Below are 131358 nucleotides of genomic sequence, written 5' to 3'. Positions count from 1 at the left end.
CTAATCGAGGCTTGACTAAAAGCACAGCACACACAAGGGCACCATTGAAAGAAATAAACACGCAAGATAGTGTTGTGTGTGTGCACTGTTCTTAGTCAGACATGAATCACAAGTTCACCATGATTCCACCATATTAATCGAGGATTTTTTTTTTCTTTTGACTTCTTTTGTTTGCTCCTTTAGACTATTGTTTCTGGACGTACAAGTGAATGTGTCACTACTAGAAGTAACAACAAGGGACAGAATTTTCACAAGGTCTGTGCCTGAATCCTTCACCTAGAACCGTGATTTGTTCATTTATTGGGCTAACTTTTGTTTCACCATTTTTTGCTTGCATGTTTGTCATATGGCTTCATCATTTCTCTTTTCAGGAAGACGGGCGAAAGAAAGATTATTGGTCTGCAAACTGCCCACGCCAGTCCATAAGAAGCTCAACGGTCATCATAATGACATGTCCTCATGAGCTCCGTGCCTCACCATGAAATGTTTCCAAGTTTACCAGGTGGAGGGGTGTGAGACCTATACAGGAAAGCAACAGTTTTGTATTATACTGGGCAGGAATGCTAAAATTTGACATACAACCTTACTTGCTTTTAAGGCCATTTTATGAAAAACGGATAAGCAACATAATGAGTCCCGACTTGTTTCTTTTCTAGCCTTAGAACCATGCCAACCGAAACAGAAACGATGTAGCAAGCTCCTACTTGGTAATGCACAGACTCTGTCATCTGCTCTTTACAAATCAGCTTGATGGGCAATACCACTAAGTATCACATGCTCCCTCACAACGATGATTTGTTACATGAAAATGCAAAGAAATTTAAAACGATCAAAGGCACTCAATCAATTTTGAGGAAATTGCACTTCAGGGTGACTGAATCTCTGGTAATCACTCTTACATGGTTTATGAACAGTTAGCATGAAATCAATAACTAGGCTAGCCCTACACAGTAAGATAAGAGATGCTAGAAAAGGGAAGCTCACACAACCGGTTTACTCCACACTTCACAAGCATGACAAATCGCTAAAAGCAGTTTTTCTTTCTCGTCAAACAGCAGATGACAAACCTGAGCACAGTGTGTTCCCAAAACGTTTTTGAAATATACACGGAGAATAGTAAGTTAGGCTTAACATTCAGCCAATCAACAGTGTACAAACAAGGGAAGCCTCAGCGGGGGAACTTGTCTTCGTCACGGTCCTCACAAATATGTTTGCTTTTTGAAACGTTCATTCCAGGTTGAGGCTTCCCTTGCTCCCCTATATTATCTCCTTGCAACCTGTTTGCCTTGTTTACATAAACCGATATTTTTGTTTTCATCAGAAAACCGTAAATTGTGCTTTCCAAAGATCTACGAGCATTAATTTGGTTTGCTTATGTGTTTATCTAGCGTCCTTGCTTCACACAATCTTTGCATATGTCTTCGCAAGCACTGTTGTCTCTGTAACGTTCATTGCTTTCCCATGAGTATTCCGCTTGTGTCAAAGCCTTTACTGCCGCACCTGAACACTAAATGCGCAGCAGAATTATCAAGAGCAGATAATATATGGGCTGGAAAATTTAGCACAACGTTTTTCTGTTGTGTTTTTTCCTACACTATGTGCCTCTCGCCAATGTGTTGTGAAAATAATGGGACATAGCAGCTCGAGTTTATCTTGCTGATACTACAACTTTGCCGAGCACGTTTTATGATACTTAGTTTAATCTAGCTGAAATCGTCGAATGCAGACAATATACGTACAGTGTGAAACACGGTAAGCAGCACTGTACGCAACTACAGTACGAGGTAGCCCAGCATAAAATATCGTTGTCTGAAGCTTCGTTCTTCCTGCTTTAATCGGCACGCCGAACACGATGACAAAAATTCACTTAATTTAAACTTTCAGTTCCATTAAACAGATGGCTATCTATGTTTCTGTATGTTGTAAATTCAGTGACTGACCGCACTAAGTCCACCCTATACCTGTGCGAAAATTGTTGGCACGCACTGCTTCATTCGCTATTGACAATAGATAATGTAGTCTTACCTGTTATAAGTGTTGTTTTCTTTTGCCAGTTGAGGCCTGTAGGCTACCTGGCGGCAAAATAAAGATATCTGTATGCATGTTAGAGTGCCGTACACACGAATAACGCACGGACAGCGGTAACAAAACGACCAATACCAGCGAGATAGCAGCGTGACCAGCCCTAGAAGTCGCTACCGCAACAGCCGCATTGCTCACCACGTAATTATGATGGCATAAGATGATGCTGTTATATTGGTATCCCCTTCGAAACGGGGCGTACACCGTATCATTACAGCCGGGCCCGCTGATAACATTCCCAGTTAAAGCAAGTTCTCGCTTAGCAGAGGCAGTTTGTCACCATTGAACAAATCTTGCAATAATAATACCTCGTCACCGCACTATACACTGTGTTACAGCTAACTTGTAACCCGCCGTGGTTGCTCAGTGGCTATGGTGTTAGGCTGCTGAGCACGAGGTCGCGGGATCGAATCCCGGCCACGGCGGCCGCATTCCGATGGGGTCGGAATGCGAAAACACCCAGGTGCTTAAATTTAGGTGCACGTTAAAGAACCCCAGGTGGCCGATATTTCTGGAGTCCTCCACTTCGGCGTGCCTCATAATCGGAAAGTGGTTTTGACACGTAAAACCCCATAATTTAATTTTTTAACAGCTAACTTGTAACACCAAGCCTTAAAATGAATGAATGAATGAATGAATAAATAAATAAACATGCGCGCTACTTGCAACAAACCCAGTATCCCAGTGAAAAGCTCAAAATGTATTTTCTGTAAGCTTATGTTATTAATTAGCAAACTGCCTAACTATTTTTAATTAATAATTTCAGCGCGGTATTTTCAATGGAGAAGTTTCAGAGTATATTCCGAAATATCCGACTGAATACTTTACATGAAAATAGCTGTTGTGGTTTATAGTGAGCGAGAAAATCTAATTCACACCCGGAAGTTGATGACAATGTTCGATGCACAGGTTAACGTGCTAACCGGGATTTAATGGACTGCTTAAAATTTATAAATAACAACATTCTGCGCCCAGCGCCAGGTACGTGTGAGCAGAGAGAGCGTGGTCCGTCTCCATACAGACATTTAAAGGGAAGGTTTCTCTACCCCACCTTTCGATGTTCGCTTCACACAGATTCCGAGAGAGAGAAGTGGTTCTTGAAGGGGTAAGGAAAGGTTAACGCTGTTTTCTGCAGCCCTTGCGGGAGCACGGCTCAGCGTCAACGGGGGTGGGGGGGATAGTGGGAGCAAAGGAGATAGGAGAGTAGAGGGTTAAAGGGTCGCCATGGCAGCGGCTGAGCAGTCCGGCAGGAAGGGCCCAGTGGGTCCGGCAGGATTGGACATGTGAGTTGCCCGTCTGCATATTTCTTTCTTCACTCTCTATACGTAGCTGGGACAATAAGTACTTACTACTGGGTAATTTTCTTCGTTTTTTCGTCGCGGTATTTTGAAGCAGGTATCACTTTATTCTGGGTGCCGACATATACGTGGCGCTTATTTTCTGGGCGCTGTTAGATATGGGGCTGTTTCCTGTGCCTACTTCGAGTTCCCCAGAACACATCGAATCGCACAGCTAATTGAGAAGCGCAGAAAACACGGAAAGCACATTCCAGAGGAGCGCCCGAGCAAACAAGTGGAAGGCCACAAGTTCACGTGCAAACAAGTTCGTACGCCGCCGGTGGAGCTATTCAATGCTTGAGTTTTCCAGAAAACGAAGGGATAGCCTGGCATTGTTGCAAGGAAAGTGGGTCCCGAAACAAGACGGCTGCGATGTACCGGGAAGTCCTGGCAGCGTCGCCCCCACCTGGCTTTTGTGACGGCGAGTTGCTAGTCAGCAAGGCAAGGGGGATCAAGCGATCAAGCAAAGGGGACCAAGCGGCGACTCTCTTCGCCGGGTATGGATGGATGGATGGAAGGTAGGAGCGTCCCCTTTGAAACGGGGCGATGGCAGTTGCCACCATGCTCAGATTTTTATTTTGCCTTTTATTTTTATCTGTGTTGTGTGTTATTGAATTTCTCGATTTTCTTTAAATACGTCTTCCTACCCTTTAGCCTTATGTCACCTCTCTGCTTTTGAGCCACCAATCCTCCAATCGCCTTTTGCTAATTTCCACCGCACATTTATTTACATGACTATCATTATCTCTGAACCCTAGGGCCTCAGGAAGGGTATGGTGGCTAGGAAGGGTGACTGTGGCCGCATCGACATCGGGATTGATACCATCACATTTTAGTATGAGGTGTTCCATTGTTTCTACATATTTACCACACACAGTACATGTGTCTACTTCTTCGTTAAATTTCTTTTTATAGCTCCGTGTTCTAAGACATCCTGATCTAGCTTCAAAGAGTAGGGCACTGCCTCTTGAGTTATCATAAAACGCTTCCTTCCTGATCTGCTGTTTCCAGTATCGATATAGCTCTACACTATGCTTCTTTTCCATAGAATTTATCCAATTTTTACCTTCCGCATTTTTAACCTGTCGTTTAATGCGCTGTCCTTTTTCGTCCTCGTGTCTGGCATACTTACTGGTTAGCTTCCTAGTTCTTTTCCGTCATTGTGAGTCAACGCTCTTTCTGTATAGGTATTTAAACACCTTAGCTGCCCACCTGTTATCATCCAATTTCCTCAGACGTTTTTCGTATAGGATTTTACTCTGAGCTTCCCGTGCTTCGAATGATGCCCAGCCCATATCTCCCTGTACTGCTTCGTTGGTGGTTTTCCCGTGGGCACCTAGTGCTAACCTTCCCACAGCTCTCTGATTTACTTCTAGTCTCGACTGAACCTCTGCCCTTAAACACAGGACCGCATTCCCGAAAGTAAGCCCCGGCACCATTACTCCCTTCCAAATGCCTCTCAGTACCTCATACCTGTTGTAACCCCACAATGCCTTATGTTTCATTATCCCGGCATCTCTTCGCCCTTTTGCTATTAGAGACTGTTCGTGCTTTTCCGTGTACATCTGCCCTTTGTTTATCCATACCCCGAGATACTTGTATTCGGCCACTCGGGGTATTTCGTGGCCTTGTATTGTAAGCTCCTGATCAGTTGTATCGTTGAAAAACATCCCACCGGACTTAGCTGCACTAAAACTGAAACCTAAACTGTCTCCTTCGTCCCCACAGTAATTAACCAGAGTTTGCAAATCTTCCTGGCTATATGCTAACAGTACAATATCGTCCGCATACATTAAACCCGGTAGTCGTTGCTCAACAACCTTTTCGCCTAATCTGTACGACAGATTATACCCTAGATTGCTTCGTTGTAACCTTCTTTCCATGCTTATCATATAAAGCATGAACAGCAGCGGTGATAGAGGACAACCTTGCCTTAATCCTTTGTGAACCTCGACAGTTGTCGTACTCTTGATTCCTTCCCATGTTATTTCAACATTATTTTCTCGATATAGTTCCTGTAGAAAATCAATTACCTCATTACCGATACCTTCAGCTTTTGATATGTTCCACAGGAGTTCCCTGTTCATATTGTCGTATGCACCACTTGTGTCCAGGAAGGCTAAATACAGAGGTCTATTTTCCGCCTTAGCTATTTCTATGCACTGGGTAAGCACGAACAGGCTATCATCTAAGCGCCTACCACTTCTGAACCCGTTCTGAAGTTCTCCAAGTATTCTATTACTTTCTACCCATGACTGTATTTTTAATTTCACCGCCTGCATCGCCAGCCTATATATAACTGATGTTATCGTAATTGGTCGGAAAGATTTTATGTTCTTCTTATCACCTTTCCCTTTATAAATCAAATTCATTTTACTCTGTTTCCAGCTGTGCGGAATTTGCTTATTTGTTATGATTGCCTCCAATGCTTTTATCAGCGTTTCCTTGCTTCTTGAGCCAAGTTCAATAATTAACTTGATTGGAATTTCGTCTATCCCCGCGGACGTGCATTTTGGAACATTTGCTTCCGCCTTTTTCCAGTTAAGATTGGTCAATTCTAAGCTGTTTTCTATTATGCTATTCTGTGTTGCTCCCTCACTTGGGGCGATTACCCTATCGTCTTTCCTAAATGACTCTACTATAACTGAACCAATGTAGTTCACAGCGTCATCTCCCTCTAAACAATTTCCTTCGGCATCGTGAATCTGTTCCTCTTTTCTGTGATTAGCTTTACCCAGCCAGCTTATATGGTTCCAGAATTTTCTTGACCCCCCTTTAGTTGCATCGCGAACTTCAGCCAGCCAGCGATCAGAGGACTGCTTTATTTTAGCCTGGACGAGGACCTGCACTTGTTGTTTCTTTTGTCGATAATATTCCCATTTTTGGCCTATTTCCTCTTCAGATAACTGCGCCCTCTTTGCTTCTCTGTGTTCCCGAGATGCCCACCGTCGTTGTTCGATGGCCTCTCTAATTTACTTATTCCACCAACTTCGTGGCTTCCCCTTTCCTCTCCAGCGGTTTACTCATTTTACCTCTTTTATTTTTGTACTAATGAGTAGTTCTAACTGATTATAATCCCACCTTTCCATGGGATGTTTCTTTATTGCTTCCTCTATGCCAGCCGCTATTTGCGCTACTTGCGCGTCATATAATTTTGCGCACTCTTTTTGGCTACTCTTTTTGACACCATCGCACGGGCGCCTACCATTGGCCGAAAATGGCGTCATCTGAGCGGACTCTCCCATTGGCCAAACATGACGCGACTTCCAGTCCTCGAAGGGTTTAAAAGAAGCATTCCAGAGAGACCAGAGCATTCCCTGATTGACCTCTCTCGAACTTCTTGTCACGGGCCGCAGCGCCCGAGTTGCTGCCGGCCCGTAATGACTGTACGACTGTTACTTGAGTCTCACCTCTCTGTATATAATGTAAAATAAACCCTCCCAAGTTCGTTTTCATCCCGAAGTCCGTCCTCAACCCCTACGGCGCTTACTTTTTGAGACGTCTGAGGCCATCTCTCGATGTGCGAAGTCTGAATAGTATACGTTCACCGCTTCAGACAATTCCGGTGTATTAAACTGTTCTTTGACGCTGAGGCCCGTTTCTTACTCCGTAATGATATAGGTACGTCAGACACCGTGCGCGTTCTTGAGTGACAAAACCATTCCAGCATCGCTGGTGCTCGAAGTTACGAAATATATCAGCGCAGTTTTCAAGAGCGATGTGATTCAGCTATGTGGCGAAAGGTCAGCCTAGCAGTTGCAATGAGTGCTTGAACAAAGTTGTACCAATTCTTTAAAAAAGAAATCTAGGTGTGCGCTATACGCGAATACAACCAATGCAGTTATTATTGATGGTCTGCCTGAGCAACTTAATGCTTCTTTTTTTATTATGAGCATAACTGATTTAATTAATACATTTCAAAATACTGATTGAAACGCAAAATCATCATCGGAGAAGTTATAGGGCGTTTTCAGAAATATCTAAATGGATTATTTCCATGTAGGTAGCTGTGGTATTGTTTTTTTCGGGGCTTTAAATAAAGCGCGCTATACATGAAAAAGTACCATGTGACTTGGCGCTTGCGTGCAGCGACAGATGCTTCGAACGAATGATTAACGCAGCACGCAGACCGAGCATAAAGAATAGGCTGCAACCTGAGATTATGGTGGCTAGAATACCTGAGATACTGGTTACTATAGGAGATGGCCGCGATCGCCACCGGATGTATCCCCGTCCGTCCCTTTAACCTCTTCGCGCAAGCAATCGGCCAACAGTTAAAAAAAAGCAGCCGGTATAGAATAAATGAAAGCAATACACGCAGTAGTAAAAAAATAGAAACGTGCATATATATATATGAACGACACGTAAGGGGGTTAACCAAGGGGCCTGATTTTTATTAATCATATCATAAGAAGCCAAACGATGACACGAATGACAACATAGGGAAAATTAGTTGTATCTACTAATTTAATTAAAGAAATTATAAATTCACTGAAATGAAAGTGGATGAAAAAACAACTTGCCGCAGGTGGGGAACGATGCCACGTGAGATAGACCCATTAGCTTCCAGTATTGTACGAAATATTCCCCAATTTCCAATAAGGGCAACACTTAACTGGCTGGCTTCAGGAAGGGATACTCTACAATGGACCACATCCATGTCATCAATAAGGTGTAGCGGCGCGGCGATGGAGCTGCGCACCACCCCCGCAGCCATAAACAACTCCGCGGGGCGTCCCGGGGGCCTCCCGTAAGCGGACCTTCGCGAGAGTTGGACCCCAGGCACACGGACACATGATCCGACTCACTGTGCCGAACGTCGTGCGCGAGCTCTCTTTTCTCATTACTTTGTTTACTGCTTTCCTTTCGCACTAGGTCCGCGCACCGCACTTCTCTATGCTCCTTTTCCCTCTTTTCTCCTCTCGCTCTCTAAAGCCCTCGCCACTTCCGGCGCGCTGCGCGCGCCCGCTCAATTCTCTCTTTTGACAGAATGAACTGGACCTTGTTACCGAAAAGACGTGTGTCCGTCTCGTTTACCACGGCTCTACAAAGGTATTCGAGAAATCTGCAGAGTACGATCAACCTCTTTATGTGGCTTTCACAGATTACTAAAAGGCATTTGATTCAGTAGAGACACCAGCAGTCGTAAAGGCTTTACGTAATCGGAGTACAGGAGGCTTACGTAAATATCTTGGAAAATGTCTACAAAGATTCCACAGCTACAATGATTCTCCACAAGAAAAGCAGAAAGATACCTAAGAGGTCTGTTAGAAAAGTATCCGACCTTTGGCCAAAAAAAAAAAAAAGCTGGCATAACTGGAGCGTTGGAAACCTAATCACCCCCAAAGTAGTCTCCTTGGGACTCCACACACTTCTCCCAAGGGTGCTGCCATTGTTGGAAGCATTCCGAGAAGGCCTCTTTCGGAATGGAGTTTAGCTCAGCTGTCATTACAGCCATAATGTCCTCTCTTGTCTGAAATCGCGCTCCTTTCAATGACCTCTTGATTTTGGGAAACAGCCAGAAGTAGGAGGGGGTCATATCAGGAGAGTAAGGAGTCTGTTGAAGTACAGGAGTCCGGTTTTTCGCCAAAAAAGTCTGAATCAAGTGCGAGGAATGTGCAGAAGCATTGTGGTGATGGATGCGCCAATTTCCTGTTGACCACAACTCCGGTCTCTTGCGCCGCACAGCATCACGTAGGCGACGGAGGACATCCCTGTAGTACTCTTTGGCGATTGTTTGACCCTGTGGTGCATACTCGTGGTGTACCACACCGCGGGAGTCAAAGAAAGTAGTCAGCATCAGTTTGACGTTGCTGCGCACTTGGCGGGCCTTCTTTGGTCTTGGTGACGTGGAATGTTTCCACTGTGGCGACTGGGATTTGGTTTCCGGGTCGTATCCGTACACCCAAGGCTCGTCACCAGTGATTATGGTGTTCATGAAGTCGGGTCACTGTTTGTGGAATCCAGCATGTCCTGTGAGACTTCAACACGAAGTTGCTTTTGCTCCACCATGGGCAGCTCCGGCACGAATTTCGCCGCAACTCTCTTCATGGCCAAATCTTCGGTCATAATGGAATGTGCAGAAAAAGTGCTGATGCCCACCTTTTCCGCAATTTCTCGGATAATAACATGACGGTCCCGCATCACCACAGCGTTCTAATCAGTACGCCATTTATCGCCATGATCGTTCACATAAAAAGGGGGGCGGCGTGTTGGTGGCCATCAATAAAACTATTCCTTCTTTTCTCGTTGACACTGACACTGCTCTTGAGGTAGTTTGGGTGGCTTGTCCTACATTATACGGGAAGTTACTGATGGGTGTGTGTTATCGCCCACCTGCCACTGACCGCTTGTTCGTGTCTGATCTTCATAAAAGTATTACCAGGGCCCTTGAACAGTTTCCCACTAATAAAATATACCTATTTGGGGATTTTAATTTCCCTGACATTAATTGGTCTCGCTTGTCTTCATCGAGCACTGATTCAGGTGATTTTATTGAGCTGTGTTTAGAGTTCAATCTTACGCAAATTGTTTCTGAGCCTACCCGCGGTACTAACATATTAGATCTTATTCTCACAACAGAGCCACATAGCATAAGCCCTGTAATACAACTTGATGGATTTAGTGACCATAACCTACTGCAGTTCTCAATTTATATTCCACTGAAATTCGCTGGTGCTGAACGTAAGATTATAAGGGATTATAACAAAGCTAATTACGAACAAATGAACAATGAACTTGAGGTTTTCCTTCAGGGAACGTTTCTTCCATCATTTACAAATAATTCTGTTGAAGTGAATTGGAATTCATTTAGAAATATTATTTCACTCCTAGTAGACAAATATGTGCCAATACTCACTATATCTAATGACAAACGTAACCCATGGTTTAATAATTCACTTAGATCACTCCGAAATAAAAAGAAAAGGTTATACGCTTCTGCTAAACGGCTATCGTGTCCCTCGGCATGGTCTAAATATAAGGATTGTTTAAAATCTTACTGCCTAGCAATATGTGAAGCCAAAAAGAAGTATTTTTCCAAAGATCTGTCCTCACTTCTACACACTAACCCTAGAAAGTTTTGGCAAGCTATCTCTACTGATCGTGGCAGTAATACAGTAACATTACATGACGCTGACAATGTTCCTGTCCCTGCATCTGAGTGTGCTTCAACTTTCAATTCGTTCTTTAGCTCTGTGTTCACCAATGAAGACTGCTCTTCCATTCCCTGTGTCTCCGACCTTCATTATCGCTTCATGTCCCCTATAAATATTAGTGTTGAAGGCATTTCAAAACTAATACGCGATCTAAAGGTGTCTACATCATGTGGCATTGACAATATTAATTCTAAAATTCTAAAGAACACGTCAGCTATATCCAGTCAGATTTTGTGCTACATCTTTCAGCAGTCTTTATCAACAGGTCTTCTACCTGCTGACTGGAAGATAGCCAAAGTTATTCCTATATTCAAAGATGGAAACAGGCACTCACCTGGTAACTACCGCCCCATTTCACTAACATGCATTTGTTGTAAGCTTCTCGAGCACATCATTGCCTCCCATTTATCCCATCATCTTGAATCTAATAACTTTTTCTTTCAAAATCAACATGGTTTCCGTAAAGCGTTGTCTTGTGACACCCAACTTTTGGAATTTACATCAGATTTACATTATGGCATGAATAACAGCAAAATGATTGATTGCATCTTTCTCGACTATGCAAAAGCATTTGACAGAGTGGCTCACTGTCGTCTAATAGCTAAATTAAGTGCTCTTAAGATTGACTCATTAACATTATCTTGGCTTCGCAATTTCTTATCTAATCGGCACCAGTTTGTATTTGTGAATAACTTTAACTCCTCCACGTCTGTTGTAACATCAGGTGTACCCCAGGGTAGTGTGCTAGGCCCTCTTCTTTTCCTAATCTTTATAAATGATTTACCGAGCAACATTTCCTCCTGCATACGACTCTTTGCGGATGATTGCGTCATTTACAGAACAATTAACTGTCATAAGGATCACCTAACTTTGCAAAATGACCTTCACCTAGTTAATCAGTGGTGCGACCGTTGGCAAATGACACTTAACACATCTAAGTGCTGCGTTCTTTCCTTCACTCGTACGAAATCATATCCTAATTTCCCTTACAAAATCTGCTCATCGGAAGTTCCCCGTGACTCTACTTACAAATATCTTGGCGTTCATTTTTCTACTAACCTAGCCTGGAGCTTTCACATCGAGAAAATATGCGCTAAAGCTAACAGAACGTTAGGGTTTTTACGTCGTCATCTGCACCTCTCGCCATCTACCATCCGTCAACAGGCCTACCAAACTTTTGTACGCCCTCAACTTGAATACGCTTCTTCGATCTGGTCTCCTCATCAACAATACCTAATAGATAAATTGGAATCCATCCAAAATCGTGCTGCCCGCTTTATAACTTCTAACTACAGTCGTCAATCTAGCATTACCCAAATTAAACGCGATGTTCTCCTGCCGGACTTGGATTCCCGCCGCTCCGTTGCTCTCCTATGCCTCTTTCATAAATACTACTATAACTCATGGTCCAGCCGCCTGTCGCTTGAAACTCCTTCTCGCACATCTACTCGACTTCATAATCATCTCAGTTTCAGGCGCATTTTTGGCCGCACACAGTCATTCAATAACTCTGCATTACCGCGCGCCATCGCACTATGGAATAGCCTTCCAAATAATATTGTTTCAATAAAAGATCCTGCGAAATTTCGTGAACATTTGGAACTTCACATGTTCTTTTGACTTTTTTGTACGACTTTCTATTGTATTCGCCTTTGTATTGTTTTTGGACTTTGTTTTCCATTGTATTTCCTTGAATTTGTATGTATTTTTCCAATGTTTAACAGTGTTCTTTTTTTTTCCAATGTACAAACGTATTTGTTTCTCTTACTATGCAGTTCCCTTCTTTGAGTTAATTATTTGTCATTTTTCTGTAACCCCCCCCCTACTCAATGCTCCTCCGAGCCTGTAGGGTAAACTGAATAAATAAATAAATTCACTTCGGCGATGACCTGGTCATTTCGACATGTTGATGGCCGACCGGAGCATGGCTCGCTCTCCACCGATGTGCAGCCGTCTTTAAATCGGTTATACCACTCCTTAATCTGTGTTTTGCTCATAGCATCGTCACCAAAGGCCGTCTGAATCTTTCTAATGGTTTCCACTTGGCTGTCGCCCAGTTTCTGGCAAAATTTGATGCAGTAGTGCTGCTGCAGTCGCTCCGCCATTTTCCTTGCAATAAAAAAACGACGAGAGCACTGCGCACTATATACCTCACAAACCGTTGCTCAAACGCTGCGTCCCAGCGACTGACGCTATCGGCAGGCGGGAAAAAATTCGCGCATGCGCACGAAGGTTCAAGGTCGGTTGATGCAAGCACGCTTGTTTCATATCCATCAGGTGTTCGCAAAAAATAAAAATAAGGACGGATACTTTTCTAACAGACTTCGTATGAAGAAAGGGGTCATCCAAGGGGACACAATCTTTCCAATGTTATTCACTGCATGCTTGGAAGAAGTATTCAAGCTGCTAAGAGATTTATTAGCAACGGGGGCAGGCGAATAGGTAGCAGTCAGAAAGTTCGGCAAGGACAGCAACCACGAGCTCATGCCGGTAGCGATGGTGCTGTGGCGCAGGCAGGCTACTCTTCTTCGTCACAATCGCCCTCCGCAGAAAAAGGCGCCATCCTGGCGGCTTAAGGCGAACAAACTACTATTGGGTCGTAGTACTACTTAATGCGAGACGTGGACAAGTTCGCGGCCGCGATGGCGTAGATCCGTCGATGGCGTGAGGGGCTCTACGATGTAATTGACGGAGGACGTTTGCTCCAGGACGCGGTAGGGTCCTGGGTATTTTGCGACAAGTTTTGCGGAAAGGCCGGGTGTGGTAGCGGGTACCCGAAGCCATACGAGAGAACCAGGAGAAAAAGTTGGTGCAGAACGGTCGGCAGGTTGACGGGATTGCTGCTGCCACTGGTCCTCGGTGGAAAAAGAGCGGGCAAGCTGGCGGCATTCCTCGGTATGACGAGCAGCTTCAGATAGCGGAGTACTTTCGGACGCGTCAGGTGTATATGAAAGAATGGTATCGAGCGTAGAAGGTTCTCGTCCGTATAGGAGAAAGTAAGGGGAAAATCCAGTAGCTGCTTGGGCCGCAGTATTGTACGCATACGGCACGAAAGGGAGAAACTTGGTCCCAGTTTGAATGATCCGAGGCGACGTATACATCGAGAGCATATCGCCAAGAGTACGGTTGAAGCGCTCGGTCATGCCGTTAGTTTGCGGATGGTACGCTGTACTGGTGCGGTGGACAATTCGGCATTCGTTGAGTAGTGCCTTCAAAGCATCGGAAAGAAAGGCGCGGCCTCTATCGCTCAGAAGTTCGCGAGGGGCACCGTGGCGAAGAATGAAATGTAACAGAAACAATTCAACGTCGTGGGCGGTGACAGTCGGCAAAGCGGCTGTTTCAGCATAGCGGGTCAAGTGATCTACTGCAACAATAATCCAGCGGTTGCCTGCTGGAGTGGAGGGTAGCAGTCCGTATATGTCTATACCAACACGATCAAAGGGCCTACTAGGGCAGGGAAGGGGTTGTGTCGGGTAGACTTGTCCGGAAATTAAGTTTCGGCGTTGGCACTGAGCACAGGATCGAATGAACTTTCGGACGTAGTTATACATGCCGTGCCAATAAAATCGGATGCGCAGTCGAGCATAGGTTTTGAAGAGGCCGGCATGCGCGCACTGAGGGTCTGCGTGGAAAGCGTCGCAGATAAGGTCACGGAGATGGCGGGGTATCACAAGAAGCCACTTGCAACCGTCAGAAAAGTAATTACGACGATAAAGAAGGCCGTCGCGAATGCAGAAGTGGGTAGCCTGGCGGCGAAAAGCGCGAGATGAAGAGGTGGATGGATCAGAAAGGATGCTGATGAGAGAACTGATCCAGGGATCCTTGCACTGCTCCGACGGCATGTTGTGCAGTGCATATGGTTCAAGGGTGGATAGACAAGCGCAGTCAGCGGAGATCGGTGAGCGAGAAAGGGCGCCAGCGTCCGTGTGTTTGCGGCCGGAACGGTGAAGAACGTGGATGTCGTACTCCTGTAGCTTAAGGGCCCAGCGAGCAAGTTGGCCAGATGGGTCCTTAAGGGTAGACAGCCAACAAAGGGCGTGATGGTCAGTGACGACATCGAAAGGGTGACCATACAAATAAGGACGGAATTTTCCAAGGGCCCAAATAATGGCTAAACACTTTTTCTCTGTAACAGAGTAATTAGCCTCAGCCTTTGTTAAGTTCGGCTAGCATAGGCAACGACATATTCATCGAACCCCGCTTTTCGTTGCACGAGTACGGCGCCGAGTTCGACGCCGCTGGCATCGGTGTGGACCTTTGCGGGCGCTGCAGGTTCGAAGTGGCGGAGGATAGGTGGCGAGGTTAGCAGGTGGCGTAATTTCGTGAAGGCGTCATCACAGGCGGGCGACCAATCGGAAAGGTCTCCACTCAGAAGGGCTGTCAGGGGTGCACTTATGGAAGCGAAATTTCGAATGAAACGTCGGAAATAGGAGCATAAACCAAGGAAACTTTGAAGCTTCTTTAACTTCTTTGGTTGTGGAAAGTCGGTGACAGCGCGGAGCTTGGCTGGATCTGGAAGGACACCGTCTCGCGATACGACATGGCCAGGAATAGTGAGCTTTCGAGCGCCGAAACGCATTTTTTAAAGTTGAAGTCCCGCGTCAGTAAGGCATTTCAGAACGTGCTCGAGACGGCTGAGATATGTTCGGAAATCAGCGGAAAAGACAACTACGTCATCCAGGTAGCATAGACATGTGTTCCATTTGAGGTCGCGTAAAATATTATCCATCACTCGCCGTGGTTGCTCAGTGGCTATGGTGTTGGGCTGCTGAGCACGAGGTCGCGGGATCGAATCCCGGCCACGGCGGCCGCATTTCGATGGGGGCGAAATGCGAAAACACCCGTGTGCTTAGATTTAGGTGCACGTTAAAGAACCCCAGGTGGTCAAAATTTCCGGAGTCCTCCACTACGGCGTGCCTCATAATCAGAAAGTGGTTTTGGCACGTAAAACCCCAAATAGTATTATTATTAAAATATTATCCATCATTCTCTCAAAAGTGGCTGGAGCGTTACACAGGCCGAAAGGCATTACGATGAATTCGTATAATTCGCCAGTTGTTACAAATGCTGTTTTAGGTCGATCAGATGGTGCCAAAGGGACTTGCCAGTATCCGGAACGTAAGTCCAGCGAAGAAAAGAAGTGCGCTCCCTGCAAACAGTCGAGGGCGTCGTCGATGCGCGGTAACGGGTAAAAGTCCTTGCGCGTTATCTTGTTCAGACGTAGGTAGTCGACGCAGAATCGAAAAGAGCCATCCTTTTTCTTAACGAGAACGACCGGTGACGCCCAGGGACTGTTGTAAGGCTGCACAACGCCACGCTTGAGCATGTCAGCAACCTGGTGGTCAATGACACGACGCTCAGAGGCGGATACTCGGTAAGGGTGCTGCCGTAAAGGTGCATGACTGCCGGTATCCATCAGGTGAAAAACGGTCAATGTGCGGCCCAAACCGGAAGCATGACTGTCGAAAGAAGCGCTTAACTCCTGCAGGAGAGCGATAAGCTGGCTTCGTTTTGAAGATGACGTTCCATCGTCGATGGAGCAGTGGAAAGCGTCGAGGAGTGACTGATCAACCGCAGGGTCACAAGTAAGTGCGCCAACGTCCGCAGAAGTAGAAACGGCAGGAGCGTCAAAGATGCAAAAGGTGTCGACTGGTTGAACGAGGCCTAGTCATTCACCATGAAAGAAAGGTAAAGGGCAGGCCGTGGGATCGTGTTTGCAATGAATTACATCGCTAGGCGCCGCGGAAAGGTCTGAAATTTCAATCCGAACGCCGTTTTCCCTTCTCCTGGAGGCCGCTGCGCACCAAGCCTGACCATAGAGAATGGCCTGACGGTGACTTAATCGTACCCCTGCGCCTACGTACTCGGGCCCGCAGTGCGACGTCGCTCGTGGTGACACGTGACTTCGAATATTATTCAAGGCACCATATGTTATTTTTGTGATCTGTTGCTTGAATTGAACAAGTTTAGAGAAATAATAAAACACACAAGCGGAATGTCTGTGTGTTTTTTTGCTTTACTTCGCACCGAAGCAAGAGGGATGTAGTTCCGCTTCGTCTGTTTGTTCCCACGGTCGTGCAGTCACGTGCGCAGGTACCGAAACTATGCCATTTTCTACCGTGTTCCAGCGCGTGATCATGCTCTGCGACCCGCTTGTTCTGCCTCAGTATTCGTGTAGCACTGAATTATGTCGCGTTATGTGTCCTTGTGCACAGCGCGCAATATCGTGCGCTGCGCGAAACGATAATAGCTCGCGCACAACGCCGCCAGCGGAAATGCGCAGCGCCGAAAAAAAGAAAAGTAAAGCGAGGAGGAAAAAATTTGAAAGCGGGGCCCGTGACGGAAGTGTCACGCGATCCTCGAGGTCCGGCCTGGGAGAACATAAAGCCCCTGCATCTACGCGCCACCGCCGGCCAGGAGAGCGGCCAGGATGCAGTGGAGCTCGCCTGCTGAAATCATGGGTTCGCGGCACTGAAATATTTCTATCTCGGCTATTAATGAGCCGATTTGAAAAATTTTTGCGGCAGAACGCCCCCTAGACGGCACGTAACAACTTCCAGCGTATAACCAAAATTTGCTATGGGGCCTGGCGAGGGGCCCTTTAACCGAGAGAAAAAAATGGAGCTGGGCAGGCCATGTAATGCGTACGTTGGATAACTGGTGGACCATTAGGGTTAGAGTATGGGTGCCAAGAGAAGTGAGTCGAGGATGGCAGGAGACTATAGGTGGGGTGATTTCATTAGGAAATTCGCAGGCACAAGTCGGAATAGGTTGGCGCAGGAAGGGGTAATTGGAGATGGCAGGGAGAGGCTTTTGCCCTGCAGTGGTCATAAAAATAGGCTGATGATGTCTGCCTCTCCTAGGAACGCTTCTGCGAAAATACCACGTTCGCAACTTTTTTCCTAAATGAAACAACTGTATGTAAAAAAAAAAAGGTGCCCTGTATATACATGCATACATCTTGTGAGCAAGATATATTTTATCTGGAACACAGGTAGCAGAGTGGGATCTGGAGGGCCCGCTACCCATGCACGCCACTCGTACGTCGGCCTCGCAACATTCAAAACGAGAAACATGAAGAGGCAGCGCTAGAGGGAACGTTCTTGTACCTCACGAGTTCTCTGATGTCTGAGACATGTCGAGCAGTCCGTAGAATGATTTCTAACTACTGGAGTGCAGACGCCGGCCGCATCTCGAGTGCGCCTGTCCCCTCCCAAAATATAGGATTGTCACCTGACCAGCCACAAGTGTTTTTTCCTTCAGTGTGCCATTTGCAATTTCTCCCTAAATCTGCACATAAGCTGCATCGCAAGCGCTTTGTTGCACGTTTACCACATCACACAAATGAAGTGTTACAAATAAGTTATTTCCTAATTCATCCAGACTTCCACATATTGCTTTGCTGTTTGTATGCCAATAATGTGCTCCACAAGTAAATCATTCGCAACATAAACCTTTCAGAAGTTAAAAGTATGAAATCTTATATAAAGCCTTTTATTAAAATCCAATCATGCGGTGCGGTGGCATATCGCTACATCATTTTCATATCGTATTTTAATGCGAATAGCATTCTTGGCATTGTCGGACCAGTTTTCTTTCCAACAAACCACCATTTTTGTGGGCAAATGCCAAAGGTTGTGCAATATAAAAATCTAGGCCTAATCTCTATCACTGCGCTCAATAAGAAAATCTGAACATTTTCCCCCATTTTAGTCTCAAAAGAATGACATTCCAAAACTGGGATAGCCATCGCCGACGAATTCTGGCCATATTTTCGCATACAGTTTGAAAAATGTCAAATCAAAAGCAGTCGCTGCTCATGATAAACAATTGTCGGGGATCATTTATGAAGCAGACGATACCAGACAAAAGGTGTATGCAGTAATGCTTGATAGTTCCGTTGCAGCAATGAATAAAGTTTCGCATTGCAGCATTGTGCCTTCTTTTCTCCAAATAGTCGCGACTCGAAATCCAGTTTAGACAATAGAAAAGCTAACACTTGGCTCCCAAGCAGACTGACTACCTGCTATTGTGGGCCTTCCCATTTGATCCTCATCACGGTGTTGATGAGAATGGGAATGATTGCCGAACAGCTATTGGCATGTCTGAATTTCAGGTCTTTATTCTCCAGGCGTTCCACTTTATTTCAATTTTTTTCATTCTTTTTTTTAATGGTAGTTGTGAATAAGCAGTGCACAAACCAGTGCGTCCAGTAATTGCAGTCACTGTGGGCAGCCAGTAGCTCGATGGTGGTGTGTTCAAGCATAAATGGCATTAGCAAGGGACTTCAGCATTGCAATCACTAGCAAATCTTGGCCTTGTGGTCAACCGCCTCTGTGGTTTTGAAATCCTCTGGGTGCCAGTGTTCCGCTGCTTTTGTACTTATTTTACCATAAGTATGATTCAATGTCCAAAAGCAACACACAAGATATTAGGGTTGCCACAGTCGAAGGCTCCCGATTGATTTCAACACCCTGGGGTTCTAATGAGCACCTTAACTCAAGCGATTGTTTTTGCATTTTGGCCTCCTAATGCTGTCACCGTGGCCGCAAATCGAATCCACGAGGCTCGGCAGCAAAAAGCTTGATTTACATTACAGTGAAACCTCATTAAACCATAGTTGGCCGAAGCTCGGAAAAAGTATGTACTAAACAGTAGTACTGCTTAACCGAAATAGTGCAAGATTGCCCACTTACCTGTCAAACGGAACTACGAGTGAATGCGATGAAAAGGGAAATAATGCAGTATTTATGCACTTCGCGCGACAAAAGCATGTTACTTTCATCTGATGCTGCGGGGAGCTAGCTGCAACGACGACGGCCTCAAACTCACTCAAGCTACAAGCCAGCTTTTTCGCCAGCCCCCTCCTCTCGGCAAACACTTGCATGAGGCTCACGTAATGCGCAACATGTGCCACTGCCGAGCCTGAATCAGCCGTGCTGTCGTTTTCCATGTTGTCCTCACCACTGTCATTGGAGACACTTCGGCAATAACAGAGGCAACGACGGCAATAAGTCGAACCTCGTAGCCGACATATTTGCAGTCGCAGCAGCATTGCCTACCAACTTCTTCGCGTTTCCAAATGCCACATACCAAAGTCAACGGTAGATCCCTCTCACGTGCCAGCGGCGACTTCTTCGTGCCACGTTCGATAGCATGAACGATGTCCAACTTTTCTTCTATGCTGAGCGTCCGGTTTTTGTCCTAGCTTGCCTGACACCACAACACAGGCTACAACGCTCAGACTCTGGCACGGCACCAAAGTGATGTTGATGTTGCTTCACCCTTCCAAGCGCCCACTGCGTTTACGCTTGGAGGCCATTCTGATCTATTAGGCTTGTTGTTCTGCTGGGCCGACGTACCACCATGATTTTATGACAAAAAGTGGAAACACTATGCGTTAACTGATACATATGCAATAAGCTGGTACAGTTTATGCGGATACAAAACGCATTACGTCCAATGGCCGCTGATTCGATAATTTCACTTTACTACTTTTAAAATGAAACTACTGTTTAAGCGGGTACAGTTTAACGAGGTTTTACTGTATGTGCTTTCATGACAAAGAAACACTGGAAATACATTATGTACACTTTATTTATATATGCATTTCCATATAGCCATATGGGAAACATGTCTGCATATTATGCCGGTACACATTCCAAAAAAAGGAAATACACTGTTCCCTTTTAACAATGATCCCCGAGAGTACAAAATGGTCACTTTATTCCGTCATGTACCTTAAGAATATAGGAAATAATTAACAGTAAACTGCATTTGTAGAAACCAGGCTCTCGCACCTCCTTGCCAACTTTTCAAAATACCCAAGGCTGGAAATGGTAATACTTGGGCAAGTTTTGGCATTCTTTAGCCAATTTATATGGTAAACATGACATAAGAAAACATACAAAGTTTTCCAGTGCAGCAAAATGTGCTCTCACAGCATTCAGGCACATGACCTTTGGGTTAAAAGGCAGTGAGTACAGTAGGGTACGGTCAACAGATGGTCAGGTCGCATTGATCCTGATTGTTCATCTTTCAAGGACGGGAAAGACATGTCAAACAGTAGTGGCAAAGAGATGGGGCTACCATGCTACTAGATGCATGGCAGCCCATTTGCTTTTAACAAAGGCAAGGAGGATAGGTTATACATAAATGCAGAGTTCATAGGAAAAATAATCTGGTCCGTGTTGATATCTTTTCAATTTCACTGGAAAACAGACCCAAAACGTATATTTGTGCCAGTACCAGTTTCTGGCTCTGTTTACTTCAACAGTACTCACATTTGTAACCATAACGCAATAATGGCTGTCATCACTGCTTCCTTTGTTAGAATAGTCAACACAGTAGTTTGTTAAGCAACAACACCCGAAGACCATCTGACAACTGAATTGTAACGGTCTATGTACAACTAACAGGCCTGCTTTCAGCAAGGTATAGTATATCTGATCACAAGAAATCCACAGCTAGACATATGTTGCAGCTTGAGTATATGAACAAAAATGCAGCACTATTGAGCAATTCATACAGGCAGACTATGCAATAATTTGGAGAACTTATGTCTAAAGCATCTTAGTACTCAACAATTATATTAATGAACAGGCAAAACTGATTTCTTTCATGGCAGACATCCAACTACATGTACCACTTAAGACCTACCTCTGCCTTCTGTCTGCGATAAGCAAAAAGTGACTAACCACATTTTTGTAAAACATACAACATATGAAATTAAATGTACTGCAACAACCAGAGCAAAAACATTTGTCAATGCTAACAAAATTTGTTTTTGTACACTGTTCACCCAATTTGGTTGCTCTTTAGTGTAAAATATGAGAACCAGCTAATCAACATCTTCAGTTCTGGAACAGGCAAAGAAAAAATGCGACAGATCTTGAGGCAAGAGGTCAAGGAACTAAGGAACACGCTATCACTTCTGGGAATAAGTAAACAAAATAACTATACTTTGTTCAGGAGTTTGACAAAGTATGTTATAGATAACCATGACTAACTCAATATAGTGTGAGCAGGCTTTTGTGTCTGTTGCAGGAAATAGTAGTTGTTCCCATATCTATATTCACTCCAGGCCACTGATATAAGTACAGCAATTCACAGGATCATGTAAAATTGACTTCCAATTGAGAGAACTTTGTCAATACTTAAACTGATGTTGCTGTCCATAACAGCTGTGCTTCTATAAAAGAAAGCCAAGTTGTTCTTGCCATTTACCGGTTGAAAATGACAGCCAATAATCTTGAAGGCTCCTTGGTACACAGCACACCTCCCATTGCCATAAAAACATTGGAAATGAAGTGGTGTGCATCAGGTAGCACACAGATGCATGCACATATAACAGATTCATAAAACAAAGACTCAACAGCAGTGGCCACAGGGAGCACAGCAAATACACAGGTGACAATAGGGGACTGACGATGAATGCTAACGGCACTCCTCAGCCGAGCCCTCACGTGAAGAGTCCCTGTCATCCTCTGCAATGAGAGGTACCGGCTGCTGGGACTCCGACTTGGCCACAAATGTGGTCCACTCATTGGTACGGACATCGAGAAATTCAACAGTGTTGAGGAAAGCCTTGCCATTGAAGCCACCCACAGCAAAGAGCCGGCCGCCTACTACAGCAACGCCCACGTTAGCACGGCAGCTGGTCAATGAAGGGCCTGGGCTCCAATTGTTGGTCTGTGCATCATACACTTCGACACTGCAGAGGGAGCGCACCCCGTCATGGCCACCAACTGCGTAAAGCTTGCCTGCACAAAAAAGTAAGAGAGGGGTACTCCCACCAATTCTTAATATAAAAAAATGTGGGGGCACATTTAAGAAGCTGAAAAGACTACTAATGACTGGTACAGCAACCACAAGAAAACTGGCTATCACACCATCCACATTGTCTTGTTCGTCATTCGATGTGTTTGCCAAGCTGCTAACCCTGAAATGCAAACCTACACTTGGAACATGTCACTTCAATTTCATAAACCAACAAGAAACTGAAGCTTCAGTAACAATACCAGGAATTCTGACTTTTAGCAGATAATAAAGAAAATTTTATTAAAAAGAAACCTTCATAACGACCCAAGAAAGAAATTAAGGGTCTTGCTTGAAAAATTATTTGTTCCTGCAGGTACCATCCTGGTCAATGAGTTGTAATATAGGATTCCTAATAAATACTTGTCACACAGGCACTTCACAAGCTGTGCCAGTGGACCTTGTGGTTTCTCAAGCTATATAACTCACAGTTGTTGTTGCAACACAGCAAAACTAATGGCCACGAAGCAAGATTATAAGGAGCGCTGACTCGGGCATCTAGCAATGCATTCATTTTCTGCCCTATATTTCACACCTACATCACATGCTCCGTTTCAGCTGTGCTTTTACCCTTCACTCCAACTCCTTGTGTGTTTGTAGCTTTACCCACACTTCCATCTAATCCCTCTCCCGGAAGTTACATTTTTAGTGCAGCATGACAACCGAAAGTGATAAGGCTGCTGACAGCTGCTTTTGTGGCCAGGAGCGAGAGCTTGCGTGCGACTCAAGCATAGTCTGCTTAATAATAATAATAATAAAAAAAACACTGACTGTGGCGGGAAGCCATTGTCCGCTTGGGACATTGCCCGTAAATGCCTTAATGGGAAGACTCAATTGTTCTTTCCTTAACCCTTTCAGGGTCAATGACGTAAATATACAGCGCTGCGAACAAGTTCAATATGTTCAATGCCATATACAGTCGCCGACCGATTTTCCGGACTCCAAAAATTCGGACATGCCCGATTATTCGGTCAGCTTCGCGGCACCGCCATTCTCCCCATAGACCATAATGTATAACAACTGCCGAAAGTTCGGACACCTTGCAACCTCTCGTCTGATTTTTCGGACACTCCTTGAGCCAACTCGGTCGAGAGCACCATGCACCGACTCTGACCGGTGCATGGTTCCATACATCGTTCGACTTGCTGAACGCCATGTTTGTTTTGAACAGAGCTTCCTTGCTGCCCCACGAAGTGGCGCTACTGGAAATCCCCGCTCATCATCATCGTTTCTGCCTGGTTAGAGTGGCTCTGCAGCAGTTCCGGTTTCAGCTTAGTAAGCCATGTCAAGACAATCCAGCAGCTTATTTGTTTCTTCGCGCACGACGCTGCGAGCAGGCCACGTTTTTCGTTTGTGCGCTGTGTCGAGGTTTCGGTGATCCAACGCGGTGTACGGAAACATCGCGTCAAGTGTCTAATGGCGCCGACAGTGCCCGCACAGACTTCGCTGGGGAATGCCGGCTAGCGGGTGCCGGGAGGCCTAAGTCGCCTTCCGATGTGCGCCCCACCTGACGCGGAAAATGTTCTTCCGAGACCTGCGCAGTGGTTGCATTGCGGTTCCGGACACCGTCTCATTTGGCAGTTTCATAGGTGCTGACACTGCTGTATTGACATGCGCAGAACTCGCCGACGGCAAGATCATTCGTCAGGTTTCTGCTGCACCGCCGGACGATGACTCAGAGTCGGAAGATTACTCACCATGTGCTATGCTGCCGTCGCATGTGGAGCGTGTACAAGCAGTGACTGTGCTATCAGCCGCTAATAGTGACTGTACGACCCTCTCCGAGATTCACGCTTATCTGATTGCGCGTAAACGGAACAGCGTACAACGGCGCATTCACGCTTTCTTCCAAGCCTACTGCCAAGCCCGAATAAGTGCGTGGAAATAAAGGATTTCATTTTTTTTTCTTAATTTGCTTTTTCGGACACCTGTTTATTCGGACATTTTCGCAGTCCCCGTGAGGTCCGAATAAACGGTCGGCGACTGTATTTACGCCACCATCTGTACGTTTAAAATGCGCACCAATTTCCTAACTTTCTCTTTTTTGCCACTATGTGGGAATACAGGGAATCTTTTCGCGTGCCTCCCTCTCTCGGTTTTTGTTGTATGGTTTGTTTTAGAGCTAGTTTGCTCCCATGCGCCTATATAGTACTACCGCTCGTGCATTGGAGCGCACGTGGGGGGGCGGAGGTTTGGGTTTTGTTCAGCGGCGGTTTCGGCTTCTTGCGTTTGCATAACTGATGGCTATCTTGTTACTAATCGCTCAAAGGGCAACCACTTGTTTCTCGCTCGTTAAGTGCTCAAAGGGCTTCCCATGCGTAAGCATAGAAAGGATGCCGCCGTGCATGCTTTCCGTTGCTTTGTTTTTGGGGGGGGGGACTTGTGAGAACTAATTGCCTCTGGTTGGTGATAAGATGAAGATTAGCGGAAGTTTGTCACACGTTTTGCTTTTTTGACAGGCACACAACCACACAATTTTTTTGAGTGTGCGCACCTACGCAGTTTGATTATGCTCTGGATGTACATATTAGTGTAAGAGCAGGAACATTTGAGTCTTGCTAAATAATCTCGTGTGTGCAATTTCAAAGCCTTGGACTATGTGTATAACAATTAATCAAATTTATTAATCTTATAAGTTTATTTCCTTTCTTTATTGTTATTCATGCATGAAGAGTACATATATACCAAAGCAAAATATTGTTTTCTCACTTTACGGTCACCCTAGAAAAGTTACGATAAATTTTTTTCGAAACAAGTCCCTAAGAAGAATTGGAATCTGCAATAAGAAAAATTGACCCTGGGCGGGTGCATATGGCGAAAAAAATAGGCCCTCAAAGGGTTTAAAGGTAAGTGGCAGTGAGTTTTGTCTTGATGTGCAAGTATTACAAGGAAACCATGTACCACTTCCACTAATTATTTTACTATAGTGACCATAGCAAAGAATCTCATAGCACGAACAGAAGTGCTTGACCTCTTGGCTGGGTAGGTGGATGGCGAATGCGATAGGTCCAGCCCATGCCATTTTTCCTCATGCTTCATACACTTTTTTGCTGAGCTGCTGTAAACATGAAGCTAAGAGCAGCAAAATTTTTCATAAGGTACTTAATTTGATGCTTGGGCATTGGCTACTAATGTGGCTTACAAGCGGTCACTTAATGCAGTTTGCTTGCAATTGCACTAGTTTGAATGCCTGCCATCTGGTTTCCCATAATGTCAAGAGATGGCATGCTGCAATGTAAAACATGTGGTGCTTTTTGTGCCAAAGCTACTCCTGGGCTGTGAAAAACTAGAGGGTTATGGAATAATTTAGACCAGCTCAGTATGCAGGTATTTTTTCGCAAATCACCCACACAGGAAATTTTTTTTACCACCAATGAGTTAGTAGTAATCACTGAGAGCTCCCTATACATCTGGCTATTGTCAAATTCCCACTAAAAGAAAGCACAGATGTAGGAGGCCTCATACCATTATACTCCACCACTCCACAGCCTCTCCTGGCGTTCTGCAGGGATGCCATCTCCGTCCAAGTGTTGGTTATTGGGTTGTACTTTTCCACTGAGGCCACACATGTCCAGGAGTCGCAGCCACCAACAGCATACACCTCTCGATTCAAGCAAGCCACTCCTGCTTGGTAGCGCCCTAAAAAAAAAAAACAGGTATTATTCAATGCAACATTTGGATAACATCCCAATTTGGTATCCACAGTATAGAAAAATAAACGATTTGCAGTTTTGCATTAGAAAAATTGGAATTATGAAACTATTATAATAGAGTACCATTGACACATTACACTGCTGTACCTGGGACACTCACATGCATTGCACTTCTCATACCTAAGGATGGAAGTATACATGCAAGTACAGTCAAGCACTTCAATGGACATGTCTACTACAAAATGGCCTGTGTAATTAAGGAATAGCTGTGCTGGTTCTATTGCGAGCTGTTTGGTGACAACCTTTACAACAAAGTGACCTGTGTAACGAATGACTTTGGAGGTCCCAAGCACTCGTTAAAGGCAGATGACTAATTGTAAAGTTACTCAAGATGCAAAAATAGCTTAAAGGTCAATATAATCCAACTAAATCCCAATTTTATCAACCATACTGAGTGGAAGATCCCAATAAGAAATATGGGCAGCGTACTGCACTAACCAGCGACTACGAGTGAAGAACGATTTAGAGTGAAATTTATGTATTTTTGATATTTGCCTCAGGTACTGGCTTGGCTGTGTCACTAGACCTTGGAAATTGTCAACAAGAACACTTAGTACTTTGCACCATTCTTAAATACTTTTCCAGAACTGCACTAATTAACCCATGAAGTACTCAATTCTTTACTCTTGGCAGAAAATACAGTATGCTTTAAGCTACTTTTCTGGTAAGATGGTGCAGGCACAAGGCAGCGAATTACTGCAATCTGTACGGCTCACAAAATGGTGGTGTCATTTCTATAGTGCTTCGAGATAAGCTCTATTTCCAGTTCTACATAGCAAAATATCCAGAGAATTTTATCCATGCTGCTTTGCCGTATCATCCGTGGTAATCCATGGCCTTGCACCGACTCCATTTTGCCAGACAGAAAGTTCGTCATATGGCCAGATGCTTTGCTGTTCGGAAATATTACATGCCAAAAACTAGCAGGCTAGAGTGACTTATTTCACTCCTTGCATTCGTGACCAAGAGATAGTACATCGCATATGACAGAGACAGGTATGTGTCATATAATTCAATCTAACATTGAGTCATACTTTCACGTAGCAAAATATAACCCAATTACCATGGAAGGCATAGTAGATCACTGCCAAATGAGCGGAGCGACACTTTCTGTGACCAGTGGCTACAGTGCACCACTGGCATTTGTGGCCAAAACAAAGCATGTCACATGCTGGCAGCACAAAGGTGGACTAGTGATACACACTTTGAGGTAACATTACATTCACACATCAGAGTTGCATTATATGAAGTAGTTATTCCACAGAAGGCATTGCAGAACAAAAACAGCAGTGCAATACATGCGAAGCGAGACTTCTATGACCGCACCACTTGCGTAGCTTCCACAGCATTGCCTGCCGAGTATGAAATGGAGTATATAGCAAAAGAAATAGAAAATGGTCTCATTAATGTTAATCCTTGAAAAACAACAGTGCTTGAAAACAATATATGCCTTCGTTCACTAAGCACATCTCTCTGATTTTTTTCCCAAGGCTTCTAGGTAATTTTATCACTAGCAGCTTCCAGGCAATGTTTCTATAATTTGTGTGCCAAGCATATATGCTGATATACATGGTGCCACCCTTTTGCCATTCTTATGCCGTGCAAGAGCATTCTTCAAGACCACTGCTTAGTACCGCTTCATGCTGCTGATGGTGCCATATGTTCTGGTTGTAACTACAGTGCATGAGGCCCATAGAGATTGTCTCAAACTTTGCAAAGCCATTCATGCTCAAAATGAGCACAGTGCCACTTAAGTAAATACCAATATGCTGGAAGTAAGAAAGCAGAAATACAACGAATCTGTCTACAAACAACCAAACCTGGGTGACCCAGCATGCCTGTACATTACGCTGTTGTACGCCAGTGCATTACTTAAATATACTTTTTTTTGCTTGAAAAATGATGTGATTATTGGTTTTTTCCTGTGCAGAGATGCTGTTCGTTCAGTCACATGGCACTAATTCAACCTCCATGAGACTACATCCTGTGCAGAGATGCTGTTCATTCAGTCACATAGCACTAATTCAACCTCCATGAGACTACAGACTTGTTTGAATGATTTGAAGTCTGAATTATTCATAGCTATGTGAAATATGGAAAAGCAGATTATGTGATCTGCTCAAAAAAAAAAAAAACACTAAGCAATATCTGATACATTCCTGAGCAAAAGTACATGGATTAGAAATTCCATAAGTAAATTTCTTTCACCTGAGGACTGCAATCCAAACTTGGACTTTCAAACTTTCCAGTGCACTCTTCAATTTCAGTTTGTGCATCTGAATTACGAATAAACTGTTCTTTGGCAAGTCTGTGGTCCACATACTTTTGTTCATCGGTGCACATACATATAAAGCCAGAGAAACTGTCTAACAGGTGTACCATTCTGCCATTGTCCTTTCTGTGTCTATGCGTGCCTTTTTTCGTCTGTGTTTTCCATGCACTTGAACCAGTTCCTAAAGGTGGAATATCAATGTGCCCAGACTGCCACATTGCCATTGTTCTGTGTTCAAACGTAGTCATATATAATCGACTGCCTAGCAAGCATATAGAATTCTGCCATTTTATATTTCCAGTGCTCCGGGAATGACTTTTCAGCTACTATGGGACACAAAGCCAATGTTAACACTACTTTGCCTCGGAAAGCAAGAATAAGTTTACTGAGAGCTCCACTTTCCATTTCAACGGAGCAGTATACAGTGCCACTGCGCTGTTACCAAGCCATGAACCTTTAATAGGCCACCTGAACACTGATTTCTCATGAGGCAATTTCCCCCTCTTCCCTCCAGAACTCCAACCGGAACAGTTGGAAAAGCACTGATTTAAAAGCTACTTTTTAAGTATCTATTTGAACAAACCAAAGAAAAAAAGAAGGTGCACATGTAGACATGATGTGAACATGACGAGAACTGAGGAAACAAAAGCTGATTTCACATAAACAGATAACTTGCAGACATCCTATAAATGTGGCACATTTGATCAAATGACTAAGTTATCGTGAAAAATTCAGTTGCTCTACATGCCTGCTCATTAATCCTTTCAGTGTCATTTTTTTTTCTAAAATATAAGACAAACACTCGCCCGGTTTGGTCCTCAAATTCCTATCTGACAGAAAGAATGTCAAAAGAAACATGGCGAGACAAACTCAAAAACATACCGGTACATCAGTGATGCTGAAAGGATAAACCAATAACTCTGCTTAGAAATAAAGCCTCCTACAGCAGGGCTATTTGGGCAAAATATTAAAGAAGTGACCTAGCATTTCTGGCCGAAAAGAGATAAACCTCCCTTTCTGAAGCCTCCATAAATTGTAGTTCCTGTGCTATTTGTCAAACGAATAAGTGACTTATTTTTGCCATTTCTGTGCAGTGGTTGCAAGGAATAGACAATGAAGATTAAACTTTGAGTAAATTGAACATTATGCTTTCCTAAAGTACACCCATTTCACTTCCGAGTGAATTGTATCACTTCACGTGACTGCTTGGGTGAAGGCACTGCTATGTTTGAGCGGACGTTTGAAGTGTGGCATTTCGGTAGTAATTGCGAGATGTATTTTTTTCCTCCTTGTTGTAATGCTTGCACCCAATAATTAATCTGTGCATGTAATTAGAGCGGGTGATTCAATGTTATTAATCAAGAAACTTAGCATGACTGACTGTGCAACAAATGAATATTTAATTACTATAATTATGATAAGTCACTATATAAAATGCACAGATTGATTCTCCTACCTTGACTTGCCTCCAGCACATCGGTACAAAATAATGTAATTTTCACACATTTATCGATAGCTAATCAAAACTCGTGACTGAAGGGGATATTGTAAAGAACTCTCAGCGGACCTATGCAGTTTTTCAACATCATTAAAGATCAGTGAAGTTCAAGAAGCTTGTTTATAAAGTTTATGAAGCTGTCACCCTCTCCTGCCAAAGCAGATCATGCCACCATGATGCACTATGCACTCTGGACACTAGTTCACTCCTACGACAGATGCATCTACTGCAGGGATGGAAGTGGCCAAGAGAGTTTTGGAGTAGAACACATGCGTTTTGTTCTCAACATGAGCGAAATACAGAGAAAGAAATTATGTTCTCTGTTTGACTTTCTAGAACACTGTTAGGTTACGGCAAATCAGTTTTGCAGAAGCCCGCAAGGTGGAGGAAAGTTCAGTTGAGGAAAAAAATGTTATACACCCGACAAAGTATATGCATTCCTCGGAAACCACTATTAGGCTACATACTGGATGTGGCAACTAAATTTGGCAAAGAAAAAAAAAAATACCAGGAAATTTACACGAACAGCACCTACTGTACATTGATGGGCTTTTGCTAAGGCTAGTAAATAGGTTTTTTCCTTTGTACACAAGCAACTAATATTTAAGTTTATTTAGCTAACAATAATGATCTCACTTACTGGGTAAGGATATTGAATAATGCAAATCCTAGGTTGCTTTAAATCTAGTTATCGCTCATTTTAATATCTGCCAAGAACATTTTCACTGAAATCTTGTCGATTAGGTGAGTTCATAAAGTTCACTAATTAAACGCATTTATCCACAAGAAATACTGACTGTGACAACTATGAACAACACCCATCAACAAGTGAACAGTGTTCGCGTGATGCTCTCAGTTATTTTGTAATTCTTGGCAAGATTCACTTGGTATAGCAGAGTACCACAGAATAGATGTGAAGTTACTTTGTTGGCCATTGCATGTTCGCCAGTATTCCATATAACATGGCAAGGAAAAAAAAAGCGGCAACATTTATGAAAAGAATAAAGGAAAAAAGTGTTTAGTGGCTTTCGGATCAGCGTTACCCACCAATCTTTTGTGCAAGTTCAATTATTACGGCTGCCTCATAAAGCTAATGTAAAACTGCAACCGATATTTTGAATGCCAAACAATGGCATTTATGTTTTACTACTTGAAATAGCCCTGGGAGTGGAAATACCCAAGAAAGTGGATGGGAGAACGGCGCCGCGGTAGCTCAATTGGTAGAGCATCGCACGTGTAATGCGAAGACGTGGGGATAGGTTCCCCACCTGCGGCAAGTTTTTTCATCCACTTTATTTCCATTTATTTTTAATTTGTTTAATTCAAACGGTAAGTACAAGTAATTTCCTCTATGTTGTCCGTGGTGTCATTGTTTGTTGGCTTATCATGATAGGATTAATAAAAATTGTCCCCTCGGTTAACACCTTTCTTCTCGTTCCTTATATAACGAAGGTCTCAAATCTGGCAACATTGATGCCCTCAGATAGCATGTGTGGGTTTATTGACCAGTTGCCTTCACCCAAAAAGATCATGTGCTAGTGATGCCTGTGGTAGAAAGGATGTTCCCCATCCACCACCACGGTTTGCGAGTGGTGGCGCTGGCTAACAATAGTTCTAGTAGTAAAAACGAATACCCAAGAGAGTCGATAGGAGAACGGCGTTGCGGTAGCTCAATTGGTAGAACACTGCACGCATAATGCGATGACGTGGGATCTTTCCCCACCTGCAGCAAGTTGTTTTTTCATCGACTTTATTTCTATTTATTTATAATTCTTTAATTCAATTATTAAGTACAAGCAATTTCTTCTATGTTGGCCTTGGTGTCACTGTTGGTTGGCTTCGCTGCGTGTTCGGAAAGTATTAAGAAAGTCAAAAACTGCGTTTATTTCAAACAGCCAATGAAATACAGTGGAACCCCGGTTATACGTCCCCCAATTCTGCAACGACCCGGATTTCACGACGGATTAGCGCAATCCCGGAGAAGTCCCCATAGAAGCAATGCATTAGAAACCCCAGTTATCCGACACAATTTCATGCCTGACCCGCATTATACGATGACCCTCGCGAAGTGCGGGACGAAATGGCGGACGAAAGAAAAGTGCCACGGGTCTGTTTGCTCGCTTCGTCTCTCCGCATGCGGAGCACTTAACACCGCTCGACTGGTTCGCCCCGGCGCAGCTCTTTTCCCGGCTTCATCTCACTGTTCATTTCTCTCTCCCCCACCAGCAGCCGCCTGCAACGCTCGCTGTGCTGAAATAGCGCCTTTTCTTCTCCACAATCAATTTCTCCCTCTCTTCTTGGCAGCGTCGCCTCTCGTTGCGTTGGGGAAGCATTTCTCTTCTTCCAGTTTTCCAGCAGCAGATCACCGACAAGGTAGCGTGGAGAGGCCTAAATTTATCGCACGTGTTCTTCGTCGTAATCCTAGCGACCAGCGTTCAGCGGAGGTTTTGAGTTGTGTGGAGCAACCTGACGCACGATGTCCCGAAAGCAGACAGTTCTGTCGCTCGGCACTAAGCTGAATATTATCGAGGAAGCGCAAAAGCGGAATGGAGCCACGAAAGCCAGCATTGCCCAGGACCTTAAGATACCCAAATCATCGCTTAAGACGATCCAGGCAAACAAAGCAGTGATATTGCAGAATGCCAACAAGTTCGGGCTCAAGCGGAAAGCGGCAAAAGAAGGACAGCATGAGAAGTTAGAAAATGTTCTCGTCAAGTGGCTGCATCAAGCACGGAGCTCTGCGATCAACGTTGATGGCACCATTCTAAAAGATAAATGGACCTTGCGGCATTGCGTCTGGATTGCTTTAAAAAAACGAAACAGGATTGTGTACAGCCACTCCTGCGGAGAAAGCACTTCCGTGGACATTTCGATGGTGAACAAGTGGATGGAGTCGTTGCCGGGGATGATTGCTGCATACAAGCCCTGCGACGCTTTCAACGCCGATGAGAGTAGTATTTTTTACCATATGCAGCCCAAGCAAACATTTGCGTTTAAGGGTGCCAGCTGTTATGGTGGCCAGCGCAGTAAAGAGCGTGTGACAGCACTATTCTGTGCTAATGAGGACGGTTCCGAGACGATGCCCATGCTCAATGTTAGAAAGTTTAAGTTGCTTTAAGAACTTGAAGACGCTGCTGTGCAGCTACAATTTCAACAAAAAGGCGTGGATGACGTCTTCGCTATTCAGTAATTTTTTGCAGCAGCTGGATAACAAAATGGGTGCTAAGGTGAGGAAAATATTGCTTTTCGTGGACAACGCACCGTGCCACCCACCTGATACGTCCAGCCCGAGGAACATAAAGGTTGTTTTTTTTCTGCCCGACTGCAAAAGCCGGCTGCAGCCGCTGGATGCTGGCATCATTAAGTGCGTCAAGCAAGGGTACCGGAAGCGGTTAGTGCAGCATCGGCTGGCGGCTATGGAGTGCAGAGAGTCGGAAAAAAAGATAGCTGTGCTTGACGCCATGCATTTTATTGCCAGCTCGTGGAACGCAGTGTCGCGAAGCCCAATCGCTAACTCGTTCAAGCACTGTAGTTTTAAGCGAGAGACTGCCTCCTCTGCTGGGGACGCAACAACCTCGACGCTGCTCGAGGCCGATGCAGGCTTCGCCGGTGCCGATTTCGACGGTTTAAACCTCACCACGACCTTCGCCGAGTGTGTGGAGGCCGACGACAACACTGCGATCTGCGACAATGTGTCGCTGGATGACGCCATCCAGTAGGCTTTGCCTAGTGCCGACACCACTGCGACATCGGACGAGGACCACGACGACGTCACAGATGCCGTGCCTGTGCCTACTACGTTCGCCGAGGTGCTACGGCACATAGACGGCATCCGGAACTTCATCTGTTCACGCGATGCCGCAGAGGACCTCCTTTTGGACGTAGCCCAACTCGAGCGAAAGCTCTTGGTTCACGCATCAAACAAGGTCCAAAAGAAACTTACCAACTTTTAAAAAAGTTTGCGCCGGCTGGCGGGAATCGCGGCAGTGGGCAGTGGAGTGTCGTAAGGGTTCGTTTGAATAAAGCATGATTGGTACCTGTACTGCAGCATTAATTCTTATCGCATTTACTTTTTGGGTAATTTGGGTTTCCAAGCCTTGTAGAGCATGTTAGTAGTTTACATTGAGGTTTCTCGTAGATCCATCGCGCGAAATAAGTAGTATATTTATAGGCACAAATTATGTTCGGATTTTACGACACCTGCATTTTACTACACTTTTTCGCGGTCCCGAGAAAGTTCTATAATTAAGGTTCCACTGTATTACAAAATGTGATTTATTTTAAAGCTCCAATATTCGGAAGTCCCAAGTAGCTGATGTGCTCTTCTCAATGCAATTTTGAAAGCACAACTTTGAAGAACCTGCATAATGTGCCAGCATGTGTGAATTGCTTTTCAGAAAAGGTGCTGCTAGTAACATTGTGTCAGTGTCAAGATGACGCACTTTATCATGACTGCTTACAAAGGGCTGGGCATGTCTGTCAAGTACACTTCTGAAGGCCCCGAAACGATGAAAACAGTGGCTTACCTAGCAGCATAGGAGCAGCACTGCTCCAAGCTTTGGTGAGGGGGTCAAAGACATCACAGCACGACAGGCCACGCTTGCCATTCCATCCACCCACCACAAAGACCTTGTTGTCCAGGTTACAGACGCCTGCAGGGAACAGGAAGTGCAGCTAAGCCACTGTGGAAATGCTTCCCCCAACAACCAGTGACAGAGAATGCCGAGGTGATGAGTCATACTGCCATCACGCTCGCTGTAGACAGCCATCGCCGTTTTTTTTTCCTTCACTCACACATTCTCATTCACACCAGGAAATGCTGTTTCCTTGTTGACAACATCCTAGGATAGGATCAAGGAATGATGTTGGTGAACCTGGACAAACAGGCTTCAAAACTACCACACACACAAAAAAAGTAGCTAAAGGACAGCCACAGATGGATTTTATAAAGCATACACACAACAACTAAAGCAAGCACAGTGCCAGACATTAAAAATAATATAGGAACTGGAGGTTGAATACATGTGTTGAGATTCTATTGCTAAAAGCCTGACCATAGAAAACAGTGAAACAAGGCTCCAATGGTGCTAACATTTACAAAAAAGCATGCACGAAAACTACTATGTTTAAGTGATTAAAAGATTGTGCATGTGAGGCCCACAAGAAAGATGAAGCAGTCAAGAGTGACAGGTGAAAAAGTCCCCGATGATGTGCAGCAGTATGGCAAACAGCATACAAACAGGCAAAAACAAAGAAACAGGACACCAATCCTTGCAATATGAGCAGGTGCACCATGCGAGTGTGCAGTGAATATAAGCACTGACTGGAGATGCATTAATGAGTATGCCAGTATTTCACAACAGAGGCACCAGGCCAAATCTCCAGATGTGCCAAAATTCTTTGTACTCTTCTGCGAGTGAAAGAACAAAAAGTGGGAGGAGGAAGAGAAGGCAAGTTTCTTACAAACACATTGAAATATAGAAAAGAATAAGAAAAGGCTGCGGACAAGATGAGGAAGCAAGAAAAAAGCTGCAGCTGGTGTTGCAGTTGCTGCCTTGAAGGGTAGCAGTGTGGATGTCGTATGCAGCCGAGGGGGCAGGAGAGCTGTGGCTCAGCAGAGAAGCCTGCAACTGCAATCCAACGATCTAGGGAAGGTAAACGATGCTCGCCACTTGATGGTCATCCCTATGTGCTTCTCTTTTGCCTGGTACCCTGGATGCCCACACTGTCAGCTTCACAAGTCCTCACCTGCACTGCCTCTATTTTGTTTGCACTGCTTTGGTGAGCAGAATTTTTGCACTGCTGTATTTTACAGTTTCATGTTCTCTTGCTGTGGCGGGAGGCAGTACTAGGAGTGTAGTGGGTGCTGGCTGATTCGACCTGAAAGCACAGCAAAAATGGAAACGGAGCATTACGTGCTTTTACTGCACTGAGCCATAGGGCCCAAAAGTTCTCTTGGCTGGCATTCTTCTGCCCTCCAACTGAGATGCACAGACATGTGCACAAACACACACACGCACGCTCACTGAGACAAAGAGGCACATAACACTCCTGAACAGACCCACGCAGACGCCAATAGCAACAAAACAGCATACAAAGACAGAGAGCATGAAGTGATTATTGCTCCTTTTGAGCAAGCACAATGAAGAGATGAAGATAAAGCCATGAAGTCTAAAGTCTGTTGTAGGCCTGCAAAAAAAGATCCCCAAATTGTGTGTCCAAGAAAAAGTAAGGCATGTGAACTATGTGACACAAATGTGAACAAGAATGCCAATTAATTGTAATATCGAGTGAAAGACCACCTTGCCACCTTTCCACCCTTGTTTCCATGCTACAACTTTAAGCAAATAAGACATGTTTTCTATGATACTGACCTTTATGTAAGAAAGAATCAGTACAGTTATCTAAATCTAATTTTACAATGGACAATAACATTGCACTTGCACATATATATGCACTTGTTGATCAATGAAAATGTAAATTTTATCTTTTGTTTAACACATCAGGAGTGCAGGTTGAAGCAACGTATCACCACTACGCTTAGATTTATTCACTGCTTATAAGCTAACTTTCGAAGGGACTTCCAAAGGTAACTTCCAATCACCCCTTCTGAAATCTGATCCCAATATAGCTGTGTTTGTCAAACTTTTAGACATCATGGACCTTATAGGGCTCATTCAGAAACTGCCTCGAGTGTTTTTTTTTTTTTTTTCAAAATAACAGTAGGGTTAACTAATCGCATTGTATAGTCCCAATTGCTTGGATTCACTTTCAAAGGATATTGGAAAGATTATGTTGAGTTCTGGAGACAAAATCACTAATCAGTTTTTCTTGATAAAAAAAACTGAGGTTGAGAACGTTGCTCGACATCATACCATGCCACATTTTTTATTTGGCTTGCATAAATTTAGAGAATGCAGCTTCACACAGGTAAGTCATTCAAAATGCCCTGCCAGATTTCACTCAAGATAATTTCAAATGACTCATGTTTAATATAGCCATACAGCTGTTCATAAAGAAAGGTTTATTTAACTGCATAATGGAACAGATAATTGTTTCCAGATTCCAACAAATATCACTGTGGATACTAAATTCCAAAATTTTGCATGAATTTAGCCAATAACAAGAACAATGCAATCTGCACTACATGCCATTGGCGCTTTGGTCTAATGTACCAAAAACCATGACTTCTGATGCTTTCCCCCAGTAGCACAATGGTGAACTCACTGCAATGACAAAAGATGGACAATTGACTGAGTAATTAACATCCCAAGGTGACAGATGCCACAGTAGAGAGGTCTGGTTTAATTTTGACCACACAAGCCTCTTAAATGTGTGTCTGAAGGTCGGTACAAGAGTTTTTTACATTCTGCCCCAACTGGAATACAGCCAACATGGCAAATTAAATGGATCAGTGTGCCTCACTACTGGCATTCGAAGTTACTCGCGGACAACGGTGATGGAAGACTCGCCCTTGGCAGTTTTAGCAAGAAACTCAATGGACACGGATATTCCTTGACACTTAGAGTTAACTGTCTCAAGAGTGCCCGTAAATCTGTGGACTAGGTTAAAAAACATCGCACAGAGGCTAAACAGTCTAAGCAGAAGGTCCCACGATACAACACTACAGAACAATATGACCAGACTACTATGTGGCAGGCGCAATGCTGCTTAGCAAAGAGGAAAAGTTCTGCATTCAACAATTACAAAATTTGTTTTAACACACTGCCATGATCAATGCTTGCAGGCCATGCACAACAAGTTACTCACCCACATGCCCACCCTAAAACAATTTCTGCTTCATTTTCTTTTTTCAGAGCAGCCAAAGACTGGAACAGCCTTTCCCACAACATCGCTGCCATGACTTGCCCATTGGCCTTCATGCAAAGCATAACAAGTGTGCTTTCGCACTGAGTCATTGTGACAATTATACCTTCTTTTGTACAAACCCACCTTCTATGTAATACCCCCACAGGGGTCTTAAAGAAAATAAAAATTAAATGGAATGAAAATGAACAATATGTCCCATGGTGACAATGAATGTGAGGAACTGGGAGAATCTAGAGATTTGAATTATTGTTAGTAACAACAATTCTTTTGATGTGCTGACATGGCAGTGTACCCATCTCTATATTTTAATGCGAGAGCATTACTTGGCTCATTGTGCAACACCACTGTCATCAGAAAGCGGTAGCAGAAAAACGGCTTGCAAATTATGTCATCTTCATTGAAAAAAAAAAAAAATAAATAAATAAGAAAAAAAGTGGCCATGGTGAGGATTTGATCCTCTGCCCCACCGCCACTGCTACTACTCCGTAGTTGAGCGTGCTAACCACTGCGTCACCGTTGCAACAGACAACAGTGATGAACATCTTTGAGGCTGTGCAAGTGGTTGGGCTCTGCCTGGCAGGCGATTCAGTGCATGGCGCAGTGCAAGCGCATGGCAGATGAGGAAGGATGTCTTGTCACATGCCTCAACGTGCATTCTCTACTGAAAATGGATGAAGTGGGGCACGATGTGAATGTCAACACAGGTGACATAGTTTGCCTCACAAAGACATGGATGAGGTCAGATGACAAGGGACAAATCATAAGATACTCATTCGTGTGCGCCGCTCAGCAATCTGACAGTGTTGCTGCCGATGTTGCGATATGTGTCAAGCCATGACTTCAACTACTATCCCTCCAGCTCAGAGACTGCTTCAGTGCAGATGGAGAGATGTGCACTTTGCAGTTTGTTGTAATGGGACTTGTGGTTATGTGCATATATGTGGCGCCAAATCTGTCGCAAACAGACGTGGCAGTGTTCCATGTATAGAAATCTACTTTTGGCTATATGCTGCGGCCCGGCCATGCTTGTCGTAGGAGACTTCAATCAGGACGCACATTCAACACAGCTCTAAACTCTGCAACATTTCGCTGCAACACTAATCTCAGCGATACACTCAGCGACGAGCAATACTCTTGCATTTACACATCATAAAAATTGCTTAGGTGCACCCATAGCTCTTTTCATTGAGGTTGTACTATACAGCAACAGCCATGGAATTTCAACACTTATCTAAAAACTAATAAAAATGAATCACTGCTTGACGGGTCCGTTTTTTTTTTTTTTTTGCCAGACATCATGCTATACGTATCTTAACCCAGAAGACATCACTGCCAAGCATAGGATTGTAAAGTGCAAAGGAACAACTGCACGGAGGAGAACTTGGAAAACACTGAAACTTTTAACATGTTCCACTGCTGTGATGGTTTTCTCATGTCTCCCATGATGTTGATGAATAAGGTAGTCGCTGACCAAGCCAAGGTGAAAAAAATAGAGATGTTCTGGAGCCCATATGGGTTCCTTGTTCACACTATATTCCCACTTTGACTTGGTCAGTGATTGGAACTTCGTCATCATGTTACCCAACCAGACAAATTTTTGTCATACCCTAGACCTCGCACAATGTATAGCAAGCACCGCTCACCCAATCAACATTTCTCTTAAGTCATAAAATGCACCTCCCATATGGAACAAGTAATAAAGAAGAAATTTCGCCAAGAGGGCCTCACTGGATGAAACCGAAATGGTATTAGAGTTAGTAATAAAATTAGGACAGTGGAAACAGACCCCATTTCATGAAACAGCCTTGGTCAAAATCTGTTAATATGACATTCATTTAACTTCGTTTATTTCGTCCAAGTGTCTTAATGAGTCCCAGTGAGTCGCCAATCCTAACACACAAGTATACGCAAGGGAAAGCCCATCAATTTTACTCCAAATGTCAAAACTGATTGAAATGATCTTAGAGTTGGTAAGTTAGGTGACTGGCCATACCATATGTTGAACCAACAATAAGGATGAATTCTAAGAAGGCTCTATTGGTAGATTACACTCATTGAACGAGAATTCATCAATCTTACCGAGAGGCTTCACAAGCCAGAATAGATGCAAGGAAGATGGGTGGTAATGCTACCTTGAAGTTCCTGCATTAGCTGCTAGTGACGTCAATTTTTACGTCAAGGACGTTTGGGTATAGGTAATTACTTATTTACAAAGAATTTCATTGCATTCTGGCGCTATCAGAGATTCTTAGCATGAAAATTCTGAAAACAATTTTTCGTGCAGAAATGCCCTAATACGGGAAAACACTTTAAAACCTGCAATATCACACTGACATACCAGCACTGTAGTCAAGGCGCAAAATTGAAGAAATGAAACTGACCTTCATTTTATCTAGTAGTAATCGCCCTTTTCCTGCTAATTAAAACAGTTTTGAGAGAATACTTTACCAACCTAAAGTGATTTTGTACTGCTCTTAGTGTCCCTTGTCATTCAAATAGAACAACATTTGTGTAACTATAATAAATTCGAACCACAATTTTATGAATTGATAGTTGAACGAACAACTTGCGTGAATGGGAATTCTGTTAAAATGCTCACTGCGGCAGCACTTTTTGAGGTCTGATTGCCATGTGTCATGACCCACCAGTGATTGCCAGCGAGTTGCGCTACTTTTCAACTTCCACGAGCTCCAGACAAATGGCTTCACGACACGGCTGATCAGAAGCAAGAATGTTTGGTCTCCACTGATATTTTGTAAAGACGTCAATTGCACACTACAGGAAAGCCCTCCACAGGCACACACAGAGTAACTGCTGTGACCCATCTGTGTCCCATGTTGCAGTGAACATGTTAAATTATCTGCACTGCTAAACCAAACAAGCCTTACTTTATGTTTTCAAAAAGTTCTGTTGGATAGCATGCTCTAATGTTTAAATAAGGTTTTATCAGAAATCAAGGCTATAATTATGCAAATGATATTACGGACACGACAGAAGTATAATCCCTTTAAGTGCCAATTCATTTTTTGCTTAATTTTATTCTTATTCATTCTTTGCATTTACATCACAGAAAGCAGAAAGCAGTGGAAAAGAGGTTCAGAATAAGATTTAGAAATGCTTTGATGGGGGATGGCTAGTATGGCATGACTATATGGAGTATGTTTGCGCTGCAAAGCTGGCATACATGGGAAAGCTAACACGAGATACAAAAGACGAACACGGACCTTGCACTTACCACTATTACAAAGCAGCTATGTGCAAGGTCAGTGTTTGTCTCTCATTTTTTGTGTTAGTGTTTCTGTGTGTACCACCTCTGTGCACAACCATACACCATAGTCATTCAGAATAAGTTTTGCCACATACCCTAACGTACACTATGTGTTTCAAGCCAAAAGGACAGTTGCGGTAAAAAAAACAAACCTTTCTGTTTATTAAAATACAGCATACAGCACACCTCGAAACACCAAGCAATTTGTGGGGCCTGCCTACTATAATTTATTAGTGGCAAAATCAAAAGATTGAAACTCTGTATCCGACTAAACGCTCATGCCACCAGAAACCACTCGTGCTTCATATTTATACAGCACCTTTGAATTGCAACCATTTCATTTAGTGCTTGTCATTCTTATGCTGAAACTTGGCATGTAAAATTGTAGATATGGTGCTCAATAAAGATAAGTGGCACCGTTGTGACACCAGCGCAAGCCCTCTGATTATGAAGCAACAAGATGACTAATCTGTAAAGAGAGTGCTTCAGACAGTGGACCAGACCAAGCATGTTAAGGTGTGCTACGCACACTGGGATGGCCTTTCAATGATACACACGCAAAGCACACAAGTCACTGCTCACTAAAGAAAATTGGCACAAGCACAGAATTATACCATTTGGATTTTGAGCAAACAAGTGCTATGGCCAGTTATTACTTGTATGTGCAATCTGAAAGCAGTCCATAATAGCTTGTCGTAGTGCTAAGCTTAAAACTCAAAAAACATCTTGGCCCCAGACAGTTTTGCATGAGTCTTGGGACAATGACTGGATGGTCAATCCTAAAGGATGTTTTATATATAGCTTTATGTATGAAACCTTGGGGCAAACATGTGCCTGATGTCTCGGTTACAGCATTGTTGCCACTCGTAAACCCCCCAAAAAACACACGCTGCTAGATTTCTTTGTGATCAGCTCACAGCTTACAATCCAGTCCTGCTTTTGCGCTCCACATGTTAGAACGAAATACAGGCGGTGTATAGGAGCTGTAATTTGGAGGAGTTTCTGAGAATGCATAGCTGACTTGAAGCGAAAAAAAGCGGGGACAGTAGAAAGGAAGACCAGACAGGACGAATGCTAACTTGAAACTGAAGTTTATTCTCAGAAAACCCCGTGTTTTTGTCTGTCGATACTGATCAGAAGCAAAATACATCACTCTGCAAGCATGCTCTAAGCGCCCTCAAAAGTTTAAGACACGAAGTTCTAAAATTCAATCATGACATGGCTAAGCGCATAAAAACAAAAGCTCTGAGAGTGCAAGATATAAAAGGAAGCTCTGAATGAGGCCCTTATCATGTAGGCACTGATAGTGTTGGATTAGCAGCGTTAAAAAACGTTTTGTGGAGATATGCTATTTCACTTGTACGAAGGTTAACCCAGGGCTGGTTGACATATGTGGAACAGTTGTTTTTTTTTCTTATGTAGAAAGCCTCTATAACCTCCCTAGTTGTCCTACTTTGGTGCTGAAAGGGGACTGATGCATTGTGTAGAACGGGTTTACATCTGCGTTGTCAGCAGTGTACAGCAAGATGTGGATATGGTGACTCTGAGGGAGCTGTCATGCTCCCAAAGTCTAATGCTCAGGCAGCGGCCTGTCTGCCCAATGTATTTAGGTCCACATAAAGGAATGAGGCACACAAAATTACACGCACAAGTAATGAAGGTTCTGCCGTGTATCGTGGCACGCCACGCTTGTTTTGGCTTCCCCTTTCTGTGCATGCGCTTTTGAAGAGCTGGACGAATAGCGCCTAGCTTGTGCTTAGCATCAACATATCAGGAGGCCATTTCTTTTTAGGCAATGCGAAAGCCCATGAATAAATTGTATTACCACATACTTATTTCTGTTCTCAACCCTTTCCTTTGGCGCGCACTCGGCTTCTACCTTGATGGCCTTGTGGCACTTCAAGTTGGCTGATGTAATAACAGCTTCAGGGGAAATGCATGGTTTTCCTAGAATAAATTTTAGCTTGAAGTTAGAGCTCATCCTGTTTGGCGTTCCTTTCGTCTGTCCCCATTTTTTGCACTTCTAGTCGAGTATGCACAGTCAGTGTAGACACCAATAAAGCACTGTATCACTGTATGGCAGAGCAATGGGCTGCCAGAATGGCATGCATTAAACTTAATATTTTTTATTCTTAATATTCTTAATATGAATATTTTTATGATAACTTTAAAAATAAATATTGAAGGTGCGATGCAAAATTATGTAAATTGAGAAAAACAATGCACCTACTAGGTGATTAAGATTGTAAAGTCAAAAACGCGTCAAATCGATGTTCAACTATATTTGCTGTCCATTGAGAGCATTCAACTTAAGTTGTGACAGTGCTACAGGGTACATACACCCCCACATCCAGAAATCAACTTTTAACTTACAAATAGTATTTTCATAATGTGAGAAGGTACAGGTGAAAGAACATTGAGGAGCACCTCAAAAGTGTTCTTTATGGCTCTGTAAAAGCGGCCTCATGAAAGATGTACTTAGCTGGACAGTACAAGACATGGGCCGAGGGTTCAAAATTAGGAAGAGTGGAGCAAGAAATCCCACTCCTCGGCAAAAGTTGCTTTAGAGAATTTGGTCTTTCAGATCCTTTTATCATTCAAGATTATGTTAGAGAAATGTTATTTGCACTAGTTTTCTAGAACACTCGCATTCAGTGACTGGCCGCCGCCTCCCGAACAGCCCTTGTAGGAGCGACTGCAATTTTCAATGCATTTGCACGGTGAAGAATAAATCAAGTGCCAATAGTCTAACACTGTTGCAAAGATTACTGCCTTTTGAAATTAATGAAAGACTAACATCTAGTAAAAGGCCATGAGAGGAGTGCAGTGGCTGAGATAAAAGGTTGCAAGCAATACAAAAGTTTGGACTGAAAGGTCATGCCACTTCATGATACTGTGAAATAAAGGTATTAAGGAGCACCCACCAGTGGCCTGGTCACTGTTATGTGTCCCTTGTTCAAGCCTGTCATCGGAGAGTGCCATATTACCTCTTCCCTAATGTTCCAAGTGTTACATCTCTAAAGGCTCCTTTCTGGTACAGCAGCAGTGGAGTATCTTGTTTACTTCCTGCTGAATAACTTGCAGCTCTGCCGTGGACATGCGATATGGTCGGCGGTGGATGGGAACAGCATCACCAGTGTTTGTCCGATGCTTAACAAGTGACGTCTGACCATGTGGTCAATTGTCAGTGTCAAATATGTCGCGGTAGAAAAGCAAAAGGTGATATAGGGCGGCTGCTTGATCAGGTGCAAGGTGCGGAGCGACCATGGGACGTAATGGGCCGTCGAAGTTCAAGGCATCCTGTGGGTAATCAGGAGGATCTGGAGACACGTAGGCTGCAAAAGCAGTGACGTGGTCAGCTGTCACTGACTGGAGCGTGGCCACCGCTATGCCTTCAGGAAACACTTGCTTCGTCAAGCCAAAATTGAAAACGGGGAGACACATCCGATTAGCGGCAAGGGTTATGACGGAGTGTGGCACAGAGATGTTACGTGCCAGGAGGACATCACGAATAGGTGCAACAACATAGTCGCCATCAGGCACGGTTGCCGTTGAGACCAATTCGACGAAGGTTAGGGCTTTTGGAGGTAAGTGAACAAATGCTGTAGTGCAGAGGGTGTTCAGTTGTTCGGGGCGAACGTCTGAAAGAAGAAGAAGCTCGAGGCACAGCGTACCGGTGGCACAGTCTACGAGGGCAGAATGCGTCGCCAGAAAGTCTAACCCGAAGATTAGGTCATGAGGGCAACTGGTAAGCACGGGGAACAGGACTGGAACTTGGCAGCCAGCAATTCCTATGCGAGCAGTGCACATACCGCTGACGGCAACAGTGGCACCATTGCTGATCCGTACGGCTCGAGTGATGGCAGGCGAAAGAACATTTTTGAGGCGACGACATAGGTTAGCGCTCATTATAGACACTTGGGCTCCAGTATCAACTAATGCCGTCAACGGAACACCGTCTACGTCTACTTCAATTAGGTTCGTGTTGGTGAGAAGCGTCAACGGAAGATTTGGACAGGACCAACATGATGCAGCAATATCGTCAACGTGGCATGAAACCATATCACTCGTCGCTGACTCACAAATTTATCAAAATGAATTGTTTTCTCATTCCAATCTGCTTTTTTCTTTTACTTGATAATTCATTTTTCTTACACGGAAAGGTGCTGCAGAATTTTTCGATTGGCAACTGTACTTATTTGCATAGAAGGTCAAATTTCAACACAATGAAATTTCAATGTAACGAAGCAAATTGCCAATTTTACTGACTTCATTACTATATCGAGGTTTAACTGTATATTTATGGTTTCTGAGAACAAATTGAAATGTTGAAATTATTGACTTTCATGGAAAACTACTCTGGACTTGTCTCGCTGTTCACACTGAACTTGCAAACAGGGTGGTGGAACTTATTCTCCTGCATTGTGCATTACTATTTCTCCTCATGTTGGCAGTGATGACTTGCTACAAAGCTGTTCAATCTGCTCCTGCACCTCTCTCGTTATCGGAGAACTTGCACTAGTCAAATGCTGGCAAGCTTTCAGTGCTTTGTTGGGAGAGAATAAATACCACTGGGATGAATAAGCGATGCAGACTAGAGGCCAATGTTACATGACAACCTAAGAATCCAGTAGAAGCTGCTCCAAGACAAGAGTTCCTGAGGGACACTGATATTTTGTACATGTGGGGAAGTGGCTCTTCTGCGGAACCCCGTTTTCCCCTGCTCTGATTTTACGAGTATTTTTGCGTGCTTTCGGGAGACGCCGCTCCCAAGACCTTCGGCGATGGAAGCGGAGTCAGATAGACGTGCGGAGGAGACAGACATCAGAGCATCAAGTGCTCCGAGGAAGTGCAATCGCCTCATGAGCGACACAGGCAGCGAGGACACCCTGCTGTACTACTCTGTTTCAGAAGATCTGTCAGATGACGGTGATTACTTGACAGTTGTGAGGCAAAAAAGGGAAGAGCAGAATCGTCACTGCTTCCTCGTCTTTAAGGACAATGGCGATGGCAAAGAACAATGACACGGCTCATACCATCGTCTTCTGGTCCAAGACAGCGACAGACGACTTGAATCGGCTAAACAGGCAATCCATATCTGTCGCACTGGAGGCTCTTGTTCCAAATGAGATTACAGATGTGAGAATTAACACCTGTAAGAACATTTTCGCGGTCGTTGTCAAGGGCAGAGCAGTGCTGGATATATTGAGAACAGCCAAATGCTGGGCAAGATTAATGTTCGCACCATAATACCACAGGACAGCAATACTTCAGCAGGTGCGATTTATCATATCGATGAGTCAATCAATGACAACGATCTGCCTATTTTGGTTAAACCCACCACAGCAGATGTCACTATTATTGAAATCAGTTGCCTAGAAGAATCACGTTGTGTGAGGATAACCTTCAAGGGAGGAAGCTTGCCGTCATATGTGAAAGTTGGATTTTTTCGTCATCCAGTGCGACTGTTTGCTCCACGACCGCTTCAATGGCATAATTGTTTGAAGATAAGGCATGTCAGCGACATATGCAAAATTTCGACCATGTGCCCAAAATGCTTTGAGCAGCACAGCGCTGATGCTTGCCGTGCGACTGATTTCAAGTGTGCGAATTGCTGTGGTCCTCGTGAAGCATTGTCGAAAGACTGCCCGAGACACAAGACAGAGCTGAAAGTCCTAAAACAAATGGTGAGAGACAACACAATGCACAGAGAGGCCGCTGTCAAAGTGCGACGGCGTCGTGCCTGTCGCAGACAATCTTTGTCTACTAGAAATACTGAGACCGTCGTAAGACAGATGCTAGTTCCAACAGCCAGTGCTCCCAAGATGCTCACCCACACTAGTGACACGGTGTCTGGTGATGCACTGAATATGCCTACTGCAAATGTGTGGCCTGCACTTCCGACATGAAGTTCTCCAGCAGAACAAAGATCGACGGTGGACTACCAACGCACCATTGACAGCACAGATTACGTGCGAGGTCAAGATAAGCAAGTAATCACTATAATCAAGTCTCTAATGACACTTGCATGTTGATAAATGACATGCACATGCCATCTGCTTGGGGTGCATTGCACGTGCTGGACGGTCTGGATCCGGTTCTGGATCCGGATCCGGTTCTCAAATAGCAAGCACAATGGCCCTACTGCGTCAGCCGTTCTTCAGACAAGTCAAGGAAGCTTCTATTATGCAATGGAATGCCCGTGGACTGAAATCCCATATTGCCGATTTTTGCTATTACATTTTCACCAATAGATTCCCCATTATTGTCGCATGTGAACTGAACCTACAGAAACCCATCCACATCTCAGTATATGAACCTTAAATGTCATCGACTTGTAATGAAATGAGCAAGGTGATCATCTATATACGGTGTGAACTGACTTACATTGTTCATCCAGTGCTGCCACATGACAATAATCAGCATGTCTGTTTGACTGTGAAAAAGCACAAACTCATTTACTCTAGTGGGCGCTTGCCTTTCTCCATCAAGTCGTTCTGACAGACAGAGACTGAGTGACATTATAGATGAGAATGCTGGTCCATGGACTGTTGTTGGGGACTTTCACATACATCATTCACTTTGGGGAAGTGTCAAGGTAAATTCCAAAGGAAGAAACCTCATTTGCTTTGCCTGCGACCGTGAACTTTGCTGTCTAAACGATGGCAGCCCCACGTTTCTGTGCGGCCGGACGTACAGTAGTTGTTCAGCCTTTGCTTTTGTCTCGCGATGCCTCACTCACCATGTCCTTTGGTTCACAGATACCGAAACTCACGGAAGCGACCATATTACTGCCTACCTGAAGATTAAAGGCCTAACCAAATCCATTTCATCCAATTTTAAACAAACAATAGATTGGTCCGTGTTTAAATCACTTATGGAAGATGCATGCCACGAAGGCTTTTCGTCCATACTAGAAATTCAGATCGCCAAGGCTATGCAGGATGCTACACGTTCATTTTGGCCATTGGAGAAATACAGATGTTGATGTAGAAATACAGAGCCTCCGTGCGATCCGCCGGCGAGCGGAGCGTCGGTACAGATGGACTAAATCAGTTTCCGACCTTAGAGAGGCCAGACGCATTAAAAAAAAAAAAAATTAAAAATTCAACGGCATCTTGCTGTGCTGCAAAATTAACGATGAAAATTCTTTTGCGAGTCTCTTGATCCACGTAAACCTTAATCGGTTGCCTGGAGAACCGGCCATTTAAATCTCTAGCCCTTCATCAAGGACGCCGAGAAGTCAACGTAGCCGATATTACTGGATCGCAGGTCCAGCATTCACCTATTCACCTTGCACACCTATCCCTATTGTACCCCCTTGCTCCCGTGATCCTCGTATGGACGCTCCTTTCTCCATTAAAGAACTGGAGGCTGCACTTGTTGTGTGCAGACGATCTTTGTCACCAGGACCCGATGGCATCACATACTCTGCGCTTGCAAACCTTGGTCAAGAGGCCAGAGATGCACTTCTTGGCCTATACAACGCATCATGACATGACGGCCTGGTCCCTACCACGTGGAAATCCAGCCGCCTTGTTCCGCTCCTCAAGCCTGGCAAATCTCCACTGGAATTGTCATCTTACCATGCGACAGCACTGGCCAGCTGTGTTGGCAAGGTAATGGAGCGAATGATCCTTACACGGTTAGAATGGTACTTGGAATGTTACAACGTCTATCCAGAGGTAATGGCTGGTTTTCGACGTGGACGATCGTCAATAAATAGCGTTATTGACCTTGTAATATATGTACAGCACCAGAAACATCTGAAACAAACCACTGCGACCTTATTCCTTGACGTTGAAGGTGCGTACGACAATACCCATCATCATGCAATTCTGGATGCCTTAGAAGCTGTAGGGATTGGTGGACATGCCTTTGGCTGGATACGCAGCTATTTGAATGGAAGATCTTTCTTTATTCTGACTGAAGACGGACCAACGCGGTCTAGCTATACTAGTCGTGGTGTACCGCAAGGCGGACTAAATGTACACTCGTTGCTTTTACTCGCTAAGTGAGGGCCCCATATGCTGTGCAGATTAATGACCAAACTGTATGATAGAGATGAACGCACAGCTTTTTTGGCGTCATCATTGATAGGGACTTGTCTTGGAGCCTTTGTCTTGGAGCCTATGACAAAGCGTTTGGCCGCCATCGTCGACCTCGCGTTTCTTGGCGGGAAGTACTGGGGCGCAACAGTACCATCAATGTTGCAACTATATAAAGGACTATTTTTGGGCTTCTTGTAGTACAGCTTACCTGTACTAGGAAATACTTGCACTACAAATATCCGCAAACTCCCGAGTGTGCAAGCACAAGCACTCGGAACTTGTCTTGGTCTCCCCAAAACTATGTAATAGATTGCGACAGTGGCCATTGCTGGAGACGCTCCCTTGACAGTCCACATAGATACAGATGTCCTGAGAGCGCACATCCGACACCTGACTCGGATTCCCTCACCTTGCTTGCTTGCCAGCAAAGAGGCCACATTCAACTTTTGCCAAAAGTGTTGTAAGACATCAGTCCTACTTGTTATCATAATTTACGCCTGCGACACGATTATCAGACCCATTGTGGTGTCTGCACTGGTCGCAAGTGCAATTGACAATTCCAGGCATCAGATAGAAAGCTGGAGCGCTGTTGCGAGCTTTCAAACAAGCAACCTTGGAACACATTCACAATGTACACAGATTCGGGCAACATGTCTACACAGATGGTTTGGTAAAACTCAACACCTCAGCTGCTGCAGTCATCATCCCGGCAAAATCTGAAGAAATCGAATTAAAAACTTCATGCGTGACCACATCGACGGGTGCTGAACTTGCGGCACTCTGTGCTGCGCTTGATTTCATTAATCAGTAATCACTACAACAATGGACAGTCTCTAGCGACTCCAAGGCAGCCCTTCAGTGCAAAAGAGCAATGTGCCCCGGACCCAATGAACAACTGGCCTCAGAAATTTGACACATGTATCATCGCAGCCATGACAAGGGACACAACATCATCTTTCAATGGCTTCCAGGACATTGCAGCATCAGCCGGAATGACCAAGCCAACGAAGCCACCCGATCTGCTCATGAAAGTGGTCAACATGGTTTGATTCCGCTTTCGTGAAGCGAGAACAGACGCTGCGGCTGGGCTGCGATTGATGTCCCATGAATATACTTTGCCTCTGTGGGACTCGAACGCTTTCACCATGTGTCATTTGCGTTCATTGTCTCTGGACATACGGATGCACCTACCACCTGAGTTACCACGACGTGAACAGACCATGCTGTACTGTCTGTGGCTAGGCATTGCATTTACAAACTCATACGCTTTCCTTATTGGAATGGCCAACATCTCCACGTGCGCCACATGCAACATCGATGAGACACTCGCACATATTATCTGTGTCTGCCCATGATATAGTGCCCAGAGACAAGTGCTGTGCAGAGTACTGGACCAGTTGGACAATCGTCCACTATCAGAACTCAAAGCTTTAGGTCAGTACTCCCACAGAACATTCGCGCTGAAGGCCTTACTTGTGTTATTAAGGTTCCTGTGGTCTACGAGGCTTCACGATAGACTTTAAGAACGCCGCCCCCTACCGCTCTGTAGTGTACGTAGTTTGTTTGTGCTCGTCTCTATTTCTATCTACCCCTTCTGCTCTCTTTTTTATTCCCTTCACCCTTCCCCCGTGCAGGGTAGCCAACCAGAACTGCCTCTGGTTAACCTCTCTGCCTTTCTATGCATCTTTTTCTCTCTTGTACTTGTGGGAGTGCATCTCAGACTGCTGCTGTGTTACTACTATTTTATGCAAAGCCATGACGTTAAGGCCATACCTTTAAACTTTCAATTTTACAAACCTGTTGCCATCACTTCTCCTAACCCCCCTACTGCTGTGGTTCCATACCACCAATGAAGAAATATATGTAGTAAACGCGACAGGTTTTTTTGCCTGTTTATTAAGCACCTCATCTGCAACAAAAGCATATTTAAACCTTTCGCACAACACAGAGCAAGAAAATCCACAACAGTTCCTGCATTGTTGGATGGAGGCACCAAATGCAAGCACACATGCCAGCAGTGAAGCAAAGTCTTTTGGTGGTGGCAAAGCAATAATGCTGTTCAACACTGATGAGGACTGGACCTTCCATGTTGTCACACTCGAATGTGAGAATATTCAGTGTCTGAGGTGATTTTCAGACAAATGTGTATGCATACCCAAGGGATATGAGATAGACGTACTATGTGTTGAAACTTGTTTGCATTGGCGAAGCAACTGTTGGTGAGACAATCAAGGACATGAGAACTTTCAAGGTGACAACCGCTAAGCTTTCACTGTGTAGAAAGGCAATTTCCAGAAGCCATATTGAAGGATGTGCAGTCAACTGTACCACGTATTTGCAGGTATGTGGGAAAGAAAAAAAATACCATTACAATACTTTTGGACACGCTCAATGTCTTTCCGTGTCCCAGATTAACTTGGTTACTAGGATGCAACACCGTATTGAAAAAGGTCTTGCCTTTTTCTGCCTAATTGTTTGCCTAATTGGCTGACACTTACATACGAATTTTCAGACTTGGATGGCACTGGATTTACTACTGCCATACATACCTAGCTTGTCAAGAACTACCCTGTTTGTAAACAATGCAAAAAATTTTAAGCTGCTATTGTTGGAAAACAGCACATTAAGAACAGGGTCTGTGATCATTTTGAGTGGCTGGCCAGTGATGACATGAGGACATCTACGAGTTGGCTTCTGTGGTGCCCTGTGCACATCGCTCACTGCCCGCTGACATGGTGATAAGAGGCCTTCAAAAACTGCAGCATCAATAATGCTATGGATGTTACTTACAATGTACTGCGGGATGTCAAATGCAACCAGTAGCCATACTGGGACAAGAATTCCAAATGCTCTGATGAGTCCCGTGTATGGTTTTCACTCAGATTACTAATGAGAAAACTTGCAAAATAACCCCTTGTGGGTACATGTCCTCCAGAATTGTTTTCGTTAACCAAAGGGTTAAAAAGAAAATCGACCTGTATTCTGGTTTGAGCTACATTTTTAATGATACAGCATGTGCTGTGTAGATGGCCTTCACCTGGTTAGAGTTAAATATGCTTGGTTAATAAGGAGACTCAGTGTAACGTCAGTGTAACGTGTACACAGTACTCACCTAATGTTTCAGTCCCTTTATCCCTCGTCCCGCTGTGCAATAGCGAACACTATGTGTGCTTGGCTCACATCTCTAGCGTTTCCTCTGTTTTCTTTTGTACAGCGGCCTGCCCATCTTTCTTAAATATAGATTACATGAACTAATATAAAAAGTTTAGAGAACACCAGTTTTCCTCTTTGTTTTCTTTTGTACAGCGGCCTGCCCATCTTTTTTAATAATAGACTACATGAACAAATACAAAAGGTTTAGAGAACACCAGTTTCACCAATGCAGAAAATTGAGATGAAGGTTTCCACTATGGTTAAGACATTTTATGCTAAGCATGAAAGTACTAAGCACAAATAATGTTATAAAATTGGCATATGTTAACCTAACCAAGTGCGAAGCTAAGAGGAGTGCCAAAAGACCTGTAAGGGGCACTGCATCCACTGAGACTCTGCACTGACATAAAATGGCAGTGGAGCTGTGGCCCAGCTAAATCGCCCTTACACCTACCAGCATTGGATCGTGCAACAGGCATGGGTGGCAGAGTGCTCCAGGTCGAGCCGTTGAACACCTCAGCCGATGCCAACTCCTTGGAGCCATCGCTGCCTCCTATCACATAGACGAGGCCATGCAAAATGGTGGCGTCAACACGACCCCGTGGGGTCTGCATGGGGGCCAAGGAGCTCCAGCGATTTGTGGCCAGGTTGTAGGCCTCCACAGTGCGCAAGCACTCTCCACGATCGTATCCACCTGGACATAATCGAATGGCAGAAAGAGCTGGTCACAGACTGCTATAGAAGTACATGAACCTGACATATGTGACTAGGAAAAACAGAACGAGAAGAAAGGGGGTTTACCGAAGGCTCCGATTTTCATGAATCATATCATAAGAAGCCAACAAACAATGACACCAAGGACTACATAGGGGAAATTACTTTTACTTAATAATTGAGTTAAAGAAATGATACATTAATGGAAATGAAAGTGGATGAAAAAACAACTTGCCACAGGTGGGGAATGATTCCACGTCTTCACATTACATCTGCGATGCTCTAACCAACTAAAAGAAGCTTGCTAGGGTTGTGGCTTGGGCTAGTTGGTTCATGGTGCAAAAGTAGGGGGACAGAGCAAAATTGACAGAACACAAGACGAGTTCCAGTGCCATGTCTGTCCTTTCTTAATCTTGTGTTGCGTCAATTTCTTGCTCCATCAAAATTTTGTGTTCTGTCAAAAAAGAAGCCACTTGCATAACATTAACTAATGAGCATCTTATTTTGCTGTAGCGCAAGCTGAACAAGGACAACAGAAAGGCACATCTGACACACACGACTCCTTGGACAACTCTGTTGTCCTTGTTCAGCTTGCGCTACAAAAAAATAAGATATGCCGTACCAACAAGCCCCTATAGCTATTCTCATGAACTAATGAGGCTGAAGTAGCAAAACATTTTCAACTTTAGACAAGTGAGTAGCAGCAAGGTGAACAATGACAAGCAATGAATCCTTATCTATAATATCAATTACAAAAAAGCGTCCATTCAGCTTTCAACTACTCACGATGTGCTCAATTAAGCTAGATTTACATGACAGAAAATATTACTGGTTCAGTCCATGGACAAGCATGACATGGACCGGGAGCACTTCAATTCCACTATGCATGAAGGCAATGCAATTTCTGGCATCATTCTTAGTGCCTGATAAGAGCACTGCACTCAAGTAAGCACTGTCAATATAGGAGCTACTGTTCTTTCACAAAATTTGCAAGCATTTAAGTGTGCGACTGTTGTTATACTCAATTAGACTTCTGCCATTGTTCTTCTTGATTTCATTCAATGAGATCAGAGAGCGACCACAGCTGACTTATTAATTCAAGCTTTACAGGACTAATGGAATTGATCAAATTATCCAGTGAATCAAATTAATAGAGCAAGCAGGAAAAAAACACAAACACCACTGCTTCATTTGGCATCCTTTACCCAATTCTAATGAGCATCCAGGCTTGTATGGCTTTACAGTCAAAACACTATAGACTCAAATGGAACACACACCCAAGTTCATAAGAAGAAGAAAAAAAGAAGCCTTTAATTCTGGCAATTAGAAAAAATATAAAACCTTCAGGGTTTACATTTACAGAATCTAACTTTATGTACACTTAATGTCCATGGTCATCAATCTCGAGCAACATTTCATTTTTGTCCATGGACCCTAATATGTGAACTATAGTGCGGTCATTGCATTTGATATTCCGCAGTGGTCGCACTACTTCACTAAAATTCTGAACGGGATGGTAACTCACACCTAGACTAAGTACTTTGCCAATCCATCCTGCGAGGCATGCAAGTCGTGATACCTCTGCTGCCGCTAGCTTAGAATGTAAAATAACAGATTTCAAATTACCTTTTGTAATTAAAGCCTGAATACAGTGATCAGTGCACTGTCGTTGCTTTCCTACACGAAAAAACATTTTGCTGCAATCTCGTGATGACAATGGCGGTGATGGCAATAGGCCTGAGAGTAGGCTGGCCCTAATGCTACAAATGCAGCTTTTATCTGGGAATGCGCAGGAAGCTCTCAGTCCAATTTTCTTGAGAAAAAGGTGCATGTTAAAATTGAACAAATACTATTAATTATTCACTGAAATGGCACCTTTGCTTCGAACTCTGCCGAAGTCAGGCAGGAAATCTGCATATTTGGCTGTAGACAATGCGTCCAATGCAGTCACTGTCCACTAGTGTCACCAAGAAAGAGGTAGCTTGCATTGGGGGTCATAAGCGGGGTAACCATTTAGGGCAGCAGGTGTTTTTGTGCTGACCAGCTAACTTTGATTTATCTGGTGAGGGACAATTTCAGGATCAAAATAACAAGAGCCTTTGCCCATAGAAATGTACGAGCGCTGGCTGGAGCCATCAGCCTGCCTCAAATTAACAAAATCCAATTGACCCGAGTCAAATTAATAGACATCTACTGTATTTGCTATTTAAATTAAAATTCTGGAGTTTTGCGTGCCAAATCTATGATCTGATTTGAGGCAAGCCATAGTGGGGAGACTCCAGATTAATTTTGATTACATAGGGTTTTTTAACATGCATCGAAATTGAAATACACAAGTGGTTTTTACATTTCGCTCACATTGAAATATGGCCACTGCGGCCAGGACTGAACTTGTGACCGCGGTGGAAGAAGAGAGGTGCTCTGACGACGCGCCCGCGTTGGGGCGAGAGAGCAGCCACTTCGTGTGGCTGGAAGTGAGCACCGCCACTAGGGACAGCACGTGTTCAGGGGGCCTTGCTCTCCGCTAATTCTGCTGGCGCAAGCGTGCTTAATTTACAACCTCAGTCAGCATTGAAACACCCATACCTAAAGATATGCCCTTTTTCATTATTCAGATGCCTAATTCTGAGCAGGTGGAAGTTTTCGTGCCACTTACTGTCAAAATACCATCATTTCCGAAACAAGAGAGACGCGTCGTCTGCTCGACGACGCGCAATTGGAGGCTGCTTCGGTAAAAGACCAGAGGCTGTTCTTGTAAACCGCAAGGCACAAGGCCGGCTGCTGCACCCTCTGCTGACATATTTCAAATGCTGGAGAGAGCCGAAGCAGTTCTCTGGAAACATGCTGAAAAGCCTGATGCTTACAACCTCACCATCGATGAAATGCTTGATAAACATCAAATTCGATTTCCATGTGCTGAGCACAAAGTAGATATTGCAGCACGTCTGTTAAATTACTCGGCTGCGATGAGGATGCGACAGTTCAGCAAACAAAGAAGGTCTGACAACAGCAAGTCGCACAACTTGAGAAAGCTCACGAAGCTTATGTGAGCTACATGCGTTGTTCTGCAAGCTGAGGGGTCAAATGTGACAGCTCTTGGTGCAAAGAGCCAGCGGTGGAGTGAGGCGGAGTGATCCAATGAAGGCATATCTTCAGCGACTTCTATGCGGCTTCAAATATCCAGCCGCACATGGTAATGCGAAACCAAGCATTGGAGCAACTGACTGCGGGATAGTCGATACCATCCATCGATACAGCCCAAGCTTTGCAACAGTGGGCATCTGCTGAAGAGAACAAAGACATGCGGTGTTGTGTTTCTGCGTTGTTTCCAACCTTTCCGTTTTGAATTTTTCGTTTTAACCATTTAAGTATATAATTACCTGTTTCCTTAAACGAGATAAATGACCTGCTTAACTATAATGCTGGGCATTACTTCTCTTACAATAAAAGTAAGGAAAGCGAATGCAATTTTCTTTGGCCATTGAACTCCTAACACAATTCAGAAATCGATTATAGCACCCCTCAAATTGTGCCGTGACACTTTGCAGATTCAGCAACATGTGACTTGTACATGTTGACAGCTGCAAAGGCTTATCTAGTGCTCTGGCACACCTCTGAATGCATGTTACACGGTGCTCACTTTGGAACTTTTTAATAAGCATGCAGTTATATTGCCTGTGTTTCTCGTAAATATCAACATTAAGAGTCTAATGCAGCCATACGCTGAGATGACAGCTGCTAGAGCCCTCAATTAACAAATAACTCATGCGATTTCGAGTCAAATTAAAGCTCCGAATGTTGGCAGAAATATAAAGGGACGTTCCTCCAACCAAATAGTCGTTTTAAGCAGGCAAACAGCATATATGCATCGAAATAAAGCGCGTCTGCAGAGCGCGCCCATAGAAGCGCCAGCACAGTGAGCCAAAAAGCTACACACGCTGCTGCCCTAAGGGGCAGCACCTGTTCTGGGGGCCTAAAGTCTCACTAAGTGGCCGCGCCTCACGCTGCCATCAGATCACCTCTCTTCTTTAACCGTGCTTGTGACCTCAAGCTCAGGAGCAGAACGACATGGCCATGAAGTTACTGTGCTATTTGCACGCTACCATTTTTAATTATTGAACTACAGTAGAATCTCGATAAACGAAAATCGCTTAAATGGAACAGTTGCCTGTAGTTAGGTTGGTTTTGTATTCACATAACGTAAAAGAACTTTCGGTAATCGGAACTAAAATTTCCGTGTTACCATGTAAACGGAACCGAAAATGAAACTTCTTGGCAGACCAATTGTCAGTTTTTTTTCCCGTTCCGGCTGTTTCTTGTTTTTAGTCGTAAGCCTCACCTCGTTGGTAGTCAGCCGTGTTTGCGCAACGAATGAGCAGTTCTTGTGTTGTGTTAGCGCAGTTCTTATTCTAGTTGTTCGTCAGTTCAAGTCGCCGAGGTTACAGGGCTTAGCCCCCACCGCCTCGTTCATGCCGCCGTGGTGCCATTCGTACTTCATTGCCGCGTTGGCATTTTCTAACATCAGTGGCTTGTAAGCGCTCGCGAAGTTATCAGGTACATTCACCTTCTAGTGCTTAGAGTTCCATAAAATGGTATTAATAGTGCACGCACATAAATCTGTACTTTTGCACATCTCTCTCAGTAAACGGAACTTCTGTTAAATGGAACAAATTTTTTCGGTCACTTGGAGGTCCGTTTATTGAGAGTCTACTGTATATTGTGACAGCTGGTCACAGCTGTGGGCACTTACCGCAAACAAGCAGCCTGCCTTGGAACTCAGCTGTTCCCATGCCACACCGAGAGCTCATCATGGGAGGCATTGTGGTATATCCTGCCGCAGTGTTGCAAACCTCAGGCGAGCTGTCACCAGTGCTGGCTGGACCATTAAGCCTCTGCACCACTGACAGTACGATCATGGTGCCTGACACAACAGCCAGGCCCATCGTACTGTGGGCTGCATAGCAAAGCACACGTTTAGGTGGAGAAAACTAATTTACAAGTATGCACTTGTTGACACAATGCTAATAGTCTGCAGACCGACATCGATTCAGAAAAATCTACGACTTAACAATGTTTTTCATTTCCCCATCTTAATTGCAATAATCACCTGTGATTTACTGAATTTTGTTCTGCAGTTTCAATTTAATGAAACCCTTGCGAAAAAAAAAAAAAGAAAGCCACCACCTGACAGTGAATTTTCATGCTTCCTTTAGGGTGTCATGCTGCTGCTGCTGAGTGGAGGATGAAATGCAGTGTTTGCTATCTATTATGCAGGTACAGAAACCACACTGTGTGCACCCAATTTGTGCTCATCGTCTTGTGGATATACACTAGAGAATAGTAGAGCATTGGCATGCAATAATATATGAGGCAAATTATATCTCTAATGCTTCTAAATTGTGACCAGTGCTTTAGGCTACATATAGCCATACCTCATCTACCTAATAACATCAGCGGACTCACCTCCAGTGGCTGTAGTTGCAATGATCTTCCAGTCACGATCTTCCTCATCAGACGATGAAGATCCACTGGAATCTGAGCGGGTGTAAAGGAACTGACGCGGCTTTGCTGGCGTTGTGATGCCCGAGCGGCCCTTAGTCTTGTTGCCCTTTGGTTGTGACAATCGACGGGAGAGACGCTTGTAGTCTTGGATCAGCTCAGTGTCCTTTGCATCTCCAGTTTCAATGTCATTGCAGTCATGTAACGTGCGGTCAAGGTTAAGGTAGAGCATGTGCACCTAGAAAGCAATCAAGCTGTTTTACTAAATGACGAAACATGCAACACAGATTACTGCATTCCTGCAACCAAGTTGCCCAACTACCGAAAGAAACTTTCCCTGCCAGACTTTTACAGCGAAGCTGTCTATGGCTAGGATCTGGTGGATCGCGTCTGCGTGTAGACCAACAATTTTTCATATGTGGGCCGATCCTGAAGATAGTGCAATACCAGGCCAACCCGCGGCGGAAGTGAAGCAGGCGTTAAGCCCTCCCCATACATGAGCCGATCCCAAAGATAGTTCAAGGTAGAGTGACTAGGTCTTTAGGTCCGAAAAATGAGAAAGCCTATTTTATGACACCAAGGTGTGGCAATCCATTGACTGCAAATTTTACACTCCCAAGCGAATTTGGTACTTGATATGGTATCCCAACATCAGCTCCAGACAAAATGATTCTTGCAGACAAACAACGAGTGAAGCCCAAATTAATTGAAAGCACAATGATGCAAGCAGATTACTTAGTGTCTTCAAGATTTTTCAAGGCCTCATTTTTTGTGACCACATTGTGGTCAATTTTGAACATGGAAAAAGGAAGTGATTTAAGTGCCAAATGCTGATACCAGTGTTTTTGTACATCACTGTACTGCACCAGAGCTTAACAATAAAGTTGATTTCTTTATATTCACAAGGAACTGAAAAGTACTGTTGGTTAGGATAATTACCGACAAGTGACCCATTAGCAAAGCCCCTTTAAGGAGAAATTTAATTGAAAACAAAAATGGCCAAGTATTGCAAGTTAAACTGATTTTCTGCAAAAGAAAAATGAAGATTGCTTTCACTCGAGCCTCCTGTAATATTTAATGTTCTAACTGTAACTAACAAAATTCAAGCTATCATGGTTGCCTCAATCTATTAAGAGTTCATGTATTCAGGGACCCCAATGATTACATTTTTACATACTTCTGCTGACCTAGAGCTACAACAAGGAAAAGCATAACCAACAAGAAAGGCATCATTGCAAGCTGGAAACTAGGTTCTCAGTTGAAGACAAACAAAATGACATCTTGTTTTTGGTTTGGACAGTATGAAAAGCAGCTTCACACTGAAAGGTAATCACAAATAGCACGAACTATTGCACTGAGGGATCCAGCAAACGAATGCATTCCTACACCTTGCCGTGCTCAATGTGTTACTTTGATAACCAAAGCTTCCCAATTACCTTCTCAGTGAGGGTCTCCATAAGGACTCCCTCCTGGTCAAAAGAAGAGCGCATCCAGTCGAGAACCATATGGCACAGGTGCTTGTTGTTTGTAGCATCCATTTCGCAGCTGCTGTGCTGCACTAGTTCCACCTGGATGTGGGGCAGGCTCTGCAGCTCCTTGCTCTTCACCACCTCGGCTATGTTCTCTCGCAGGTACGCATCCACTTCTGCGACTAGCTCTTGGTCCATGGACTCCACCAAAATGGCCCGCACTCCTGCACATGTGGCAAAGAAGAAAACAACTTTTTACTATCCTTCCACGGCATATGTGCACATGTGTGTGTGTGTGTGTGTGTGGGGGGGGGGGTGAGAGGGGTCCATTTATGAGAAGTGTTAGACAATTGCTGCAGACCTGGACAATTTTCATGAGAAATGCTGCAAGATGCGGCCCAAACTGCCAGAGGCTGTTACAAAGAGATTGGAAAATGAGCTAAACACCACCACCCTTAGAAATGTATCTTATAAAGGTGCTGCCACATGCATGCAACATGTGTAGGTCAATAGAAAAGAGAAATTAGGGAGAAGGTTTTGCTCGAAGTGCCATTAGCAGCAGACAGTAAAATATAAAGCTAATATGCAGAATTTATTTATTTGCCCTAAAATGCTTTTTTGCTACTCCTTGCCGATTATGAGCAAAACCCTTAAGCATCAATCAGGTTGATCTAGTGCCACCCTGAACACATAGAAGAATGTACGCTTACCTGTGCAGTTGTCAGGGGTTAGGTGTTCCACAAGGTACTTCCCACAATACTTGGTCACTGGATGTACTTTCAGCTTTGCAGCTGCCAGGTACATGGCTTTCATTTTTGATTTGGGTACTTCCAGCCTGCACATCAAAACTATTGCTAAGGCAAAGTCAATTTTAGAGATTCAAATACAGGTTTTAAGGCTATGCCCAGCAAGTATAGCTGCACAACACAGCTCATATATTACATTGCACTTTTTTTATGTAATTACAGATACATTCGATTCACCTGCACCACCTGAACCAGTTCACGAGGTGCTGCACCCTGCCATTCATTTCAGCAGTAGAAGAATGGCGCCTTGTGAACCACGCCGTTTGTTTCAAAAGGTGCAGGAAAGGTGCCGGGCTGGTTCACGATTTTGCTGCACCCACTCCGCTGTCGGTGCCGACTTGGTGCAGGAGTACAGGTGCAAAGCAGCAGCGTAGCAGATGACGCAGCACACCGGCACGAGTGCCGTTAAAATCCCTTTAAGCACATCTGATGTGTCTACACAAGTGTGTTGTGTAGTTACACCCCAGTAGCTGATCACACCTGCAGTTCAGGACCTCTCAAACATACGCATTCCGTGCATGTTAGTCAGACACAACATAATGCCTGTACTGTGTCTGCACCTTGGAATTCGTTTCCATTGTCGCGCTGCGCCTGCACCATGGAAATCGAGCTGCCCAATTACCAAACTTCTCGTGAACCGCCGTGAACTGGTTCACAGTGGTGCAGGCAAATCGAACAGACTGTACGATTACCAAAGTCCAAAGACCTTTAAAAAAAGGCAATACACGGCTCAATTCCACTTGCAACTTTGCAACATGTGTGCAAGTAATGATATCGTGCAAAATAATGCTTCAAGTAACTTGCCATCTTCTATTTGCAAATATACTATGATGCTACCAACTAGTCTGCTGCCCTCAAGCCTTACGTTGAATAATAGATCAAAGATTCTTTTTCCAATGTATAGTTCTGATGGTGAGTAAATAAGTTGGGGTGGCCATAATATAATTAATGCAGGTGTGAATGCACAACCAAGCTCGCATTGTTTACACGTTCTTTTTTTTCTCACTTACTATATTTACTCAATTCTAACGCACCCTCGATTGTAACGCACACCCTTTTCCGCGATTGACAGACATACTCTTGATTATAACGCGCCCATTTTCTGTGGCCTAAAAAAAAAAAAAAGTCCTTTATACTTCCGTGCGCCTCATTCTTTCATACAGAAATACAAGTTTCTCTCATTTGGATGCAAAGATTTACTCCCAATACATTCAAGTTGAGATAAATAAAAGAAGTCTCAGTTTAACCCGAAAGGCAAAGCATCGATTGCAATAGCAAATTAGTAGACAGCTATACGAAAAGTAAGGATAGTTGTTTTACAGGCAATGTAAACTTTTACACATTCGCTTACGAACTAAATTAACAAGCATGGTGTCACGCGCGCACTAGCAAACATGAACACGTCTCACGCAATGACCGCAGAAACTCTTTATCAGCGGTAGCAGGAGCGAGCGAATAATGGAGCAAATTGACCTTTGTGCGGCCTCTTGCTTCAACGCGGGCTAAGTGATGAGAGCCACAAGAGCAGATCACTTTCAAGACAGGCACCACGTGGCCGTGCCGTACGTAGTAGCCGCTGTAGTAAAACAAATCTCCTATTTGCGCCAGTCCCGCACGCAAGTTTCGGGAACTCCGAACGCCCGTGATGCGACTCGATCTCCGTCCATCTCGGCACACGTGATCACTTTCCTTTTAATTACGGCATCGTGATGAAGTCTACACGTCTTTGCAGTCAGCACTTCTATGCTGATAGTGCAAATGCAGAAAACGGGAAGACGAATGGTGCAACACGTACTACAGCACACGGAGGAAGCTACGGCAGCTAGGCTCGAAGTGCGTACGAGGCGGCCATTTTTATATGCTGATGGCAATATAGTAACGCACATTTAGGGTTTTACTTGATTCTAACGCGCACATAATTTTCAGACCCGTTTTATTGCAAGAAAAGTGCACATTAGATTCGAGTAAATACGGTAATTGCATAAGTACGTAGTCAAACTTTTACAATTTATTCAGACAACAAGTTTAACACAAAAGCTTAGAAAGGTGCAATGTATGCACATAAATTCTATGCGAGCCAGGTTTGACATATTTAGCAAAAACCAATATTGACAGTGACAAGAAATGTTTGTCATCTGCTATGTCCATAACTTGGGTAACAATTTTCAAACACCTAAATATTAAGCACCCTTATCCACTAGCAAAGTGGGCAGAAACAGCAGTGTGCCTACTCTTCAAATTATACGATATGCACTTCTTTTTCTGTGAAATTATACAAAGTGAGCAACAAAACAGTCAAGCAAATGAAGAATGACAGTCGCCCATTGTTCAGTCTTATATGAAAAAATGTCTTTCTTCAATAATAAAAAAAAGCAGTGGCAGTATTTGCTTCAATACTAAAAAGGAATAGTATGTTAGACTGCACTATAGGTGAATGACAATTCTGCAATAGCAAAGCAGCCACTCTTGCTCGACTGTATGACAATAAGAGAGGATTGCACTTGACAAATGGTCACTGTGTTTATATTTTCGCAGACACGATTACCAGCAGCAACATTTAATGGTGCCTGCCTCGAAGTGTACACAGCTCTCAGTGTCCAATAATTTTCAATTTTGAACAGCGTAACATTACCTGCTAAGGCAATGGTGAGCATGGTAGTGGTGGTTGCCCGTCTTGTAAGGTTTGCACTCCCATGCACTTCCAAAAGCTGCAGCCTAATGTGATCAAGCTCACAAATGTTATCACTAGGCATGTGTTTCTCGACACCCATTAGCATGCAGCAAGGAAAATTGATGGCATTTGGAATGTGAAGTGCTCTGCATCGGCAACGCACTGTCCAAGGCAGTTGGTTAGAAAAAAAGGTTGTGAATGTGAATGATGTGAACTTAAGGGCCTCATGTCATGTGAATGCCTCCTTACGAAAGGCATGCAAGAATAAACGCACCTGGATGTGTAGGCATAGTCCACGAGTCGTTCAAAAGCACTAATGTCAAAGTTCCCATTGATCTTGCACTGGTTCTGCAGTGTGCCCTTGGTTTTCTGGGCCAGCAGTTCGAACAGGTAAGGACTCACGCTGGCTACCACAGCACGATGCGCATATATCTCGTGCATGTCCTGACCCGAACCGACCTGCATGGCAATAGGACAGCATTTTCTGTTAATCGGACCTACACACTTTTGGTTACTTTTTCCTCAACATCGGTGATAATTGCCTCATAACTTTCTCGAGTATACTGTACGCAATGGTTGTGAACCAAACAGGAACCTGCATTGCCATGCAACATACGAGACCTTGAAGCTTGCACAAGATAACTCTGAAGTACCAAATTCCAAAAGCCACAACACAAACATTGGGAATTTATTTTCTGGTTTCCATTTCTATCCCCCTACCTCGAATTAAAAAGAATTAAAAGTTGGGAAACAAGAACAAAATATAGGTGGTTTATAGTCAAGGGTAAAACGGACACCAACCAAACAGATCAAAAGAAAAGAAACCAAGAGATGTTTTAGCCCGAACACCGGCCTTGTTCACAATGAAAAGCGACTTCATTGTGAGCAAGGCCCCCGTAGGGGAGCCGAAAGGTCTTGGTTTCTTTTCTTTTAATGTTTTTGGTCGGCGTCTGTTTTATCCTTGACTACGAGCAATCCCAACGAGATGAGTTTTTGTCTAACTCTATTTCATGGGTAGTTTAGTTACAAGGTTACCTATTTATTACATGAATATTTACTTTCTTGTGAAAAAAATAAATAATTAAAAAGAATAGAAAAGCTTTTGTTTAGGCTAGCAATGCCCAAATATCCCCGTTTTCAAAGAAGAAGAAAAAAAAAGGAAACTGCACGAGTTTAAACATAAAAGTCAGAATAGCTGCATATCATGTATGTTGCAACATATTGAAAATAGGGGTATACTTTACGATTGCTTAACATACAGTTCATTTGTATAAAAACTGTCAAAACGTCAGAACTGCTGAAGAGTAATTGAAGCTTCAACGTAAAAAAAGAAAGAAAAAAAACAATAATAATGTTTACTTCTGGAATTCCAGCTGGTGCGTGGGTACCAAAATTATGGTGCCATCATCCTCCATAACCTGAATGATGGCCTCAGTATTGATGGTGGACTCAAAATGCAATTCATTCTACATGGTTTCCCTGCTCTTCATGCTCTTTGTTCTCGCGCTCTTGTTTTGCCATAAGAGATGCTGGCAGTCATTAAGACGTATACCGTATATTTCTGCAGCAGAAGTGCAGTGTCAGAAACAAAACATGTCAATTTATTACATTACACTGCCAAATATGCTCCAATATGAGATATGAGATTCCAGTTAAATGTACAAGTTTTCTTTTTTTTTTATGTGCCTCCAAGATATGTAATAATGCAAAATTTCACTTGAGATTCCAAGTTATTGTGTTTGGGATGGTTGATGTCATCTTGTCCGAAGCGTAAGGTTAGACATATGTGGGTCATTCCATGCCAAATGTCCGAACCGTGGCAGTTGAGCAATTACCATTTCTCTAAAAAAAATTGAAAAAAAAAAACATGTATATAAGCATCACCTGCACAGTATTTTTCCAAAATATTCTCAGTGGTAAAAATTTTTTTTCGCTGGTGAGGGCCATTTGAATTTTACGAAATGTTGGAAAACCACGGGCAGGGGGGGGGGGGGGGGGGACAAAAATCGACCGTCTCGTGCATTCCTTTAAATTTTGCATTTTTGCGTTGCCTAGATGTTTTTATTTCATTACCGACGATTAATTCACCAACAATTACGATGCTCCCCAACTTGAAATTTGAGCACAGCTCTATAAGCGCTTTCATTTCGCGATATATTGGCTGGCGCAGACAATCTGTACCGTGCGACATGTTGCAAATTGAGCAAAGTATGGTGCGACTGCTTTGCTAATCTGGAGATCGCGAGAGGCAGCCCATGCGTGATGCATGGGCACGATTCACAGCAGCTGCCACAGACAGACCTCCCAGATGCACTACGCATGGTGCGATATTGTAGCCATTGTCACTGCACTATGCTTTTCTTCTCACACTTTCACTGCACCCTTCTCCACCACCTTCCTCCTCACGTCTTTCATCCCCCCTGTGTGCCGTGTCCACTCTTGCATCCTTCTCTGCGCTCCTTCGCTCGGCTACACTGACGCCGACGCAGGAATGGGCGCCTAAGAGCCCGCGCTCTAATAAAAGCCAGACTTTGGCAAAAATGCTAGTTTGGCTTATATTTAGACGTTGGTAATGCACTAAGGTGGTTCATGGAAAATACACAGGAAAGTGTATATAATCGAGAAGCACAACTTTTGCCACAGGAATTTTAATCGAAGTAATTAGCATTTTGACTGAGAAAACCTGCAACAGCCTATTTTATAAATTTCTGTAAAGCTTAAAGATGATTGCCCCATATATAAATGCAATAACAAAGTCAAAAATATATTACTGACTTAAGTGCCCCAAAAGCCCCCAATAATAAACTATAAATCAGAAATTAGAAATCAATAAATTATTGATTTCTTTAGGGTTGATATCACAAAGACCTTGTGCTGCGTATCGCAACAAAAAATTTGTTGACTACTGTCTACCTGGCCCCAAGTAGCTTGAACAATAGTAGAGACATATCACGGTACAAGTGAAACATGCTCAATAAAGCTACCCATCAACAATATTCACCAAATGTATTCATCTTTTTTTGCTAGTTTCACGGTGACTGAACGTGTGTCGTGCAAGTGGTGCTCTCAGTTCACGCTCATGAAAGCGATTTGTGGCCCGCTCTACGACTCCACGCACAGGTAGCTCCATATGTATACTTCCAGTAACACAGAAGTACACAACATCGATCCATTTTAAGTAGGCATACCTTCAGTATTTAAATTGTTACAACCTTCTGGGTGATCAGTGCTTTTATTCCTCTCCACACACCCCAGCATCTGCATCACCCTGGTTTGTATTTCCCGCCAAAATGCTATGAGGCAAAGTCGAAGCTCGAACCAAATATTGCAATGGCAAGACTCAAATTAAATTTCTTTTTTTCTCAGGGAAAATTAAAATTACTTCGGTTAAAATTTTCATGGTGAAAGTACGTAGCTATGCTTTTCAATTATATCCGCTTTTATGCAAATTTTTTTCATGGACAACCTTAGTGTGTTACTGACATCTAAACAGACCAAAATAGTATTTGTGCCCAATTCAAGCTTTTATTGTAGATCCTGTGCATAGCACAGAGGCGAAAACGAAATTTTGGAAGATAGTAAGTTGTAGGGACAGTTCTATGAAACTAATTCCAGGTTTTGTTCCATGACCATCCTTTCTTTTTGTGAACAATTTCCCAAGAACACTATAAGGTGCATTTTTTACCTCAGGGCTAAGGATTGAACAGCATAAAAGTACTTTGTAGAACAGTTTTCCAATGAAATAAAAATGTTCAGACAATGAAAAATAAATTTTGAAAGAATGCGTCACACGGTTCATTTTTGGCAAATTTAGTTTTGTACCTGGTTTTCCACGGTTTCGCGAAATTCAAGTGGCCCTCACTGGCACAAAAAACATCTTCTGCTCAAAATATTTTGGGAAAATGCTGTGCAACTTATGATTATACATGTGAAAATTTTAAAGAATTTTTTAGAGAAGTGGTTATTGGTCAAGTGCCACGATTGAGACAGTTGGTGTGGAATGACTTATGTCTAATCACACAAAAAAAAAGTTGGAAAAGGTGCAAAATTGTGCACCAATATCTCAGAGGCAACAGCCATGACAAGCAAGGTCGTACCATAGAGTTACAGTATACAAGTATATACAGCAACTCTAGCACCACAGCAAACACAAAGTTCACAAAGGCATATAGTATCTGTACTTTGCTAGCACAGGTTTGTCATCATGTACCTGAAGGGGCAACTGATGAGCATGTACGCTAGTGGTACCATGTGCACGAGAGACTTGAACTTGAGATAACAAGTCCTTTAAATTAAGTTACGATTTTTTTTTTTACTTGTGTAAACTACACTAGGAAGTTCAGTGCGCATCATAATTCATATACTATGTGGCAAAAAGTCAAGCAAGTACCACTGAACCTTTTAGAATGCTCTACGTTGTAAACACAAAAGCAATTCTTGGGGCACATCTGTCTCATGGCAGCCAACTGATGTTGCAGACCACTACGGAAATGCTTCAATGAGTAAAAGCAAATTAATAAAAAAAAACACTTTCGGTAAAATGAAACATTTGAGAAGTCACTGCATGCAAAAGTGAAGAAAGAAAAAGAAAGCCAGTATGCTTACATGTAAAACAACATCACAAAACTGCTTGTTCTTGCGCAGCTTGTTCAAGTTCATAAGCACTTTGTTAAGGTGGGCAGAATCATCGAAGACGAGCATCTCTGCTGGCTTTGCAGGTTTCTGCTCATCCTCATCAAGTGTGTTGATCACAACGGTCGGATCCATTGTTCCCGAGTTAGTTCCACGGAAGGCACAGTCGCTACTAAGAGATTCCACGACTGGAGGCTGAAGACCAGAGTACTGCAAAGGGGCAAACAAATTAAAATGTCACTAAGAAAGGTAGCTACCAGATAAACGAGACATCAACATTGCTGGCGATATCCTATTAATGTGACATTGCATAAATTTGAACAGGAAACAATGTTTATGTGCGCCTATTCGTGCGCATACATGCACACAAGCATACAGTCGACCACAAAAGTTCACGAACTCACAAACCACGGGTTCTCAAAAAACATTATTTCCCAGCAGCCTGTCACAGTAGCCAGTAAATTGGTATACGGCAACGTTGTTCGCAAATACTAGTAGGGGCTGGAAATGCTAACATCAGGCTGTGGAAAGTTTTTTCTCAGATCCAGTGGTCTGTAAAATTTTATGGTCAACTGTACACTTAAAAGCAAGCAGATTGAGACTGTGCTTCAGATTTTGCATTAAACACATGGATCTGTAGAATAAGCAGCTGAAATCAAGGTCAAGAATAAAGATTCCTTTCCGCTGCTATATTCATTTTCACCTCTGTCAGCGGCTCCGCTTTCCTTATTACCGGTATTGGCAATCGTAAGTGGTGAATTATAAGAAAGGACTACAATCGAGCGAAAGGAATCCTTACAGTATACCGCCCAAGGATATGCAATTGAATAATCTGTACCAATTCCTTGCTTCAGCGTTAAAGCATCTTCCGCATTAAAGCAACTACACCGCGCACTGGCGCACGTATGCAGCCACGATGAGATAGATCATCCTGGGAAACCGCGGAGAATGTAGAACAGCAGCGCGGAGTATTTTGTATGACGTAAGGTAGCGCCGAGTTGACTGTCTGCATCTACCCAGCCTCGCTTAAGTGCACCCGTGGAGACGGCGCAGACAAGCGCTTATCGCGACCGGCAGCAGCCAGCGGGCCCTGGAAGAGCGGCGCTATCTGGCCGCCGCGTCTGCGCCTGAAAACACGTGAGGTCCACTACAGTAGTCTGAGCGATTAGATGGCGCGGCACCCAGACACGATAACGCCGGGTCAACATCTAAACACATGTCGCCGTCTCTCAAAACAATACAACTGTGGTTCGTTTCCTACCTGCGCTTTCTCTACGAAGCTACAACGCCACTTTTTGAACTCTCGCTACGAGACGGAAACCTGCAGCCGTCGCCAAGCCAATGCCTCTCGCCTGTGCATAGACAGGTGCTCCACTCGTGTAACAAATTCACAACGATATTTTTTTTATGAGCGTATTCGTAAACAGCGCTGAGACACAGGGTACCGGACCGCACGATCCTAGACTGATTTCGTCCCTCCTGCAGGCGCGCATCGGTCGGACCGCTTTCGGTACAAGAAGCAGCCCTCGGGAACGACAGAGCCGCCAACGGGTACACTGGTAAGATGCGCATGAGCTCACGTCGCAGCCCGGTACACGTATACTGCCTATAGCGCACAGCGTCCGGACACCCGACCCGTGAGACAGTCGGCGGATGCTGCGCGCCTGATCGCGCCCCAATCGCCTATTGAGCAGCGGCTTCTATTTGTCGAGATGCAAGCCGCTACCGGAAACACGCGCAGAGAACGCGAGACGCACATCCGGCGAACTCTCATTCACGTATACCACGTGCTTTCTTTGCGCAGCGGCATGACACTAACCCGAGGCTATTTTTCGAGCGCGAATAGCACACAATGGTGCCATGGAAACATCCAATGCGCCCTAAGGCTCGCAGTACGCTTTTATCGCGTTTGCTGGAGATGTGAAACGCCGTGAAGCGCCGATACGCAAGTCGAGAGTTGCGCGGTAACGAAGCAAACGCGCGAAAATGGGCCAAATATTCCATTATCGGATGCAACGCACGCGCGCCATCACGCCAGCGCGATGGACAAATTTCCACAGACTGCAGGGAGCCGCGTGCGCGACGAAGGGCACTTCGTTACGCCCCTGCCAGCTGGAACCGCAGCCACGGAAATAGGACGACCGCTGCGCGCCATGCCCCCAATAAGCTAAGGAGACCGGGGTTACAATCACGGGTCGCTCGCTGTGAAAAGAAATCTGATGTTACACACGCGCTGCAGCAGAGTCTCTTTCCTCGCGGCCTCGCGAGAGCGCCGCTGACGGTTACAATATTACGAGGTTGATTCAGAAAGTAATGCCTCCAAGCCTACTACTTTGCCAATAGTACTGCAAACATTTGGAATTCTTTATCATGAATGCACTGATGTTTATTCATCTCCCTTCTCGTGCCAGAGTAATCGAGCAATCCATGGCATCCAGTCGTGACGTCTGGGTGAGACAGCAGGTTGTAAGTGAAGGACTGCAGAAGGTTGTGCGCCCATCAACATTCATCGCCCTCTGACTGCAGTTTACGGGGATGCCTGTATTGACGTCAGCACTGTGTATTGACGTCAGCACTGTGTATTGACGTCAGCACTCCAGGATCAGCACCGAAGTGGACGGTGCTGACGATTGACATGAAAGAATCGAGGAAGCGTACCGAGCGAGCGCAAATCTTGTAACGTAGGATATCAATGTGGTTAACTGAACCAATGGAAATGGCTAGTGTTGTTGCGATCTCGTGTTGCTTGATCCTGCGATTGCCCCGAATCAACACATCCACCTGATGTTGATGATCTTCATCAGAGGCCGTTGCGGGCCGTCCACTTCGCTGCTGATCCTTGAGATTTGATGAGGCTGGATTTTGGTCTTTCACAGTCCTTGCCCACGTCCGCACAGTGCTGACGTCAACACAGGCATCCACGTAAACTGCAGTCAGAGGGCGATGAATGTTGATGGGCGCACAACCTTCTGCAGTCAGACATTCAATTACAGCCCGCTGTACGTCAACCGGACGTAACCATTGGATGTCATGGATTGCTCGGTTACGTTGGCACGAGAAGAGATAGGAAGGCGAGGCAAGTGACATTCTATAGCTTAAACATCTTATCTTTGTATTAATGGTGAAGAGTTCAAAATGTTTGCACTACTATTGGCAAAGTAGTAGGCTTGGAGGCATTACTTTCTGAATCGCCCTCGTATTATTCGTTCCGCATCAGAGTTGACGCTCAGCTCTGCGGACTATTGTTACTTATGAGCTTGAAAAAGTGACGCCAGCTCGCTTTAGCTCAACGAACCCATACTGCAGCCCCATCGATGGCGACTCGCTGAATGTCTAGTTCCAATAGAATCACACACTGCTGCGAATTTGTCAAAGGCGGGATCAGCGTCCTGGACACAGTCTAGCGGAACCGATCGAACTGCGAGAATCGTCGTTAGCGCAGAAATGGAGGCCACGGCATACCACAGCGCTCAGCCCACACGACGTATGCTAACTATTCGTACTACATGTAGGGTGCCTCGATAACTACATGCAACACAGAGCGCCGCCTGTACACGGGAACTTCTTTTCGTTTTCTTTTTTTTTCACGAGTGCGCAAAGCGTAAAAGATGCAACAAGTGGGCTTCGTTTCGCTCGGTCCCGCAGTGCTACACGCGCTGAGCACGTGACTATTTCGCGTCGGTCGTGATGAAGGTCGCCGTAGCCGCCGCAAGGACAGGAACACCTGTTTAAAGCCGAGAGCAGCACGTCAGCGGCGGTAAACAACCAGACACCTTCTCGCCCAGGACGCCCCGCGATTGATATGCATAGCGCTCGGCTGAGTCGCCGTCGGAACGCTCTCACAAACTGCGCAGCTGGGCACAGACGACGACACGTGCTGCATATCGATCACTTCCGAGTCTTATAAATGCAATACAACGCATACGTTTTACGCACTGCGCAGGGAAACGCGAAAATTATTTAAACGTGCGTGGCTCTTACACCTGAAATGGGCTACGTACTACGGTATTTGAACGAGCGTACAAAAAGGAAGGAGGAGCTACACGTCGCTATCGCGCAACGTGCACACTCAGAACAGGATGCCGGATATTGCTGCTGAACAAAACGGGGACCACAAGCTCGTAGTTAACATGCTTGTATTCAAGATGCACCCAAGCCGAAAGGAATCGTACAATACCATGATGTACTACACTCCGTCATTAAAAGTGTTCTTTTAGATTGTGAAAAGTGGCACGGTTCAATTTACGGGCCGCCTGCGCAGGCCACAAGCTTTAAAACATACGAAAAAAAAAGAAAAACACGTACGAATTTTCCTACGTGGTGTACGAATGGTGGCGTTGAAAGCTTTAAAATTGGCATGCACATATGGTACACGTTGAGAATGACACACGCCAAAAGAGCCGCTGAGTTACAACTGAACTTACTCTAATTACTCAAATCGCGCATCACTCAGTATTTTCGATGTCTTCATTTTGAGTGAAAGACCTATCAGCAGGTCAGATGCCTGATAGATCGTGTCCCAGACAAACTTCCAAAACAAGGTAAGCGGTGCTATGAAAGCAGAAATCCGCTTGTCGGCCAATGCAGGTGGAGTACAATTTGCTACAATATATGCTCGCGAGACACACGAGGGAGGCGCACACAGCAGCGACAACAGCAACAAATAATGAGCACTGTTAAAGCTCATGACTATCGGGGACGTCGCGACAACACATCGAAATAACCGCCGTAGTTGCAGCGCTCTGGATGCCACATTAAAAATATATGGCAACACCACTATCCCCAGGGCTTATTCTGCTACAGGCCGAACAGTTTTTGAACATGGCGAGAGCAAACTGCGCGTGGGAGAAGCATAGGTTGTGGTCATTAGTTAGGCGAGAGACCAAAGGTCCCAAGGTTTCCATACAAAACCGGCCATGATGCGCGCTTGCTGCAAACTTCGCGCGGCAAGCAGACGGCCGATTTCAGCAGGCCAAAAGATGTCACCTGAAAGACAGCCAGTCGATCGCCCGAGCTACTTTTTGCAGCTGATTGCTCTCCCTTACGAATGTAACCCTTAGTTCTCCATGTATTTCTATTGCACTAAATACACCCAACTACGTTTAAGCGGACGGATCCCTTGGCCCGATACAGGAGAAATCCGCTAAAGAGAAGCCGACAGGCGTGCACACTTGCCCAAGCTGAGACGCAGGACGGACGCTGTACTCGTCAGCTCGGCCGAGACGGACTCCCCGGTGATGCCAGATACAGACGAGACGGGGTCTCCTCGCGGCGGCCTTCCCGATGGGCCCCGCGACAGTCGAGAGCAGATAAGCGCTGCTCGGCAATCAGAGACAAGCAAACGGGGGCTCTCCACATGCTCTCCACTACCCGGTTACGCAAGAGCGGCCCTCGCTGCATGGCCCGGCTGACAAGGTCGGAGAAGTAACCGCGCACCTGCTGCCCAAGCAGTTTAAATCATCGACATACCCCTCACGCCTGGCGGGCAACACTCTTGAAGAGCAAAGGCCCAGTCCGCACTACGAACGACTAAACAGCAACCTGGGACGGGCATTATAACGTGCCAGCTCATAATGTGACCAAAATACAACCAACCAGACGCGTAGAAAAGCGGCGGAAAGTTTTCAATCCTAAAGGCGGGGAGCAAGGCACGGACAGCGCCTGTACGTATGACTAACGAATATTTTCTGAATGTCCCGCCACAGAATGTCCCCCACACCGCTGCCACCCACCCAGCCATATTGAATCACATTTCTTTTGTTTCAAAAGTGTCGCCTGTCTCATTCAATTTGCCAAACATTACTGTAGTCAATGACTATCAACCGTTATACCAAAGCATTAAGTGGCTCCCGTGGTAGCTACTACACCGTACGTGTGCAACAGGACCCAGCGAACCGCGTTTTGTATGCGAGAAACTCCCTGTGTAAATTACGTCACGGGCCGGCATTTTATTTCAAGGGGCGCTACCGCGAAAAGCGCTAACAGCGATCACATGCGAAATCGGGCCGACTGCTGGCAGCGCGGCACATTGTAGAGCGCGAGCCAGCCCGAAGACGGGTAGCGCTGGTGCGTATGCGCCGCGCGCATCTCCGTGTCGTCGCTGTGCCTCTCGGCAGAGCTTTCCTCGCAGTCGAACGGTGGCAGCAGCCCGGAAGGTAGAGCGCGCCGCGATCAATCCGCGGAGCGCCTCGGGACGCCGCTTTCGGGGGCGGCCCCAGGTCCGGTAGCCCGTCACGAAGGGGAAGGGGGGGGGGGGGGGGGGGCTAAGACACGCCGCCATATGGGGCACTCTCCAACGCTGGGAGAGCCGCTGCGATCGATGCGCAACCTGAGAGCCCAGCGCGAAAACTTACATCGGAAAAGTTTCGCCACCGGTATTCACGAGCCTGCGTTTACGAACCTGGAGACGAGGAAACGCAGAGCAAGTAATCCCGTCTTCCGTCAGCCTAATCTCATCACGCAACAACCGTCTCCCGCCTCATAGCGCTAGAAATCGAAACATATTATACTAATCAACAAAAATCAACTAATTAAATTAATTACTTCCCGGCACATATTGCAATTGACGAATTGTAGCCAGTGAGATTGCAAAGTGTATCCATTTGAAATTAATTTCCAGGATGACACTAGTTTCGAGACATTTCCTTAAGTGCGGGACAAATGCATAGGCGTTGCAGTTACTTTTGTGCTTCAATGCATAAGAAGCGTTTTGCTAAGTGGAGCAGTGCATTTTTACAGCGAGTCTGATCATTATTATTTGTTTTGAAAACACATATACATTAGACAGGAAAGGGTCACAACGTCTGCCTACTCTCCAGAAGGGAGGTGACAGCAACATAGAAATGGAAGATATAAAGGAGGGAAGGAATGATAGAGCAGGATAACAAATCTCAAAGAATTAAGCAGAACACACACAGTAGGGCCGGTCACTGCAGGGTCACACCACACCGCAGGCCATGGAGATAGTCTCTCACTAAAATAGCAGGTGCTGAAGTGTCTCGCAGCAACCGCAAGGCGTACGCGTCACCCTTGTGTAGAGGGCGGGATCTAAGGCCCCCGGGGCGCTCAGGAGCCAGCAAACGACGTCTAACGGTGTTGTTGGGCGTCAAGGGTGACAACGGTACAGTCGGCGTCGAGGGTGACGCCGAATGTCCACGATGGACTGGCCACACGTCCCCGTCGGTATAAACTTTTGCACCCGTTCACGCAGCCAATCCTTAGCTTGAGTAGTAGTGCTATAGCGCGACGAGGCAAGCCTCGACCGCGAAAACGGGGTGGAAACGTTCCATTTGCAACGCGTTGGTCTGGATGCTGCTTGAGTAGGTGTTGACGAATCAGCAGACGAGAGCGTAATCAACCTTGCACACAATTTCAGGGCAGACAGTCGTTATGAGCACAAGTTGAAACCAGCCGATCAGCTTCTTCCTTTCCGGCGATCCCTACGTGTGAAGGTTTGATGGCGCAAATATCCAAACTGGCGTAACTTTGGAAATTCATTCCAAGTGGATATCGCCTTGCAAACTCATCGGCTACAATTCGTAAATTGGAATGTGTGCCGTTTTGTAATTAATTAGGAAGACAATTAGTGATATTTTGTTAATAAGTTGAATATGTGTTCCGATTTATCGTGCAAGTAATGTCCGCCTCTCTGAATAATGCAGCTCAACGTCTAGAACTATCTTACCTGCAACAGGATATTTTTAAATATTCCGTAAAACTTAAGACCTGTGAAATATTGGCTATCCACAACGGTTCACCAAGCACTTTCTGTCTAATTATTTGTTGCACGGTTCTCAGCTTCTTCTGACTACCAATCACGAACTATTACGAGTATACAGGGTAACTATGTGTTGCAAGTCATTCGAAACCACTTTCAGCTCTGCCGAACTGGGCACAATTTGCAAACCACACATCGCGGAGATATTAACTGTCAATTCTAGCTTCTAATCCTTCCCGATACATTTATCCTAAATGCCTCTTGCGAGTATGCAGTGAATAATAACTGTCTCGTCGCCTGACACCCTTTATAACCGTTACTTTCCCATTTGAGAATTACTGTGCCTGTGTGTCGATATAGATCTTACCTTTAGGATATGCGCGCATACTTCATCTACGCCCTCACCATGGAATGTCTAAATGACTGCAGCTATCTATATGAAGGTCATAAGAGCTGCTTATTTTCCGCCAACTCGCCAATAATAACCTGATATGTGACGTCGTTGTAATATTATTGCTGAATATTCTTTCAGCCTGTTTCCTGAGTTGATTGAAGTCGAAGTGTTTCCTTCGAAACTACCTTTGTGAATATATTTCACAACAAGCTAATCGGTCGACACTTCTTTATCATGTTTTGGGAGAGCTTTGTTTTCCGTTTTGGAACTTTATCTACGACTTGATCGTGGCCGCTGGTGGTGATATGAATATCATTATTTCAGGTAGGCCTCCGGGCCTGCACGTGTTACCATTTGTTATGTCAGGTAAATTTAGCAGGAGTCTTGTTATATAAGGGTGGAGTGAATTAAAATGGGGACCATGAACCCACGGCTACAGGCTATCCGTGTCAGAAAATGACATTAAATTTGTTTTGGTTAAGGTTTCATATATTTGCGTATATGATCTTAGTGTTCCAATGCCCCAAACTTCTTCGCGAGCGGCAGCGTGAACTAAAATGCTTTCCTTGAGTGCTATCAGGTTTCCGTAATAACTAACGAGCTAGTTAATGAAATTCCTTCAAATGTTTATTCATCACTGTTGCGCGCATGTTTCAACTGCGTAACTGAAGTTGGCTAGTGTTCACGGCATGTCCATTTAGTACCCATCCTGACGCTAGCACTAGTTCGGAGATATACCCTGAAAATGAACAAAATACGCTGGCGTTCCACGCAGTAGTTTATTTTTGCTCTACAGTGCATGAGCAAGGATTTTCTTTTTTTTTTGGGGGGGGGATGCGTTGAAAGACCACGCATTTTGCAGCATATTGATTGTGGCGCGTGTCTAAGGACTTAAGGAAATGGTCATGGCTTAATTAGTAGTGACAGGTAGCAATTCGGTTATTGAAGCAGGTGCCCTGCATGCTAAACTTAAGAAGTACACCCGGCGACAAAATATTGCGGGGCACGAGATCCGAGAAAAAGATGAATATCTCCGCAACCTCACAATGCAGCCTGGTATTTGCATTTCGGGCCTCGACTAGAATATGCTAACAACATTGTCGCGTACAGTTTTACTGGTTACTGCTACAGGCTGCTCGGGAATTGAAAGTTCTCGGAGATCCCATGGTCCGTAAACTTTTGTCACCGGGTGCACATATTACTGATTATTCGTGAATAGGTAATTAGTGCGTATCGTTGAAATTCCACAGGTCGCGACAATGAACAGTGCGTTTCCAAACTACAACTATATGTCTGTCTGTCTTAGGAAAGTTTTGCTTTCAAGTTTACTAAAACACATGGCATACGAAGCGGATAAGATAAGCGCGAACGTAAGCCCTGCCATTTACACGATAACGTTCATGTAGCGTGCCGAGTTGCCTAGGCAACAGTACGTCGCGAAATGTCACAAAGCAGTGATGGGACACACCCGCCGCGAAGGCTCACGCTTCACGCCAACGCTTCGTGTGCGCACGGCACCATGCTGCGCGGCCGTACAGTCGCGATCAATTTGAAGGTGATCGCGCGAGCATCGACTGGCGGGCCTTTCAAGCATGCAGCATAGCGGCCGATTTCGGAACTGCGAAGATAAAAATTCACTGCCTTCTCCCCCTTTTATGCTCTTCCAAGCTGCAACCTTCACCCCCAAGACTAACTCGCAACATTTTTGTTTGTTTCCCTTTCATGGCAATGGTGTGTGTGCGTCGATGTCTCATGCATATCTTGCCTAACAATGACGCCTCTGTGCAAAAGCTGATAAGGTAATCGAAATGGATTCGCAGGTTGTCTCGTGAAGGGCAACGGGAGTGACAGCTGCTCAGGGAACAGCAAAAGAGATGATGCTTCCCTCTCGACTGACGGCGATGACGTAATGTGGCGCTGCTCCTAGTTTCAGTCGCCGCTCGAGCGATCACCTTCAAATTGATCGCGACGGTACAAGTACGCTTCACGAAAGGCCCGCCGAGTCGGCACTTCGTGACGCTCTCTATGGGCGACGGCAGATTTTTTTTTTTCTGTTTGCTTAAGAACCATTCAGGAAAGTGTCACGCTAGGAGGGCTTTGGTGTTTTTCACCTTGCACGATGGCGCATCGCGCCAAAGCAGCCGCACAGTTAGTTACTCGTATCCTCCTCAGAACCGGATCTCAAGGAAATGCTTTACAAGTCGGTTACTATTACTGACTGCTGTGTCAGGAACGTTAGAAAAAAAAAAACATGTTTATATAACACGGTTAGGTGCTGAAGGCAGCATCGCCATGTACGTGGAGAAAGCAATAACCGCCTCCTCGTGTTTGTCTTGTAAAGAAGTAGTTCCCTTGTCTTATACAAGGTGTCCCAACATCATGCACCAAGATGTAAAAATGTGCAAATGTCACGTAGCTGGACAGAACCAACGTAATGTTTGCCGTCGCTTGGAGATATTCAGATTATTTTTTTCATTTCGCCTAATTACATTAGTCGTAATTATTTAGTCAATTTCTACATAAGTACGTGCTACATGAAAGTTCTTCAGAGCGTGAAAGAAGGCCGCGAATACGTGCAAAATTGTCGCGCGACTGGCCGCTCGAGGCACGTTGCGTGTATTCACGGGCATCTTTCACGCTCGGAAAAACACTTTCATGTAGCACGTACCGAGCAAGAGAAAGCTCTATCGGGAGTTTTACATGTTGCGCTACAATTTTCTCGTTGACTTTTTTCATCTAGTTACAATATTTCAGAAGTTGACTAAATGATTACTCAACGCGACGGCAAACAACATTACCTTGGTTCTGTCCAGCTACGTGGCATTTTCATATTTTTAAATCTTGGTGCATGATTGTTGGGGCACCCTGTCTACAGAGATGAAGGTGCGACATCGTGAGGTAGGTGGCCTGGTTTGCATACTGAGACTAGATTCTGGTTTTCATGCCGACTCGCCGCATTCGAAATACTTCACGGGTAATTTTCGTTGTCTGTGACGACACAACGGTACATAGATCAACTTATCAATTTTGTACAAAGCTGACAGCAAGAATGTGATTCAGCCACTTCCGTACAGTTCTGCACGCATACTACTTTACACCCGGGATGAGCATTTCCCGTCGGAGTCAACGTGGTCGAAAAGGACTGAAGGCAACGTGCATCACAATGCGTGTGCAAGGGGTCACCTAGGACTGTGTAGCACTCATCCCGAACAAGTGGCCAACAAATAGAGCGTCTCCTACAGGACGCCGGGAGGCACCATAGGCGGAAGCGCTCAGCGGCTTTCCTTGGACGCAGTCGCATGTGCCCCCAAGGCCAGTGCCAAACGGCCGCCGGTGGCCTTGACCGTGCCGCGGTCGTCAGCCGCGACGCATTCCGGGCGCGGCAGCCGGCTTGACGGGGACGCCCGCGGGCACGAGCAGACTGCTCGGCACGGTGAGTCTTCCGCAAGCCTTCATTTCGCAAGAAACGGCACCCCTGGCTTGAATCCCTGAACCCAGGTTGCGCTAAACTCGAGAGTGCGCCCACTCTTGGCGCCCTCCTTACGCTGCGCAGCATCCTATCTGGCGTGAGCGTACCAAGTCTGGAAGGTTTCGCTCCGACTGATAAATCATAAATCCTCACAGCCGTAAAACACGCAGCGCAAGAACAGTATGGTTGGCGTACAAGAAAGCGCCACGAAACGTACGTGCCATGGTAGTGCTCGCAACGACACCATGGGCATTGAAACTCACTCGGACGTCCGGATAAGATGCCGACGTCCAAGAGCAGTCGTCCTGGGGACATCCAGTGGATATAATTATCGGATTAATTTTTAACATCCACTTCTTATCCTCCTGTGGATGTCATTAGGTCATACGTGCTGAACATATTGCCAATGTCCTGGGGACCGGACTTTGTTCGAATTTTAGTGACAACCTGCACCTTTGCTGAGCATTTCTGCGCTTGCAAATGCCAACGTAGAACTGGCCTCGAGTTCATTCAAGCTATGTGAACCACATATAGCTTTGTTCAGTATAGACAGCAACGTTTGTCAGCGAAATATCAACCAGTCCTCGAAAATGCAGCATAAAATAGACCAATTCGATCGAATTCTACCCGCCCTCGGGATTTTTTTTTCTTCTGGTGGAAAGCATGCAGGTACCCAAGGAAGCAGGTTTCTGGACTGATTCTAAAGCACAGCATGATCATAAGCTACCAAGCTTGTGTGACCGTCTCATTATTATCTGTGAAAGTGATTGTCTGTTCATTTTATGTAAACATAGATTGCTTTTGGAATCTGTGTTCCATGGGCGCACGTTATATTTTCATTGCTACATGCCAATACTGCATGATCTTTGCAGCAGATATTCTACAGAAGGCTAATGTTTACACCAACTGTGCAATTCAGCCGATAATAAACATGAACATCCCGCAGACATCCCTTAATGGCCCAGGGTTCGTTGTACGGATGTCTGGCGGACTTTTAGCATTGAAAACACAAACGAATTCTTGCGTCCGTGGAACATCCGTATGCCCGTACTAGGCATCTGCGGGGCACCCCTCGGAATGCCAATTAGTATGCGCCTAGTAGTCCAGCGGATGTCCGCCGTACGCTCTTAGGCAATCTGCGGACGCCCTACAGATGACGAAGACATCTAGAAGCGGTGGTTCAGCGGACGTCCAGAGGAGTTTGAATGCCCATTGGGGACCCATGCTGCGTTTCGAAGCATGCAGGCCGGTGCAGCCATCAATGCTCGATCACGTCCTCGCGACATACCTTTAAAGGAGGAAATAAACGACATTAATATCCCTGCCTCCGCCTGCTACCGCTCGTACCTGATATAGCAGCAAACGGTTCAGATACCCGGAGAAAACTATCACTGGCTCACCATTCTTCCAATAGCTCCGCGCTAAAGACGATAACCCCGATCACATTTCTTCGTGAAGCGAAGTCAAATCCCAAAACTCCACGCCTCCGTCATCTCTTCCGCAACCTTTCGAAGCGCAGCAGAAGTCTGCGCCCGAGTGCCTGTTTGCCACGAGATCTAGATAAATGAGCTAGAGTTGGCGCTCCTACGGAAGGCACAGGAGATAGAGTCACCATCACATGCCGCCAGAACCCCATCCACCGCAAATCTTAGCCATTCCTTTCCTCTTCCCCAATTAGCCCACGATCCATTCTTTTCCAAAACTAAAGCTTTATCCATTCATTAATTGTACAACACTTGCTCTCTCTCTCTCCTCCTGGCAGCGCACAGATCTCGAAGATAAACATGTATGTAGGCACCAGCCGGGACTCGGTTATACCCGCGGACAACTTTCTGTGGCTATGAAGGGAAAGCTACGGAGGCAAAGCGCGCACAAATGAGAGCGCTTATGAAAAGAGCCCGTTGTTTTAATCCGCGTTAGTTTAGACTGGGGAAGAGAAACACAAACACCTTATTAACAACAGTTAAGACAGCATGCACCAATGAGGGTAGAGGTTTACTTATTTTGCAGAGCTTTTCCCTTCCGCGTCTGGGGAAAAGCGAAACCGTCGCACGTGCAAGCTGCGTCGATTCGGCTTCTGTTCCGAGCAACCAAAAGCACTGTCAAACACTGCTGGACTATTTGGCGCGGTAACACATGTGCAGTAGTCACACGCCCGTAGCTTTCCTTTCGTAGCCACAGAAAGTTGTCCGCGAGTATAGCAATCGAGCGCACAGCGCCGCGATCTGCGAATGAGCCTGCACGGCAGCTACGTTTCCAGTGTAGCATTTCGCAACACATCGGACGCGCAGAGAGGGAATGGCGCTAAGCACAATGACTGGATTCTAGCCAATGTTTCGAGGAAGTTTCACGCGCGCGTGACATGACGCCCACGGTGGTGCAAGATGACGGCGACAGAAATCCACACACTTGCGATAAAATAACCCCGACAGAGGGCAGCAGGCATTTTCGAAGCAGGTCGCACAAAGGAACAGCTGAAAAGCTCTAGTGAAAGCCATCGTTATATTTTCGTTAATCTCGAAAACATCTGCCAAAAGTTGTGCCGCAACTCCAGAACCACCTCTTGCGAAAACAGACCCAAACGATTTCTGCGAAAACCGGAATCATGACGTCAATAATTTCATTTACTTGCAAAGCGCGGCTCCCGAGTGTACAAGAATATTATTGGTTTTCAGAGATTAACTCACGGAGAACGACGACCTCGTCAAACAGCGGCACGGGAGACTTCCAAGCATTTAAAACAAGCTCCGCTGTTTTTGCGTTATCATTCAATGCGCGACGTTGAAAACGCAAGCCAGTGTGTTACCAAGCCTACCGTATATGCACGACCATAGTGGTACTATACGAACGAAACGACTACTGAAGGCGAGTGCAGATGACAAGTGCACGAGAGCTCCCGACCCACGTGTAAATATCTTCGACGCGCACATCCAAATGCTTATCGATACGCGTTTTACTGGCTACGGGAACAAATGCTAGAAACGGAGATCAGCACCGATTTCGCGCTGCGTAGTGGATTGGTGCGTGTGAAGAGAGGGTCGCGTCAGGACGTAGACCCAGATTACCCGCAGAAGCGCCGCGGGGCACACTTGAATGCGAGCACCAGTTGTGTAAACATTGAATGTAGGTTCATTAGGTTCACGATAATATTCGTGATTGGGTTCGCTTTTCAATATTCCTGTTTAGAAATTTGGTAAATTGAGTTAGCGGTCTTGCATGTCCCAAAGCAGCACCATGTGGTAATTTGGTATTCAGCATTTTGGTTCTCTCTCTCTCTCTCTCTCTCACACACACACACACACACACACACACACACACACACACACACACGACAAAGCCGGCAGAAGTAGATTTAAAAAATGTTTCAACCCAGAAAAATGAAAGTACTATGGTCATTTCTGAATATGCGAGTGCGTGCAGATATCCTCATCGTGCGCATGTTGAGCGGCATCGCGGCAAGATGCGAAAGCTAAAGGAGAAGGTGGCGCCGTTCCTTCTACTGCCTGCACCCCTTCTTGCACGTTTCCTTCCTTTGATGTTGACACCATTGGAAGCAGGACATAAAAGAGCATAAAACGGCATAGGATGAGTATATTCAGTTAGATTGCCACATCTGATTGTTTAGTATATTGCGGAAAGTTTGTCGGTTACTGCACGTGACTATATTATCGGCTAGGTTGTTCCATTGTGTTATACCATTGGGAAATAATTAGTTAATCATGGCAGAACTTCGGCCGTTGATTGGTGCTGTAGGGTGGCCGTGGTTTATGCGGGATGAAGTTCGATGTGATGGTTGCAGGAGGACGTCTCGTGATGGAGGGTGATAGAAAAAACCATGGATAAGGCACAGTCGGGAAACGATACGACGAGATTCAAGTGAAGGCAGATTCAGTTATTCTTTCACTACAATATCAAATTTGAATAAAGCATTTCTTGTCCGTTGGCGGGCAAGAAAGATTGCTCAAGACGAGGGTGCAAGCAAATCAAGGAACGGTGTCCTTTTGCATCTCGCCATGGCGCCGCGCCACATGGCCGGCGGTGTGGCCGATGGTGCTATTTGTCACGCACTCACGTGTTCTCTTTCATAAAGATTATAGTATGTTCTTGCTTCTGAAGCAGCGCAGCAGGTCATGCGCGGCGGCGTAGTTCACTTACTCAGTTACCTTTACGCATGTTCAGCTTTGAAAGTCAACAAGGCTGTTTGTTTTCTTTCTTAGAGCGCAGCTCGAGCGTCGGCGTCCTACCTCGCAACCGAGCACAGCGAAAGACGAGAGCGAACGCGGAGCGCAGCGGGGGATGAAAAAAGCGGCGAGAGCGAAGTGAACGCGAGGAGGAAAGCGGAGGGTATGGCAAAAGTGTGAGAAGAAAAAAAGTTACGCAGATCCCACGCAGTGTGGGAATTGATGTAGGCGAAGCTTTCTGGGCTGTTTGCTTTTATTGACGATAATTAGCGGTGATGTTGGCGGCGAATGTAATTTCTTCAACGTTTTGTCCAACACGAGAGTGGCGAGTTGACGTTAAAGGTTACCTTGCGCACACCACTGCTGTTTGCGTAGTACACAAAACACAAAGGGAGAGGTGTTTGCTTGAGGCGTCGAGTGCCATATTTCGTAACCCCCGGGAGGGTTGAGCGTTGTCATTGCCTCACATGGCGCATCGCATCGTGGCAGAAGCATTGAACTTGAATTGGATTATGAGGCTGAACGTGCCAAAACCACAATCGAACTATGAGGCAGGCGGTATTGGCACACTCCGGATATATTTTGGCACCGTGGTGTTCTTTAAGGTGTTCCTAAATCAAAGTGTGCGAGCGTTTTTTATTTCGACCCCGTCAAAAAGCGACTGCCTTGGTCAAATCCGCGACCTCGGGCAATTCCATAGGCGCAAAGCTATCGCGGCGGGCACAGAAGTGTTGATTTCCGTTGCGTCGCCTAGACCCGGCGGTGTGCTTTAATTAATGCGGCTCAGCTTCTGCACGCCCTGCGTATGTTGTCTGCTAGACATATTTGCATGGTTTTATTTTTCTGAAATAGCAGAGACGCACCGTACCGTACCTTGAACTTAAAGGGCCCCTGAAACGGTTCGGACAAATTTTGTAGGCGCGTAGGGTACAGCTTAAGTAGAACATTCGCACCACAATTTAAGTGAAGCGTTACGTATTAATGGAGCTGCAAGCGATTAGAAGTTACCCTCCTCCCTAGCTATGCTTTTCCTCCTCAACTCGCTCGCCGAGCGAGCGGCGCTAAGCTCCGCCTTCACTGGTTCAGCGTCACGATGCGACGTCACATCGCTCACTTCCGGTTGTTTAGGAGCACGCCCCCTCCCGCGCGAGACCTCTCCGCTAGCCGCTTGGCCGTCGACCGAGAGCTATCGAAGCTGCGTGCGTTGCGAGCATTCTGTCGTAGCGCCGAACGTGTCCGGTACTCCGCTAAAAACAGGCAAGCTGGTCATTTCGGCAAATGACTGGAGGCATAAACTCAAGCTGATGAAGGAACTTTAGCGTAGACGTACGTGAGCAGCCTGATCGGTCTGCACGGTCCAGACACTTGCTGGCGCAGCGCTTAACCAGTCAAACAAAGCGCTAATATTGCTCTAACCAAGTGTAAAGCATTTCAAACATTTATAAATCAACGTGTTGATGATTACACTCCTGCGAAAAATACACACCAGCAGCAAAGAATACACTTCGTTGCTGCTACTGTGTATGGTTGAGCTCTGTGCCACCAGGTGGCTGCACCGTGCAGACCGTTCACATTTGCCCTTCTGCTCATCTCGTGGCTCATCCCGGCACAGTCAAGCGGCCAGACCCTGTCCCATTGCGCTTGCGTTTGCCCTAATACTGGACTCGCGGTTTGCAGGTCGCTAGGTTTGCAGTCCACAAGGCAACAAAGTCGAATCATAGTGCTCGCGAAAAGACTGAGACCGACTCTGACCGCGGAGCTCTCGTCAAAATGGAGTACGTTGTAACACAAGCAGACGACACTTGCTGTGTGCCGGAAGTGCTGAAGTGTACTAAAAAACTATTCTTGTGTATTCTCTTTAAGTTATTTTCTTTTTACAAAAACAAAGTAACCAACATTCCAACTATTACGAGCACCATTTGTTCCCCATAAAGTTGGAAAAATTATCGACCACGCGCCCTGGTCAGCCAATCAGATAGCTCGCCCATGTGACGTAATATGGGTTATTTGCATCATATGGGTAGGGGCGGCTTAAAATTCCGCCGAGCAGTGCGCTGCGATCGGCAGTGATGTGTATTTTTAAAACCTTATAATAAATTACGCGCTTTACGCAGAGCACTTAGATGCATCAATTAATGATCAGAAGAACCTACTCTAACGACTCAGTACGTTTGTAGAAAATCGCCAAAATCGTTTCAGGGTCCCTTTAAGTTTATCCAGCATTTCCTTGCCTTCTCACGTCACCTTTTCTCTATCCCCCCCCCCCCCCCCTGCATTTGTATGCGAACTGCGAGCGAAGAGTGGCAAGGCTGTTTCACTCGTTTCGCGACTGCGTCTGTTCTATACCCATTCTCCGCCTTCTCTCCTCCCTCCTCTTTCACTCTATCTAGCTTCTGTGTATACTTGAACGTTGGCAGAAAGGTAAGCGTTTGCGGGGGTCAGTTCCTCGCGTCCTTCTATGCATATACACGCACTGACTCCCCCCTTCCGACGCGGTGTGCCGTACAGCAGCAGCAGCAGTGATAAAGTCGAAGGAAAAGGTCGCTTTGAAACGCTGTGCCGCGCACGAGGGGCTTTGAGGCGACGATGGCTATGAGATGGAAACAAAGCGCTGAACGAGCGGAGGTTGTCTGCGGCGGCTGCTGTGAATCGCGCCCAGGAGTCATCCCCGCGCTTCCTCTCGCGACCTCCTCATTAGTGAGGCAGTCGCGCCACACTTCGCTCCGTTTGCAACGTGCCGCAAGAGACAGATTGCCCGCGCCAGCCAATACATCGCGAAATGAAAGCACGTATACAGCTGCGCTCAAATTTCGCATTACGGAGTATCGTAATCGACGGATTTCTTTTCCTTTTACGCACCGAGCCAAAACGCGATAGCACCATACGGTTACAAAACTTCAACTGCTGAAATTTCTATACTGGAGTAAATGACGACCCCGAGTGGTTGCGCCGGCTACTGATCAACCCGCTACGAAATCATCCCAGCTGAGCGCAGATAATGAGTCGCACTCCCTTGGCGCAAGCTCCAACCAACCTTTCAGGACACAGGGCCGCCGCCTTGAAGAGCAGGCAAAAGGACAGATATCGTGGCAGAAACTACCCGCCAGTTTTTCCTTGTCCGTGCGCGTTTAACGAGTGACGTGCGAAGGAAACGAAAGAGAACGGGGTTAAGTATCACTCCGGGGCTGCAACGATTCCGGAATGACGCTTACGCGGAACTGCAGGCCGCAAGGTAATTTCAGATGCGCCATCAGCATACAAGATAGATTACAACACGCCTCGCGCGTGATTACTTAAATACGAGAAGCTGTAACATTGTGCATCCGGTCGCGAAACGTGCCGTTCATCCAAATACCCGCGTTGTGGGTTTAGGTGATGAGGTTTAACGACCCAAAGGGCTACGGATTAATCTCCATCACACGAGCTTCTCCTAAGTCCACCCAAACCACGGTACACGAGCATTATTCTATGAGCGAAAGGCAGTATTTCTCGCGCGCGCGGCACAGAGCGTGCCACACGCGGCCGCTGACAGCTTTGCTAACCGCGACGATCAGTTAGTGGACGCTGCAACGTCCGTTCAAGGAAACAACGCGCCTACACTCGTTGGTCGGGCGACAACGCTCAAGCCGACCACCTATGCCTCGAGGCACACAGTTGCCAGCCGGTCGGCACTGGTTCTCGCCGACCCAGTTGTCGCGTCACTCAGAGCCGGTTCAACCGCTGGGAAGCACGCAGAAATGAAGCACTGCTAAACACAGCGAAGCAGAGGAGCGACAGAATCGTGAAGGGGGAGAAAAAAAAAGTATTGAAGAAACGATGCAGCACGTGGCGTCGAGCCCCCTCGCCCCAGGGCAGCGCCTCCCAACTGATTTTCCTCGTGCTTCCACTACGAGAAGACTGCACGAACGGTCGGTGCTACTCCAAGCGATTTCACCGCCATAAAAAGGGGCGCTGATCGCCTTTCAACAGGAGAGTTTGCAATGGCGGCACATTCAACGTTAGACAACATACAGAACGCGGCGAGCAGAACACAAACTTTTAAATTTTAGTTTCTAATTTTAGTTTCTACGTCAGAGTTGACTGTCTTGTTTACCTTTTTTTCAGTACTGCCGAACACCTTTACATCAAGTGTCTTTACTACGATATGACCGTTTTGAATTTGGGGTTTTACGTTCCAAAACCACTATCTGATTAGGAGGCACGCCGTAGTGGGAGAGACTAAACACCAGGGGATCTTAAACATGCCCCCAATTCACGGGACACGGGCGTTGTTGTATTTCGCCCCCATCGAAATGCGAGCTTTGATTCCGCGACCTCCTGCTTAGCAGCGCAACACCAGAGCCCCTAGCTAAGCCACCGTGGCGGGTAAATGACCGGTTCAAAGGAAGAAATCAAGGCGCGGCCAGTTTTTATCTTCCATACGCATCGTAAATCCTCCCACATCCAACAAGTTTAAACGAATCAGCACGTTTAACGACAAACCAACGCATCCGCTACGCATACTTTTATAACGAAAATACTATATCGACAGAGTAGCAAACAAAAACATGCATTATTGCGGCATTTCTGCGAAATTTCCTGCCAGCCAACGTTTAACAAGATTTCTTTCTTCAATAGTGCGGCCCACATGATGCGCACGTTTGACGCTAGAAGAACAATGGATAACTTTTTTTTATTTCTTTATTGACGCTGCCATAGCTCAATTTCCCACTGCTTATTTCATGGGTGCTCACTGTTGCCTACATTCTCACGTTTGTGAGCTAGTGTGCTTAGTCATTTTTTTTCTCTCTCTCCTTCATCCCTCCATCTATTATATCTGTAGTAGCCATATCACTACAGGATATAAGGGAGTTTTAGAATAGGGGCCCCAATAGGTTGGGGCCCCAAAGAGCTTTGCGGGTGTTAGCGTTGGAGCACGTAGGAGTGAAGAGTTTTAGAATAGGGTTTTACGTTTGCGAAAAGCGTCTCGCGCTGACAGCGCCACTACGGTGTCAATGAAAAGCTATTAGAAGTAATTAAATAAAATATACCATTTTATGATAGGAATAATAATTTTGACTTGCGTGTATTCGCGTTTAATTACAATTTAGAGGTTATTCTGTAAGCAGCAAACAATTAGTTGCGCTTAGTTTTGCGCAAACCAACTTTACTAGCCTTCATCAGCCAAGCTTAGCCGCGTTAGGCCTACGAGCCATAAAATCCACAATCGAATTCAAAATCAGCGGCGTCTAATGAGCCAATCTTCATAACACACGCTAGTTGAGAGAAAGCGATAACCGCAGTCACTTCTCCTAGCTTGCGAACTCCACGCGTTACCGCGAATCGAACCGAATTTTGTGCTAGGTTAGAGCCGTCGCTACGATGGGTGCCGCCATGTTTGCCGACGCAAAGCTTTTGGGGCCGCTATTTGGGCTCCCGCTAAATCGGTGAAATAGCGTTCCCAACGCAAAACCCAAACGGAGTTTGCGTCTTGCGCATGCGCAGTGGCTTCGACGCTATTTCTTTGGGGCCCCTATTCTAAAACTCTCTATAACCTCTCCAGTAGGCGCGTTTAACTCGGAGGAACGAAAATCTGTTTGTCCACTACTGTATATAGGAGTGCACTTTCGTGTGTGGCATATGGGCAATGTTGCTTTCGATTACATGACCGCACGCTTCCTTCGGCTGCGAATTATTCTGGCTTTACAGTTTCCGCACCACGAAAAGCTTTTGTGGAAGAGGTGCGCACCCCAGTAGACGACAACGACCACGGAGAGAAAGGCCGACGATATCGTGGACGTCGTTAGAGGCCAAGAAAGATTGCGAGGATGTCCCAGTGGACAGTGACAATGATTCGGAGCTGGAGACGAGAGAGTGACGCTTCCACCCGCTTTGAATTCCAGCGCTTCCGGATGGTCGACGTTACCTACGGGTCTCGCTGGGTGAATACATTCGCATTCTATTACGACAATCTGCCATCGGTCGGCGGAGAGCTCGGCGTCGGTACCGTGTGACAGAGGCGCCGACACGAAGGTAAAAAACAATGACGCCGACAGTCGGCAGACCGAAATCGGTGTCGTGTTGGCCTAGTGTGAGTGAGCCTTATACAGACAGGCGTACGGCAATAGCGCACGGTTTAAGGCCTTTACTACACGGCAAGGAAACATGGCCTCGCCAATAACGATTCTCGCGACAGGCCATCAAAACAAAATTCGCGTTTTTTTGTTTTTGTTTTAACCATCGCGTCGCTCTGATTTAAAGCGCTCTCTCATGAAGCGTTGTCGTAGGCTTTTCTGGGAATTTTACCACAGGCAGCTTCCGGGAATTATTTTAACTGCTTTGGCCAAGCGTATAGACACAAAAATGCGCGATACCTTTTTCTTTCTTTTTAACAGTTACGCAGCGTCATGCTTTCTGCCGGGCGTGGGTGTGCTTCGAGACAAATTATAATACCGCAGCGCGCTGCCGGTGGCGCTACCTAAAGCCCCTCCATACACGTTGCCGGTGGTGGCGCGTGGATGGAGGGGCTTTAGCGCTACCCACTCTTACTGTTCAAAGCTGTCACAGGAGGGAGCGTCACGTGACAATGGGAAGGCTAGCAAAAAGAAAAAATCATGGGAACACGCACGAGAAAAAACACCCAAGCACGTGATGGCAAGCACGTGATGGCAAGCGCGTGTTTGTAGTCTGTTTGCTGCGCCGCTCGCATGGCAGTGCGCTATATAGCTCAGATGAAATTTGACGTGAAGCGCACGTCAAAGCTTAAAGAGGCTAAGAAATGAAACTACACACTAAGACAGTGCTCGGCGAATAATACAGACGTTCCGGACCTAATTGTTTCTAAAACTAAAATTATCAAATGCGGCGAGAGAAAGCGGCGGTAACCCTGGTGGCCAGCGGCACTCAAGTCTACCACGATTCAAGCCACGTATACGGCATGCTGTTTCCGGGATTCAGCGCGCGATGCGCGCATTTCCTGTGATCCCCACAGTGAAAGCGGGGAGAGAACAGCGTCAGAAGCGTTGCCTCGCGAAGGCTGGCATGCTCCCTCGTCCTTTTTTCTTTCCTCTATAACGCACGACGACACCGGTGTCGCGATCATTACAAAGCGTCATATAAACGAAGACATTCCTCGTGCGTGCGCTCGAATGTGCTACAGATGAAATGGTAAATATATACTCGATGGGATGCTAACATATGTTGTGCCCATCGCAAGTCAAATTGCACTACACGAGGTCGAACAGAAGCCACGTTATCAACGAAAAACAAGAAACAAGTCGCACTGAAATGCTAGCAAAAGAAGTACGGTGGTGCTTCCAATTTCAGACGTCGGCAACAAAACTACAGCGGCAAGCTAGACAACTATTTTTGCTTCTTGACTGCGAAATCAATATGCACATGAATGGCGCGCTTGCCAGGAGCCCTCTGTGCGGTAAAACCGATCCGAGAGGTGAGCTCATGGACCGTGCTGCGACCAAGACGGGATTCTCGGAAGAGAGTAGCAGAAAGCTTACGGCGCAGTAAGGCTGCAGCGAGGAGTAGCAGCGCATGGGAAGCCACGGGAGGCGCCGGCCAAACAAGGACGCCGCGGCGTCAGACTGACCATACACCGGTTTCTCCCCGCACTGGGCTCCCTAACGAGACTATAGGGCTCCGAGCGCATGGCTTCTCCGAATCTGGCCAGGAAAGCGTTCTTCCTCTCCAACTCCTGCAGCGGCCTTGGGCGGGTTCCGAGAACAAACGGGCAGGGAGAGCGCCCAACAGGGCACCGGGGGACGCTCGAACCTAGGCCAAGTCTGGACGCCTACCAAGCCGAACACAAGAACAAAACAGAGCGGCACGACAGCCCGACCCAGCACTAAATATAACCGCGGGGCTGCCAGACAGTACCGCCGTTTCGCTCATTCATGTCTACGCGTCGTTTTTTGTTTCCCCTTCTTTTTCGCACCTCTTCAGGTGATGCACGCTGCTGGCCGTCTCACCGTGGAGTCGGTGACGTCAGCAACGCAGCCCGGCACGAAATGGGAGACACAACGCGAAAGGCGCAAACCTGCTCATTCCGGCCACGTGACACTGACTGCTGGCGGCGCCGTTGGGGCATGGTGGCTACATGGGGCACCTTTGCCGCATCAACCGACGGCCGCGACGACAGGTGTTCTGGCCAAACAACAGCGAAGGCGAGGGTTACATTTCGCGCTAATCGCTGCTCACACATACACGGGACACTCCTCGGGGCGGGCTTTCACGCAATCTTTCAAACAACCTTCCAGCATTCGTGTGACAACGCGGTGTACGTTACCGTTTGATTGACGAGGTTTTACGTCCCTATGAGCTGGCACAGCGCGTCGAAGGACGCCACAGTAAAGGGCATTACAACCCAACCAACAAACACTGCCCTAGAAAGCATCTGCGAACACCGAGCAGTCGTGCCAATGGACCGCCGCACAACGCTGTAAGATCAGAACTCATTCGGCGCCCTCGAGAAACGTCTGAACACGTGGCAGAACAGCGACAAGGAAGGTGTCGTATACAACGCGTTTGCAGACATGCTATGACTCCCCCGCAGTGCATGCCGTACACATTGCCGGCTGCGTGTCGAGTGGTGATTTAGCAGCACACGAAATTCCGCTGCGCAGTTTTAGGCTGTAGGATACCTCCTCCTTCAGCCCATCAAAATAACTTTTGTTGGGGCGCCTGATGCTATAGAGACGACGCAGGCAATAAATACGATCGCTCCCCGCAACCTCAACACACAGAAGTTCAGTCCGCAAGTGGCCGCCGAGCTGCCGTGTTTTGCCGCTGGCCAAGAAGATGCGCGCCTCTCTTGGCACTCAACATCAGCCATCTGCTAGTTCTCAGACGAGTTTACGTCTGCGCTGCCTGTCTCGCGGTCCCTGAATTTAGGCTGCAGAAGACAACTGCGACGTGGCTGTGGATAAACAAGACGCGCGCGGCCAGCCAAAAAGGGTTCAGCCACGACAACCAAGGAACGCGCGTGTTTGGTGCGTGTGCGCGCCCCAAACTGCAACCAGGGTGCGCCAGCTGCGTGGCCAGTGAATTACGCACCACTGGCGGTCGATAACGAGCAGCGGTCAGGGCAGCTTTGTTTCGAATAAACAAACACGCCAGGTATTCCTATCTTAGTGGTCAGGTCTACGTTGGGTGATCTCGTAACTCCGATCGCGCAGGAGAACAGAACCCCGAGCGAAGCACCTTGGGAGAGGCCACGATGCCGACCACGATGTCTGGCGGGGTCCGCCCGCAAGGCGACCTCAACCGTAAGCAGGCAAACAGTGGCGTAGCCAAGGGATGTGGCACACCGGGCACTATGAAGCAAACACCAGATCTTCATGCAACGAGTCGCCAACGTGATCGCTGTCTCAGGACACTCGGCAGCTCAGCGGCGGGGGCTCGCAATTCGCTCACTACTTTTTAGAATCCGTATCATACGTCACAGCATAAGATTCATTCCGCTATCCTTCGTAGAGCTGCGAATAAAAACGCCTTCCATTCCACATTCGCAGTACAGCTGTCGCATAGTTTCTGGTATGAACGAGTGTCCTGTGCAATCTCAGGTCACGGCCAAGCACATAACTGACGTAATCGACATTTGCAACAGCTTCTCGCCGAGAAAACTTGTGCACATCTTATTCTTTATCGATTCGTGCTTAAATACCTATCAATTGAAAAACATCCGATATCACAAAGCATGTGCCTTGCACGCTTCCTTCATCACATAAGAAGTGTCACAATAAGCGTACGATGCAGTGGAAAGGAACAACAAAAACGGTAAGATTGAGAGGATGCTTAACTTGGGTGCTCCTACCCCAACCTTGCAATAGAGAAATCGCATTGCGCGGAATAAACTGAGCCGCATAAACTGAGCCAATGTCGACTAGGTCAGTTGCAAGCCAATACGTTATCTATCTACAGTTCGTTCTGATTTAAATGTCTATTTTGAAGAATTGCAGGAACTGAAAATTTCGGGAAAAATCCTGCAGTAAGTTTACAGCTCTAACTCGGAAATACAGAAACATTGCAATTTTGTAAACTGCATGCGTCTATCGGAACATTTCAAGCGGACTAAAGCAATGTAACGATGCTACTTTTGGCTATACATATACATTTGTCATCTTTATAGGATCTAACATACAGTTTACATAATTGCGATATTTGTTTTTGGTACAGATGCTACCGGGACCAGTTTTTCAACCAGAGGCTTTTTAATCATACCGAGGCAATCAAAATTCAGCTTTCGGCAGTCTGTAGAATTTTGCTTTCTAAAGGGGAACTTTGGCTTGCGGCTAACTGCGACTTCAACGCAGAAAGGCTCTCATTAGACAGCGGGCTATCAGCAACGCCGTAGTGCAGGGCTCTGGATTAATTTTGAACACTTGCGATTCTTTACTAAGCACCCAAAGCACGGTACACGGACATTTAGCAGTGCATCCCCAGCGCAATGCAGCCGCCGCAGCAATAAATCGAACACGCGACCTAACGTTCAATAGCAGAACGCCATAACAAGCGATACCCCGCGGCAGGTTGTAAATTTTTTTGCATATTGACCAGCTTGAGACACGCGCTTGCTTTGTCCTTGTGCCAAAGAGTTACTCATAAAATCAGCTACTTTTTTTCTAGACTGCTGTACGTTGGACGTGCTGTTCGACCTCCTCCATTAGAGATAATTTGCTGCAGAAAAGAACCACTCTTTGGTATTGCTATAAATGGTCACTTCAGCTGAAGCAGGTCCTATGTATTCGTATACGCCCCATTAGATTTTATTTGCAATTGCATACTGGGCAGAATCATCTTTCTTTTCCGGGTTCATTTCATTGTTCGTACTTCTAACACTACGTACTGCAATGAGCTCCTGAAAATAACTGCGGTAAGGAAAACAAAAAAAAAAGAAAGGGGGAGGGGGGGAGAAGGCAAAGAACCTCACGCGCGCTGCGCCTAGGCTACCGCGTAACGCAACTTCAGGGGCCAATATCTGAGTGGGACAAGCAGACGAAGCGGAAGTACATCTCTCTTGCTTCGGTGCGAAGTAAAACAAAAAAACACGCAGACATTCCGTTTATGTGTTCTATTATTTCTCTAAACTTCAATTCGTCAATTCAAGCAACAGATCGCACAGATAACAGATGTCTTGAATAAGTCTCGAAGTCACGTGTCACCACGAGCGACCTCACACTGCGGACACGATTACGTAGGCGCAGGGACACGATTACGACACCGCCCGGCTTGGAGCGCGGCGGCCACGAGTGAAAAGGGAAACGGCGTTCGGATTGAAATTTCAGACCTTTCCGTGGCGCGTAGCGATGTAATACTTAGCAGACACGATTGTTATCGCGCAATATATGCTCTGCGCTTGTCAGCTCAAAATGGCCAGAACTGGTGAGGGGCCCTTTATCCCTCGCCTAGTCACCTGGTACTCCAGCGGCGAGCCTCCGAGCGAGTGCAGCCAAGCTGCAACGCCTCTCCGCAGCGGATCACGTGGCGTAACGTCACACCTGCCCCACTTGCACTCCGGCGGCTCAAGGTCATTGCGACGCGATCAATGACCTTGGGAGACATGGCGTAGTAAAGCTTTCGCTCTAAGTCGTTAAAGCGACAAATCGTTGCTTCCGCGTGGTCTACTGGAACCTTCTGCCAGCATACGGCAACGCTACTCCCGCCAAGTTCGTTTAAGACGAGCCTAATGGGAACCATCGTGCGTTTCTCGCACTTCGCGAACAGCGCATACGTGGTAGCTTGAGCTGCGTTCTCTGCCTGCTAGCTCGCAAAGCCCGTCGTGTATTCGCACTTTCCAGCGCCTATAGGTGGCGCGGAGAACGTTCCAATATGGCGGGGATAGAGGTGATGGAGGCGATACGAAAGCGTGCGCATCTGCAGAAGCAGGCGGCTTACGGGCCTCTGGTATCTCTAAGCGCGATCCTTAACATTGCTAAGGAAACGCAGAGATGTGTTGTAGAGGGAGAAGCTACGTTTAACGCTGGCCATATAATATGGTGTGAAATACGAAAGGCGACAAGCCCGGCTGTTCAGGTCGAGTAACTCTGCCTGCAGACAAGCGCCGTGAGAGGCCCGCCGCATACTATAAAAGTTAAGTCTGCAGTGTAACCGGCGCCGTAAAGGTCACTATGTATCCTTACGTTTCCTAATCTATACGCGATGTACAAGAATTGACACCAAGCAGTTAATCGGTAGCGCTCAGATGTAAACAGAGCGCAGTATGCGCTTTATGCCGCTGCATAAGGTAAACTTAGGGTGCATTCACGATGAGATAAATGGCTCGACGCAGCGGCTTATATACGGAATGCTTGTTAATGATGCCAGATAATACGTAAACATTTCAGTAGTGCCGATTTACAATATATCAGTGACACTATGACGTGTGCCAGCGCACCCCGTTTTACAGCACGATTAGTGTTTTCGCGTGCTGTAGGGAAGCTCGCATGCGCATTCTTCATCAATGACCGCTTCGGGTACGTAGTCCTGGCCCTTGTTTCTTGCAACATTGTTATAGAAGAGATACTTTAAGACCAAACAAAACTACAAAATCAGAAACACGTGCGCTCGACCCCCGATCAGTACACACCTTTGAATACAGCAAAAGAAAAAAGAAATCAGCGAACGCCTTGTGCATATATAGACCGCCTGTTTCGTTCTCACACAAAACGACTACGAACGGTTGCGGAATAGGTTCTCTAGTTTGCAATGCTCGCGACGCAGCGTCAGGCACCGTCGCAGAGTATTTGCCGAAACAGCGCAGGCAGCGCAGTGCAAGCAGAAAACTTAATAAACGCTGACACTTGTGCACTTAAATTTACTTTGGGAATCTGTAGAGGGCCTTCTTCGGCCAACGCTAGGTCTCAGTTACACCATGGTCTCAGTCTTGCTTCGTGGGACCGCAGCGGGATCTTTTGCGAAGGCACAGCGTTTCTCTTCAGCCGCTTTCGTAAGAGCTCGCCACAAAAATGAAATGAAATCATTGAGCAACAGTCAAATACACTCACCAAGGTGGCCCCAAAAGAAGTTTTTGTTGAAATTCTCGCTACATATGACTATTTCTTCGCTCACTTGCTTCCCGATGCGAAGCTTGATCACCCACAACTTCCTGTCCTTTTTTTTTTCTTTTGGAAAGTGGTGCTTTTCCCAATACTTTTCCCAATATTGCTCGATTTGTGCATTGTGGCACACTGCACATGCGGTTGCTCTTCGCTCGTCGACTGTTTTTTTTTTTCCCCATATCAAAGAGTACCAAAACGCCAACACAGCTGCAGAAACCGCGTGGGCGGGAAATCCATCACCCCCTCCCGGGTTCCGAAAAAATCCGCGCGGCGGCGCTAGCGTATCTGGAAAGCGCGAATACGTGGGACGCGACGGACCTCCCTGCATTCGGTGCATGCGCATTCAGGTCCCCCAAGATCTTCACGCACGCAGTGCTTCTACGTACGTGAAACTAAAACTGTCTACTGTCACCAGGAAGTAGGGCTTGCTTGCTTGCCTTGCTTGCGCATTCTGCCGTAACGATTCAATTCCAATCCAATACCATTCCTTGTCGCGCTTCGTCAGTATCAGAACGGCGCTCAGGCCGCGCTATCAATGCGATCAGCAGGCCGTGATCGGTGGATGATAAGAGTGGCATAGAATCGAATCGAAGGAATTGCTACGCGATACCGGTTCAGGCTTATTTTTGTACTTATTTGGGTGTTCACACAGAGTTGTGCATATAACGAATTACGTGTAATAACTTGTAATCAATTACATTTTTGGAAGTTTTATAACTGATGAGTTACTTTTTTCAGAAACAAGTCATTTTATTGACGAGACAACAGGCGAGGCAGCTTTGAACATGAATTCGGCGGGAACTACAGTAAAACGCCCGCAGACGTGCCACGCAACAGCCTCGCGGTTGTGCATATTGAGAGAGGCAAATCCGGTGCTGAGTATTTGTTTCCCAACTCTTCACGAGCAGAAGTTGGCCGACGAATTGCACTGGCATTGCTATGGCTCGATGCGGATGGCCACTTTACACAAAAGTTGCAGGAAATCGCCTGCAATGTCCAGAATGGAGTGTGGAAGAATATTATTTTTTCAGCTTTTCATTGGCGCTACCGGGAGCGCCTTCTTTGAGCCCCCGGACAGGCCGCCATTGGAATATGAATCTGGCAACGTTTAACGCTCGAACGTTATCTAGTGAGGCGAGTCTAGCAGTGCTATTGGAGGAATTAGAGGGCAGTAAATGGGATATAATAGGGCTCAGTGAAGTTAGGAGGCCAAAAGAAGCATATACAGTGCTAAAAAGCGGGCACGTCCTGTGCTACCGGGGCTTAGCGGAGAGAAGGGAACTAGGCGTCGGATTCCTGATTAATAAGAATATAGCTGGTCACATACAGGAATTCTATAGCATTAACGAGAGGGTGGCAGGTCTTGTTGTGAAACTTAATAAGAGGTACAAAATGAAGATTGTACAGGTCTACGCCCCTACATCCAGTCATGATGACCAGGAAGTCGAAAGCTTCTATGAAGACGTGGAATCGGCGATGGGTAGAGTAAAAACTAAATACACTATACTAATGGGCGACTTTAATGCCAAGGTAGGCAAGAAGCAGGCTGGAGACAAGGCAGTGGGGGAATATGGCATAGGCACTAGGAATCTCAGGGGAGAGTTATTAGTAGAGTTTGCGGAACAGAATAATATGAGGATAATGAATACCTTCTTCTGCAAGCGGGATAGCTGAAAGTGGACGTGGAGGAGCCCGTACGGCGAGACTAGAAATGAAATAGACCTCATACTCTGCGCTAACCCTGGCATCATACAAGATGTGGACGTGCTCGGCGAGGTGCGCTGCAGTGACCACAGGATGGTAAGAACTCGAATTAGCCTAGACCTGAGGAAGGAACGGAAGGAACTGGTACATAAGAAGCCGATCAATGAGTTAGCAGTAAGAGGGAACATAGAGGAATTCCAGATCAAGCTACAGAACAGGTATTCGGCTTTAACTCAGGAAGAGGACCTTAGTGTTGAAGCAATGAACGACAATCTCATGGGCATCATTAAGGAGTGCGCAATAGAAGTCGGTGGTAACGCCGTTAGACAGGAAACCAGTAAGCTATCGCAGGAGACGAAAGATCTGATCAAGAAACGCCAATGTATGAAAGCCTCTAACCCTACAGCTAGAATAGAACTGGCAGAACTTTCGAAGTTAATCAACAAGAGTAAGACAGCTGACATAAGGAAGTATAATATGGATAGAATTGAACATGCTCTCAAGAACGGAGGAAGCCTAAAAACAGTGAAGAAGAAACTAGGAATTGGCAAGAATCAGATTGCATTAAGAGACAAAGCCGGCAATATCATTACTAATATGGATGAGATAGTTCAAGTGGCTGAGGAGTTCTATAGAGATTTATACAGTACCAGTGGCACCCACGACGATAATGGAAGAGAAAATAGTCTAGAGGAATTCGAAATCCCACAGGTAACGCCGGAAGAAGTAAAGAAAGCGTTGGGAGATATGCAAAGAGGGAAGGCAGTTGGGGAGGATCAGGTAACAGCAGATTTGTTGAAGGATGGTGGGCAGATTGTTCTAGAGGAACTGGCCACCCTGTATACGCAATGCCTCATAACGTCGAGCGTACCGGAATCTTGGAAAAACGCTAACATAATCCTAATCCATAAGAACGGGGACGCCAAAGATTTGAAAACTTATAGACCGATCAGCTTACTGTCCGTTGCCTACAAACTATTTACTATGGTAATCGTAAGTAGAATCAGGAACACCTTAGACTTCTGTCAAGCAAAGGACCAGGCAGGATTCCGTAAAGGCTACTCAACAATAGATCATATTCACACTATCAATCAGGTGATAGAGAAATGTGCGGAATATAACCAACCCTTATATATAGCTTTCATTGATTACGAGAAAGCATTTGATTCTGTCAAAACCTCAGCAGTCATGGAGGCATTACGGAATCAGGGTGTAGACGAGCCGTATGTAAAAATACTGAAAGATATCTATAGCGGCTCCACGGCCACCGTAGTCCTCCATAAAGAAAGCAACAAAATCCCAATAAAGAAAGGCGTCAGGCAGGGAGATACGATCTCTCCAATGCTATTCACAGCGTGTTTACAGGAGGTATTCAGAGACCTGGATTGGGAAGAAATGGGGATAAAAGTTAATGAAGAATACCTTAGTAACTTGCGATTTGTTGATGATATTTCCTTGCTTAGTAACTCGGGGGACCAACTGCAATGCATGCTCACTGATCTGGAGAGGCAAAGCAGAAGGGTGGGTCTAAAAATTAATCTGCAGAAAACTAAAGTAATATTTAGCAGTCTCGGAAGAGAACAGCAATTTACAATAGGTAGCCAGGCACTGGAAGTCGTAAGGGAATACATCTACTTAGGGCAGGTAGTGACTGCGGATCCGGATCATGAGACGGAAATAATCAGAAGAATAAGAATGGGTTGGGGTGCGTTTGGCAGGCATTCTCAGATCATGAACAGCAGGTTGCCATTATCCCTCAAGAGAAAAGTGTATAATAGCTGTGTCTTACCAGTACTCACCTACGGGGCAGAAACCTGGAGGCTTACGAAAAGGGTTCTACTCAAATTGAGGACGACACAACGAGCTATGGAAAGAAGAATGATAGGTGTAACGTTGAGGGATAAGAAAAGAGCAGATTGGGTGAGGGAACAAATGCGAGTTAATTACATCTTAGTTGAAATCAAGAAAAAGAAATGGACATGGGCAGGACATGTAATGAGGAGGGAAGATAACCGATGGTCATTAAGGGTTACGGACTGGATTCCAAGGGAAGGGAAGCGTAGCAGGGGGCGGCAGAAAGTTAGGTCGGCGGATGAGATTAAGAAGTTTGCAGGGATGGCATGGCCACAATTAGTACATGACCGGGGTTGTTGGAGAAAAATGGGAGAGGCTTTTGCCCTGCAGTGGGTGTAACCAGGCTGATGATGATGATGAACACTGTAGCACTGCGCTTCATAGAGGACACAGACGCGAGCATCGTGACACTGAGTAACCAAAATCTTGCGCGCAAGGCGTTCTTCCATTACATCACAATTCCTTCCAGCACGCACATTGAGCGAGTTTTCAATGTCGTAGCCCCTAATGTCTTCACAACAAGCGATAACAGGAAGAAAATTTTGAAAAGCAATTGTTAGCAAAGATTATTGTGTAAAGGGCTGCAAAGGATGCACTGAAAGAACCTGGCCAACTTGTTCTACTGTACTTGTTAAGTTGGGAGGAATGTAACAGAAGTAATTGATTGCTTTTTAGTAATTATTACTTTCGAGCTCCAGTAACTGGTCACTGTAATCCATTGCATTTTTTGAATGAAGTAATAAATTGTGATCGTTACTTTTTTTTTCTGTAACACGTACTAGTCTGGTGTTCAGAGACAGGAAGAACTATCTGCATTTGGTACAAAAGGCCCGAGTCACAGCTCATCAAAAGGGTGCTCCGCTCTTAACTTAGCAACTTCATATCAAAAGGGGGAGCGAACAGCGCTGTTGAGTCTGAAACACTTGTGAATACCCTTTAATCTAAAACTGCCACGCAAAAAACATTACAAAGGTCTTGAAGCCTGCTTCTGATGAGTGTTGAAACTGCATATTAAGCGAGAGCTCATTGAACGACAAGCGGGGACTGCAAAAATAGAGATGACAAAACAAAATTGGCTGACGTGGCACCAAGTCATTTTCAACATGCAGTGAGGGGAATGTTGATAAAAATTTTGCTTAGTGCCGTCACATAATTTGTTTTAACAACTGAATAGCAATGCAAAAAAATTAAACACAAAAAGAAAAACAATTGCACCTGCACTGTTTTCGCTCTCAGAAACACACAGAATGCAGAAACTTGATTGTGTGAATTAACGATGCTCAGTGTCATTCATTGGCCACAGAAGCATGTTTGTGACCAACCGTAGAACAGAAGCCACCATCAACACTTAACAGAGCCACTCAGACTGTCAGTCATGGTGAAAAAGCTAGCAGCGGTTTTATTCTGTTCATTAGCTTAATGAGTCAATTACATAATTATTCCGGAACCACGGATTTGAGTTGCTGCGCCTAAAGTTAATGGGCACAATCGTAAGTTCGGGACCCTTCATTCATAGCAGCTTGACTTCGTAAGACTTGAGTTGTGCTCCAAAGCAGCAGTACCGCCAAAATGCTTCAAAGACTTCTCATGTACACTCTGAAACAATGCTTACACCCTTTGGAATGTATCTTGTCCAACAACAATAATTGTCATCTGTCCCGTTTGCGTTTCCTTCCTTGAAAACTCTGCTCGCTGCTTTACTGTCAAGAATGCTACGTCACGCTGATAACGCACATGCTGTTCATAGCCTGAAAGTATGGGGTGAGCAGAGTCGAAGGAGCAAGATAGACAATTATCGTTTGGGGACAAGATAAGCCCAAAAAGATGCAAACTTTCTTTAGAGTGTAGCCTTGTACTTATCCAGCAGAGCATTTTCTCTTCTTCACTATGTACAGGGCATGCAATGTCTCCCATGCTTGGAATTATTAGAAATTTACACCGCAGCACAGCCCAGATGGACATATACTAGGAGGAAGGAAAAATATAGGAGGGAGCATCGCGTCATGTAGCCAGCCTTGGCAAGCGATTGCTCCGTGAAGCCACAGTGGTGGCTCCACACGTGACCTCTTACTTCGAGATCACGGAGCAAGAATCAAGATTTGCTGAGACGTTTGGTTCCCAGTGGCTATGCCAGTAGTTTTTATTCAGTGCGCACTTGTTCAGCTGCCCTGCCGTGACTCTGCCTGCAGAGCGGGAGCACTAAAACCAACCGTGCACTTTGACGTGCGATCACGTGTTGGGCCACCAGGTTTGGCTTCAATTGTGTTGCAGTATGTTCCCTCCAATCTTTTTCCTTCTTCCATGGACACATACTGCAGGCTAACACGATCGTAGCAGAGGCTCTGGGTTTTTAATACCCAAAACCGAGAGATGCGGCACTGAGGGTGCTGCTTACCGGCACATTTGCAGCCCTACCTGGGAAGCACAACAGGCAGCAAGACACTGGACATAGGTACAGCAATGTGAACGCCAACACATCGTAGGGGTAAGGAGAAAGAGAATTAAGATATGACAAGAACGAATGGCAACGACAGAAAAATTTGTACATGGCTAATAGACATTTTCGTTGGCCTTACATGAACGTGCTCCAGTGATCACGCAAGTTATGTTATCGGTTTTCATGAAAACATGGTGAAAACAATAGCTATGAGACTATTCTAGAAGCGCCAGAAAAAACTTGCATTATGGCCTGCATGCACAGGAAAGACTGCGTGATCAGGTTAGGAGAAAATTGACCTGTCTCGCACGTTTCAAATGAATCTTCCCAAAATCCAGAGTCCGCATGGGGTCTAACACTTCCGTTAGTATTCAATACGGTATTCGGCACTTGTTATACTTTGCAAGAAAAAAAAAAAGTGGCAGGTATAACTCCTTTTCATTGTGGCTATAAACAGGTGCAAGGTTCTACTTTCATTACTTCTAAACTCCTAACACAGATGTTTATTAGTGAAAGCTTACTATACATGCTTTCATTTCTAATTGAGACTCCTGTGAATGCTTGAATACTGCTGAGGTGTTCCCTCCACGAGCAGATCCTGGCACATAAGGAGACTAGGTTACACAGCCAGTTAAACAGGCTCTACAACACACAGCAGAGGAGCCAGAAAGACCCAATTAGTGGCTGGCAGGTTCCCAAATATGGCTAGATTCTGAAGTTTGTTGAACACAACAGTAACATTGTACATCAGGTCTGTAATGACTATAAATAACAGGTCCACCACAATTTTACAAGTTGTCTAAAGAGTATCTATGACTGAATTCTCACAGCGCAAATATGTGTACATGTGCAGTATTAACCAAAAACACAATTTTACATGTATAGTAGGACAATAGAGAGAAGTTGATTTTTCATGAAAAATTGTCTTTCCTTTCTTGACAGCTGTCAAGTTAACTTATCGTAGTCAACTTTTTCCAGTGATATGTACTGCATTTTAAGCTAGCTTGACGAACAACTGCCTTTGTGTTGCCTTATCACATGTAAATTGAGGCGATCATGAGCCGCATTTACATGAATGCGACAGTGTCGTATCGCATTTCTAGTGCATCGCATTCATGTAAACAGTGGTAATGCGCCAGGTGAGGGTAAATTTACGGGCGCGAGTCGACTCTCGTGGAGCATGTAAACGCAGGATTGTCGCATTAGGAATTATGGGAAGGAATTAGCTGCGGGACTGCCATGCTGTTGAAGCTGTGAGACAGCAACGCCCGAAGCAGAAGCGAAATGGGGTCACCCCCCAGCAACTTCGCTCGCTGCAGCGTGCTCCACGCGAAACTATTCCTCGGCACCAAGCCACCAACGTGCACTCGGCTGCACTTCCCTTATATGACACCAGAGTTACTGCGCTACATGTAAACGGCGTCGCATCACCTTTCCCAAATGCGCTTGGAAATGCGATGTGCCACATGTAAACTGGGCTAAGGTGAATTAACAGATAAGCCATGTATCTCTGTTAAATAACTTGGAAGCTAGAAAGAGCACACATGTCTAGTTGCTTGATGCTACACATTAGAAGATCACAAGAGGGCAGTTATTACTCATAGAGACACAGGAAGAAAGTCGACTTCAAATTCCACCTTAGTTGAATTGAAATGTCTCTGAAACTGAAATGACTGAAGGTAGAAGTGAAGGGATTACCGACACTAATCCCAGACTACTGTCAATAATCCAAGCAAAGAAACCTTGGATGTTGAAATTGATAAAACAAAAAGATGCGCATTTCAAACAATTGCTAGGCACAAGAGACAACAGATTTAGCAGAGTTTAAGAAATTCTGGAATAAAGTAGCAAAAGTGCAATATTCTGAGAAATTGTCTAATGTTGAAACGATAATGCGAACCGATATCACCTGGAAAACACTAAAGAGTTTAGTTCAAGTAAACAATCAGCCAGAGAATGTAGAAGGGTTAGAATAAATAATGAGTCGACATCAGGCACGGTATTGGCCGAGGCTTTTGACATTTATATTGTGTTGCTGGTGAATAATTCCTATGACCCTTGTTGCACAGAGTAAGTAAATGAAACTAAATGTCATCAGAGTGCATTCCTAAGCCCCACTAACACAATGAAATCTACAACACGTTTCTTAGCCTTCGAAATTGCAAAAGTTGCAATACTGGCGATTTGCAGATTCGCCCAGGAAAGCATGAGCTAGACCTAATCTGTCCTGTATTGGAGCATGTGTACAATATTTCGTTGGCGAGTGGTCCATTTCCTCGGCGCATGCAAATCGCGAAAGTAGGAGCTCTTTTAAAACCTGGCGACAGAAACGAGCTCTCAAATTATAGGCCAATATCAATCCTCCCTATTTTTTTAAATGTCTTGAGAAGTTAATACAAGAATAACCTTTTTTTGTAAAAAGCAAAATGTAATTACAGATTATCAGTTTCGGTTTAGAAAGGTTGCTCAGCAGAAATAGGTTTACTGATGCAAAAGTGAGAATTCTGCGAGGCTTTAAGGACAATTTAGTTACTCTTGCCATCTTTAATGATTTTTCAAAGGCTTTTGGTACTATTAATCACAATACCCTACTAACACAACTTGACATTTATGGCTTTAGGGGAACATTCCTGAATTAAAAGTTGTCTGCAGTATCAGACCGTTGTAGATAACCACTGTTCAATAAATGTGCCTATATTCACTGAGGCTCCTCAAGGAAACATACTAGGACCACTATTGTTAAACCTGTATATAAATTATATAACTACTCTCAATATCATGGCACAATTTGTTATCTAGGCCGATGACACTACTTTATAACTTCTAAAAACATGTAAGAATTGCAAAGTGTTGCCAATGATACACTAGAACAAGTGGAGCTCATTACATTTATTAACTATTAATACTACTAAAACAAAAGGCATGCTTTTTCAATCAGAGAACAAAAAGCAGATCATCAATGGACATCTCAAAATAGGCACTTCTTTGGTAGACATAGCACCAACAGTCAAAAGTTTACGTGTAATTTTCCAAGAGGTTATTTTGTGGAATGACCATGTTAACTTTATTGATAACTTGCACAAGTTGTTAGAATACTAATAAGATTACGCTTCCTTTGCCCATTAAGAGTGAAGCTCATACTTTATAATTTTTTTATTATCTTGTGTTAACTACTGTCATCTCGTATGGGTTTAACAACCAGCTATAACATCAACATACCATTTTTATTGCAGAACAAAACCATCTGTGTAATTTCAAGGTCTTCATTCGACATGCATACTGACTTTTTTTTTTGTTCATTAGATATAATGCCAATAAAATCATTCTGCAATATACTTTTACTAAAACACTTAACAAAAAAAAGCAATACCAATTTTTCTTGAGTACTTGTCAAGGCTAACATTAAATACAAGCAGATGCAGCACATGTTACAGAGAAAGTTGGCATATTCTGCCTTCAAGAACAAACTATGGGAACCAAATGCTGTGCCATGCACTTGCCACCTTAACTCTCTTCATTAATCAGCATATTTATCACTTCAATTAAGTGCTGAAACTTGTTGTTCATACTTTTATTTGCATGTACGCTTTAGTGCTTTTGGTTGCGCTTTAACTGATAAACATGCATGTTAAGCCACAATGGCATAGTGACTCATGTAATTTTGTATTTCTGTGAATGTTCCCCTTGTGAAAAGTGATTTATGTTGTCTGCATTTTCATTGTTTTTCTGTGACATGTATGATACGCATATTCCTGCATTTATGTCGGTGTTCTTGCTGGTGTGCAAAGGTATCTTTGTATAAGTTGTCCCATTTTATCCACACAATGTTTATTGCTATACTGTTTTACACGTACATGTGCTCATGTGTTATATTTATGCACATATTGTTGCATGTTGCCAAAAACCAATAAGGACACAGACCTAGACAAGCTGAATTTGTGGGTTTTTTTCTCTGTCCCTCTCATCTGTACGTTTTACAGACATGAAAATAAAGTTCTAAGTTCAAGTCCAAGGGCACCTTTTAAAGGTCCATCGGACTTAACCCTTGTTTCTTTCAGGAAGCTCCTGGTTGGTCGTCTGCCCTAATGCTAAGAAATGAGCACTGTACAACCTTTCAAAATTGATAAACTGCCATGCACCTTTAACATTTTCTCCACTGGTGAAGAAATGTACCACAGTGTGACATGTTTTCAGTTCTTGGCGTTAAGACAACCAAGAGTGTGAACAGAAGCTTGATGACAAGGCGAGAGGCCACTCGTACCCTTTAATGTGCGAATATCAATTGTTGGGTTCTTAATTAAACTGTCCTGCTCATATGGCCAGCAGACCGCATGTCAGTAGTGAACTTTGACATTATGGAGCTTTAGGGTTTTATGCACCCAAAGTTATGGGACCAAACTGCTGGGTCTACAAAAGTGTGCAAAAAGAGCACAAAAGAATGCAAGCAGGACGTGTACTTTGGGTATGCAAACCAAATTGGGTGCAGTATTTCTAAAGCTCCCTATTGTAGATCACAGAACCTTGGCTTGCTGGTGTGTAGGGAATGGATGATGCACTTGTATGCCTGCCACAATTTGCTTATTCGAGCCAAGTGACATTTGCAATGTCAAAGATGAACATTGCAATTTGTTGTGTTTATAAATGCAGGCACGATCACTGGGGTTGCTGATTAAAATGAAAAGCCATATTAAGGAATGAAACACTAGTGCAAGTGAATGACCTTAATTATGAAGAGGCTGAAATCATGAAGACAAAATGAAGCTTGGGATACACAGGGGAACTAGATGGCTCAATGCATGCCGAGGAGCAGATAGAATATCTTTCTACTGAAACTGCTACGAGGTGATTAACTCCATTGATAACAGAATAACTTCAGCCGTCAAATGTCAGTCTATGAAGCTGTTTCACATAATACGATTTCTATCGCACCAAAAAGTGCGATTTCGGTTGCATGCTATGAAAATCGCAGTCGCAGGTGTCGACGCCCCCTCTCCCCCCTTCCGCGGCTGCGACCAACTCGTTGGCTGCATGCCGCACAGATCACAGCGATTTTTCGTCAAAATTGCGCCGAGACCCGTGAAAACAATTTCTCAGCTTGTTTCGGGAAATGACGTAGGTCACTCAAAACAACGTTTAAGAATCTTTATCTATATACATTGACTCAACGAGCCTTGAACAGTGCAACTAATGGAGTGGAGCTGTGGACTGTGTGAGCAGTACGTACCACCAGCAGACGAGTGAACAAGGGATATAAAAAGTCAGTCAGGTTCAGTTCAGTGATTTCTATGCATTTGAGGACATGCTACGTTGCTAATCATGGGACGCTTATTTTTTCACGTTGGCTTCCGGTACTGATAGCACATGCTTTTCCGTGCCATTCCGTTATTACCATGCGCTGCAAGTTGTCAAATGCTGTTTAGAGGGGATATGACATGAAAGCATAGTATCCGACATTTCAACGTCGTGCGACCATTTAGTTGCAGTCCGTTGGTTTTGGCTTTCATGCATATTTCTCCCAGGGAATTCTCGTTTCAAGGCTCTGTTATTCCCGCTTTGAGATGCGACTGTTTATCAAGCTTGCAATGCGAACGTGCTAAGTGTATATCGTAATGAATTTTTTCCAATAGCTTATTTAATGCTTTGACTAGGAGTAAACAGCATTGACAATTTGTTTTTGAAGCGTTAACACATGATAAGCACAATTTTAACAGTTTTATCTCTTTTTTCTGATCTATCATTTCTTTCCAGCACAGAAACTAATAAACCTTCAATGTGCTGCAGACTATCCTTACTACAACTCATGAACCCTCTCTTTAACAAGTAATTGCATATTGCACTTCCGTGCACTGAACTACTTCTGTATATGCTGGTCCTAACATACTGCAGTATTCTAAGAAACTACTTCGCAGTAAACATCCCTGCCTTTTCTTGCTTCTCTCTCTCTACCTTCTGTAAAACACATGCAACAATGTGAAAAGCAGACAAACATTTTTATAAACAGTGGATAACACATTAAACAAAAGTAAATCAAAACTGAGCAGTGAAGTCAGCTGGTTGCATCCCTTCTGGCAAATGATAGCATCTTTTCAAGTGTAGCTGGATCTTGCACGTCCACAGTTAATAAAGTATAAACCCCACGCAAGCAATCTTACACGTGACAGCGACAAGCGACGCGATGGAGATGGCTGTCGCGTTCGCTCGTCGCCTACAAGACGTACCCCATGCGAGCGACGACTTCGAGCGACGTCTCCCCCGTGTTGCCGGTATGAGGGCAGCAATTTAGGCGCCGAAACTAGCGTGACACATGCCATATTAACTTAAGTTGATGTGTTTTTATAAAAGCAGCATAAAATATTTCTGAAAGTCTGGCAGTAGGTTCTTATCCTTGCACGTATAAAAATTCAATCGTTTGCTCGTTCCCTGCGACAATCGGAAGTACTTGAGTTATGTACATCCAGTTCTGGCTTTGCGCTATTGGCTAGTTGCTAATAGCACTTCCGGGCGACAAATTCTAGATTTGCAGAACTGAGCGATTGCGCGACAAGACCGAGTGATCTGTTCATGCGACGGTCCGATCCGTCGCTCGTCGCTGTCACGCACAAAATCGCGCTCATGGGGTTTAGCCTTAAAGTACACAGATGTAGCGCAAGTCATAGGCCATGCCCAACAAGATGTAGGCAACAGTTCTTACTGAGTTTGCAATTACATGTACTACTGCATAAATTCGTAACCATATCTCGTCAGTACTACCTCTATAAAATTAGTATTGTGCAACTTGCAAGATATACAAAAGAGAGCATGACACTTGTGTATCCGAATCTTGTTTTTCTCAGATTGTGAGATGCAGCTGCTTTCCGTTTTATTCCATGGTATGATCTGGCATGTGTGTAGACTCCCCAAAATTCTAACCAGCTTAGCTCATGCAGACTCAGACCGAGTCAAAACTCTACTTAGCCAGGCTCACCTAACTCAGCCTCATAGGTCGGTCCAAGTCTTAATAAGCTGACGTTTCAGTGAGTTCACCAAACTATGTATAGATTACACGAGATTAAAGTTGCCACATGTATGATGCATAAGCAAACATTGCATCGGAAAAATATAGACAACTGTACATATTGCAGTTAGCTTTATAGAATTTAATTGACCGTTGCATGAAAGCTTTGCCTCATGTCGATTACAACAAGTCCATTGGATCTGCATCATATTTTTTGACGATGCTGCTGGCTATCTTGGCCATTTCTGGGTGGCCACAATTTGTACATTTCAACATGAAGTTGAATAAATTACTGTGATGCAATATATAAAAAAGCATGCTTACATCACTGCAAGTACAACAATCAGAACATGATACAAACACATGCGCATAATAAGATGCACATGAATGCTAAATACATGTACAGATTGAATCACACTTTGGCCAAGTTGGTCGCCATCTATTGCCAAAGGAAAAGCACAGGTCAACACAGCAACGAGACCCCCCATAATCATGCCGCTTGCCAGGTACCATGGGCTATAGGAGAAACATACATGGAACCTCAAGGTAGCAGCTATGGCCGCTGCTGCATTCCACAGCCGGCCACTCAACCACTCAAGTGTGTTCAGTCTGTACTTGTAGTTAGGCACACTTTTCAATGTCTATATCTTAAAATTTTGATGTGGTCTCCTCAAAAATTTCACCTTGTTTGGATTCTGAAACTTGCGAAGGTGAACAGTTTTATTCCATTGTTGCTCATGAAGAAAGCTCACATAAAAGCTTAGAGATATTGTCAATGCTTCACACTTTCCCTCAGAACAATATGTAGTATGCTATTGGCATTAAAGCAGCTTTTCAACAGCAAGAAAAGGAATCAATTTTCCCTATCCTGAGCATTGGGTTAAAGCAGGCACTTCATGCACGCATAAAATTTTGCTAATAGTACAATCCGTTTGGGAACACCAGAGTAGATTGTACCACGACGTATTCCTTGCACTTTCTTATTTTGGTGGAATAATCTAGTTTGAAATGGCTCCTGCTAACATGCTCTAACATTGGTCTAATACAGGTTAAGTATATGACTAGCCTAACAGATTGAGACACTTGCATTAATTTTCAATAAAGGAACCATAACATCTGCTTTAGTTCCATAGGTTTCTGGTAACCTGGCGTTTTCAGCCCCTCAAAAATATGCACCTATGCACCTGCTGAAGCAGGTGCATAGAGGTGCACAGATGCATGTGCATAGAGGCGCATGCATCCAAACGAGATTGGCCGATAGTTACGATGGCTTCTACTTTTCACTTGCCACTACAAATACAAAATTTTAGCCCTCTATTTTGCTATTAAAAAAACGGATGTACTCCTAACAGCAATTTTAATGTTTGCTGTGGAGCTGCGCAGCCACGCTACGTACTGCAGCATATTGATTTAAGCTTCTTGATACAGATTAACACTAAACTAACATTGCGCTCAAGTGCAATCTACAGCAGTGCCATGCCACACTTGCCTCAGCAACAGGTGAGGTCAAACCCTCGGCTTCAGCAGATGCACTTGCATTCATATGCCACTTTCTAATTCCACACAAATTCCTGCACATGATCATTCTGACGGAGTACATTCAGAACATTTACTTGGTATAGTTCGCGTGAATAGGTAATCAACCTAATTGAAGTACTGTCTTCTAAAGCTAAATGTCACAGACGCCAACACGGCCGACATATTAGCTCGCACACCTTCGAAGGGCATAAACGCAAGACATGGCTAAGAGCAACAATTAACTAATTAATAACTATAGGCCAAACTCGCGGCATATCACATGGTCCTACTGAAGCTGATGAAATTCTTGCGCAAGTTACGATACTACCGTATCCCTATTCTATTAGTTCGGTTGTTCAATCAGGTAAAGCTCACCTGAAAAGAAAATTTTTCGCTTCGCTCTCACACACGAAAGAATAAAAAAGCAAAGAAACGCGCGCGAATTACATAATTTGCATGCAACCGCCGAAACAGATCTATAGGATTATAAACTTTGATTCCTTATAGAATAATAAAACCAGTGGCACATCAATAGATAAAGCTTAGTAGTCTGCTGGCACATAATGGCGCTTTCGAACGCGGAACGATGGCAGAGAGGTCGGTCCATATTCGCAGTCATATACGTATACAGAGGGTATAAGCTATTTATAATTGCCTTCATCTAATGCACAATGAAGTAACGAGAACAAAGTGGGCATAACTGACATTTCAGAGCGAACGACACGTATGAACAAACGGTACAAATGACGCACAACAAACCTTGATGAAGGATGGCTTGTCGGACAGCAGCCGTCATAAGAGCACGTGCATGCCTTGCAGCGAAGTGACTCGGCAGGGGATGTTCGGAAATGGTGGCAACCTAGCCAGATGACCGCGAACAGATTCCTCGCCTCCAAGCTGACAGAGATCAGAAGAAACGCCATTGTACCACAGTTTACAGCGACGCAATGTCAAAGAGTAAACGGCCTGCTCATTCTTTACGTAAAAACGCCGAACGGACTACTAAACCTAACACGGGCGCGAGCTCCAGGCCGCATTTAACTCAAGCCTTACAAGCGGGAACATTGCGTGCAGGCGCGCGGAGCAGAACACGCTACTAGCTCGATGTTGCCATTCATCCTATGCCCGAAACTACAAAGAAATTACCACTACCTAGTAAAAACCATCCAAGATGGTACCAGCTAGTTGAGTACATGAACGTGGACATGTGAGAAGGGTATGAGACGCACCCAGCGCTCCGATGCAGAACTCGCAGAACATGCCGGTAACCTACCTGCGCAGATGACTTCAGAGGCTCCACCAAAGGCTGACACAGGCTCAAGGTAATTAGTGTTCAGAAAACAGACGTTGTTATCTTTGCTCTCAGCTTCAGCCCTGACAGAACCTAACGGAGCTATTCCGCGAGCACCACCAGCTGCAGAGAGATGTCGCGAAGCGCGTAGAGACCATAGAATAAAGAACAACTTTAGAGAAGGGAAACTGTACCTTTGGCAGTGGTTCGAAAATAAGCAGCGGCAGCGCATGGAACTAACTTTCGGGGACGCCAGATGACGTTGCTCAATCCGGAAGCGGAAGTGCAAACTTTTTTTTTTAGCGCAAAATTCAATATGGCCGTTTTTTGCCGGTCGCGTACGCTGGTACGTGCCGTGCTTGCCCTGCAGGCTATGCGGCATGCCTCAATGCCTTCGCTGCCGCTTAGCTGGTGCGTTCTAATTGCCAAGAGCCTCTACTGACGCCCATACAAACAAGCCACAAGTGAGTGAACAGAACGCGCGACTTTATTGGCAGAAGACAAGCAGTGTACATCCTCGTGCAATAGCAGAAATAAAACTTGCATGTCGAGATACGCTGGAATCATTGACGCGAGCTCGTAAACGGCTCACCGTCGTCGTCGCACGTGGTGGTCAGGTTAACGAGCAAGAACCAGCAGCGGAAACATATTGGACAGAGTGTGCCACTTATTTGCAGCGACAGTCGCCGTTAAAAATGCCCAAATTGCATTGCGAAGCAATCGGGAGACGCAGGCATCTGCTGCCGCAGCCTACACAGCGACATGGGCTACCCCAGATTTTAGCCGTTCACTCCTTTCCAACCTGCACGTTTCTTTTCTTTCGGGGGCCGCTAATGTGTGGCTCACACTTGGTGTCTCACATTGTCTCGCTATGGACAAGTCGCTTTCGTGGGCATCGCCTCCATCAGCTACTTTTGCGGGCCTTTCCACCCATGTAGCTATCAACTTCATACGCATCGGACTATGTAAGCACGTATGCTGGTCTCCGTTCATGCCTAATCGCGGCCTAGAAAGGCCAGAGGCACAATATGCCCATTGCTGCAGCAGGAAAGCGCGAACGGGGAGCACGAATCACGGTGCATGAAAATTGGGAGTCTATGTCGCTGTGCAGGCTGCAGGAGCGAATGCTTACTTCGAGAGACTGCTTCCCAGTGCAACCGACCAGGCCGCAATATTCTAAAAACATAACACTGCGACCATAACCAAGTGACATAACAGCAAAATTAAACAGCAATCAGTCACCGCATGAGGTTCAGACAATACGTTATACATTGGCGACGAACTATATGGCAACAGTGAGCATTCACATACACGGGTCTCTTAGGGTACATTGAGCTGCCTACCTACAGGCGTAGTGCCCGACTTCGTCGCACGTGGTGGTCTACTAACGAGCAACAACCAGCAGCAGAAACAGATTGGACAGAGTGTCCCACCTGTTTGCGGCGACAGTCGCTGTTAAAGATGAGCAACTTGCAGTGCAAAGCAGTCGGGTGACGCAGGCATCTGCTGCCGCAGCCTACACAGCGACATGGACTACCCATCATTTTAGCATTGACTCCTTTCCAGCCTGCATGTTTCTTTTCTTTTGGAGGCCGCTAATGTGTGGCTCACACTTGGTGTCCCACATTGTCTCAATATGGACAAGTCGCTTTCGTGGGCATCACCTTCATCGGCCACTTTTGCGGGCCTTTCCACCCAACTTCATACACGTCCGACCATGTAAGCACTTATGCTGGTCTCCGTTCATGCCTAATCGCGGCCGAGAAAGGCCAGAGGCACAATTTGCCCATGGCTGCAGCAGGAAAGGGTGAACGGGGAGCACGAATCACGGTGTGCGTAAATTGGGAGTCTATGTCGCTGTGCAGACTGCAGGACCAAATTCTTACTTCGAGAGGCTGCTTCCCAGTGCAACCGACCAGGCAGCAATATTCGAAAAACATAAAACTGCGACCGTAACCAAGTGACATAACAGCAAAATTAAACGGCAATCAGTCACCGCTTGAGGTTGACAATACATTATACATTGGCTACGAACCATCTTACAGGCATAATGCTTGCCTTTGTCACATGTGGTGGTCTGGTAACGAGCGACAACCTGCGGTACAAACAGATTGGACAGAGCCTTGCACCTGTTTGAACCAACAGTTGCCGTTGAAGATGAGCAACTTCCATTGCGAAGCAATCAGGTGACGCAGGCATCTGCTGCCGCAACCAACACAGCGACATGGACTACCCGGCATTTTAGCGTTAACTCCTTTCCAACCTGCACATTTATTTTCTTTCGGGGGCCGCTATGTGTGGCTCACACTTTGTGTCCCACTTTGTCGCAATGTGGACAAGTCGCTTTTGTGGGCATCACCTTCGGCAGCCATTCTTGCGGGCCTTTCCACCCATACGGCTATCAACTTCATACACTTCGAACCATGTAAGCACATATGCTGGTCTCCGTTTTGAGCAAATCATGGCCGAGGTAGGCCACAAGCACAATTTGCCCATGGCTGCAGCAGGCCAGAACGAACGGGGCGCACCAGTTACGGTGTGTGTATACTGGGAGTCTATGTCGCTTTGCGGACTGCAGGAGCAAATGCTTACCTCGAGGGACTGCTTACCAATGCAACTGACCAGGCCCCCACATCTGTAACACAGTTACCACAACCAAGTGTGGCAGCAAAACCAGATTCTGCAATCAATCACTTCACTGTAGCTTGCACAAAGACCCAGGCTATCAAGGAAGAGGAGCAATCATCAACGAGACTAGGAATATGGAAAATGAGAAAGCTTGCATTCAAGAGAGAAGCCACTCTGCTCTGCAAGCATTGAAGGCTAAAAACACCAAGAAAAGTAAAATGGTGCATAGCACATGTGCATAGGTTAATGCAAGACGCATGCCGATGCTGCATCAGCTATTTCAGGAGAGTAATTGCGCATGACAACATACACTAGAAGATACTGCTACAGATATGTTAGGCTGCTAGACAGTGACTGGTATTAAGTATCAGCGAAATATCCAAATATAAAGGTTGACCTTTATATTTGGATGAGGATGAATAACCTCTAACAAAAATGGGCAATGAGAAAGCTTGCATTTATAGAAGAAAAATTACACTTCGCACAAACGGAATTAACATGGCTTGGAAGCTGATTAAGGACGAACTGATGAAACTCAATCTTTTGGCCAGCGTCGTCCGTGCTTGGTCAGATGTTGCAGGTGCATCTGAAGACGAAGAATTTCTAGAAAGTCCTTTTTGAGTTACTTGGATGACTCAGCCAAATGTCCGTGCTGGTGGAATGGTGGCTGAAGCTCTTTGCAGTCTTAACACAGTCCTTTGCAGACTTGATATCTCATCCATATTCTTGTGCATGTTCTTCTTTGTTCTTGGTGTAAAAGCCTTGCAAATTCGGCTCCAGCCCCTTCCTGTTGGTGCAGATAGGAGCTCCTGTGATGACCAAGATGTGCTTGGCATAGACTCTGTTGGGGCAAAACGGTGACACGTGAGATATAGCACAGATTAGCCAAATTTATGTGGGTTTTATATGTTCGAACCAATTATACTGAACCATATATATGAACAAACATTCATATCTGCTGCAAACGGCAAGCCAATACAGCATAGATCAAACATATTTATTTCTGAACCATATGTTGTTTACCTTGTAGTAGTAGCCAATGTCCACACAATGACCTTGTCGTAGCAGGCAGCAGCTTCTGTTTAGTGCGTGGAGTGTGTTGCTTTATACTGGTGCCGTCGTCATTACTGCATGTCTGGAACAGAAATTTTGACTGAATCAGAAATTGAAAAAGCAAAGTTTTGCAATATGAAATGAAAAAAGGTGTGACATATATGTTGTAATGATTTGCGACTACAGAACACATGCAAATGTACACTGTCTATTCTAGGGTGCTTAAGCAGCATGTTAAATAAATATTGCTATTGCCCATAAAATTGATGTCTGCCTAACTACAATGCATGTCAACAGCGCAAGTACTATTAAGATCACAAATGAGAACATTTGTGGGTTCATTTATGCTCTAGAAGTGATCACACTGCTAGTTACTCAAGCAAATGCATGAAAGTCATGAAGCTATTAGAACTGATGCATTATTTTTCTCCACGAACGTGATGCACCGCTTCACTACTGCAAAAATAAATGCCCTACGGTAAACCAATCTGAACAGCAAGAACATTTGGAACCAACAAGTACGAAATATGGGTATCATGCTTGCAACTGCTTAATACATTAAATTCTGTACTTTCACTTCATTTTACCAAAGGATTATTCGGTTTTGTGGACGAAAGACGTTGCCGGCCGACTCGAAAAAAAGTTTAATCTGTATATTGATAAGGCTACTCAGTCACCTACAACCACGGCTACAATAACATGAAAAATGAGACGCGCGTTCCGATATCGCTCTTTCTTTCCTGGTTGTGTGTGTAAACCAAACGACAGCCTCGCAAGTAAAGGTTTATTTAGGAAACAGCAACTGAGATCCTCACTGCCCATATGTAATGCAGGATCTAGTTCGTTAACTTGTGCCCGCCTGGAAGGTAATGAGACAGATATTATATAACGATTGAAGCAGCGGTGTTAAACGACTCACCGTTATTGCCGTTGTCAGCCGCAGCAAAATCCAGCTCCCGTTTCGATGCAGACCTGTTCCGAATGGCTCACGACCGAAAACCAACTGCCGGGCTTACATGTCCGCTTGCAAACACGTAACTTCACCCCAAGTTACATAGAAGCGCAAGAAACTAGTTTTAGAAACAAAGAAGCAACCAGTCTTGAGTGTACGAACGAATGAATCCGTGCCGCCGTGCACTCGGAAATACCGGTAAAAATTTTAAATCCAGGCCAGAGGTCACGTGAAAGATCGATGATGCTGAACGCTATTTGCGTTCATAATGGCGAAGAAACAATAAACTTACTAACAAAGAGTACAATATCTAATTAGCAATGATAATTTTGCCCTGTTTTTATGTAAAAGAAAATGCTTCGGTAATTGTAAGAGAAAGTTTGTAAGATAAAATTGCGCTTATTACGACGCCTCTACCGGGAAATGTTGGAACTAACGAACGAATCCCGAGGTGATGCTACTAGGTCGGCTTTGTTAGCAGCGACGCGCGGTCGATTTTTTCGCCCTCTGTGGCCATTAGTTGAACTTGAGAGTGTACGGGGCCTGGTAGAGACGAAGGGACACCGCGCGCACACAGGAGCCTCGCTTATCCTAACAACACTGTGACGTCATATAGCAACCAATCGGAGAGCTTCGTAGGTGTACTCACATCCGCACTCTCGATATCGCCGACAGATGGCCTAAATGCGTTAGCCAATTCAAAGCCAATTTACCCAGAATATAGTATGCATGCTCTTTTGGCGCTGGCTGAGCATTTTTAGAAATGTATGGTTTTATATATTCGGCTAAATTCATTACTTAGGACCAAATTTTTGTGGAATTCGTGGCGACATATTTCGTAGCCGTACCGATATCACACGAAACTTACACAGCCTTAGGGTTAATTCTATGCCCGCATCACTGCTTTGATAATTGAATTGTGGTTTTCCAGACGGAATATATTCCATAACAAAACAACCCTTTAAACAACCATCTAAAGTCCCCCACAATGGCGTTATAAATCCCTGATCGCAGAGCCTTCTAACGCTGGGATGTGCTGCCATCCAGAATCGGCAAAGGGATACGCTTGCTAGTTCGCCCGCACATTAGTTGGTAGATGGCAGCACCGACACAGACGCAAACCTTTCTCTATGCGCAAACTACGAACCTTCACCTTCTCCCCCCCGTTTTTATAACTGCTCAGCAGATAAGTGCAAAGCATGTTTAACGAGTTAACGCCTTTGCTGAAATAAAGCACCTCTTTCCGATGCCAAAATAAGTGACGAGGCACAGTACTCACTTTCACTGCGGGTAGCACCCAATAGATTGACTCAACGGCGAGAGCTTCGTAGTTTCTTGAGGCAAGAAAAACATCGCACGATACTGAATTTCAAACTCTTTAATTAATTTCACAATTTTGAACACCAATGAAAAACATGCATGTCGACTGACCATGGCTTACGTAACTTTTCACTTTAACAGCTTGTAATAAGAGAAGTAAAAAAAAAAATCACTTGTGTTCAAACACGACAGCAGAAAAATCACAGGACACTGCTCATAAAGTCGCAGTAGTTACACAGGCACACCAAGGCAGGTTCATATGCCTCGATCAGTGAAAAGGTTAGAGATGACGGGCAACGTGTCGAGTGAGACTCAATAACACGCTCGACACACAATCGGAATTCTGTCAGCGACAGTGCAGTGGGAATTATCAGTCCACAAACGCAGACAATGCGCCCTTCTTTCTTGTTCAAATCATTCCTGAGGCAGACAGGGCACACCACGATTTCGCTGCTCCACGTGTCCACAGCAGCGTCAATTTCCTGATTTTGCAAAGCAAGCATGCTTTCATACTGTTTCCAAACGTTCAATTCCTCCTCCAGCAACGCAGCAAGAGTTTCTTCCATTAATTGTTCGTTCAATTGAGCGTCATCCCACGGTACTCCAACAGCAGAATTTTCTTCACTCCTTGGTAAGAAGGCTGTAGACGAAGCTGCAGACGCAGAATGGAATTTGTCCAACTCCTCCCTAACAACCTCTGTAACTGAGTAACGGAGCTGTTGCTCGCTGTGACATGCTTCTCCAGTACTTCTAAAAGAGTCGAACAAGGCTTGCCTTCCTTTTCGAAGCCTCTCCCTGCATTGGTTGCGGTACGTTTCTTTCCAGGGCGGCGTTTTCGACTTGTAAAGCATCTGGTGCCGCGAAAGTACATGCGTGCAAGGCGACGCCATCTTGCTCAATTGATTTGTATGAGCAGCGACTTCGCTTGGCTCGACTGCGTACGCAAAAACTCGTAAACTGATACGCAATATTTAAAAATATGACGTGTTTAATAGTACGACCTACTGAACTCCAGACCTGCACAGATCTCCCTCCTCCAGCACGCCTGGTCTAGTTCGCCCCTTTTGCCGCTAGGAAAAGAACGTACGAGCAGAGTGGCGCTAGTTACAATCTGTTCGCTGTCGTCTGCTTCTGCGATCTGTTCAGCGCTTGTCTTGCCATTTCGGCAGGCACAAAGCGCTTGTATTGGTGGTAAATGAATAAATTCACAAATATACAAAAGAAGACATATTTGTGAATGCTTTGCGTTTGAATAGTGAAACTAGAAGAGGATGAGTGGTGCAAGAAATGTAAATAACGAGCATAGGTGGCCGCTGCAATGCTAGATAGACGGCATAAATTTCCCTTTCCTAGCCTCCTTAAGAGACTGGAAAAATTGTTTAAAAAGATTCATAGGATAATCTAGCTTTTTTTATTTGATTACAGACAGCCTAATGTCGTAGATGACATTAGGATTCACTGCTGTGTGCCGTAGTGAAAGGAAGATGATCTGGTAAAAGTATAGTAAAAGTATTCACTAGTAAGTCCTCCGCCCGATATGTGCAATAGGCTGATCGATTCTGTTTCAAGGGAAGGTGAGCATATCTTGTTTTTAATATCGTTGGATGTCTAGCTCAGTAGAAAGCTTGCAAAAAATTAAGCGATCCCAGTGCTTTAAAACGTGCTGCAGTGCAGGCCTTAAAAATCGTGTCACAGAACTCTTTTCATAACTGTAAAGCTAGCTTTTCCGTGTGGTACGGCGGCAGCATATAATGGTGGTGCTGAAGATACGTACGCAGTGAAGCTGTGTGCGTAATTCACTTTTCGAACTCGTGACGCATTCACGGACAACTTTTAGGAGTTAAAATGAGTGGTAATCGTTCTGTCATCGAACATTACGGTGGTTTCAAGTTTCTAAAGAGCGCAGAAGCGAATTTTACAACGTGCAGAATAAAACTGTTTTGTACTTTGCGAACTCTATACACAATGTGATTTATAATAGTTTGCTTGAAAAAGGCAGTGGGAGCGCGGCTATTTAACGCTATTTTAGAGAGCAGCGGACTACACGCTCCGACATTTTTTAGGTTCGGGCAGTCAACTTTTAGAGCCAAGTGACCGATCAAAGCCTTGTGACATCACTGTCAATGTGTTAGCAAAAATCATCGACTAGAGAAGCAGTTCGTCGCAACACAACAGCTGCCGTACTACTTACAACGCCGCACAGCCGCCCACCCCGTAGCAGACGAACAGGTTATAAAAGCGCCACCTACGGCCGTCGGTTGAACGAAAGTGGGCGCAAGCTGCTCCCATAGAAGCCGGATATCTGTGCAGGTCTGGAGTTCCAGTAGGTCGTGTTTAATAGCTCAACTGGCTGAACATGCAGTTAGCAAAACCAACGCCTCCTTTACTAGATGCCTGCCGGTAAACTCGGTTCTGTGCCCTCTCCCTTTTCTCGTCTCCGCGAAAAGGCAAGGAGCGCCTCTCATGGCGAATGCCTGCAACTTCGATCACGTGTTGTGACCTCTGAGATTACCATGGCACCTGTCACCGTCTCGGAAGCCCGTGATAACGCTCGCTCGCTTGCACGCTTGCCGCTGCCACATCTGCCGAAAGTTAAAAAGGCAATGAGCGCCGCCTCACGGAATTTACGCTGAAATAAGGGAACCGCCGCTACAGTGGAAAAGCGAGCAACGCGGCGGGGATCCAGTAAAGGAAGCATCCGCAAAACCAACGTTTTTAGGCAAAACCATAGGCTTTGATATCTTTTTTTGTTACTCAGAGGAAACCATTGCTGGAGCGTAGACTTTTGGACGCACTAGAGTGTACTAGATTACGGTTGAGTGGGATGAGCGGCTGGGGCGGCGCATGTTTCTTTGCAGTAAGGCGCGCGACGACGAAAAATATTGTGGGGGCGCTGCGATCGAAGTGAATTTAAGTGGATTGGGCCGCATCAAGGTCGGACGGACGGAAAAAACTTTAATGGAAAAAGGACCTGCGAGGTTGCCAGCCCGGGCTCAGGCCACCCGGGCATTGTGTGCGGTGAGGCATAGCCTTTCCACCGCTGCCCGGGCCCGCTGGATAGCCCATAATTGGTCGTGTAGTTCTGAGCTAGTCAGAGCGCTTAGCCATCGCTCCTCGAGAAGGTCCGGTTCTATCTTGTCCTCTACGTATACTGAACCGATCTGTGTGCACTTCCACAAGATGTGTGCCATGTCTGCGTGTTCGTATTTGCAGAGCTTGCAGCTTGCGTCTGGATATTGTGTTGAATTTATTCTGTTTAAGTGTACTGGGTTTCGGAACGTTCTGGTTTGCAATCTTCTCCAATCTGTTTCTTGAGACCTGTCGAGTTGTTTGTGGGGTTGTGGGTATGCTTCTCTTTGTTTCGTGTAGTGTGTCAGTATGTCGTGGTACGTGACCAGTCTGTCCCTGTCGTCTTTTATCGCTTCTTCGTCGTCCTCGCCTCCTCCGTCTTCTCCATCGCCTCCGCCGCAGTCCTTTCCTCTTCCCCAAGCGTTGCGGGGTGTTGGGCCGTCACTGTCCGTGCCGCGGTGGGTTAGTGTTCGCGCGACTCGGTAGGCCTTCTCGTTGAGGTTGGGAGGGGCATTCATGGTAACTTCTCCCATATGTGCCGGGATCCATTTAAGGTATTTGGGTGTAATTGTGCCGTTCTTAAAGTCTTCTGCTCTGTGGTTCAGGATTTTGGCCGCCTCGGTGGAGACCCATCCCTTTGTGAAATTCCTAATAGCCGTCTTCGAGTCGCTGATTATTGTTCTGTATTGTTGCCGACCGCTGATTATAGCCAATGCGATTGCCGTTTCTTCCGCTGCCTCCGACGATCTAGTCCTTACGGAGCCCGCAGTCACGGTCTTTCCTTTCGTGCATACGACCGCCATTGCGAAGAGGGAGTTACCTTTGTCAGCGCCGACACCACCATTGTCGTCCCTGTTTCGGGGGTACCGCGCGGCGTCTACGAAGAGCACCCCCTCCCGCGCGCCGTGATTTTTGAGGATCGTTTTCGTGCGGCATTTCCTTCTCTCGACATTGTGCACGGGGTGCATGTTCTTCGGGATATTTTCCGTGTTAATTGCGGCTCGGACGTCTGGGTGAATCTGCATCTTGGGGCCGTTCATTCCGTGGTAGTTTATGCCGATCTTTTCCATGATTTCTCTGCCCGCCTTGGTTCCGGAGAGTCTTTCAAGTTGCGCTATTCTCTGTGCATCTGCGATCTCCTCCAGCGTGTTATGCACCCCGAGTTGTAGTAACCTTTCGTTTCTTGTGTATTGGGGGAGACCCAGTGCTGTTCTGTACGCTTTTCTAATGAGCGCGTCGATCCTGTCTTTCTCGGCCTTGTTCCAGTGGACGAATGCCGCCACGTACGCGACGTGGCTGATCGCGAAGGCCTGAACGAGCCGTACGACGTTTCTTTCCTTAATGCCCCTCTTGTTGTTGGAGACTCTCTGTATTAGCCGAATGGCCGCCATGACTTTCTTTTCCAGGCGTGTTATAGTTTCCGTGTTTGTTCCCCTGGCTTCGATCCAGAGACCCAGGACTCTAATCTTTTGGACCATGGGTATTTCCGTGCCTTTCCTCGTGGTTAATCTGATTCCCCTATTGTGTAGTTCCGCTACGTCTCTGGACGGTTTGCCGGACCTCCTGGGGCGGTAGAGCAGCAGTTCCGATTTTTCCGGTGAGCATTCAAGTCCGGTGCCCTCTAGATGATTTTCGATTGCCTCCACCGCCCCTTGAAGTCTGTTCTCCATATCCCCCTCGCTTGCGTCTTTCGTGGTCCAAATCGTAATGTCGTCTGCATAAATGGTGTGATTAATGCCTTCTATTCGGTCCAGTTTTTCCGATAGTCCGATCATGACGAGGTTGAAGAGCATCGGTGACACGACGGACCCTTGCGGCGTGCCAGCGCTGCCCATGTCCACCTGGATACTCTCCTCCTCGTCCAGTCTGATTCTGGCTGTTCTTCCCGTAAGGAAATTTCGGATAAAATTATACGTTCGTTCGCCCAGGCCGAGTTGCACGATTCTGTCGAGTATGGCCGTGTGCTTGACCCTGTCGAAGGCCTTCTTTAGATCAAGTCCAAGTATTGCTCTCAAGCCCCGCCCCGTGGTATCTATGACTTGCTCCTTTAGTTGTATCATTGCGTCTTGTGTAGAGAGCCCTCTTCTGAAGCCAATCGTGTTGCTGTGGTACAGGTCGTTTGACTCCAGGTAGCCGTTAACTCTACTCAGGCAAGCGTGCTCCATCACTTTACCAACGCAGGAAGTGAGAGAGATCGGCCGCATGTTCTGTATTTCTAAGGGTTTACCCGGCTTCGGGATGAGGATCACGTCGGACCTCTTCCATTCGTCGGGTATCCCGCCGTTCCGCCAGCACTCGTTGATGTAGTCTGTCAAGCGGCTCGTTGCCTGGTCGTCCAGGTTCCGGAGCATCTTGTTGGTCACTTTGTCGGGGCCCGGAGCCGACTTGGTCTTGATGGTCTGCAGGACCGCCTTGATTTCTTGCTGGGAGAAATCTCTGTCGAGGTCTTCGTTGGGAGAGCCCGAGTAGTTCCTGTGTTCAACGGCTGGAGGTCTCTCAAGGTAGAGCTTGACGATTTCATCACCCATTTCACGGATGTTTCCTTTGTACTTGTGTCTGAGCTTGGTCATTTCCGCTTTCGCCGCTGTCTTCGTTCCCGACGGGTCGAGCAGGTGCTTGAGGATCTTCCACGTCTTGCCCGTGTTGATGTTGCCGTCCATGGCGTCGCATACCTCGTCCCAATCCTGATTGCATAACTGGGCGCAGTGTGCTTCGATGGTCTTATTTAGTTCCGCGATTTTGCGCCTTAGATTTCTATTGTGTTTTTGCCCTTGCAGCCGTTTCTGGATCGATTTTTTGGCTTGTACGAGGTGCGCGAGCCTGCTGTCCATCCGCGGAGAGTGACCACCACCGTTGTCGTCGTCTTCATGTTCGCGTTGAGCCTCCCAGTCGCCCCACTCCATCTCGGTCGTGGCCTTTTCTACGTCTCGTAGCAGCTCTCCGTTCCATTCCTCTATGTTTCTTATGGGCCCCTGTTCTTTTTCGTCTCTGATTTTGCGGAATTTGTCCCAGTCTACTAGCCGGAACTTATGTTTTATTCCCTTCGTGACGCGGGGCTCTCCTAGGGCAATGCTGAGTATCCTGTGATCGCTCCCCAGGTCCTCGAAGGTGTTCTCCCAGGTGATTCTCCCGGCTCTCCTGCATAGCGTTAGGTCTGGTGTGGTGTCCCTATGGGGGCCCGCACCCACTCTGGTGTGTGAGGCCGGCTCGTTGAGAAGGGTTAGGCCGGCCTTTTCTATGAGGTCGGCCAGATTTTTTCCCTTCTTGGACGAGTGTCCATAGCCCCACTGCGTATGTGGAGCGTTGAAGTCCCCTCCGATGATGAGCCTGTTGTCGCCGGCGATGGTCAACGTTTCGTTTATTAAATCTTCGAAATTGTGTGTTAGGCCCTTTTTGGATGGGCTGCTGTAGACGTTCAGAACGAAAGTGCTGCTCTCCTTCTTGCTGCGGGGTACGACTTCTATGAGGATGTGGCTAATGTCCGTAATTTTTCTCATAATTCTCGGTATCGCGACCAGTCCTTTTTTGACTAATGTGGTCACGACTATGTCCCTTCCCGTCCCTTTTGTGCGTTGTTTGTGGGTGGCGTACCCGGCAATTTTGGCGTGGTCGAATGTTTCCTGGAGAATGATTACGTCGGGCTTTTGTCTTTTTGCGGTCAATTTAATGTGTTGTGTCATTGTTGCTTTTTTGTTCGAGAAGCTGCGGCAGTTCCACTGCCAGATGACGAGTCTTCCCTTTTTGGTGCCCGCCATCTTTACGAGAGCTTCTTCTCCAGCTCTGCGAGCCGCCTGTCGTACTTTAAAGCCTGCGCCTTCCTCTCTGCCTCGCTGTCACTAATGCGCGCCGCCAGCATCTCGAACATTTTATCCATTTTGTCAGAGAGTTTGTTTAGCATGTCCTCAAGGACGTCAGTTTTTTTTTGTGCTAGGTCGGGGTCTCTTGACTTCCTGTACCGAAGCGACCTGTTCGTTGGTCTTGGTCTCCGGGATTTTTCGCTTGGCGCCCAGTGGGTGTGCTACATCTAACATATCCACTTCCTCCTCCCTGGCTTCGTTGGATGGGGTGGAGACGGAGGCGAAGGCGGCTGACGGGGGCGACGATTGTGTCTGCATTTTGGTAAGTATTTCATCAAGTGTTTTCTGTAGTTCGTCAATTTTTTTGGCTGATTCGCTGTTTTGTTTTTTTGCCTTTTCTAGCTCCTGTCTGAGTAGCTGGTTTTCCGTTCGATATTCCTTCACGCGTTCCTCTATGTGATCATACCTGCCCCTATCGTTACTGGTATTGCCGGACCTTCCCGATTCACGATTGGCCACTACGTCTGACCAGCTCACCTTTGCTGGTGTCGTCTGTTCTTGCTTCTTCCCCTTCGTTTCGGGCTTCGTCCCCCTTGAGGTGGATATGGACCCACTCCCGGTGCTGTCCCTGTTCCTGGACCTGGACCTCGAGGTCGGTCGTCCCCGCGCTCCCGGCCTGGACGTGGATCTGGATCTGGACCTGGAGCTGGACTTGGATCTGGGTGCGGGAGATGGTTGTGTGTGGTTGCTTTCCCCGCCATCAGGGTCTTGTGAGCCGGCTACTCGCAAGAGTTCCTCCTCGTTTCTTCTCGCTGTCCATCTTCTTAGTTTTACCATGTACGGCGTCTTGTATTTAGCCCTGCAAGTCCGGTCCGCCGTGGGGTGAGCTTCTCCGCAGAGCTTGCATTTAGGTGTGCATTCGTGGTCTTTGGCCGGGTTTTTGCTACCGCACGCCGGGCACAGCTTGTCGTCCGGTCTGGGGCACACATCGGGTCTGTGCCCGAGCCTGCCGCACTCCTTGCAGAAGTCTATTTGTTTCCGATAGAGGGATACTCTCATCATGATGCTGTTGAAGTGCGCCCAAGCGGGGACCCTGTTGCCCTCGTACAGTAGTATCACGGTGGTCGTGCTGCCCAGTCTCTTGGCGTACGCCAGGAAAGGGTTCCTCACGTTCACCAGTGCGTGCACGAGCTGGTCTTGTGTGTAATTGAGGGGAATGTTGCGGATTATCCCCTTGGCCATCTCTTCTGGTGCCGAGACGTACGCGTTGGTCGTGTGTTTCCTCCCGTTGATTGTTAATTCCTTGATTTTGGCGACCTTAGTCGCCGTCGTCTCGTCAGGTGTGCTTACCTCCAAGATGTTTTGCGTGTGGTTGGGGCAGATCGTGATGATTTCGTCGCTGCTCACTCCTGCTTCATTGCGTATCGCCTCGTCTAGGCTGGCGCTGCACGTGTTTCTGATGTTCAGCCCGTCTCTCGGTCTTACGATTATCTTGATGTCGTCTCTAGGTAGCCTGGGCATCTTGCTTGCTCGTAGAATCTTGTTCACTATGCTCTTCCCGCCTTTGCGCGTCGGGCTTCTCCAGCGGGTGCCTTGCTTGTCCGCCTCTTGGGTAGCGTTCGCGCGGCCCTTTCTTTTGTGCGTAACTTCGATCCATCCATCCGCGTCGCCGTCCTCGGCTGGGGTCGCGGGATCATTTCTTTCTTCTCTCGACTTGGTATTCAGGGTTTCCCCCACTTCTGCCTCGTCTACCTCCATTTCGGAAGTGCTTCCGAACCTCTGGCTTACGCTGCGACACCGTTTTCCGACCTACCGGGGGCCGGTAGGCTTCCGCTATAGGCCTAGTCGGCGTTAAGCTTAGCTGGGCTTCTCACTTCGAAAAATCTTCAAAAATGGTCGCTCACCCCGGGTTTCGGTGTCCCTGGGTTCGGGCCGATTTGCTCTATCCGATGGTGGTCGGTTTTCAGGTATTTGACTCGACAATTCAGCGGAAAACATTCATTAAGGCAGAGCCGTCGCGAAGTGCGTCCGCTGCGCTAGCACTTCTTCTTCCTCCGCATCAAGGTCGCGCCGTTGGAAACTGCTGGCGATTCTGCTCGGCGGGGTCGTTCGTACTGCTTCGCGCGCTACTGTTTGCGACGATCACACCACTCAAATGGTGTTTATAATTGGATATGACATGTATTTATGCCTTAGGAATAGATACCTTTCTTTCTCTTCTTTATTCAACTTTATTGATCTTTAACACCGCTCGGTGACTGCGCGTGCATTGCGGCCGCAGTGTCGGCTTTCATTCTACTATGTTATTGTACAGTTCCCATTGGAGAACAAATATTTTTCGTGTTCTTCAAGCATTATGTATCTCTCGTCTGTATCTTTGCGCATATAGTTTTTTCATCAGTAGGTCTTGCGAAACGCAGACGGAAAAAAACTTATGAAAAAGGTCCTGCTTACCGCTTCAAACAAATAAAACCCATCCCATATAAACAAATAAGCCCCGTCTAGCACCCTGTACTCAGCTTTGCGGGAAGTATTCTTATAGAAAAAGAAAAACAATTGCAGTGCAACATTCCATTCATGTTTCCGTCTTCCTGGCGCAACAGAACGCGGAGTAATTGGCACGCGTTATTTTATTGCGGTCGGCACTCGGGCAGCGAAAACAGTTTTAGGTAGCTATTATATATGCTATTCTTTGGCCCGTAAGCCGTGTGTTATTTTTTGTCCAGTCGATGCTTAACAACAACAAAAGAAAACTCAGTGCCCTTCCACTCTGTGAAGAAGGATGACTTGCGAAGCTGTGTATGTGGGCCCCTTTATGACGAACTGCACCTCCGCTTCGGTTCGGCCCGGTAATGTACTATTTTCGGGATCGGCCCACGTATGGGGACTCCTGTGTCACCACCGCCACGGGTCGGCCGGGCATTGCACTATCTTCTGGATTTTTTCTACACGCGGACGCGACAGTGGGGAAAGTATAGTTCTTAACAGCTTCGCTGTTCATAAGTAGACATGGCGTTGCGCTGCTAAACTCGAGCTCACGGGTCCAAACCAGGTCGCGCAATTAAATAGGAACGAAATGACAAAAAAAAAAACCCTCGTGTAATTCTGTTTAAGTGCACGTTAAAGAACTCCAGACGGTGAGAACTGAACAGGGTGCCTCATAAGCTTATCACCAGACGTAAAACGCCAGAGTTTGTTTAATTAAAAATGAAGAGAGAGAAAAAGAAAGAAGGTAGCTGCGTCCTTCGGCTTTTTTCTTGGGGTGTAAACGATAGAAATTATTCTCGAGTCTGATATATGAGAAAAACATGTTCTGAGAAAAAACATCTTACATTCCATACCCGACTGTACGTCCGCTGAACTAAGCAGCTTCTGTATTATAAACGGCTACTTTAAGTTATCCAGCGCACTATCATAAGGACAATAATGAAGTATTTAAAGGAACGGCATGCCTCACATACACGTAAACATATTTGCAGATCTGCCGTGTTCGTTGAACAAGATAAGTGTGGTGCTACATTAGGCATAACTTGAGGCAAATCACACACACACAAAAAAAACCGCTCACACGAGGACAAGAGAAGTAAACGAAGACGTAGCGCTACTAACAACTGAATTTTTATTCCACATGGTTATCACGTATATACCACGGTATCCATGGTATCCAAGGTATATATGTGGTAACCATGTGCAATAAAAATTCAGTTGTTAGTAGCGTTACGTCTTCGTTTCCTTCTCTTGTCCTCGTGTTTTTTTTTTCTTGCACTTTGTCTCAAGTTATGCAGTAACAACTAGCCCACTAGTCTGTTCTCTTGTACATTGGGTACCCAGTTTTAATGGGTGCCCAATGGGTTACAGTCTTGCAGACATGGAGAGACTGTCAAAAAAATGTTTTCTTTGCCTGAATTGAGTTTGCAGATTTACAGGTGGTCCCAAAACGGGACGTTTATATTGAATGACAGCTAGGAACTTGTTCAAGAGAACCGATTAGCACCCGCGCGTTAATTCTCTCAGGAACTGGTGCGCCTCTGCGCAACAGCCACGACTCTCCAGCAGCACAATATTCCGGAATAAGAGTACTCACTTGCATCGGCCCCTCACATTAGAGACTTCAAAAGTGCTGTTATTGGTTACATTCGAACGCAAACGGCTATTCAATAAGTTTTATTAGTGAATTCTGAAGCCGAGTACAATCTGAATAGCAAATACCTTTCGATTAGACTATATGTTTCCACTTCATTTCACCTGCTGGCACGTTGGAGGAGATCGCCAGACAAGCCACGGAGATTACTTTGGTAAAGACTTCCTGGTCTCCCAAATGAGTCTGAGTACATAAGCAATACCTTGTCCCTAAAACTGTTGGCCATATTAACGTCCAGTAATTACCTTTATTCCTCTTCTCGGAAAGTAGATTGGTTCACCTGGTGCTGGTGCAGGCTTTAAAAGAAACACGCTTATTCCGGACGGGAGTTCTCACTTTTTCAATCAGTGCATTTAGAATATTTGATACTTCTTTTCTTGCATATATGTTGTGGATATATATGTCTATGTACCCTTAGATTTACCTATAGAAGTGTATTGGTCAACTGCATCTCTTTGCGCCACGCAGTTAATAAACCTGGTTTATTTCACTATAAGATTGTTTTCTTTGATAATTGCCCCTGATCAATATTCCACCGACAAGAAGCGCGCGTCAAATTACACGATATCAATAACATTTTCTTTCGTAGCTTCATGTTGCAGATAGGCGGCTTCTGTGACAAAAATTAGGTGTTACATTTAGAACACCATGTTAAAAACAGCAGTTCACCTAGCTAAATCTACAATTGGTACCGGCCGACAAGAGTCGCGGGCGCACCAATGCAAGTACAATCATAAAAAAAAAATTTACTGCACAGACCTTTTGCAAGAAAAACCGGGCGTCCGCCAGCGTCCGCCCAACGAACGCGCGCTCGCTAGCAGACGACGCATTTGACAACGAGAGCAAAATTGAAGATGTCATATTGTATAACCCATGACTCAAATATGTACACGTACCAAAATGTGTCAATATAAACTTGCAGTGGAAATAAGGTACTATTATAAGAGCGTAAGCGCGTAATCAGTCTCAGGGCCCGCAGCGAAATTACTTTGAACATGCCGCGAAGCGCGTCTTCGCCCCAATTCAGTTCGCCCGCAGCGCCCGCGCAAAATTTTTCCACACGCGGCGCCTTAGCGAGAGAGCGCCTTTCGGTCCACTTGAGTTTAAACTGCCGAAGGGGCCTCCTGTGCTAAGTACAAAAATACTCAAATACAGACATGCAGTGGTGTTGCAGATAAGTGAAACAGTATTAGCAAAGATAAATTAAACAATGAGAATATATAACTTCATTAGAACATCATTAGGTAGAGAAATATACATCAAACGAGTTAAGTACTAGACGGTGATACATAATGTAAATACATAATGTCTGGTACACTCTAGACACCACCTAAGCAGCTCGTCCTTTAATCTCTTCCAGCGCTTGCATTACACAGTAGTATGGCCCTCAAGATTGGCTTTGGTTACTGAGAGGCTGAGGGTATCTTGGTGAACGTTATGTTTTAATGTAGCAAAATAGTACTGATTTTATCTATATAGGCATATCAGCTCGGTGCAGGTCGTTGAGCTTGGCTGAACACATTTATAGCCATAAGTACGACAATAAATACTGAGACACATATGATTCATGCGCATTTCACAGGCCGTTGATAAAAGACTGCCTAACAGGTCACTGAAGTCTCCAGGTTTTTTTCCGCAACATATTATCCCAATATATTCATTCTCTAGACATAGGCTGTACATGCCATTAGAATATATATATATATATATATATATATATATATATATATATATATATATATATATATATATATATATATATATATATATATATATATATATATATATATATATTGTAATGAAGCAGACGCGCCCCTGTGT

At 45.4% G+C, this 131358-nt stretch overlaps 2 protein-coding genes and 1 long non-coding RNA gene across 9 annotated transcripts; all 3 read right to left on the bottom strand.

Moving 5' to 3' along the window:
• Positions 1–20155: 20155 nt before the first annotated feature.
• On the bottom strand, positions 20156–112752 carry LOC135906166 (influenza virus NS1A-binding protein homolog B-like). 7 transcript variants are annotated; one of them, XM_065437414.2, is made up of 12 exons: positions 112560–112752; positions 112046–112183; positions 67943–68179; positions 63612–63796; positions 60571–60695; positions 59828–60084; positions 58356–58629; positions 57643–57846; positions 52633–52872; positions 34403–34528; positions 25859–26032; positions 20156–22338 (listed from the first exon to the last, which is right to left on the bottom strand). In XM_065437414.2, exons 3-12 carry the CDS (start codon positions 68102–68104, stop codon positions 22013–22015), a joined length of 2073 nt encoding a protein of 690 aa, XP_065293486.1. In that variant the 5' UTR covers positions 68105–68179; positions 112046–112183; positions 112560–112752; the 3' UTR covers positions 20156–22012. The 7 variants fall into 7 exon arrangements, with proteins under 7 accessions (XP_065293486.1, XP_065293487.1, XP_065293485.1 ...); XM_065437415.2 differs by lacking the exon at positions 112560–112752 and adding an exon at positions 112516–112536; XM_065437413.1 differs by lacking the exons at positions 112046–112183; positions 112560–112752 and adding an exon at positions 91224–91274.
• A 2829-nt stretch (positions 112753–115581) lies between these two features.
• On the bottom strand, positions 115582–117390 carry LOC135906198 (uncharacterized). Its single transcript, XR_010565669.2, has 3 exons — positions 117178–117390; positions 116229–116340; positions 115582–116046 (listed from the first exon to the last, which is right to left on the bottom strand). It is a non-coding gene; the product is annotated as an uncharacterized lncRNA (long non-coding RNA).
• Positions 117391–118573: 1183 nt separating this feature from the next.
• On the bottom strand, positions 118574–119487 carry LOC135906199 (RPA-interacting protein A-like). Its single transcript, XM_065437460.2, has one exon. It carries the CDS (start codon positions 119418–119420, stop codon positions 118731–118733), a length of 690 nt encoding a protein of 229 aa, XP_065293532.1. The 5' UTR covers positions 119421–119487; the 3' UTR covers positions 118574–118730.
• Positions 119488–131358: the final 11871 nt, after the last annotated feature.

This window comes from Dermacentor albipictus, chromosome 1 (genome assembly GCF_038994185.2).
Source record: "Dermacentor albipictus isolate Rhodes 1998 colony chromosome 1, USDA_Dalb.pri_finalv2, whole genome shotgun sequence".
NCBI lineage: Eukaryota > Metazoa > Arthropoda > Arachnida > Ixodida > Ixodidae > Dermacentor > Dermacentor albipictus.
This window is presented reverse-complemented; position numbering and strand designations above follow the sequence as displayed.

What these genes read in the sequence shown, in the direction of transcription:
- LOC135906166 (XM_070523862.1), bottom strand. Translation starts at nt 69,462, where the DNA reads ATGCGCGCCTGCAGGAGGGACGAAATCAGTCTAGGATCGTGCGGTCCG. An exon ending in TGGAGACCCTCACTGAGAAG is followed by an intron (nt 58,630 to 59,827) that starts GTAATTGGGAAG and finishes ATTGCTTTCTAG; the next exon opens with GTGCACATGCTCTACCTTAA. An exon ending in AGGCAGGCTGCTTGTTTGCG is followed by an intron (nt 52,873 to 57,642) that starts GTAAGTGCCCAC and finishes GATTATGTCCAG; the next exon opens with GTGGATACGATCGTGGAGAG.
- LOC135906199 (XM_065437460.2), bottom strand. Translation starts at nt 119,420, where the DNA reads ATGGCGTCGCCTTGCACGCATGTACTTTCGCGGCACCAGATGCTTTAC.